The 144,179-nt window shown below is 30.3% G+C and overlaps 6 protein-coding genes, 1 long non-coding RNA gene and 2 pseudogenes across 20 annotated transcripts; 5 read left to right on the top strand and 4 right to left on the bottom strand.

The window, feature by feature from the left end:
• Positions 1–3,767: 3,767 nt before the first annotated feature.
• Positions 3,768–14,971, bottom strand: LOC145190296 (heterochromatin protein 1-like). 2 transcript variants are annotated; one of them, XM_090090751.1, is made up of 5 exons: positions 14,710–14,971; positions 14,049–14,406; positions 10,156–10,275; positions 4,112–4,221; positions 3,768–4,026 (listed from the first exon to the last, which is right to left on the bottom strand). In XM_090090751.1, exons 2-5 carry the CDS (start codon positions 14,390–14,392, stop codon positions 3,959–3,961), a joined length of 642 nt encoding a protein of 213 aa, XP_089946877.1. In that variant the 5' UTR covers positions 14,393–14,406; positions 14,710–14,971; the 3' UTR covers positions 3,768–3,958. The 2 variants fall into 2 exon arrangements, with proteins under 2 accessions (XP_089946877.1, XP_089946878.1); XM_090090752.1 differs by having other exon boundaries at positions 14,706–14,954.
• A 12,889-nt stretch (positions 14,972–27,860) lies between these two features.
• On the top strand, positions 27,861–32,368 carry LOC149887263 (uncharacterized). The gene is made up of 5 exons (XM_090091760.1): positions 27,861–28,005; positions 28,078–28,144; positions 28,291–28,613; positions 28,739–28,899; positions 29,185–32,368. Exons 3-5 carry the CDS (start codon positions 28,311–28,313, stop codon positions 29,321–29,323), a joined length of 603 nt encoding a protein of 200 aa, XP_089947886.1. The 5' UTR covers positions 27,861–28,005; positions 28,078–28,144; positions 28,291–28,310; the 3' UTR covers positions 29,324–32,368.
• A 28,512-nt stretch (positions 32,369–60,880) lies between these two features.
• LOC149887262 (uncharacterized) lies at positions 60,881–65,274 on the bottom strand. 2 transcript variants are annotated; one of them, XM_090091344.1, is made up of 5 exons: positions 64,250–65,274; positions 64,120–64,173; positions 63,723–63,988; positions 63,517–63,636; positions 60,881–61,111 (listed from the first exon to the last, which is right to left on the bottom strand). In XM_090091344.1, the coding sequence occupies exons 1-5, from the start codon at positions 64,263–64,265 to the stop codon at positions 60,971–60,973; spliced, it is 597 nt and encodes a 198-aa protein (XP_089947470.1). In that variant the 5' UTR covers positions 64,266–65,274; the 3' UTR covers positions 60,881–60,970. The 2 variants fall into 2 exon arrangements, with proteins under 2 accessions (XP_089947470.1, XP_089947471.1); XM_090091345.1 differs by lacking the exon at positions 64,120–64,173 and having other exon boundaries at positions 64,250–64,345.
• Positions 65,275–71,273: 5,999 nt separating this feature from the next.
• LOC145191588 (uncharacterized) lies at positions 71,274–74,619 on the bottom strand (annotated as a pseudogene). The gene is made up of 9 exons (XR_016453772.1): positions 74,112–74,619; positions 73,843–74,002; positions 73,683–73,750; positions 73,506–73,580; positions 73,298–73,388; positions 73,011–73,043; positions 72,684–72,936; positions 72,366–72,587; positions 71,274–72,292 (listed from the first exon to the last, which is right to left on the bottom strand). The product of XR_016453772.1 is annotated as an uncharacterized LOC145191588 (transcript).
• Positions 74,620–82,496: 7,877 nt separating this feature from the next.
• On the bottom strand, positions 82,497–83,679 carry LOC149887261 (uncharacterized; annotated as a pseudogene).
• A 13,750-nt stretch (positions 83,680–97,429) lies between these two features.
• LOC145190000 (elongator complex protein 2-like) lies at positions 97,430–118,626 on the top strand. 9 transcript variants are annotated; one of them, XR_016453092.1, is made up of 22 exons: positions 97,430–97,616; positions 97,708–97,783; positions 99,255–99,316; positions 99,570–99,711; positions 100,081–100,161; positions 102,772–102,842; positions 103,197–103,263; positions 103,483–103,617; positions 103,719–103,802; positions 103,956–104,038; positions 106,252–106,380; positions 108,937–108,990; positions 109,254–109,349; positions 109,486–109,584; positions 112,458–112,535; positions 114,176–114,248; positions 114,479–114,586; positions 117,302–117,359; positions 117,435–117,511; positions 117,586–118,007; positions 118,219–118,314; positions 118,492–118,626. XR_016453092.1 is itself a non-coding variant. In XM_090089543.1 (22 exons), the coding sequence occupies exons 1-22, from the start codon at positions 97,482–97,484 to the stop codon at positions 118,619–118,621; spliced, it is 2,346 nt and encodes a 781-aa protein (XP_089945669.1). In that variant the 5' UTR covers positions 97,430–97,481; the 3' UTR covers positions 118,622–118,626. The 9 variants fall into 9 exon arrangements, 6 of the variants coding, with proteins under 6 accessions (XP_089945669.1, XP_089945668.1, XP_089945671.1 ...); XM_090089543.1 differs by having other exon boundaries at positions 99,576–99,711; positions 117,435–117,507; XM_090089542.1 differs by having other exon boundaries at positions 117,435–117,507.
• Positions 118,627–120,344: 1,718 nt separating this feature from the next.
• On the top strand, positions 120,345–121,427 carry LOC149887260 (uncharacterized). Its single transcript, XM_090089548.1, has 3 exons — positions 120,345–120,493; positions 120,598–120,708; positions 120,931–121,427. The coding sequence occupies exons 1-3, from the start codon at positions 120,407–120,409 to the stop codon at positions 121,114–121,116; spliced, it is 384 nt and encodes a 127-aa protein (XP_089945674.1). The 5' UTR covers positions 120,345–120,406; the 3' UTR covers positions 121,117–121,427.
• Positions 121,428–125,703: 4,276 nt separating this feature from the next.
• Positions 125,704–127,042, top strand: LOC149887259 (uncharacterized). The gene is made up of 3 exons (XR_016453629.1): positions 125,704–125,769; positions 125,934–125,983; positions 126,809–127,042. It is a non-coding gene; the product is annotated as an uncharacterized LOC149887259 (long non-coding RNA).
• Positions 127,043–128,916: 1,874 nt separating this feature from the next.
• LOC145190081 (solute carrier family 12 member 2-like) lies at positions 128,917–142,396 on the top strand. 3 transcript variants are annotated; one of them, XM_090090807.1, is made up of 10 exons: positions 128,917–129,056; positions 135,520–135,633; positions 137,064–137,476; positions 137,601–137,847; positions 138,153–138,832; positions 139,610–139,914; positions 140,194–140,380; positions 140,505–140,799; positions 141,306–141,581; positions 141,698–142,396. In XM_090090807.1, the coding sequence occupies exons 3-10, from the start codon at positions 137,090–137,092 to the stop codon at positions 142,291–142,293; spliced, it is 2,973 nt and encodes a 990-aa protein (XP_089946933.1). In that variant the 5' UTR covers positions 128,917–129,056; positions 135,520–135,633; positions 137,064–137,089; the 3' UTR covers positions 142,294–142,396. The 3 variants fall into 3 exon arrangements, with proteins under 3 accessions (XP_089946933.1, XP_089946935.1, XP_089946934.1); XM_090090809.1 differs by lacking the exons at positions 141,306–141,581; positions 141,698–142,396 and adding an exon at positions 141,114–141,193; XM_090090808.1 differs by lacking the exon at positions 135,520–135,633 and having other exon boundaries at positions 128,928–129,056.
• The last annotated feature ends 1,783 nt before the right edge of the window (positions 142,397–144,179 follow it).

Below are 144,179 nucleotides of genomic sequence, written 5' to 3'. Positions count from 1 at the left end.
TGATCTTCCTTCACATGTTTTTGCAACACTTCATTTTTTAAAGGGGAACGTCGAAACATTCGAACAATTACTCGAACTTTCATGATTACATTTCGCAATGTAAACTTTTCAGTAATTTCTACATCACATTCATTTCTCGTCCCCACTTGCATTCCTTCATCATCACTTAAATCTTCTTCATCAGAGTCCAGATCTAGGACACTCTCATAATCATCTTCATCTACCTCTTTCTCTGTTTGTTTGTAGATCACATTTACAATTGCAATCTGAATTGCATGAGCAAAACACAAAATTTGTTCACATGGTAATAATCTACCCACTTTTTGCATCATAGAAGCACCATCAGTTACAATACACGAAATATCGTTCCTTATATTTAACTGAAATGATTCTAACTTGTCCTCTAACAATTTTACACAATTTTCAGCCGCAAATCGACCATTAATTCGAGAAAGACCCAAATTCCAGATATTTTTCGACCCATGAACGTTAACATTCATATAACGTCTATTTCGAGAGGACGTCCACTCGTCCAATGTTAGACTAAAGCATAAATTCTTTTTTAATTGATTAATTTCAGCAATTTGCAATTGTTTAATTTTTTTAGTATAATCCATCACGACTTTCTGTATGCTGGTGGGTGATTTTGGAATATCACCGAATCCACGCATTGTTAAACATTTTCTTAAATCGTTTGACGTACAAAAAACACGAAACGGTAAACCATCAGAAGCAATCATTCTAGCTACTACGGCAGGAAAAGTTTCATCTTTTTTTGACTTGAAAAAATCAATGATCGTGTTCGTTTTTCTGGTTGTGCTCACAACACTATCGTTACTGTCAGATGTAGAAGCTGTTGTATTTTCATCAAACTTTCGCTTGTTCAAAACTGTGTTGTGTTTAGAACGAAGATGTGTGTGCATGGGAGTTGTACATCCACCCAATATCTTTAAAACTTGCTTGCATTGCATGCATTTCGCCACCTGATTTGTTTTCCCTCGTAGAAAATATTTCCACACAGAATTTGATAAGCTTTCTTTTGAAATGTCCATAAAAGTTTCTTCAGATTTATCTACCATACTTGGGTTGGGATTTAAAACAATAACAATGTAAGTCTACAAAATTTTTCAAACATAAAATTAATATAATGACTTACTTTGTCTGCTCTGCATACAATTTAATTTCTTAATGTTATTATTTCATTAAAAAAAAAATTTTAACCATTTGCAGTAGCCTAAGCCTAATAAAATTTAAATTTTTTGAATTTATAACAATGAAAGTACACAATGCTGCCATATATAGTAAAAGTTCTTCTAAATTCGAAATTCTAAAAACATCAAAAAAAAACTTTTGTTTTGTTTTTATATCATGTATTTATTCCGTTTTAAAAATTTTAATTTTTATTACTAAAAACTGTTGTATTATACTACTGAGGATGACAACTTTGTTCTTGAAAAACGTTTTTAGTAATAAAAATTAAAATTTTTAGAACGGAAGAAATACATAATATAAAAACAAAACAAAAGTTTTTTTTGAAATTTTTATAAAAACAGTTTAAATAACTTCAAAAATAAAATAAGAATTAAATAATCGAACTTTTAAATTCGAAAAATCCGGAATTTGCGTTTTTGAATTCCGGATTTTTAAAAATTCAAAATATGACGGAATTTCGGAATTCCGAAATTCCGAAATCCGGATTTGGATTCACTAATTCCAAGTTCTTTTTCAAGAAGGTCTGGCGCTTTTAGTGCTGATCAAAACTGTTTTTCCTGCATTTTTTTTTACAAATTGTTAATCAGTTTTGGGTGTCGTTTGACTACTCTAGAATGATTTTTTCTATTTCAAGTGTTTAAATAATATTTAATAAAATTGCTGATGGTTCCTAATGTCATATTAGTCGCTTTTTGTGTTAATCTGAATACTTTACCTTGCTTAAACAAGTTATTCACTAAGTTGGGCAGAGCTTGCGACCATTCATTTGTTTTAAAACTCCCGTTCTTAATGTTATTAATGACAAATCAAATATTAGTTTTGAAAGAATGTTCTTTCATGAAATAGTTTAGTTCATTAAAATTTTTTGAATAAACACAATTAAGCTACAATGTAATCGCAACTATTATCAAAAACAATTCTCCATTTACTAGCTAAATAATTAAATTTACAAATTTCGGCTTCGAGCTGGAAAACATAATCAAAACACTTTTCTGACATGTGAAATTGCAGGACACGAAAAAAGGTGATAGTCACTTAGAGGGTTTATTAACACTGTGGGGGGTGAGTCAGGATCTCCCACCTCATCTGTATTAGCTTAAGCCATGCCGAGTTTGCCGCGTGCGACCGCTCGTTGTTAAGCAGAAAATAAATCTTTTGGTGCTGTGGTCGCATTTGAGTGACTTTCTGCATAGCCGTTATAGTAGATTGAGAAGAAGAAGCTTGAAATGCACAATGCCATGTACATCCCACCACATTGATAACATGAACTTCTTTTGATGAAGACCAATATTGTGCTCTGGTTCTGCCCGTTCTTCAAACTTTAGAAAGTTTCCAAATAATTGAAGACAGTGCAACACTGATGTGTGAGAATAATAGCGTGTAGAGGCTATACAGCGGTTACTGAGTCTTGGATTCTCCTCCTCCATTAGTCTGCGCACCGCTTCATAATCAACTTCAGTTGGATAACCAGACAAAGCTCGAGTTGGAAGTCATTGAAATGAAAACGTTAAAAGCAATTTAAACTAGTGCGTTTGATAATGCTGTCTAGATCAATGACTTAGCCTATGTTATATACGATCTCACCGGCGGAATGACCGAGCTGGAATTCATTTAAGATACAGTGTCGATAATGGAGTTTTTAATCTGACATTTTATGACAGGTGTACCCGCTTATAAAGTTGCGTGGAGACTTATAGAAAATAATGTACCTTTGATGCATTAAAAAAAAAGTATTACATTCTAGAAAATAATAGAACTTCCCATATTTTAATGAGATCCATTTGTAATGATGAAAGTGCAAAAGAACTTTAAAAATTAGCTTTAAAAAAAAAATTGTTGGTTATTAGCGGTTATAACACCCCTTAATGAATTGTTAAATTTTGAAAATTAACTTTTTTTTTTGAACTAGTTTGCTAAAGTTTATTTTTCACAATAAAATATTTTGTTCGGACCTCTGGCTGTAGGTTAAACACTGCAATTCGAGGTCATTTTAACTGCAAAAAAACAATTAGCTGCACCATTTATCAGAACTACCAACCAACAATACGATTTTACTACCAACCTCAGGTTTGTTGAACGATTAAGAATTTTTAAACTAGTTTGAATATTTTTGGCATAAAAATTTAAGTTGCTGGGTAATACGACTTTATTACTATCTTCCGAATCAGCAACACAGGAATTAGGTAAAATTGAAAAGCTTTTTCATCGTTAGCGTGTGTAATCAAAAAGATTTACATTGAACTAAATTTTAGGAAAAAATGGTCTAGTTGAAAAAAGAAAACTTTGAAAAAAAAAAAAAAAAAAAAAAAAAAAAAAAAAAAAAAAAAAAAAAAAAAAAGAACTACAAAAACTATCGCAGTCCAGTTTTTAAAATGATTTCGAAACCACTAAACGGTGACGTTTTACCCTCCAGATAATCAATTGTTGAAAATTACATATTGGGCAAGAACAGCTAAGCAATGATGGAAAATAAGTTGATTTGATTCACGTGTAGTTTATCCCTTTTTGATGAAGTTTATCAACAATTTAAGAAAAATTAGAAATACAAGAGCGAGTATCCAGAAAAGCTAATTTATCAATGATAAAAACATCGTAACAACCATATTTTTTAACTGTTCACTTGTATTTCGAATATTCAAGATGTATTTTTAAGTAGATCTGATTCACGTAGCGAATCTCTCGACCATAAAATCGTTAAAACTAAAATAGCTGCGACTCTTCTGCACAAAAATGATTAGCTACGTCATTATTTTACAACTTCAGCTTCTTTCTTCGGGCTTCCTTTTGATTCTTCATTGTCATCTGCATTGCGATCTTTAATAAAATCGAACAAGGTGTTAAGTATAACGCAGAAATGGTTTTACATAAAAAACTCACGCAATTAAGATAACGAACTTACTGCTAGTTGAAGACCAAGTCAAACGTGCTTCATAGAAAGCTATTACCATCTGCGGTATCTTTAAGTTAGCAATTTTTGAGGAGACTAACTCTGCATCATTTACACCTTTCCTACAAAATTTAAGTTTAGAAATACTTACTTTGAAAAGCATTTTACTGAGAAAAAAAAAAGAAGACTTGTTAGGTAGAAAAGTACTTAAATTCTCAACTCAAATATTAAGTTCTAAAAATAATAATAAAAAAAAGGATCAAATTCTGACTGTTTTAGGTCATATCTCACTGTCATGTGTAAAATATTAAGATTGCGTATAGACGTATTAGAAACAAGCAGAATTCCACAAAGTCAGCAAGACCTAATTTAATTGAATCAGTGTTTTTTAAAAGGGCTGATTTGCTCAAAACCCGTTTTTAAGAAAACTAAAAAAAACTCTTTATATCTTTTAATATTAAATATACAAAATTTGTGTAATATATTTTTAAAAAATATATGCAAGAGTAACATCTTAGTGCACTTTGATAATTGTTATAACATTTCGTTTGTTAGTAATTAACGTATGAAATTTCGAAAAATTGGCCCTTTTAAAAAATATTCGAATATTTCGAAATCGAAACTGTTTCCATTCTCCGCGTTTTGCGGCAAAAAATACGAATCAGCTGGAGAGTGATTTTTTTAAAAAGGGCGTATTTGAAGCCAACTTGCCTTTTTTAAAAAAATCAAAAACTTTCAGGTGGCTTTATTTGTGCAAGAAGATAAAATTTAAACACACTTTTAACATAAACTGATGAAGCTATCATAGAACGACACGAAACACAGAAAAAGTGAATTTCATAAAAAATGTCAAACCAGCCCTTTTAAAAAACACTTATTCAATTAAGGTCAACATTTTATTTGATTATTATTATATTGATACTTGAGGGGCATGGCCACGACGGCTAGAACAGTCTAGATATGTAACTAAGTTTTGTCAGCACCACATGTGTAATCAAGTAGATACAGTGTATTAATAGATTGCATTTAATTGTTTTTTAATTGTTTGTAAATTATTTTAAAAATGAAATTAAGAGATAGAAGAACAATTAAATTTCGACACACACACACACACAAAATAAATAAAAAAATACCACACTGATGTTTTGAACATTTTTTGTCACTTGAAAAAAAGTTGACAGGTAGCATTGCAAGTAAAACACCTCTCCTAAACCGGTGTAGGAGGCGCGGAATACTTAACCAGTAAGGATCACTGCACAGTAACTCCTACCGGACAGCGCAGATCACTTGCCAAGTGATTTGTACTCAGCTATTAGATATTGTACTTAGGTACCCAACACTCAACTGTTTTCTGCATTATAATCACAAGTAAACAAAGGAATATATATTCGATATAGCTCATGTTAAAACTTTAGATTTGAATTGAAGTCATGTAATAAAGCTTTTTAAAATTTAAAGACTTTAACCTTCTTTCCTTTTTATTTCGATCCTATTAAGATTGTTTTCGATGCGTTTTACTATCTATAATAAGCTTAAAAACTGTTGCGTTAACTTGTTTGACACGATTTTAATACTTTTATGTAACTTTTCCCCTAAATATTTTTAAGAAATTTTTTTTTTTTTTATTATAACACTGAATAACAACCCAAAAATATCTTGTTTGATGATTACATTTTCTAAAGCAGTTTTTCATGCTGATTACAAATCTGAAAACCGTTTTTCTCTATCACGTCAGGTTTTTAAGATATTAACATAAACATACATTTTTAAATCCTTTATTGTTACGAATGAATAAGAAAATAGAGTTTAGTTTACTAAGTTAATAACAGATGGCAACACTAAACATATTCTTTTGATATTTTAAAATGATATATTCTGTTCTGAAAATAGGTCCGGTAAAAGATGTGCAGGGCAGTCGTTGTTTGTTGTGATCAAGTGAAGTTATGTTTGAATATTGTGCTTCTTAAAAAAGATCCCGTGTGTGCTATTTTAGTTTATAGATAAGGAGTAATGAATAAAGTATTTGATTTAAACATAGTAATTTAAAGTGAAAACCCCTGAGTGGTTTAATCGAGACTGAAATTAGTTATTTCGAGTTTGCTTTGTTTTCTACTGAGTAAGGTAATGTTTCACCTGTCTTTTAAGAAGACTAATATCATTTTACAGAAATGAACCCTGTTGAGTTCATTTATTTTTTATCGAATGCTAATTTAGTGATTTTTGATATTTTCCTTTTTATGTGAATTGAATTCTCCCTTGTGAGGAAATGTAATAAGTATATGAATGACAAGTGTCTAGTGAAAGTGACTGATTTACTGTGTATTGGATGTTTATAAACTGATGTAAATGAACGAATTGCTGGTTTAATTTAGTGTACTTAATTTGTAACTGTATGTTTATTAATGAGTTGTGTGTTTATTATGAGTTATACCGTTCCTATATGTTTGCTATTTTTTTTCAGTGAAAACAATGGCGTCTAGAGGCTGCATCAATTCACCAGACTTGTTTTGTTATGTGTGCGGCTATCTCACAGACAAAAGCCACCGAAAGACATTTACACCATTTCTGAGAAAAGCTTATGAACTATACTTTGATTCAAAGGTTGACAGCGGCAAGTCATGGGCACCACAGTTCATTTGTTTGACATGTGCATGAAACTTACGGGGTTGGATAAGGAAGGCTAAAAATAACAACCATCTGGCATTTGGAGTTCCTATGATATGGCGTGAGTCAAGCAACCACATCACTGACTGTTATTTCTGTTTGACAAATGTCACAGGTTTCTCATACAAGACTCGTTCATCTGTGAAGTATTCAGATATTCCCTTGGTTTCAAAACCAATTCCACATGATCCAGTCAGTTGTCCAATACCAACATCACCTACAGAATACAGAGTCGATGATGCAACACAAGAAGAAAGTTCGTCTTCCAGCAACATGGCAGACTCTGACTACAATCCTGATGATGATGAAATTCATTTGATTAATAATGATGATCTTTGCGACCTTGTACGGGACCTGGCACTAACAAAAGGTGTAGAACATAAGACTGAAGCATGGCGTCTATTTATTGATTCCTCCAAGGCAAGTTTGAAGGCTGTATTATTACACAATGGAAACATGTATGCATCAGTACCGGTTGGTTATTCTACTCATCTAAAAGAGATGTACGAAACCATGTCTTGAAAAAATTTGCTATCACGATTACATTTGAAATATGTGTGGTGATTTAAAAGTGATCACTATTCTCATGGGAATGCAGACAGGGTATACCAAGTACTGCTGCTTTATCTGCGAGTGGGACAGCAGAGATAGGAAGCACCACTATATAAATAAGAATTGGCCCATTAGAGATAAAATGGAGCCAGGTAGTAAAAACGTCCTGCGTGTGCCATTGGTTGAGCGTGAAAAAGTTCTTATGCCTCCACTTCATATAAAGCTAGGGCTCATGCAAAACTTTGTGAAGGCACTAGACAAAAACTCAGATGCTTTTCCGTACCTATGCAACAAGTTTCCAGAGTTGAGTTATGCGAAGTGAAAGAATGTGTTTTCATAGGTCCACAAATAGGAAGATCATAGCAGACAGTCACTTCGAAGATTTACTCAGCAGAATTGAAAAAAAAGTATGGTTGGCATTTAAGTCTGTTGTAGCCAATTTCCTTGGAAATAATAAATCTCCTGAATATGTAAATATTGTGCAGAAGTGCATTAGTGCGTACAAGTTAATGGGTTGTAACATGTCCCTCAAGATTCATTTCCTCGACTCACATCTCGACTTCTTTCCAGAAAACCTAGGTTCTGTTAGTGATGAACATGGTGAACGTTTCCATCAGGACATCTCGGTGATGGAGTCACGCTATCAAGGCTGATGGAGTGCAGCAATGTTAGCCGACTATTGTTGGATGCTTCAGCGCAACATGCCAAATTGTCAGCACAAACGCAAGTCTACAGCCAAGAAATACAAACCAAACTAACTTTTAATTTAAGTAACTTTACGTTATACCTATGTATTTTACAAGTGTATTATATCTTAAACTATGTGTATTTATGTTAAGTAGTACTCTATTCAGCGATATATGCTCTACTGTAACTTGCCTGCGAGTTGTTTGCTTTGATACAATATTAAACATATATAAATGGTCAATGCCAAATATCTCAACAACGGTGGGTGATAGAGACAAATGGTTTCTATATTTGTAATCAGCATGTCTTACTTGTCTTAAAACAAGTGTTGGTTTCCAAGATATTTTCCGAAAGTTTTTTTTTGTTGATCAGTGTAATCAGAAAATATTTCCTCATTCAAAAAATGTAAAAGACAATTTTTTTTTAGTGGGGTGCATGGGGAGAAATCTCATATTTTAGGGGAGTGCCCAGGAAATTTGTTGTTCAAGATATGTAACAAAGAGGCATGGGGCATACTCAAATTTCTAGTATGTTGATACTGGTGTCGAATGAGGATGACTAGCAAAAAAAAAAAAAGGTAATTGGAGCTAAACCAACCCCACCCCAACCCCTAACTGTCCCATTCCTAGAACTATATCTCCTTTAATCATAAAATTATTTTTTTTGTTTTATTATAAACTAGATCAAAATTCATTGATAGATTTCAAATTTCATCAAAAAATCTCTTTTTGTTTAAGATTTATAACCATGCATAGCTTAAAACTTTCTCCAAATACCCGCTGAAATAACTTTAAATGGTTTTAGTTTTTAAATGAAAAATTTTTTTTTGATGTAATTTGAAATCTGTTGATGAATTTTGATCTAATTTAATATAAAACAAACAAAAAATAGGAAAGAGATTTTAGGAACCATACCCTAGTAAGTATTAGGGTTAAAAAGTTTTTATAACCCTGCATTCTTGTCATAAATCAATCAGCTTTAAGTTAATTGTAATGTAAAAAATATAAATTTAAGTTTTTGAAAAAATCACCCCCGAAGAACTTTATTAAATAGGGAGAACAGGGTAATAATATACTGGTAAACTATATTTTATGAGATAAAATTAGTAATATTTTCACCTAATAACAGCACATAGTAGGTATAATAAAAAAACTATAGAAATATCACTAGCCAATCACTATGGCCCCTAAACTTGTTTATTTAAAAATTAAGAATGAAAAAAAATTTTCTTGCATTTAGGAGAACAGTGGTCATCCTATTTGCCAAGTATCTACATTATCTTTAGTTGATATTAAATAGAAAACAACTCTATATGAGAAGCAAAATTAGATCTGTTGATATATACTATAAATAAATACAAGAGAATGTCTAACGTTTAGTATTTTTACACAGTTTGCAAATTTGTAACCCTAATTTCATAAAACAAGCTAAAAGAAAAAAGTCTTTTTAAGGGATTACATACCAATAGGTGTTCATACCAAAAGGCAAAATATACCAATAGGTGTTCATACCAAAAGGCAAAATAAACCAATAGGTGCTCATACCAAAAGGCAAAATATACCAATAGGTGTTCATACCAAAAGGCAAAATATACCAATAGGTGTTCATACCAAAAGGCAAAATATACCAATAGGTGTTCATACCAAAAGGCAAAATATACCAATAGGTGTTCATACCAAAAGGCAAAATATACCAATAGGTGTTCATACCAAAAGGCAAAATATACCAATAGGTGTTCATACCAAAAGGCAAAATATACCAATAGGTGTTCATTATAAGTAATTTGAAATATTGAATTAACAGCTGTGAAATTCTTTAAGATTTAAATTTTTCACTATCATAACCATTTACAGTTTTAGTTATTTTGCTTTTTGATACAAATTGAAAACAAAGATAAATGTTGTTTATATTGTCTAGTTAGTAGGGTTCAAAAACTACAAGCAACATATTATTTTATGGATTTCAATCTTGAAGGTAATTGATAAATAAAAATTGATTAATTTATGAAAAATGATAACATGAATAATGATAACAAAAAAGTTACGAGTCTTAAATACATATATACAGAGAGGTATCATTTATCTTTTTCTCATTACATTAGTGCTAATAAGAAATATCTACTTCTTAAAGTATTTTTAGTAGAAGTAACTTACCATTTAATTAAAAAATGAACTTCACCAGAGGTCTCTGTAGCACCAAGTATTTCTTCGGCTTCCATACCTTTTTCAAAACCATTCATATTTTTCTCTGATTTCTTTTTCTTCTTTGATGAACTTATCATAAAAAAAAAACAAAAAAATAACACTAATTTTTGTGTGTATATTTTGCAGCCAATTGTTTTCAATTGTTTAACTGGTATTAAAAAGGTGATAAAAATCATATATAAAATTAAAATAAAATTTAAGAATAATAAGCATGAAAATATTAAACATTAATAAACAAACTCTTTTATTATTCAATAAACTTACGTAAAGAAAAAGCAAAACAATAAAAATAATTACACCTTTTAAGAATTGAAGCAATTTATTTTTAAAATTATATTCATTTGATACAGTTCCTATCTTTTTTTATTTGCATTATAAGAAACCTTAATAGAACTTTGAAATAAAACTTAATGAATCAATGTTTTTTAGGGTGCAAAGTATGAACACATAAGTTAAACATACGTGCTACATAACTATTTTAATATAAATGAAACTGTCTTTGTGTTACAATGTCATTTAACAAAGAATTCTTAAAAATTCCTAAAATAAAATTTTTCAGTTTAAATTTTACTTGAACTTGTTGGTGACATACCTTTCAACTGATTGAAAATATTATTGGCTTGTCATTTGTTAAAGAGTCCTTTTTGCAATAGGTTTATTTGTCTTCCATTATGCACAAGTTTTCTTGACATAAAAATTCATGTAGCTTTTTGAATGATGAATTGCATTAATTTATCCATCAGCTTCTTTTTATGATATGCTTTATATTCTATATATAGATTTAAGAAGTTTTCTTATCAAAGTTTGGCTGTTTTTAAATTTTTTTTACAAAATCTCTCTGCAACTGACATGGATTTACCTTTATGGAGCAAATAATTGATTTTGGTTCAAATATATTTATAAATCCTTTCTTTTTTCCACTTCCTGCATTTCTTCTAATAAATTGAGTCTCTTCATATTAAATCCACAGAATAAATCCAACTGAAAATTGAGTAACACTGGTTAGTTTTAAAATATCAACTTGTGACAACAAAGGATTTTAAAGAAAAACTTCCAAACCTCTCAATTTAATACTTATTTACTCATTTAAACCCAATAACAATGATAACCAATACTTAACGTCAACACAGTCAAACAACAGGATTAGCTTCCGTAAAAAAAAAAAGAGAATATTCTTTTAAGTAGTTTTTGAGTATATAGTGATTAAAGGGTGCTGAACTTCATTGTGTTCAGCCAATATTTAACATGACTGGTTCATTACTCTTACTTGATAAAAGTTCCTAAAACTTTTAAAGAATTTTCTTGAACTTTTAGCAGCTGTTTACAACTTTGTATAAAATTCTAATACTTTCTAAAAGATTAGAGAACTGTTTTGAACTTTCCAGAAATCTAAATCTATGGAATTCAATAAAGATGACTATTGGTGATATAACCAGTGATAACACTGGGAAAAAGAATGAAATAGTTGCCCAACTGCTCAGACTTCTTGAAGATGGCTATCAACAAATCACAATTTATAATTTGTCTAAATCTATGGAATTCAATAAAGATGACTATTGGTGATATAACCAGTGATAACACTGGGAAAAAGAATGAAATAGTTGCCCAACTGCTCAGAATTCTTGAAGATGGCTATCAACAAATCACAATTTATAATTTGTCTAAATCTATGGAATTCAATAAAGATGACTGTTGGTGATATAACCAGTGATAACACTGGGAAAAAGAATGAAATAGTTGCCCAACTGCTCAGAATTCTTGGAGATGGCTATCAACAAATCATAATATATAATTTTTCAGTACCACATTCTGGACAGACTTCTCCATTTAGTGGTGGATATAAGACTTGCTGAGAGCATCAAGTTATTGAACATTGAGTATCCATTTATGCTTGATCTTTTAAAGAAGTATGAGGAATTTAAAGCAGAATTTATGAATGGAGCAGAGAAAATTCTCAATAAATCAAGCTGAAAAGATGATATAAACTTTTTGAATCATCTAAAACAAGCATTCAGGTTCTTTGAGGAAAATGTTTCATTTACTTTCAAAAAATTCCTAACATCAGTAAAGCAAGGTGGAACTCAAGAGCCATTCTAGCATTCATTCCTACAACAAGGACAAATTTGGAGAAGGTATGCAGATTCATACTGTATGATTGGGCAGACTATTAGTTTACCAATCAGATGTACAATTAAAATGACTTAAAGAACATGTCATAAGTATTGCATCCTTACAAAAGAGCATTGCAGTCATTGAAAAATCACTGGAGTAGAAGCCATCTGTAGTCAAGATACCAAGAAACAATCAGTGTCAAATATGCAATCAAAGTGATGCAGGAACTTTACACTGTCTGCAAAAAAAAAGGAACTTAGACCTATTCTAAGCAATAAACAGTGATAAAGATTTTGCAGTGATAAAGTGTTGATATTGTTTGATATATGCATGCTAATTAAAATTATATAAAAATCTCAAAAAATAGAAAAAAAGTGTTATTGTTTAAAATAGAACTGTTTTTATTTATTTTAGTTTATAATAATGTTTATATAACTCTTTTTATTGATAATTACTAGATGATCTCAAGTGATCTAAACTCATATCATTTTTCGCATATTCTTATATTTGTTGTTTATTTGTTAGGAACATGTACCAACTCTCAAAAATGAATATATTAGCAACTGTATCATTTATCTAATTTCTTTAAAATCATTATTGTTGAATATCTTTTGATAAATAATAGTTTGAGGAAGATTTTTTAGCTACTATTAAATTCTTTGTGACTTAAGCATTTTTTTGTCAAAAAATTTCTTTTTAAGTTCAAAATTATTCTATTTTGATAAGAATACTTTTAAATACTGATAAAATGCCAAAAATATCAATTTGTAAAAGAAATTGCGTGATTGTGTCTCATGAAGATTATAACCAAATGCAAATAGCAGAACATTTGAATTGTTCCTCATAATTAAATTTATTGAAACTAGTAATATAGTGGATAAAAAGTCTGTTTGTCTCAAGAAGTTAACCCTATAAGATGAAGAGTTTTTAAAAGTAAAACATGGAGGAAATGATTTTGATGATGCATTTCAAATAAAGAAATGAGGGATATTGTGAGAATACAGGAAAAGCTTACAGGGGAAAAATCCCAAAATTTTTTACAAAATTATCCTGTAACTTTGTGACAACAACCGATTGGGGATAATTTTATCATACAAGTTAAAAATCTAAAACACATTTGTAAATAAGTGAAAACTTTTTTTTCCAAATCTGGATGCAAAAAGAGTGCTTCAAACCATGCTTTGGTCCCATCTGAGACCAGATTTGAACATAATCAAACTTGTTTGGGACTAGTTAGACATAAGATGGAAAGGTTGCCAAGGAACTTAAATAAGATTTGGAACATTCTATAGGCAAAATGGTACAATAATCCTAACACATTTGTTAAAATTTTTTATCATTTTATAGGTAAAAGGTGTTGTTAATAACCGAGGTGTTCATACTAAATATTAGTAAAATGACTATCTGTGGTTAGAAAATTGAATACCTTTAATCAGATTTATATTTTTTCTGATACAATGTAATAAATATATATATATTTTTACCATCTTTCTTAAATTTATTAGAAATCTCCTAGATGCTACTTTCTTTCACAATGGTACTGTATATAAAAAGGAAAAAATACATGTGAAAATAAAAAAATATATTTGATTATAGGCCAGTGTGAAAAAAGTTTTTATTCAGGACACCATTTAACATTAGTAACTCATTAAATCATGTTTTACATGATTTATTTTCCTGATTAAAATATATTCTCTTTAATTTTACGTTTACACTTAACAGTTACTTACCCTTCATCAGACTGCTTCCTTTTAGCTTGCTTCTTTTTTTCATCTGGCACTGGCTTTTCTGTTAATTTAGGTTCTTTTTGCTCATTATCATTTGCCTTACTATTAGATTTTCTCTTCTTTTCTTTACATTCTTTTTCATATTGTTCTATAAGTTCTGGACAATTAAGGTTAGATGCAGGTTCCCAAGTATTATCTTCAAGAGGATAACCTTTCCATTTTAAAAAGTATAGTATTTCATTATTTTTATTTAATTTGTGTTTTAAGATTTTTTCAACAACATACTCTTCTTCTTCCTCTTCATCATCACTATTAACTTGTTCATTGTCATTTTTTTCTCCTCCCATTTTTAAATTCGAGCCTGCAACAATAGAAGAACTAAATCTCAATTTAATTCTACAATTTTTAAGAGAAAAGTTGCAACATACCAATGACAAAAAAATAAAATGTAAACTATTGTAACAAAATTTCATTATATTCACATACTACACTGATTTTACATAATAGTAAATGGCATAATATGCAGTATACATTATGTATGGGTATATCGTATATTATTAATATTTTATATTCGTTTTAGTAACTTTCTTTCAACGTCATTTCTTAAATACATATTTAAATATGATGGTATTATGACATAAAATAGAACAAATTTTACACCTACTATTTTACGTAATTGGTCGCAGTATCTGTTGTTGTCGAAATATTATGATACAATCACAACACTTAATACAATAAATTTAATTACAAAGCTAGCACCAAAAACTAACTACAATTATTTTATAGAAAAATATTCTCTCCTTCTGATGTATATTTTTGTGTAAGTGGAGCCAAAGGCAAGATAGGTTTCCAGATGCCAGGCACCTTCCAAAATAAGTAGACAATTTCCGCGCTTCTTAAATTGCGCATGCGTGCAAATAGCGAATGAAAAGCTTTTTTTTTATGTTAACATATTATCAGGAGGTTTAAAAAAAAGGGTAAAAACTAAATCAAATTCTATTGTGGACAAATTTAAAACTTCAATTACCATTCCATGTAAACATTTTCTAATGGAAAACGACCTTTTATTTTCAAATCAATATCCTTATATCAGAAAAAGTAGCTAAAAACGAAATATATTCTGCGGCGTTAATTTTATTTTAATAAGTCATATCAATTTGTACCGTGTCCGATACCTTCTGATATAATTACTTGAAAACCCGGAATCTTTAAAATCCAGCTTAAAGATCGATAGTTTACAGCTGGGAGACTAATTTCAGTCGGGTGTTAACTTTATCTAGTCTAGAAACAAATGCTTCTGCCCCAAACTTGAAAAGACTTTATTCTTAAAAAAAAACGTTTTTTATATTGATATGACGTAACTTAAGCCAACGTTTTCTCTGTGACATATTGAAGTCGTGGAGGAAATGGGGTTTAGGGATGAGAGTAGCCTAAGCACTATAGCTTTTTGAATACAAATTCAACTGCTTTTTTAAATCTTTACACTTAATGCTCAAGTTAAGTTCTTTAATAAAATAAATAATTTTGTAAGATAACGTGAAAAACATTTAATTTTGTTAGATACATATGGAATAGGGCTGTTATCAATTAATCGATTAATCGTTTATTTTTTGATTTGATTAATTAATCGATTGTTCGAAAAATTAGAACGATTAATCGACGTTTTATATCAGGATTAGGTTTTATACAAATATAAGCACTTTAGAGTTTTTGAGTTGAAAGAAATAATAAAATCAGTACTAATAAATTTGTCAGTTATTCATTTACATCCAACAAATTGTGAAATTAAGCAGGTTGAGGAAATTGTACAATCATTAGAGATCATTGAGGTAAGTTCAATAACATTGGGAAGGCGAGATTGCAATATAGTTGATGCTAAGTATTTGAATTTTTACTTTCCAAATTGAAAACTCAATCAAGTGAAACGGGTATGAAATTCTATGAAGCAGTAAGTAAAAGAATATTTGAACATAGAATTATTAATGTAGAAGGCTTGTTAGAATATTTAGATGGTCCCAACACTTTCCTAAAAGCACTTACACAAAAAAATGCAATATTAAAACGATCAACAAGAAACGAAATTAATCTAACAATTAAAGAAATTGTTCATCGTTTATTTCTCATTGATGAGAATTTTAATGAAAATAATTTAAATTGAGAAGATGAGGCTACATATAAATGAACTGAAAACGTAACAAAAAAAGAAGAATTGAATCGCATTTTATCAAAGAAAAACACCAATGTTTCAACTGTAGTAAATTTTCAAAATAATGTTTCATATATTAAAAAAGAAATGAGCATTTTGGACAAAATTAACAAAAGAAGTGGAAGTCATTTCTTTGAACAAATGTACAATGCTTTGTTAACTATTCCACCATCGTCGGTCGAAGCTGAAAGATGTTTTAGTGTGGCAGGGCTTTTGTAATAAAGTGAGAATATCCTTAAATGACGAAACTATTGATTCGTTATGCTTTCTTCGCTCATATCTTTTACAGAAACAAAATGGACATGAAATGAACGTTATTTAAATTTACTTACATTAAAAATTTCTTATAAAACTTATATTTGAACTTCTGAAACGTTTTTCACTAACGTATTACGAATTAGTTATAAAACTTATTATGTTTTCAATAACTATATCAATTAAAATTCTTTGCCTCTTTTAACCATTATAATATTATAAATATTCTTATTACAGTGGAATGTTTTATTACTTTGAAAACAAAATTAATTTATATTAAAAAAAAACTCAATAATACTATTTATTGTGTAATTAAAGAGAAACTTTATTTTTATTTTTCATAAATTAATCGATTAATAATCGATTAATCGTTTTTTTTTTTAAAACAAATTAATTGTTAATTAAAAAATTTCTCTAATTGATTAATCACAACACCCTTAGTAGCTCAAGTTTTTAACTGTAGTCAAACTCGAATTTCCTAAGTATTAAAAATAACGACTAACATTCGAAATTTAAAAAAAAACAAATCGTCCAGATCGTAGCCATCAGCAGAAGAAAGCCCCCGTGGAATAAGCCCTCTTTATATTCATCACAGTAAGCAGGCAATCAACCAGTACACTTATAAAGTGATACTAGAAAAAACTTTACTTCCTCTAGTATCAGAATATTATAAAAAAGACGATAAGTTTATCTTCTGGCCTGATTTAGCTCGATCGCATTACGCAAAGTTGGTCATCGACTTTTTAAAATTGAAAAAAATTAAAGTTGTACCCAAAGATATAAACCCAGCGAACGTTCCAGAAGAAAGACCAATTGAAAACCTTAAGGGTGATTTAAAACGGCTAGTATGCGAGAATAATTGGAGAGCTGAGAATTTGGAAGAGCTTGAAGCAAGAATTAGATATTGTTATTCAAAGATGAATAAAGAAATTTTCCTTACTCAAATAAAACATCTTATTTTCGAATCAATAAAAAGTTATTTTGTATATTAATGTAACGCGTAATATAACAGACATTTTATTAACTGTAATGCTTTCTATGCTAATAAATCTAAGAATCTATTCAAATTTAATACAAGATAATAATAAAATTATTGATTATAATATTTTATAAGAATTGATAATAAGGTTTAACACAAAAATTAACATTTTATGTTCAGTTTTCTATCTTAAAAACTTAGTTACTTTTGTGCCGATTTTCTTTTTTTTTTGCCTAAACGTAACTTTAAGATGTTGGCTTTAACAAACGCGCTAAAAGATGTTGGCTTCAAATAAGTTAACGTATGGCGTGTCTATCAGTTTATATGTTTTAAGGGAGAGGCCGTTGAAATTTTGATACTCTCTAAAATTACCACCCTTTTTTCCCGTGTTTACATTAGTTCCATCACAGCCAAGCACTTACAAATCATCCGAAATCATTTTGTGTTCTTTAGAATACTAAAGTAACGCAGATTTTATTGCTTTAGTTTTGCCACTAAGAGGAGTTTAGTGTCTCAAGTAAACTCCTCCATGTTCCTGAATGAAGGATATGTGCTCCTCCATCACAATGGTTCTCTTATTATTGCCAAATGATGATGATGATGATGATGATGATGATGATGATGATGATGATGATGATGATGATGATGATGATGATGATGTGATGATGATGATAATGATGATGATGATGATGATGATGATGATAATGATGATGATGATGATGATAATGATGATGATGATGATGATGATGATGATGATGATGATGATGATGATGATGATGATGATGATGATGATGATGATGATGATGATGATGATGATGATGATGATGATGATGATGATGATGATGATGATGATGATGATGATGATGATGGCAGAAATAACAAAATCTAGTGGCACTGCATCAATAACTTTTAAGCTCTGTTTGCTTTGTTTGATACTCAGCAGTTTTGTTCTCACTTATTTCTCTATTGATCCAATAGCCATTCAACGTTCCCTCTTTGATGTTCCATGAAAGTGTGCTCCATAGCTGTTGCAATATTGACTTTGGCAAAGTAGTATTTAGATCTATGCCTCGGCAACAGATATATCAAACAGCTTGGCCAGTTTGTCCTAATAGAGCTAAAAGTTGTTTTTTTTTTCCGTGTTAATAAATGGAGTCTTTTGCAGCTTTTTGTTTCGTTCAAAATGGTTAAAAACTTTATTTGTTTAAATATAATTAGCAATTAAAAATTTTTTTGAAATTTTTAAGACTAGCATTGCTGTTAAAGCTGTTTAATTATAGTTGTTGATTTTTCCAGGAAGTTTCTGTAAAATTGTACTATATTTTTATAAGTGCTGTTATTGAGAAATGTAATCTAACTTGCTTATATTTTCTTGCAAATACAGCATATGCCGCATGAGATCTAATGATGTTGGGATTTCCACCTTAGAGAGTGGCTTTAAATACCTAAAGAATTGATGATCTGTTTTAGAACTCAATATTCTATTTGTTTAAATATAATTAGCATAGTTAGGAAATTATTAAGGTGTACACAGTTCTAACAATTTCATTTTATAGAAAACATCATATATGTAGTGATATGATGTTATACTTGTGATATCTAAAAAATGTTTTTTTTAGATAATGTTGTATTACAGGCTTAATTCAAACAAAATCAATCTAACAATAGAAAATACCGTAGTGTTATGTAGGTGACTGTGATTATTATGGTCTTTATACTTAAGGATTTTTTAAAAATACGTAACATGTGGTCGATTTGAAGCTTCTTCCAAAAAAATATTTAAAAAGATGTAAAATTTGCGATTTCAATAATATTTAATATTAGGTAAATCTTGTACAAGTTTTATACTGGTCTCATTTTTTAAGTTTTCCTAAAACTGATATAGAAATCAGAGAGAATAAATGAATTTCTGAAAAATGTTGTTTTCACTCAACCATATTGAACATCCCCAAAAAAGGAATAGTTACTAAATTAACAAAGCCATAACATTTCAAGCAAATCTTTTCATTTTTTTCTTTATTTATTCAGAAGCATTAATATCAATATTTTTGAAAATTTCTAAAATATCTTATGATCAATTGATTGTTTGTCTAAACAAAAAAATATTTCAATGTAGAAAAATTAACTTTTTGTATACAGTGGCAGAACTGAATTTCAATGATCCGATAAATAAAGTTGATAATTACGGCCAAACAAATCCATCAGTCTAAATTAGTGACTCGCATAGTCCGCTATATTGGATCCTGAAGTACCGTCGACATCTGCGTCCATTTTCTGTTCCGTTTTTACAAAATGCTTTTTTGGCACGTCAGTGCTTCAAGCATTGTTTGATAAATCAGCCACTTTCAGTCACATTGTTTATTTCATTTTACCAACAAGAAGGATCTCTAAGCATCAATAAATTTTTATTTTTGTGTATCCGTAGCCATTTTGGTGATTTTTCCCTTTGAAATAAGGTAAGTTTTGTTTTTTTAAATAATATTTATCTATTGACCGTACATATCAAATTTTTAACCATACACCTAGCAAATTCGTTTTTCTATGTTAGTTTAAAATTGTATTACAATCAGTTTAGTCAACAATATAAAATTTTTAAGCACAAATCTACGTTGCCATTGTCGGACGACTACCAATTATCGACAATGAGATCGAAGAAAAAAAAATCATCCAACGTTTTTTTGTAATTTGCATAATTTATGTATAATAATTTCTTTATTTCATTTCATTTTTCATTGCAACTAGTACAAATAAACTCCTCTTTTGTAACTGCTCATTTTGGTATATACTTTTGTTAATGTATTTATAATACTTTCTGAAATATTTACATTTGAAAGAAAATTGCTTCACTTTTTTTTTTATTTCTCTATATAAAGTCCATAGGATATCAAGGCACTTCGGACAAACTAAAAATCTCAATAACTTTTGAACCAATAATGCCAGCATCATAAATTTGGTGTTGTTGGAAAGCATTTTTCATCCTCTTTCATTTTATTACACATTTATTGGTATTGGATTAAATTAATGTGCAACTACCTGGTCTAAATGTGTAAAAATGTGTATAAACAAGTAGTATACGAAACATATTTGATGGTTTTAGAAGAAAAACATACTAAGATCTTAAAATACACTGTTAAAAAGATTTTGATTTCAAGTTTATGAAGGTTCATTGAGATACAAGTTTTTTCCTTTTTTTAAATTAAAAAAATGAGTTCTTGACTTATATAAGATTGATATTAAAAAACAAATAAAGGTAATCAAAACAGTTTATTAGTCATGAACGGAACTAAAATTCGTTTTAAAAAGTAACTTGGGAAATTTATATAAGTAATTTATTAAGGTACTTTGTATCATTCTTTTCCAAACAGTGGTTATCCCAGAATAGCGTTTTTAATTTTTCTTTAGTGCTTCTAGTTATTTAATGAAGCTTCGTAGACTTTTTTACTAAAAGTTTAAAGCAAAAAATAGCATGTATAGTAACGACATCCATTTTAAATGAGTTTTAATTTTCAAAGAAAGAACAAAATTTTCTTTTCAGAGTGTTTCTTTTATTGAAGATAATAAATAAAAATATAATCAGAGCTTCCTATTTAACGAACATAAATTGTTTAGCTTGTGTTCAACTTTACTATTTACGTTTAAATTGCTCGCCCTCTTTCGAGAAGACCATGATTATATTGACTGTGAACCGGAGAGACCGCCAGATTTTATGTCGTGTCACTCAATAAAAACCTTTATTATTAGTTTAGAAATAATGTAAATGGTTAGTTAAAAGAATTTATATGATTTGGTTTGCGTGCTAAGGTTTGAAAAATCAGTTTTTTAGTTTTTACATAACCAAATTTAACACTTCTTCTGTAAATATCGTTTTTTGTTTTCTAAATTATTTTAAGATTCTACTTTTTAAGATTCTATTCTAGGTACTACTACTAGCAACCTTTCAGTTGGATTTAAATAGCTTTTCAAATATGTAATAGAAGCAAATTGATTTTATTTTCCCGCTCCCTTTACTTTTTGCATAATCTTGTGGCAGACTCTAAAAACATACATACCTAAAATGAAAGTTGTTCTTGTGACTTAGAGCTCTTGAGATATTATAAAACAAGCCAATGTTTGTAAACAAGTAACGTTTTTAAAAAAGTTTGTGACTATGAAAATAGCCGTTTTGACAGGATTACAGTCACTGTCCTGGACTCGTTGGCATCTTTTTGCTTCTAGGGCTCCATATCAAAGTTATTTTTAAATTCTTCTTCTACTAAAAGATGCATTTCAGGACGTTGGTACTAAATTCTGTATTAGAGTATCTGGACTCTCCTCTAGAAAGAGAATCCTAGGATATATCATATTCATATTGTGTTACATGTTAGAATTTTTATTTTGCATAGCATATTTTTCATGGCAATAATCTAGACTCCCAAGAGTTCTTAGTTTTCCACATTCTTCATTTCTCAACCTTCACACCGCAGGCAAGCTCTTTTTCCTGCATGGCTCGACAGACCAAACACAGCATTGCCACACTTTAAATCAAATGCTGTAAATAAACTTGACATCTTGCAAATTGAGTTTTTCTAATATTATTCTTAAGTTATGGTTTGTATCAGGAATATCTTTAACAATTGCAAAAGTTTGACAACGCTGAACACCACTATTCAAGTAAATTGCAGATTTTGTACTTTCATTTGCATCAAAGACATTGATTGTATTTCAAAAAAGAAACCATCCTCCACCATCCCAAGAAATTTGTACAAATACTGAATAGGTCTAGAGCACGTTGTATTATCAAATCCAGTATGAAAGATGATGTCTCTTGAACATTCACAAGATCTTTTGAAACCTTTTCATCTTCACTTTCTAGGAAATCTATCTCTAAAAATATTTAATTAATGCCGCAATTAGTTTAAGCACCAAAAAAACATTCTTTACATTCAACAACTTGTTGAAGAATTGAACGATTGGGAAAACTTAAGTGGTAAAGCATTAACACAAAAAAATTTAAATATCCATTATACAAAAAAGATAAAAATATTTTCTAATTTATATATTAGTTAATTTAATTTTAGCTGCACTTTATTTAACAAAAAATATTACATAACTTACAATGGTTACACAAATATGTACAATATGTAATGCATATAATATTTGTATGTGCAGCTATCAAAAAGTTTTCCAGTACACTTTAATCATCGTAGAGGATCTCCTTCACTTAACATATATATCTATAGCATATAGATATAATATAGCATTCTAAACATAATATATCTATAGCATATAAATATAATATAGCATTCTAAAAGTTCAATTTTGCAATTAATATTTACAAACTACCTTTTCTACTTTATAAAAATGTGATATGGATTCCTCAAGATCATTTAATTTCTCAAAAATATTAGGTTCTATAGCAGTCTTATTTTCTAATTCTTTCCGAAGAGAAGATATTAACTGATTGGTTTCATTAACAAAAAGTCCCAATATTACTTGAAGTTCTTTTATAACCTGCAAGGATAACTGTTTTAATAATCTTGGATTTACCTTATCAGCAGGACATCCAACAGATACAACCGATGGGTTTCCACCGGTTGATAAAGAAAAAGTTGCTGCTTTTGAAATGCAGTAAACTTTCATCTTATTTTTTAACAAACTTAAAGCAACTTGTTCAGCTTGAATGCTTTCCCAAACTTATGGAAACTGAAGAAGAACAGTTGTGGGTGTGTCCAGGTGCTTACATTTAGAAAAATTTTATGATTGGTATTGTTTCACTACTTTAGAGCATTGAAGTTGAATTCCTAGACAGCATTTTCCACTCAACCTTCAAAAGTGATTTTTAAATACGTAATTATATAAATATAAATGCTTCATTACAATGAACGATTTAAAACAAATAGTGGTATAGTTTTTTAAATAAAAAGGTAAAAAAGAAAACATCAAAATCTGGATATTAATTGGCTTACTTTATAATAACACTTTAAAAAAAATAAATGAATGTAAAAAATAATCTTAATCTAAAATATGAAAATTACCTTTGATATTTTCTCTCCCCAAGAGCCTCTGGGTGTATTACCCGATTTCATCAAGTAAAGGTTTCTTCTACAACCAGAGCAAACTACAGTTGCGTAATTATAAATTTCAAGGGAATGCCCATGATATATTTACAGCTTCATCAGATCTTCTATTGTTGAATTAACAGGGTATAAAGACTTGGACCTCGCTATAAAAAATTCCCGGCAGCAGCAGCTGCAAAAAGCATTTCGTTCAAAGACAGTAATCGATGGGCAAGCAGCAGCCATTTTCATTGAATTAAATCCGAAAAATAACACGGGGAGCTTGCTTCAAATGACATGAATTTATAAAAAATATATAATTTTGAAGAAAATGTAACATGAAATGCAATCTTTAGAAAAAACTACTTTAAATTTTTTTTTTAGCTTTTTTTGAAAATTGATTTTACAATATCTGATTCTTAAATAAGTATTTGTAAATGTTATTTGTATCACTTGATTGAAGACATCCGTTTTTTTTTTGATTCTAGCATAAGACTGACGCTTTTCATTAACGACAATTGGTAAGTCATCTTTAAGAAGACTTTTTTTACTGATTTTTTCGTAACTTTTTTAAGCGTTTAATCATAGCCATAAGAAATAGATTTCCATTTTTATATAGAAATAGAAGTAGAAATCTATTTTTTAAAAATATGGTTTATTTTTACTGAATGATCAATATAAACTAATACTAAACGAATAATAAAGGTTTTAATTGAGTGACATGGCTTAAAACTTGGCGGTCTCTAAGGTTCACAGTGTATTTAAACTATTTTCTCAACGTTTTAAAAAGAATATTGATGCTTGTAGAAACCATGTAGCAAAATATAAATTTACAATTTCCTAGAAATATTTTTCCTAGAAAGCTATTCATTTCCATAATGTATTTTTGTAGAAAGCAAATTGTTTAAAAACAAATATATTTTGAAAGGTTAATAATGAAGGTATGTTAAAAAAAAAATCAGTTAGCTTTAGAAATTGCCTTATAATTCCCTTTAAAGTCTTTCATTAAATTTTCAATTTTTTTGAAACTGAATATAAATTTTATATAAAACTTTAAAATGTTAGATGGATTGTATTTTTGCGTGTTATGTACACGCAAAAATACAATCCATCTCTACATACTCATTTATCTATAAACTTCTGCATGGTTAGCGTATAATTTAACGCACGCATTAAGAAAAGGATGAATTCTGCAGATCTCAACGAATTAAACGAATAGCATAAACCCACAAAAAACTGTTTTAAACGACAACCATAACTTCTATAGGTTCATTTATACAACCATGGGCGCCGGCAGGCAGGGGCAAGTGGGGGCTTTTGCCCCCTCTTGGAAAAGCAAAATAACAAATTTTAATATTCACAAAATTTCTTTTAACTGTTAAAAGATTTTATTTCGATATCTCATCAATTTAACTCAGTTATAGTTTACTCACCGTAATGTAAATGACTACAGTTTAAATGAAATATTACTATCAAATGCAATAACTTCCACGATGGCGGAAGCTTTTTTATGAAGGCATATTTTATATTTAAAAAAAAAGATGTTAGAATGAAAGTTTAAAAAAATTTATGAAAGAAAAATAAAAAAGGAATAAATAGAAAAAAACAATAGATAAAGGAGAAGTATAGAAAACAAAAAGAAGAGAGGAAGAAAAAAAAGGAAAATAAAGGAAATAATAATAATAATAATAATAATAATAATAATAATAATAATAATAATAATAATAATAATAATAATAATAATAATAATAATAATAATAATAATAATAATAATAAAAAAGAAATCGAATTACAATAACAAAGTTCTTACGCAAACAAATTAACTTCGAACTAACGAAGAAAGAATTGGATACAGTGATCAAATTTTTTAAATTATTTTTTAATGTGTCAGTTTCATTTACTTTTTATGCTGTTGTTTTTTTGTTTGCAAAATGTTTTTTGCTTGTATTGTATTTCTATTTATTTTTTTTCCAATTTATTGTGTTATATTTATTTTAATAATACTATTACGTTGTGTTTTTTGCTAGCTAAATGTTGATTATTATAATTATATACATGGCCGTTGAGAGGGGGTGGGGGTGGGGGGTGGACGGGGAAGATTCCCGGGGCCCCGTGTGTGAACAAATTATTTTTTAAAGTAATTTTTAAAAAATTTAAATAGTTTTGACTTTTAAAAGATTAAATTAACTTTTATTTTTAATTTTCAATGACCAGAGCACGCTTCTTTTGGTCCTGGGTATATAATTGATCATAATGAGGGCCCCTTAAGAAAAATTCCCCGGGGCCCAAAATTTCTCTCGGCTGCTATGATTATATATATTTAATTTGATTAACTTGCATTAACCTGCTATTTTAATTTTTGTTTTGTTTTTTGGAATATGTCTAACTTGTATTTAATAAATCATTTAATGTTTTTTAACTAATCATTATATTATTATATAATTTAGCATTATTAAGTATAACTTAGCATTAGCATTATGAGCGTTTGTCTGGGCTTTGCATGCTGAGCGTGCATTGTGAAAAAATACGCTCCAGAAAATCTGAATTTATGGAACAAATTGTAAATAAGTTTGGTAGTGAAGGCAGACGACTACAATTTACTGAATAACAATGATTTAATTCTTGTTTTTTTATTTTTACATTTTCTTTAATTTTCTGTTGTCACTGGTCTAATAAAATGACTTGATTAATTGATGCATTTATGTAGTTTTTGAAATATCACTGTTGAATTTTATTTTGCCCCCCCCCCCCCCCCCTTGTAAAAAATCCTGCCGGCGCCCATGTATACAACCCTTGTCAGCAATACCTCTAGCCCTCTAGCTGTTACATATCACAAAGAAATCATGCTGAATAATTTATTTGAGTGATGGTTTAGGCTATTTCTTGAACACAAGAATACAAAACAATTAGACTACCTGCTAATCTGCGTAACTCTTAAAACTAGTTTAGATTTATAAATATTAGAATTATCACCAGCAGTAAAATGCATGTGTAATGATAACATACATCAGACATATCATGATAAAGTTTTACTAAAATTTATATAACACAATCTTTCTTTGATATTAACAAATATTTTTTTATTGCTCGTTAGCTTGGTTGTTTTGGAGTTTTAAAAAACTTAGTTAAACAGAAAAAAAGGGAGCCCCTTGCTCTTTCCATTTTGAAGGGGGCTGAGAGCATTTTGACGGTGTTTGTAAAATCAATTTTTGTTAGAAAATCAAATTTAATTGTGTTGAAGGGTCTAGTGGTCTGCTATTACTTATGTTTGAATGTTTCATATACAAGCTTAATAAAAGCCTTTTTCCCAGGACACTTCATGCATAGCCTTCTCTTTTTTCAACTGAGTTAATCTTTTCCGAAAAAATATTTACATCCTCCTATACCATTTAACGCATTATAAAAAATGAATAACTAAATGAAAGATCTAAATAATCAAAAAATATATAAAAAATGTCCTTCACTTGCACATCATTATAGCACACAATAAAAATAAGAAAATAATTATAATAAAAAGAAAATAATTATAATAACAAGAAAATAATAATGATAAGAAGAAAATAATTATAATAACAAGAAAATATTAATGATAAGAAGAAAATAATTATAATAACAAGAAAATAATAATGATAAGAAGAAAATAATAAAAATAATAAGAAAATAACAAAACAAGAAGAAAATAATAGTAATAAGAAAAAAAAAAATAATAATAACAAGAAAATAATAATGATAAGAAGAAAATAATAAAAATAATAAGAAAATAACAATAACAAGAAGAAAATAATAGTAATAAGAAAAAAAAGTGATTTGAAAACATTAAAATCTATCCATATCTAAAGAAACAAATAAATCGATGCATGAGATTTTGTTTACTTACATTTGAGTCAACGTTAAACTACATTTAATTGAAACCAGGTAATTTCAAATAAAAAATAAGCTTTGAACATTCCTAGCATCTCATTTGGTGTTAATCTCTCGAGTAGCAGCAATTTCTGGATAAGGCGCTTGTCAGAGTTTTTTTTAAAGATCTACTGAAAATTTAAACGCTAAACTTTTTTTACGGTTTCTAAAAAGAAATAAAGAACAGTAGTTGCTGGATTTATATTTCTATAACTAATCTATAATCATGTTAATAACAGAAAGAAGTCTTCTCACCTTCATAATACTAAATTTTCTCTCCATGATAGTTCAATCATTTAAAGTTGCTGTAATCTTTTTCTTTTTCAATGAAAGATGAAAATACTTTTCGTAAATACAATATTTTTTTTATTTTTCTGTTTTTGTTTTTCTATTTGATATAGGTTTGGATTTTATTTCCTATAAATCATTAATCTCATTTGCTCAAATGAAGTAATCACGTTTGTTGAACTGTTAAACTTTTTTTAATAATATTTTTTTTGATTTTTCTTTAGTTGCTAAAACATAGCTTCACATTTTTGCAAGAAGTTTCCATTTAAAAGCTCACAAAAATGCTAAATCCAAATGGTAATTTCTAAACAGTCATGCGTGGTTTTTTATGTTACATTTTCTAGATTATTATTGTATATTAATATTTAGACCCAGCGTTCCCTGAATGCGACAAACCTCCAATAAAATTCAAATGAAGTAAAAGTAGGTTTTAATGGTAAGTGTAGCTGTAATAATTAAACTACAAAAATGAGTTTTGACAATGAATTTTGAATGATTTTTAAAATAGGAATAATATCATTTCTTAAAATTGTCAATAAAACTTTATTACATAAAGAAAATTTTGTATTAATTTTTTTTAAGACTCTGCTCCTCCTGATTTCATGCAGTCTCAATTAAATCAATCTCAGCCAGGTCAGTATCCACCGGTATACAACAATCCCCAATTTAATCAACCTCCAGGTCAGTATCCGACAGGAACCATCAATCCTCAGTTTAGTCAACCTCAGGCCCAATATCCTATGGGAAACTACAATGCTCAAACTATCCTACCGCCAGGTCAATATCCAATGGGAATTAACAACCCTATGTTTAACCAACTTCATCCTCAACATCCGATGGGAGTATACTCTCCGATAAACCCACAGATGACGATGGGCGGCAATGCGTTGGTCAACCAGTCTCAGGTAATGTCTTTCGTTATACACATGCACGTTTGTTCTTGGAAAGAATACACTATTTTGTATTTACTTCAAAACATTTTGTAACTATATTAAAATCAAACCAAGTAAATACTTTGCATTTATTTTAGTCGAACCAAGCAATTACTATTAATTTGAATCAACCTACAGTTACTAAAGAAGAAGTTGTTATTGTTACGCAACCACCAAATCACAGAATACTTGCTTTTTTTTCCTGCTTATGTTGCATTTGGCCGATTGGTGCATTGGTTCTCTACAAATCTTTTGAAGTAAGAAAAATAGTACAATATTTTTTGCTTTGGATATATTACAAAAATAAAAAAATCAATTAGGATGGCTGGGGAGGTTGGTAGTTATAGAATTAATTGGCTTTTTAACAAAAATATGTTTGTTAATAACATAAACTTAACTTAAGAATGTGTGGCGTAATATAGCGAAATATATGTGGTGGGTATAAGGAACACCTGTTCGAAATTTAGAAAATTGAGTTTCCTCAACAAATGTTTATTTAATATCAATAAGGAGAATGATCAATAGTATGATGTGTTTTTTAAGTTGATTCTGCATTTACTGATGGAAAATATATCAAAGCACAAAACGCATCCTTTGCCGCCAGGAGATATGCACGCCTTTCAATGGAACTCGGAGTTCTTATAATAATTCTTGTTATTGTACTCAACGTTACTCGCAGATAATCGGCTCACAAATTTGTAGATTTTCAATCAGCTGATCTTTAAATATTTTATCTCAAGCAAAATACGGAACGATTGAAAATAACAATAACTGATTTCTTACATTATAATAAAACAAACCTAACTAAACAAATTGCATGTGATTTTGAAACTTATGATAAAAATAAAAAATTTATCTTCTTAATGAAAATGAATGTGATTTGAAAGTTTATAGTAAAAGTAAAAGATTTATCTTCTTAGTAAAATTGTATGTCATTTGAAAGTTTATAATAAAAATAAAAGATTTATTTTCTTAATGAAATCTACTTGGGGTAAAAAAGCGTAGGGTTCACCAGATTAAGAAGCAAAATTAACTTTATTTTCCCACTTGTGGGTTGTGAGGAGGGAAGATGATAAAGTTGTAAACATTATCATTAATTTTTAACTGACTCAAACATACAACATTAGAACGAAGAAAAGAGCGAGTCAACCAAAACACCAATTGTGTTATTTGAACCGGCTGAAATGATATACTTCTTATTAAAGCATATTTTGGTCATAAGGAAATACCGAAATTGAAACTGCTATGAGATAATGACGTAGCAATGAAATATATTTATGCAAGATGGTTTCTCAGAGCCCACGCAAAACTTTTTGAAGTTTAGGGACACGTTTCAGTAATGCTCCTTGATAAAGTAAAGAAAATTATGTAAATGGTTAAGTTGTGAATTATGCAAATATCGTTTCCCTAGCAATTAGAAAAGCAGTAATGGTTTAAAATTTTGAAAGAAAGATAGAAAGTTAATATCTTGAGTAACAATTACCCAATATAAAATTTATGAGATGATGATTTACAAATCATTTTCTAAAAACATTTAAAAAATGTTTTCTGCAGTTTGGTTTGAGCCAACGAATTAATTAGCAAAAAAAAATATTGATACTTTTTTTGTCATCTACTTGATAGAAGATAGATTTGCCAATTCCACATAGAAGATTTGCAAAATAGTAGATTTTTCATATCCAAGATTTCGTTATTCTTTGTGCGTAAACACAGAGTTGGTAGCAGTTAAAGCAAATGTTTTTCAAAATAAGCAGGTTAGATAAGGATTTAGTATTACAACAAAAAATTATTTATAAATAATTTCTTTTTGGTTAATTGTAGAACAGTTTATAAACTATGATATTTTTTAGTTTTTTTATAAAAACAGATTTTGTTTATTCAAATTTTACAAATTTTTATAATTGACTTGAGAATCACTTTTATTAACGAAGGATGTTGATGACTATTCATTTGCTTTATTCAGAAAAAATGTTTTTTATGCAGTTAATTATCTTTTGGTTCACTCTTTACTATATTTACTGATACAAGTTGATTGGATTATGTAAATACCGTTATACGAAACTTTATATGCTGCAAAACTAACACCAGTAACAATACAAATACCCTTAGCTGTTACGGACCTGCAATGACTTCGGGTAAAATGCCCGTTTTATCAAATATTGATAAAGTGGTCGAATGCCGTTTTTGCTGTTGTCCAACTGCTCTGAAATTTTGTTTTTGAGTTTATGCACCGCATTATCCATAAAGTCAATTATTAAAAAAGCATTTTTACACCGCAATGTGGTGCTCTCAGTGCGCTTGCGTCCAGGATTCTTTAGTTTATCAAAAATTCAACCTTAAAATAGCGCTAACATAAACCTGGACTGAACACTAGAGTCACTTGACTCCAACAACATGCATCGCGAAGACATATTGTCGGACATAAAGAGCAAACAATTTTAAAACCTACATTTGAAACCTAAACTGCCGTTGATGAAAGTACATCACATTCTTTACTAAAAAATACAGCGGCAGAACGAACGTAAAGACCTTTATAAATAAACTGCTTCTATGCTATAATCGAATGGCCCACTGCCTGTGGAATGCCAAGTTGACAATATGTTTAAGAAGTAAGAAAAGACGGCATCAGGCTTATCCCATTTTTTGCTAATATACGAAGCATAAATAACTATAAATAGCGCTAACGAAAACCTGGACTGAACACTAGAGTCACTCAACTCGACATCCCTAGAAATATTGTTATCGATCGTTGACTTTTCGAACATCAAAAGTAGAAAAATGAGGAAATAATCGACCATATAAGCAATCATAAACGCTTGGATACAGGTTAACCATTTATTGTATTTTCTAAAAGCACTATTAAAACTTTCTATTTTAACTGTGTAGCCAACCATAAACACATGGATACAATTTAAGCATTTGTTAAAGTTGCAACAGAACAGCCTATTTTTTACAAGTGGTAAACTTTTAAGCATTGTATTTAAAAACTGAGATTTCAAAGAAACATTGCTATAATTTTTATTGTGACAGAGAAATGGAAATAAAATGTTCAAGATTAAAAATGAGTAAACAAATAGATCAGTTCATTTTAGATGAGAAAGAAATGAGGACTTGTTCTCCTTGTAGAAGTTTTTCAGGATCAACAAAACACTGGTATAAAAATGAGCATAGATAAACAGCACAGTGTAAACTATGTATGATTTCTGGTTAACCTACAAAAGGACTTTGCATTCACCATAGCACTAAAATTCATTACAAAGAACTTAAAGGTGCAGGTGTAAGTGAACACAACAAATAAAGATGGACATGTTGAGAATATGGTGGAACTATTATGTGTAAACACGATAAAGTAAGATGGACTTGTTTTAAGTTAGTTCCGAACTATGATGTTAGAAGTATTAAATCTGAACTGTAATTGTGATATATTATTTGTATTGAATAGTATATAATTACTTTAGACACTAAATGTCTTTACATATTCTGAAAATCCGTTAGATAAATTCATAATAGAATCACTACAATACAAAAATGCAGCAGTTGCACAGTCTTTTAAAGATTTTTTAAATGAATTATTTAAAATTTATTTAAGATACCAAAACTTTTACAACTGAAAAAGGTTCTTTTGACATTCTTCAAATACATCTAAAACATAGTCATTAAATTTGTTTACCACCTTTTCATTTTATTGATCTGATATTTATGTATCAACAGTGTTTCCAAAAAATAAATAGAGAAGAAATACAATCATTTAAGTATGATAAAGTTTCGTTTTCGAATAAATTTACTATTTTTATTATGATAACTATTTTTTATTTTATATAATACAATAAACCAAATATCTAGAACAAAACGCTCTATGATTGGCTTTTATTGTGTCTGTCGGAACATTGAATCCTTTACAAAATACAAATAGTTGTACATCTCCATCTATTCGGCATTCCACTCACTTCTAACACTTGTTCAAATACATCTTAAGTAATCATCCCGTGCTTCAGCTGGCTTCAGCCGCATATTTTCGCCAACCCGAGAGTTTTCTGGTACGTTCTTTAACAAATCAATCTTTCCGTCCAATCCTTTGAGCCTTTTGGTATAGTATGCAATTAACACATCAGACTCGCTCCGTCTTTATGAAATCTATATTTCTTTGCATTTTTATGTAAATGTCTTTTTTTTAATTGCGCTTTCCAATCAAGTTAATGCATTTTTTCCCTGGAATCTAGCAGGTTTGTAACAAATTTTTTGACGATTTTCGAATCCATATCTATTTTCTGATCTTTTTGTCACTATTCCAACAATTCTTTACATGTTCTGACCACGACAAGGATTATTTGGGATACTAAATGGACTATCATTGGCTTTCAAAATATCTTTATTTGAATAATCGTTCATTAAAGGTGGTGATTTAACTTCCTCAATGTCCCAATTTACCAATTCACAGTAATCTTTGGATCCAAAAATTAATTTTGTAGGAAGTTTAAAATGTCTATTGCATTCGTTACTTTTTCTGGGTTTAAGTAACCTTTGAATGGCTGTAGTTCTAACTTGTTTTCTTTCATTGTTTATCATAGCCAATAAAATATTTCATGGTTTAGCAAAATATGAACTCCGCTTCAAAACTTGCTCCATTACCTCGTTGTATTTTGCATCAATAACTATTTTTAATTAATTGAGCAAGATACCAAAAATTTTGAGCGCTATTGATTGCAAAATAATTTGATTTGATTTGGAACCATCCTGGTGCATACAATTATATGATTATTGTACAAACTCAGAAAGTTCTTTTGTTGGCTTTTCTGTTGAAATATATAAGCGTAAAATACGATTTGCACTTGTGAGCCACCGAGCATGATGAATGTTTCTTGGAAAACTTTTAGAGATTTCATTTGAAACATCTTCTGATTGAATAGATAAACAGATGCTGTAAAGATATTTTTTATCTGAGCTTAATTCACTAAAGATATTATCAGGAATTAAATGGAATGATTTTTTTGAAAAGAATTACTGCTAAATTAGTCCTATGTTGTTTTTTTTTTACCAATATCTCCTTTCAATAATTCAGGGCCAGATGTTTTTCCATTAATCAACTAAAATACATGTTTAATGAGAAGCTCATTCAAATGCTGTTGACAAACGAGCCATGTAATTGATCTATCAAGATTTGTTTCTATTAATTTTATTACTCCTCTAAATTTTCCAGCGTTTACTACAGTTGCATTACATAAGAGAACATTTAAAAAATCACTTCTGCCAGTTTCAAAATTTTTTTGTTTCCTAAATTATTATGCTTAAAAAAAATGAGGGTTAAAGAAAATTAGTAAACATATGAAGGCAAAAAAAATATGTTCGAATAAAAAGATCTTCATAAGAATCTTTTTATTCGAATATATTTTGTTTGTAAATGCAGCCGCCACAGCATTTAATGAAATTCTCTTCAAAATTCGAACTATCTAACTAGAAGGGGCAATTTTTAATTTTCAGAGGCAACGGACGGGAAGTAAAAAAAAATTCATTAATGCAAAAAATTAATGTTAAATTTAATCATAAAGATTTTATTAAAATTGTTTCATAGTTCTGCAATATTTAATTCGCAATTGTTTAATTGAATACTCAACAGAAAATTGTTACTGAATTTGTATTTGAATTGCACCTCGGCAAAAAAATTTTTGGAGAATTTACAAAATGTTATTTTGTTTTGCATTTAATCCAAGCCAGTACAGTAGGAGCAACAAAGATTGAATTTTATATAAAAGATTGAGTTTTAAGTAAAAGCGTTTTTCACTAAGTTTTATAAAAGTCAGCAAAAAGTCCATGCTGTTGTTTATACCAAGTTATGGACTTTTTTAACGAGTAGTTCAAACAATGCAGTAAAATATAGAAAATTTGAATTTAGAAAATTATTCAAATTGGATAGCATTTCAGTTTTTCGGAAATTATAGATATTTTAACTGTATAACAAAAAATGTTTTTGTTTGAAAATTGTCGTGTTTAGATTTTGCTTCATTAAAGATTTTTTTTTTCTTGGAATCTAAAAACAATTTCTGCGCATGTTCATGCAATTTTAAATTAAGTAATGTTTGCAAGCGGGTTTATGAAAAACAGATGCCATTTTTAACTTGACAGATTCTTCTGATAGTTCCTCGAAATCATACGTTTATTTATAAACGAAATTGTTTTTTCTTTACTTAGATTACAATTTCTCCAATAAAGTCAGCTAAGAAACGGGTGATTTGAAATATCCCTGTAATATATTAAAAACTAATTTTGCGATGCCCTTAACTTGAATCATTCAAAACTGTTTATGCTGCTTAGTTTTATTCATGCTGTAATCCGTAATCTCCATTTTTAAATACTTAAAAGTATATATACAGTTTTATACGACACGGTGCACCGTGTGCACCGTGTCGTAAAACTGTATATGCTTTAACATTGGAGATTATATACTGTGCCTCAAACAACAACTTCCAAACTAAAATTAATTAATGCTTCGAACCAAATATATGTATAAAAGGTATGAATATCTTCAACCTACTCTTAAATCCGTTGAGAATAATAAAATCATATTGTTAATTTTGAACCTATTGAACCCCAAAAACTACCGTGAGTTACGCTTTTAAGCAACATTTACGGAACACCTCTTAATAAAGTACTAGAAGAAAGACCGGGTCTATCAAACTCTAATGCCTAAATAAACATTAATGATCAACACAACACTCCATCGTAAGAACTGAGACGACGAAAGAGTTCGAGTCACTTTTACGGTGCCTTAAGCTAACAGAAAAATAAATTGCTGACATTGCTAAATTATTGTTAAAACAACAAGGTATTTTTGTTAAATCTCCGGACCAGTTAGGGCGAATACACCTCGTAAGACACGTTATCGAAACAGGAGATAGTACAGCGATTAGGAAAAGACCCTACCAAGTGGCTCCAATGCAACGAAAACAAATTGATGAAAAGATGGTAATGGTGTTGAGAATAAATCTTATATGGATATCAGTGAGTCCATGGGCAGCACCAGTTATTTTATTTCCAAAACCAAACCGAGAAGTTAGACTTTGCATTGATTTCAGAGAAATTAATGGAGAAACCAAAAAAGATTCACATTATCTTGCAGAACTAATGACGTACTGGACAGTCTCAACGGTGCACGATATTTTACAACCCTAGATTTAATGAATAAAAAATGAAATGAAAGAAACTTTTTAAGAGAGAACAGCTTTTATAACACATCGAGGATTATTCGAATGCAACGTAATGCCATTCAGACTTTGTAACGCACCTAGCATCTTTCAGCGACGATGGTACTAGTTTTAAAATAAGAGTTATAGAAATTTTGTTTAATATATATTAGTGACAGCCATATTTTCCTCTGGATTTGAACAAAATCTTCAGCATATTGACAAAGTATTTCAGAGACTTGCAGAAGCAAATTTAAAACTGAAGGCTTGGAAATTTTGCGTAACAATCAGCCACCTTCTTTTGGGATATAGTAACTAGGGATGGAATAAAACCAAACCTAGAAAATATATCTGCTGTACGAAGTTATCCGATACCGAAACATGTAAAACGTAAAAGATCGTTCTTAGGTTTAGTATGCTATTACCGCAGATTCATTAAAAATTTTAGTAAAATTGCTACACCTCTTTACAACCTTACCAAGTTAAGAGTCAAATTACAAAGGAATAACATCTTTCAAGAAGCTTAATACTGTAATTAAATTTTTGTTAAACTGACTATGGCAGATTGGCTCCAACACCTTTTTTTATATACTAAATCTTGCATAATTTTGCAAATACCAGATACTAAAAACACAATACTAATTACCTACTGTTGTAATTAGTGCGTCAAAAATTCATTGAGAAAAATGTCTAAGAAAATATATATGGAATCATTGTGCACAAATGTCTAAGAAAAAGAAATATGGTTCATTGTGCACAATTCATAGTGCACAATGAATCCAGAAACAATATATAAATTGTAAAGCTTATGAAGAAAAGTAGAAATAAAAATCGTCAATAAGCAACATAGTCGTAGTGATACTACAAGCTATTTTGGCAGTATAACACCAATGGCAAAAATGATTAAAAAATTTGATGTGTCTGGCGATGTGGCAGTATGGCTGAAGAAAGTTAAACTGGTCGGTGAACTACAAAAGATGGGCAATCTGTCTTTGATAATTCCGTTATTTCTCGAAGGAAGTGCATTCGCCTTATATGAACAACTTAGCGATAACAACAAAACCTCAGCTGCGGATATTGAAAATACTTTATTGGATGCGTTTGCAGTTGATAGCTTTTAAGCCTACGAGCTGTTAGAGATTGGAGATGGAACGAAGGCGAATCCGTCGATGTTTACATGGCCAGTTTGCGTCAACCAATGAGAATGGCAAAAGTTGAAAATTAAGAGTTGCTGCAGCGAGCGTTTATAACTGAATTGCCAGGTGAAACTTCAAAGCAGTTACGAGCACAAGTAGAAATATTTGGGATCAACTTGCAGGACGTGTTAAACCATGCAAGAGCGCTTTTATCGGAACCAACAAAAGAGGAATGTGTTTCAACGACAATCTCTGGAATCCACAAAAATGCTAATAGATCATCTTCATCCTCTAATGGTTTTAATTGTTATAACTGCGGTAAACCGAGACACGTTGCTCGAAACTGTCTTTTAAAGCAACGGAATACTAATGGTGTAATAACATGTTTTCGATGCAAAAAAACTGGCCATATTGCAAGATTTTGCTCATCGCAACAGGGTAACTCAAGTGGGGAGTTGCCAGTGCCAGCTGTTCCCTTAAGCAACTAATGGCGCTCCCAATATGCATGGTACACGTGAACAACTTTGCAGCAAAAGCACTGGTCGATAGTGAATGTACCCGAACCATTATTTCAAGGAAATGGCTTGGAAAGCAAATGTTCACATCAGAAGAAACGAACTCAAGGTATTGGCTGTAAACGGAGAACTTGTAGAAACAGTGGGAGAAGAATGATAACACTGGTAATAGCTGGGAAACAGCTAGAGGCGTCAGTAAAGATTTTAAGAAGCTTTCTCGACTGTATTGACGCTGTTATTGGTATGGATATTATTAATCGTTGTGGAGGAGTGCACCTATACGATAGGAAGATCGAGTTTGGTTTTGTTTCAATTTGTAAGGAGAAAAAATCTGTTGGCAACAATGTTACTATGATGGACAAGGATTTTGATGCTTACTTTGGTGGCACAAAGTGGACTGCTAAATACAAATGGAAACACCATGAACCCCAACTGAAGAACTCTGTTGCACAGTATAAGATAAAATCCCAGATAATACATCAATTTAATGAAGATATGGACTTATGGGTGGAAAACGGTTGGTTAAAACTATGCAAAAAGAATGAACAAGGGATTATCCCGGTAATGGCAGTTGAACAGGAAAATAAAGGGAAAATACGACCGGTTTTGGACTTTCATGAGTTGAATCAGTATGTTAATTCGCATAATGCCTCAAGCGATGCATGTGACGAAACAGTGAGGAGATGGAGTAAAATAGGTAACAAACTTTCAATACTTGATCTCAGATGCGCCTTCATGCAAATTCACATTGATCCGGTTTTATGGAAGCATCAGGTAATAGTCTACAAAGAGATGCAATACCATCTTACACGTATTGGCTTTGGTTTAAATTCTGCACCAAAAATCATGTCTTCAATCCTAGGCAAAGTGCTGAGTCTCGATGCAGGTATTAATGAAGCAACTGACCTCTACATTGACTATATAATTTGTTAATTGGAAAAAGACATCAGTTGAAAACGTTGTAAACCATTTGGCGCGGTATGGATTGATAATAAAAGAAGCGGAGGAATGTAGTGCTGCACGAGTGTCGGGTTTGCAACTGTTTAGAAACGAAAAGAAAGAGCTTTGTTAGAAGCGTGGCAATGATATTCGAAGTCAGAAGTCATCAAATAACATGACGAAGACTTTTTTCAATATGTGGGCACTTATTATTATCCCGTTGGAAATTGGCTTAAAATGGCATGCAGCTTTATAAAACGTCATGGCTATGGAGAAGTTTGGGATGATTTAATTGGGGATCAACCACAGTCATGGTTGGTCGAAATACTGCATCGGTTGGGGTTAAACAATCCTGTAAAAGGGATATGGGATGCTGAAGGGATTCACAATGGAGCAATATTGTGGTGTGATGCAAGTACCATGGCAATGGGAGTTGTTCTGGAATATGATGGTGCAATAATTGAGGATGCAGCCTGGCTACGAAGCATCAATAATGTCATGTATATTAATATTCCTGAATTAGAAGCTGTGGTACGTGGGATAAATCTAGCCGTCAAGTGGGATATACGCAACCTAACAGTGATCACTGACTCAGTAACCGTACATGAATGGCTAAAAAGTGTGCTGACCGAAAGTCACAGAGTTCGATCAAATGGGTTATCGGAAATGCTTATTAAACGAAGACTCTTACTATTACGAGATTTAACAAAGGAATATAAAATGAACATCGTGTTACAATGGGTTCCGTCCGCTAAAAACAAAGCCGATGCACTGACAAGAGTTTCTAAGACCTGGCTAAATGAACATTCTCGTAAAGATGTCAAAGAACTATTTAGGTGGAATATTGCAGAAGAAATTCGTAAATGTCACTCAAAGCATCATTTTTGCGTCAATCAGAAGATGTTCACAGTTCAAAGAATAATTCCGTAAGTGATGAGGATAGACGTCGAAGAATGTGTGCGCTCTTGTCGTCAGTGCAACTCAATCGATCCAGCACCATTAAAATGGGAACACGGAGTACTAGATGTTCCCGATACATGGTATTGTATTGCCTGTGATGTGACTCACCATAAAGGGTCACTGTTCCTTACAATGATTGACTGTGGTCCGAGTCAATTTGCAGTGTGGAGAAAAATGTCTCGCGAAGATATCAAGAGTGTACTAACTCAATTGGATTCGGTATTTAGGGAGCATAGTCCACCACGAGAACTATTGATGGACAATGGAGCGGTGTTCAGATCGAATGAGCTCTTCATATTTTGTGAGAACTGGTGTGTACTAAAGATGTATAGATGTGCATATAGACCAGCAGGAAATGGGATTGTGGAGCGTGTTAACCGTACAGTAACACGTACCGCTGCGAGGGCACAGATATGTCCGTTGTAAGCAGTATATTGGTATATTCAACACCAACGATTGGAACGCAAGAAGACTCAACACCTGCTTCTCTAAAGTATAAGTACGAATGGCGTCTACCACTTCAAGGGGAGAAGAACACTGAAACTCAGGAAATATCAACACAGGTTACAAATAACTACAGGATTGGAGAACAAGTTTACGTTCGTCCCAGCTACGCAAAGTGCACCTCGGTTTGGAATATTGGCATTGCAACCAACGTAATCACAAAAACAGATATCGAAATAGACGGTGTACCAAGACATGTGCGAGACGTAAGGAAAGTTCCTGCATCAGATAAGAATAAAAAGAAGAAAGTTTCAAAAATTATTGACACTGAAGATAGTGAAAGAGATGATATAGGTACTTTTACTGTCAGGGACGAGGAGGCAGATGCTACCGATGATGAAGAAGATAACAGTATAGAAATCATAGATAATGAGGAGCTGCCAGTGATTAGACGGTCTACCAGAGAAAGAAGAATGCCATTATATTTAACTGACTATGTGACTTAAGAACTTTTTTTTAGGGGGGATGTTGTAATTAGTGCGTTAAAAATTCATTGAGAAAAATGTCTATATATGGTTCATTGTGCACAATTTATTGTGCATAATGAATCTAGAAACAATATGTAAATAGTAAAGCTTATGAAGAAAAGTAGAAATAAAAATCGTCAATAAGCAACATAGTCGTCGTGATATTACACCTACTTGATTCCATATACTAACTACCATAATATAAAAAGGACGTCATCGAGTGGTTTAATAAATGTTTATGACACACTCCCCTATTGTAGAGAGAATATCTACAAATCTTCATCAAAATGTTCATCAATGGTTTTTATTTTTATAAGTTCTTCAGCCTTTCGTGAAAGTCTTTACCTCAGGGTTTTTGTTTGCTCTTAAGGTGTGTTTTTGATAATTTTAGAATCCTTTAGGATTTCTTCGATCTCGGTAGGACCTTGGCAACAAATTTCCAACGGATAAAGCATCTGAATTGGTCTTTTCACTATTTGATTATTTCCTGTTCTTAATTTAGCGCTGAGGATTATACTTTCTGCTCCGCGTAAAAGTTTGGTTACCATATCAACTTTCCACTCGTTTCTATTCTTTTCTTCTCCTTTAAGCAAGAAAATCTTTTCTACTGTTATGTCCTTTTGATTACTGTTTTTGTACTGGTAGTTTTTCTCGTAATGATCTTAAGTACTCGCTAATCCACCTTTTTCACGCTAAATTCTTGCATTTTGTTATATACCTCATTGCTCGTGTCGTCGTTTTGTTATTGAATTTTTCATCATCACCATCTTCCGCATTTTCGAAACGGATAATAATACTTTTCGCATGTGAAATAATGTTTGGTGTCAATACCGGAAGTTGATTATCGTTTTCTATATTTACGAATGGTCGGTTATTCAATGAAATTTCAATATTAATAAAAACGTTTTTAAGTCTTTCGAAATTCAGACGAATCCTTCCAGTTGCTTTGTGTCTTGATCTTTTTACTAAACCCACTATTCTTTTAAAGAAACCCTTCCATCATGGGTTTCTTGTTAAATTGAGCTTCCATTTTATTTTCATTTCAATTATGTATTCGTTTATCAGAGAGTCTTTGTGCAATCGTCGGATCTACCTTGCAGTAATTACAAATGTTTTAGCATTGCCGCTTGTTATGAGTGTAGATGTGCCTCTTCTTGCCATCGTTTCTTTTATACTTGGTCGAAAATTTTCATTTTTGATTGTTTTTAGTAGATTCAAATTGATTGCTCTTGAAGTTGCACAAGTATAAAGTACTTTTTACAATTTTTTTGTAACATTATTTGCTTACTTTATATTTGATTGGACCAGCGAAACCTAACCACTAGTTTCAAAAGGGTATTTATCATCAGTTTGATCATTGCCAAATAAGTCGTATATGGAACTAGTAGTGGTTTGCACCTAAATCTTTTCCACCAATTACAAACGTATGTTATTGATTTGACTTGGGTACTTAAGTTATCTGTCCAAAAATGATCACAAAACTTGGACATTGTTAGGCCAACCATCCCATGATGTCTTTGTGCATGTACTCTTTGAATAATAAGTTTGTAAAGGGATGCTTGCGAGGTAAAAATATTGCATGCTCACTTTGTATACGACCCATACAAACTAAGTCAGTAGAGGTGTGCGAAACTCGAAGTTTCGAGTTCTAGTTTGAGTTTACTCAATAATCGAACTCGAATCGAATGTGTTTAGTTAATCGAATATAAATCGAATTTTGAACCAAAAGTTTGATATTTAAAAAGTTGCTGTAAAATAGTATTAAAACTCCTCAAAAAGTCGTTGTAAAATGATATTAAAACGTTTTAATATGGAGGACGAGAGAGTAAGGAGCGTTATTTGGAATTATTTTGATAGGCGTAAATTTGACGATACTATTTTTGTTTTTGGAAAATTGGAAAATGCAGTCAAAAAATATCTTGTCCTACTTCATCTACGACTGGCTTATTTACTCACCTGAAAAGTTATCATAAGAAGGAATCAGGAGAGTGTGATAAAAAGGCACAAGAAGCAAAAAAAAAAAGAAAAAGGAAGAAAATAAAGCTGGAACACAACTTTCAGTTAGTGTCACAGACCTGTGGGCTAAGAAAACAGCATGGACGTTTGACGCTAAATAAATAACACGAGCTTTTGGACGCATGTTGGCTTCTGATTACCTGCCGTACGATTTTGTAGAGGGTTTTCAGGCACTTATGAAGTTGGTTGTTCCTCAGTATCATATTCCAAGCAGGACCACTTTTTCTTGCATTATTGTGCCAACTATGTATAAAAATCTGAAACGAGAAATGATTGATCGCATTACTACTGAGCTTGTTGGCATGCCATTTTATTGCTTTTCCACAGACATATGGTCTTCTCGTGCACTGCATTCCTATATATCATTTTGTTTGATTTATTTAACTGCTGATTTTCAAATGCGATTGTATACACTGGAGAATAAACCATTTTTGGCTGTGTCACATACGGGCAAAGCAATATATTGAACGTATATTGATACTACCAAGAGCAGTATCAATATACGTTTTTCGAGACAATGGTAGTAATATGAGAGCAGCCATGAACATGTGCCAAAATTTTATGGAGTTACCTTGGTTTGCTCATACGCTTCAATTATCAATTAATGATGCAGTATCCGAAATTTAATGCATGATTAGTATGATAGCGAAATGTAAAAAAATTGTCTCGCACTGCCATCATTGTGTTCAATTACCTCAATTGCTGTATGCACAACAAAAACAATTAAAAAGAGATGAACGTGGGAACAATTATTTATATACTGAGGCTCAGTATATATGTTTATGTCAGTGTTTTATCAACCTTTTTTCAACATTCACTGTCATTATTAATCACGCACTAATTTTTAATTACCTATTATCACATAAAGATTTTTTTAACTTCAATTGCATTACGGACCATGGTCATACTCATCTAATATATCAATATCTAACTATCTATATTCCTAGAACTATTTGACAGCTTTTGTAATAATTTATTAGGTTCAGCCAAATGCAGTTTGCACACTGGGAGATCCCAGGTACAAGTCACTTTACTGCAAACAACCTGAGAAGCCGGTGGCCAACTTATCAAAGCTTCGTGAATTACTCAAAGAACTTCGAACAGTACCAGGTTCAAGACCAAAACCAGTCTAGTCTCAGCACTCAGTGCCGGAGTCTACACTAGAAACACAATCAACAGGTTTGTGAAAATCCCTCGATTACATGATGACAGCAACTGCAATCAACGACAATGTTGCTGATGCTGATGTGTCAAGTACAAGTGCGCTTGATAATGATGTGAAGACATTTTTGAAAGATATGGCAATTGGGCGCAATGGTTGTCCACTGACATGGTGGAGGCAAAATAAAAGTCGATATTCTTGTCTTGCTAAGCTTGTTCAATCACTTCTGGCAATTCCAACGGTCAGTGTCAATTCAAAGCGTCTGAACTCAACACATCGGAACATCGTTTCCATTAAACGCTGCAGTCTTCTATCAGAGCATGTAGAAGAACTTACCTTTTTTCATAAAAATTTGTAGACTTTTCGCATTAGGATAAGCATGGTTTGTTGATAATGAGATTTTTTATTGAATTGAATGAACACTTTCACTTGTTTGTTTAATAATCTCGAACTCGAATTTGAACTCGATCGAATTTTTTGTAATCTCGATCGAACTCGATTGAAGATAAAAAACCTCATCTCGCACAGCTCTATTAGTCAGTTGTAATTTTTATGCAATCATAGTCTTTCTCAGTTTCTTTATATTGTTTGGATTTATCGAATTCGTATTTTGATCAGCTTCTGCATAGCGTTGTTTCTTTCAGTAGCCTACAGCCCACCTCGTTATTTTTCTTTTTTACTTTTAAGATTGGTAATAGTACTTATGATCCATACCATTATTCTTATAACTTTAGGAAATTGATACTTGTTCATAAGTTCATCGAAATATTTAAACCTGGCGCCCGATTATCCAACTTCTTTATTGATTTCTTTGACACGATTTGATACAAGCTGCTTCCTTATGCAATTGTCATTAAGGATCCAGTGCAAAATTTACCTATCACCCCAACCGTACATTTCCATAACTGGGTGTCTTTCATGTGCCAATCAAAGGTTTGTAAGAGCATTAGCTACCGTGTGTCCAGAAATCAATTCAAGTCTCGGAATCGAACAAACACTTTTTAAAATGCCTGATTTGGCTGTAAAAAAATCTCGAGTTACTTCGTTACCCTGATGTACTATTATGTATATTGCACTGCAGCAGCAATCTTTTCTTGCATCACCAAATCCATGGATTTCAATCTTTTTTATTATCTGATTCAAAACAGTTATACTTCTTGATATTGTTCTTAGATCTGGTAAAGTAATTTTCCGAAGCATTTAGCTCTTTGTTAATTCAAGAGAACTCTTTTTGTCCCATGGAAACTTAAAATCACAGATTTGTCGATATAAAGGTTTTTCTGTTAGTGTCATTTTCTTTTAGGGTAATTATACCAAGTGGATCAAAAACTTTCTGAAATTCCTCTTTTGGTTGTAAAATTTATTTGTCGGTCAGCTTACAATCCACTATTAATGTGCATCATTTTTGTCCCACAACAAACCTAGAATTTTTGAATAACGTTGGTTTTGTTGATTGTTTGTAACTTCATGATATGAAGTTAAAAACAATGAACATTGACTTATTGGTTTCCAATACAGAAAACTTTGAATGCCATTTCTGAATTGGAATCCTCCCTTTTTGAACAAATGAATAGCTGTTTGTTTCAGTTTTTAGACCTATTCCAGGTTGGCTCCCCCAGTGATTATATTATCAACATATACGCTTTTGTTGATTATCTGAACTTTATTCTTTTAATGCGGATTTAGTTTTTCATGTCAATATATTTTGCTTGATTACTACTCCAAGAATAAAGGGATTAGATGCACAGCCAAACGGGATTCGAGTTAACCTTCGAGTTATTACTTCTTTACTTTTCAAGTCGAATATGAAATAGAAACGGAAAACATCACGATCTTTTGTATCAACTCTTATTTGTAGAAAGGCTTGTTTAATTACTACTGTTAGGAAAGCAGATTGCAACCTATTTTTTAAAATAAAATTGAGTAGTAAGGTTTGTAACGGAAGACAAATATTTAAACAGTCGTTAAGCGAGGGTAAACCGTATTCTTTAGCTGACGCATCAAAAACAATCCTTAGTTCGGTTGTTTTGAAATACTCCTTTATCACTTCTCGATGAGATATCTAGTATATTCTCTTGCCAGTTGGGTTGTTTGGGGCATGCTCAATAATACAATCTTTGAGTTGTTCTTTAGTAATAGCGTTATACTTTATTAGATCATTTGGTTTCTTTTCCAGTTTTCTTACTACGCTATGCAAGCTTGAGACCCATATGAGTAAGATACTAGTTTTGAATGTTCTTCTTTCTATGTTAATACAGTATAATAAAAACCATTCGAGTCTTGTTGTAGCTGTTCTTTAAATTTTTAACACACATCACTTTGATTTCCTTCGCTTTGATCTTCTAGACCAAGAATATCAAAGCTGTATAGGCCTTTGTAGCAGTCATTAGTTGACTAGTAAAATATAAGCAGTCTGAGGTGCTTTGTCCTGGTCCCATTATCGTCCACCCAAGTATGTTTTCTTCTGCAATAGCTTCTTTATCATATCCAATCCTGAAGCCTTTCAAATTTATTGTTGCAATATTGCCACCTCGAATTGTAAGATGGATTTTATGATCATTAAAGTCATCTTCATTGTGAAAATGCAATTCGTTTAAGTGTTTGTATTCCTTTTTTAGGATATCCAAGGATTTTGTTGCACTGCTAACACTTTCCGTTTTAACTTGTAAAGTTTTATATCAAGACTATTGCGTCTGTTTATTGAATGTAGAGTTGCCTAGAACACCGGATGATTTTAATGTACTGATCCAGTCATTGTCTCAACATTTTTTAACTCCTAGTTATTTGGCTCTAACTTTAGGCACTTGATTAGCCTAAAGTGTAAGAACTAGCAGCTCGCGTATCCAAGAGTGCTCTCACTTTACATTTGCCAACATTCACAAGAACGGTTGGATGAATAGTTTTTCCTTTGTACCCAACCAAAAGGATGCCCTTTTTTGATTCATCTCTATTAAGCCAATACAGGGTTCATCAGCTATTTGAGAACATCGCTTAATGTCATCATTTCTTTATGTTCAATTAATTTTTTTTTCATTTTTTGCAGATAATATGACAGATAATAAACTAACACAAGAAATGAAAAGACATGCTGTAATTGTAGCATTAAAGGCAGAGCATAGCGATTTACAAATCGCACAATTTCTTAAAGTTGTCCGATCTTTTGTTTTTAAAGTTCGCAAGGAGTAAGAAGAAAATGATGGTGATTGTAATCAAGCTGCTAAGGGTAAAAAGCACGAGCAACTGTCAGACACGACTAGAGAACACCTGAATTTATTCATCAAGTTCAGAATATCGTTGACGAGAGTCCCCAAAATTCAATGAGGTCCATCGCAAAAGACCTGGGTCTTTCAGAAGCCACAATTCGAAAGACTGTTAATGAAAGTCTTCGCCAAAAGTCTTATGTGATGAGGAGAGGCCATTTTTTGTCCGAGAACACCCAAGCGAATTGTTTGATAAAGTCCAAGAGGCTGTTAAACAAACTAAAACATCGTGTTGATCAAGGCATGATTTGGTTTTTTTCAGATGAGAAAAACTTTGATTAAGATCAAAAAGTAAATAGAAGAAATGACAGATGGCTGTGTGATGACCCTTGCAAAGTTCCAACAGTCATTCACACATAGTTTCCTGCAACTGTTATGGTTTTGGAAGTTGTTAGCAACGAAGTATATGTGATGCCAGCACAGTTCTTTCCGCAAGGACTAAGAGTCACTTCTGCTGCTTACATTGAAGTCTTGGGTACTCTTGTTAAGCCTTAGATCGATAGAGTAAGAAATGGATGGCCCTACATTTTTCAATAAGACTCTGCACCTCCTAAAGCTCAAAACAATCAGGAATGGTTGGCGAACCATTTTTATGATCACATCATTCCGAACTTGTAGCCTCCAAACTCTCCAGACCTGAATCCGTTGGATTGTTTTGTGTGGGGCGACGTTGTGAGAAATGTTAATAAACATCCTCACAGCGCCAAAGATTCTCTGAAAGAATCCATTGTCTGAGTAATGGACAACATGAATGAGGGCCATCTCAAGCGAGCTTGCAGTCGGTTTAGGGTAGAGCATTCCGCCATGCTGAATTCTCGTAAACCAAAAGCAGATAAACCAACACATTCTGCTTTAACTCTAAATATTAAGTTTATTCAGCAGCTCGAAGACTTGAGAGTTTGGATGAAGAGGAGGCATTTTTGTGGTGCTCACAGTAAAAAAGGTATATCCAGCCATTGGGGTTTAGTTGAATCTATTTCTAATATTATTTGTCTCACAAACGAATTGCTTAAATAGGACTTCTTTAATGTTTGCACAGCTCAGTTTAATCAGGACTGTGAATATAACTTTTTTGCATTAATACGAAGTTAAGAATGTTTGAACTGCGATGCAATTAGAATCAGCTTATCAAAATGTGTTAGCACTCCTTTTAACAGAACAAGTCAGTTGTAATTGCAAAAGAGAAATTTGTCTCCTAAAGTCAGAGCCAAAACTCTTCAAATGAACATGCGATCCTTAAACAGCCATCTGCATTATTAAAAAAAAACTATAACCTTGTATATTACCAAATGATTTAAGTGATTTAGTTTTCACACTCAGTTAAAGAGGTTTTGAAATCAATTGCTGATTATTTGAAAAAAGATGTTCAATATCTTAAAAATAAATTCAAGTTTGACACCAAGTGAAAGTGATTTATTTAATACTAATTTTTTTTTTTTACAAAACTTGATTCACGAAATGGAAACTGTTTTTCTAACGCAAATGAAAGTTTTGTTAACTAAAAGAATTATTATACAACAAGTTATTGAAATAATATTAAGTAATTGTACTTTTACATATCTTTAAAGAAAGTCTAATTAGAAGCTCTGTTTATATGAGAAAATATCTTAAAATGTGTTTTTTTATAAGGTTTTATAATCGAGATTAGGCACCACGAAACAAGACGTAAAAAAAAATTGATTCTCTTATCCATGCTTAATTTGATTTTTAAGTTATTTTTCAAAAAACATATTTCTTAAAAAACGTTTGCTTTTTTTCTTTTTCAGTATCATCAGCTAACAATTTAGCATCTAAATAGAGAATATATATTTAATCTAATAAGAATGGAATAAAGTGATTTTAAAAGCGATTAAATTAAAAGCGATTTTTATTAGATTAAAAGCGATTTTTTCAAAAGCGATTAATTAAAAGATACTAATAAAATAATAAAAAGTTACTAATAAAACAACTTAATATTTAAAACTATGATTTAGGATTACCTGGATTTTATCACACTACATTCACTGTGTCCTCTAAAAATGTCTAATCTATATTTTTCAATAGAAATGTCTTGGCAGCTTTTACAAACTCTTGATACCAATGCATCATTTTTTAAAGTAAAAAAAATCTATTTTGTTTGATTTTGCATTTCAAGTTATTTGATTAAAGAGATTTATGCAAAAGCAGTGTTACAAACTGAAGTGGGTAACCGCTATTTTTTTTTTTTTGAGTCCGATATCCGATAGTTCGATAAATTGAGTTCCTAATCCGATATCGATATCCAATAGCTTTCCTAATTTGCCGGTCTGATTATAGATATTCCGATAGTCCGATAGCTAAAAAAAAAATTTTTTTATGCTTTTTTTGATTCTTTTACTCGTTTTGAAAAAAATTCTCTTGTTCCAAAGTTTTTCAAAATTAAAAGAATGGCTATAGGCTTACGAGTGACTACCTTACATACAATATTTAATAAATGCAGTGCAAGAAAAACTAGGCATAAGTTGAATAAATTATTTCACATAAAAAATACAAAAGCTATGATATCAATTTTGAACTTATTGTATTATATCAAAGACTTTGAGGCCAAAAAGATTTAATATTATTGAATTGTATTGATTTTTTTTTGGCCATAAAAAGTTTGATCCCCTAGCTAAAGCGCATCTCCACGGCCGCAGATGAGGGCAAAGGGGTATTATATTTTTAAAAAAATGTCCAATCAGACACTTCTGCGGAGCTGGGAGAACTAGTCAAATAAGGCGTGGATCCTGCTGTTGCCCCTGACCCTGTTCCACTCATCAAAGGTTTTCTCCATGTCCTCTTCTAGGCGGCCCTGACTGGCCACCATATCTTCATTCCTCATATTCTTGAAGGGGTCATCTTTAGCACCTGCCATTACTTCAATCCCGCAAATCTCTTCAACAGGGTTGCCTTCATCACTGCCTCAATGATGATATTTCTCTTCATGTCGGCCTTTATGAGTATGTTTATCTTCCTAACAACCCCGAGCTGAAAGTGAGGATGGAGAGCTGTGGCTATGAGGAGGTTCTTATCACTGAACATATACTCAAACCTTCCCTTAAAGACCACCCTAGGGTTGTTAGGGTTCTCCAGCAGGAAGTTGATAAGATGCTGCCCCTCTACGGTGCTTTTGTTGTTCTTCATAACTACCACCTTATCCTTCATAAGCTTGACGGTGGGTAGGAAAATTTCCATGTAGGCCTTTTCCTCAGACTGCAGACTGTGTTGGCATTCGGCAATAGGCTTTATAAGCTTGCAATATTTACCCAGCAGAGCTCTCTCAGTCTTATAAAAGGGCGGCAGGCTTTGCTTGCGCATGAAGATGTTAAGCTCATCCTTCTGATATGGATTCTCAAGCACCTGATGGAGCAAAGCACAGGACTCATTATGTGAGTTCCAGCAAGTCACACCTAGGTCGTAGTTTCCTGCCAATGACCTCCTTGATCTTGTTTGCCACTACTTTCATTCTATTTTGACAATTCTATAACCGCTGTACCTTTCCAGCAATCTTTGTGAAAGGAGCCTTGGCACCAAAGTTCCAACCTGTTACCTTAAAATATTTAATCATTTTTAGTAATTTCTTCATAAAAAGTTCAAACTATAAACCATTATTAGCTATAACTAATTTAAAAGTAAGAACTTGTATACTGAATACTGGAATGCTGTTAAAAGTTAAGTAGGCTTGCTGGCACATACACAGTATAGTTACCAGGGGTGTAACTAGGTTTTTTCTACAGGGCGGGGAGTAACTTTTTTTTCCTAACCTACATTAGTCTAGCCTTCCCTAACATTTCCTAAATATGATTCGCTTTGCCTAATCTATCTTACCTTAGCTTAGCCAAACCTAATTTCGTTCGGAAAAACATTTGTTCAGTTTGCAAACACTGATAAAACTTATGAGTAGAAAGTCACTTTGCTAACATCTACTGTCGCCATTAAGTTGACTGTATAGGCACCACAGCAGCGGTGAGTGGGCAGGTCAAGGCAGGTCACCTCATCCACCATATGCTCCAAGACATATGGTGGATGAGGTGACCTGCTCCTCCACCTCGATGGGCTTGACAACTGTCTCGTCTTCCTCATTATCAGTCTCAGGATCAGGATCTCAGAAATATTATGATATAAAAAATGAATTTAGTACAGATTAGGTACCTTGGCAATAAAAAGTATATTTTGCTATTTAAAATTTAACAAAATAAAAAGAAATATAAAAATCATGTTCAGATAAATTTATTATCTAATAATGGAAAACAATGTTTTTCATATAACTTTAAACATATTCTCTAACTTTAAGTAAAATAGTTTAACTACTTATCTTTTTCTTACTGAACTATCATTTTAAACTAAACAAGAAGACAAATACAACTATTAGGATTAACCTACCATCCTCCTCCTCATCCTCCAAAGCACCAGAAAACTTGATCTTGAAGACAGCATTGTACGTTGTTTTGCTTATGGTCTTGCTGAAGAGGGTAATCTCGATGAGCAGATCCACAATGGGCTAGGCTAAATAATCGCCTGTCAGCTGGACAAGAATCTCCTTTATGCCCAGAACAGCTTCTTCTCTATTGAGAGTTTTGCAATCACACATCAGTGGACAATCATGCCAAAAAAATTTCTCTAAACTGCTGGTGAGAGCAGCTTTGGCTTAGCCTCCCAGCTGGGCAATATCCAATATCCAAAAGGAAAAAATGTACAATAAAGGTCAAGTTCAGTTATTCTTTAAAGAAACTTACTTACGTTTTACTATTTTGACATATAAAAAGGAAGGACAAAGAATTCAAAAGCTTATTGATCTGGATTCAAAATACTGCAGGAGACAAAATTTAATGGGATCCATGTAGATTCAGAAACGAAACACTGATTGACTGAATAATAAAATTATAATTACTTGGTTCCAGATGCATGTCTGCCAAGCTTAGAGCCAGCACTTAGGGTAGCTATGAAGTCAGTAGCCCCCAGATGGTGCTGGGCTTTGTTTTGGATCTTGAGGTTGCTGAATGAGGTCGCAAGTTACTTGATCTCCTTGCCTTAAACCTTGCTGCCCAACTTTCCTAAACACCTTAGAGCCGTTGTTTTTTGGGTTCGGGCGAAGTAAGATCAAATTTACTCACATACTTGGGGTGGTGGCGCATAGCACTAGGTAGCCGACTTGAATCAAATGTCAAACATTTGTCCATTTCAACTTAGTATGATATCTAACTGTAACTATTTACAGAAAGTTAAATTTAATAAAATAATAACATTAATTAATTAATTGACATATTACAGTGGTTCATAGCACTGGGTAGCTGGCTCGATACCTATGTCAAATACTTGTCAATATCATCTTGCAATGGTATCTAACTGTAACTACTTACAGAAATTAAAATCTAATGAAACGATAACATCGAACACTGGTATACATCTGCAGCATTCTCACATCGAGCACAACGTTGCAATTCTACACCTTCTCTTCTCTCCCCTACCTAAATTTTTACTTCTCAAAATCCATAAAAAAACCCTTAAATAACCGTCATAAAAAAATCTCCTACTATTATATGTAGAAGTTAATTGTTTTTTCAATGATTATTTTTCAAGTAATTAATGATTTATTAATACTTATATATATCGTAAGTCACTCTAATTCAAATTTTATGGGGAAAAATAAAAGTTCAAATCAGAGAAATTTTCGAATTATTGAAAGTCGACTTTTCGTATTTTAACAGTGCGTACCGTAAAAGTGCCTAACTTTGCACAACCGTTGGTAACTTTGCACAACAGTATGTCAAAGATGTTTTACTCTCTAGCAACTAAAAAGTTGAACTACAAATGCAAATCACTTTAGAATCCGACGGTTTATTTTAGTGTCAATACGAAACTCATGTAAAAAAGTTTTATTAACCCAATTTCTCTTAACATGAGTCGTTTTGTGTAAACATAGAAGTAGAATACAAAAATTATGTCTTTCAACTTTTATCTGTACAGCAGATCAGATTTAAACTCAAAAGTGAAAAAACTGCTTAAAGTGTTTATTATGGTATTGATTTGAAGTATACTAAGTGTTTAAACTAATATCGATAAAAAAAAATTAAAATTTAACAGTCTTGTAAATAAAGTACTTTTTTGGCAGAACTTGGGATAACTTTGCACAATGTACAAAGTTCACCTTAAATGTCATTGGTCATCCAAAAGTAATACTTTCTAAAACTTCATGCAAATATTTTATATAATAGAGTCATTTCATACTTTTTTATAGCTTTAAATAATTTCTTGGGTAACTCAAGGTCAAATCAAGTTATTAGTAATGTTTTTTCCAGATGTCAAGTCATTACAAAAAGAAGCTTAAAACCAGAAAATACAAAAACTATAAAGAGGACGATCTAGCTAAATGTCTTGAAGATGTAAAATCTAAAAAGCTGACACAAGAGCAAGCTGCTACAAAATATGGTGTTAGTCGAAGTACGATTTGTTACAAATTGAAAGGAGAGCATAACTTAAAACCTGGTAAACCGTATTATTTTTCCAAATTAGAGGAAACTCAACCCCTAGATGTAGCTTTCTTTAAACCTTTGAAAACAGCTTGGCGTAAAATTATCACAGAGTATAAAGATTCACCTGTTGGCTGCACAAAGACATCTCTTGACAAACAACATTTCCCAGAACTTTTGAACAAGTCAATGTCTGCTGTAGAGCCAAATCAGGCTCGTTATTTACAATCAGGTTTTAGAAAGTGCGGTGTCTATCCGGTGAATGTCAATGAACTTCTTACAAAATTTAGAGAAAGAGAATCTTATGATAAAGAATTTCAAGAAGACAGCTTTAAGGTTTTCTTACAAGACAAATTTAAATCTTTGGAATCTGAAGGAACTAATAAACGAAAAAAGAAACTTTCTGTTCCTGCAGGCAAAAGTGTTAGCATTGAAGATCTAGAAAAATTTAACGAGGGTTGTGATTTTGCCTCAGAGAAAATTGCAAAGAGGAAAAAATAAGCAAAACTAGGAAACTTTTCAAAGTACCAGATTTAGGCTTTCAATAGGGCTTTTGAAGTGTGTTTTGTCAATTTTGATTTTTTATTCAAAAAAAGAAAATCTTCAAAGTTACCCAGACCCCTGGTTAACTTTGCATATTTTTTAAACAAACTTGAAAAACTACTTCTTAATTTGTAAAAATAAATTTAACAATGAAAATAGAATTAAGATATCCTAAATAAATGATTTGCTAGTTTACATCAATATAATAAGAAGTTTAAAGCAGATTTTTATAGATGAAAATTGCAAATAAGTCAAATTTTTATGCAAAGTTAGACACTTAACGGTATTTTAACAGTGCGTATTTTAACAGTAATATCGAATATATATGTGTGTGTATATATATATATATATATATATATATATATATATATATATATATATATATATATATATATATATATATATATACATATTTATGTATGTATGTGTATTGAATCTTCTTAATTAAAAAACCTAAATAATTCGATTGTTGCAAAGTAAAAACTGAAAAAGGGGCAAAGAGAATATCGTAAAGTTGCGGAACAAATACATACACCCTAATGTTGTCGTCACAATGTTTGAATTTGATCTTTTTGAAAAAAAAAAATTTATTTCATGTATAAATATTAGGAAGACGGAAATACGAAATTTGGACCGTCCAATAGAAGTCAGAGTTATTTTTTTAGTCCTATTATCCGAAACTTTTTCCTTAGTCCGATAGTTATCAGAGTAGCGGATATTTTTTATAATCATTCCGATAGTCCGATGTCTTATATATATATATATTAGCCCGATAGTCCAATATTTTTTTCTTAATCCGATACTAGCGGAATATCGGAATATCGGAATTTTTATCGGAAGTGCCCACTTCTGGTTACAAATATACCTATTTATAAAATTACAAAAGTGTATTAAAGTATGGTTAATGCAAATGTTGATATATTTTACTGATTTGCATTTTATTAACATTATTTTAGCTCCACAAGACATCCCATAATGCTTTGAAATTTTTTAAAAACAGAATTCTTCCGGTACCAAAACAAACATGGACAGTTTTTGATCATTGACTCAGATATCAGGATATTATTTCTTTATGCTACTAGTTCTGTTTTTAAAGTAAAATCATTATAAAAAGGAGGTAGTACTTTTAAGAAATAATTTATTTCTGAACTTTGAAATTTAAAAATTAAAAAGTGTAAACTACTTCATAAATACCTTTCAAAGAATATGACCTTTTTGTGCCTTTGTATCATTTGATGCTTGTAAGTCAAAGTTCGAGACTAATTTTCAATACTAGAAATGAAGTTTGAGGCATTAATATAGTCATAAAATTGTAAATGTTTTTTATACTATGTAAACTATATTAATTTGCGAGCAGCAAGAATTTTCTTTAAGAAGAGTTAGAGACTCAGGAGCTCATTAACTCTTTATTTAAAGATGAACGTAGAGTTTATAGCTGATTTCAGAGAGGCAAGTTATTGTATAGAAATTCTGGTAATGATCCCCTTCAAAATTGTTTAGAAACGTCTCATAAAACTGTCAGCTTCACTCTATAATTCAAATTATAATTAAATTAATCTAAAACACATTAGTTTTGATGTAATAGGTGAATAACGTTAATAACTCAAGAGTTTTATATTTATACCGACAGACAACCAATGTTGTTAAGTATCTGTTAAAATCATGAAAAATGAATTTAAGAAAACTTATTCTAGAATTAGTCTAATTTCTCAACTTGTCTGGAAAAGTGTTAACTGATTTTAATACCAAGTTAAATTAGGGCTGGGAATCCCGGGATCCCGTAATCCCGGGATTCCGCGGTTTTTAACAATCCCAAAATCCCTGGATTAACCATTTAATCCCGGGATTTTTTTTCAAAATCTTTTTCCGTTGAACAATTTAAAAATGAAAATTTTTTCGGTCAAGATTTGACTGTTTTCATATTGAATATTCCTGGATTATTTTTTTTCGTTCGATTGCAGTCGAATTCAAACTTTACAAATTCGAAATTCTTTCAGTTATGTTTTTGAATAATTGGATTAAGTTTATTAATAATAATTGAAATTGGATTGTAATTACATTCTTAAAATTTGTTGGTGCTTAGTCGCATTTATTGAAGTTTCTTATAATTTTTATCTCGATTACTTATCTATCTATGACTATTTTATAGTACTAGTTTTAATTAAATTAAAATTTCAGGCTATTTGAACAGTAAGTTTTCTTAAATTGTAATGGCTTCTTACATGGAATATGACAAAAAAAGTAATTTTACTGTTAGGAAACATTTCTTAAGAGAAGAAAAAGGGCAAAAAGCAATGTGTAAGTATTCTGACTGCAAAAACATTTTAAAAATCAGAGGTGGCTCAACGAAAGGCCTCCATACGCACTTTCTTTCTGTCCATAAAATTAACCTCACACCAGAAACGTTAATCAAATATTTTTCGATATTGGAGCGAGAAGAAAAATCACTTCCTGTTACACTTACACGATTAACAGCCCTTGATGGGATTTCGTTCAACTTTATATGTCGTTCTAGTGATATACATGTAGGTCTTATTGCTGCAGGATTCGAAAGTTTACCCACAACAGTCAACACTGTGCGTAAAATGGTTGCAGATTACAGCAAAATAATAAGGAGTTCTTTAATTCAGTAATTAAAGAACTCCTTATTTTTTTAGCTGATAAAAAAAAACCTGAATTTGGTGTAGAAGAAAGATTTTATTTATCTTTTGATGAATGGACAGCACTGCGTAGCCGTTGCTACATGAATATTAGTTTTCATGCAAGAAATCGTCAGTTCTTGAGCTTAGGCTTAATTCTTATGACAGGATCAATGTCTGCAGATAAGTCTATTGAGCTATTAGCACAAAAGCTTGCACAACGTGGACTTGATTTGCGAAAAGATATCGTTAGGATTATGACTGACGGAGCAAGTGTGATGAAAAATGTTGGGAGAATATTAACTGTAAATTAACAGTTATCTTTTGCTCATGGTTTTCAACCGGCCATTGTTGAAGCACTATATTAAAAGCAGGATATAGAAAGAGAAATAGATCAGCAATTCGACGAAGACAAACAATCAGATTTTGAAGACGTTTTTTTAGAGAATAACAATTGCAAGGATGATAATTTTTCTGACAACGATGAATTGGTTCATCTCGATGCTAGTCATAATTGGCATCGAGGAAACAATGTGATGCTACTGAGGTAAGTTGTGGTCCAGTGATCAAAAATGTACGAAAATTAATCGGAATGTTCAGACGATTACCAAAAAAAAACGTCATCTTAAGTATGTATAATATTAAAAAAACAATTGAGATAAATTTGTCTGTTACAACCCGGTGTAAATCCACAACCATCTTGTGACCTGAAGCAGGCATGGGATATCATTCATAATGCATTACATATGTTTTCTAGATTTACTAGGTACATACAAGGTGAAACACAAAGAATAATGTAGAATTGTTTAACAAAATTATCTGAAACGCAAAGTATTTTAGCAAATCTTTCATAATTATTAAAGCTCTTATTCTAGTATATCCATCATTTAATGTGCATCTTTGATTTTATCATAATTTTTCTTTTTTCAATCTGAAAGAAATTCTTTCCTATTATTTGTGTTTTTAGGAAAAATTCTAGGATCTTTAAATCCTGGTTTTCTTCTCTATTATATAAGTAACAGACATTTCAGACTACGAATTCAGAGATGGTTTAAATGGGAGACTGTTGCAGCATGCTGCGTGCATCGTAATCGATATTAACAGAAAAGAAGTATACAACATGAAATAACACATGCACACAAAAATAACTTAAGCTTTTTTTGAAATTTTGAATTTATCTCGTTTATCTATATTAATCCTTTATATTTCATTAGCATATCTTGAATAAGAGGACATCAAATTAGTTAAAGATTATATCGAGCAGAAAACCTTTAAGTAGTATTGCCAAGATGATTGCAGAATGCTAATTTGTTCGACATGCAAATGCATCATTTTATAGTATTAAGCATTATCTTTTTTTAAAGAATATTTTTACTAGTCAATCCAAGTTTTATTAAAAGAGAATTATTTGAACGTTTTTAAAATCTCCTAAAAAAACTTGTGTTTTTTATTGCTTGGCTGATAATCTTAATGTAAACAAAGTTTACAGAAATAAAGTTTGTTTTATTTGTGCTGCAGTTACCAGAATATTCAGGAAAAAACTTTTCTTTGTAATGAAAATTGAAGATAATAAATACTGTTCATTATGATGAATATGGAAAAAACAACAGTTTATTTAGTTGATTATATGTAATTTGTTTCATATATTTATTATTTAACAGTTTCAGACACTATTAGTTGAAGCGCTGTTAGAACTCCTTAACCCTTTCATGCGCTGGGTTGTTTTATAACAACAAATTAAACTAAGCTTCCCCAATTCAAATGGTGCACTCTAACCGATTGAAAACAATATTATTTTAAAAATGAGACTTGTTTACGATGATCTGATGAGCTACATTTATGTAAAAATAAAAAAGATATCTAATTGAGATGATGCATTTTGTTTTCTAAAGGAATAGGAAAAATTTTCATATTGGAGTTTAAAAACTGCAATCTTTTTGAAAAACTGCAATCTTTATGAGACATCCAATGCAGCTTTTGCATTATAATTACTTCTTGGCACCTTAACTATAGAATGCTTCCGCTTCCTGTGATTCCTTTATTGCTGCAGTGCATTTTGTATGGCTGCTGTAATTCTAACAAGTTTTTGAAATCAATTTGGCTAAATATCTAATTGGAAAATCAAAAGGCTGTCCAGCCATTTGAAAAGAATCTGTATATCTTCTCAAATTACAACCTTGTTGAAGGTATGAACATAAAAGTAAGAATGGCTAGAATGGCTAGAATGGCTAGAATGGCTAGAATGGCTAGAATGGCTAGAATGGCTAGAATGGCTAGAATGGCTAGAATGGATAGAATGGATAGAATGGATAGAATGGATAGAATGGATAGAATGGCTGGAATGGCTGGAATGGCTGGAATGGCTCCTTAATTATTATTGGATTCAGGAAGGTAGGTGCGTAGTAAAACGCTTCAGTGAATGCTACCATTGAGATAATATTTTCCTTTTCAAGGTCATATGTTCAATGAATTTGAAAGTCATATTTAGCGACATAAAGTATATAGCATAGACTATAAATCTTGCATTGTAACAAGCGTCAGGCTGATAAACTCATTGCGCAAAATATTCTACAAAATGTATAAAATCGCTCCTAAATTTTTTTTAATTTAACCTTCTTTAAAAAAAAATGTGTACTTAAAAGAAAATGTTTTATAAAAGAATATATTTCATTATAACTTTTCTGCAACTGTTTCTCAAGGGGTAAAGACATTTCTCTCAAAGTTGTATTAATTTCCAAATAATGTTTTATTTGGCAATATGGTACAATACAAAAACTAAATAAGTAGACTACCAAGAGCTCTTGCCAGAAAAGTCATCGCACCAGATTTCCATCTAATATTACATATATTTGTGTCAGAAAAGAGTAATACAACTCAGTAGGCAACTTCAAAATGTTCAAAGATGTTGTTATATTAAAAACTAGATCTTGTTCCAGACCACTCTCAGTTGGTATAAAATGCGATATAGCTATTTGTATATAAAACCAGAAGACTTTCTCTGTTCTTAAGCTCTGGGCATGTTACATATAATGATTGTCTGCCTGCAGCGATTATTTTTCTAGTGTTTTCTTCAATATACTTTATGATTTTATCAATCAACTTCTCTCTGAACCTTTGCTTTAAGCTCTTGTGTTAATCTCAGCAGGTATAATTCAATTTCTGTCAGTTCTTGATCAAATTAAATAAAATTTGTGAAGAAGATGAATGCAAATGTAGAGGGAAAAATTACAAGTATATATGCTTTCAAATGATGTTAAGTTCTCAAAAAAGACATTAAGCAACTGTTTTTAATGATTGTCAAAGAAGGCCTAATTACCTTGTTCAGAAGAACTATTAGAAACTCAAGTTTTTACAAAAACTTTTCTGTTTGTAGTTCAAATTCACTTTTGAAATACGATTTTTTTCAGAAAACAAATGTTTATTGACACCATTCGACTTGCAAATAGTTACAAATTATTGGAGTAAGCAGTATTTAAACGACGAACCTCCTCCTTTCCTTTGTAGATGAAATCCTTTCGTCCTTAAGAATATGAAAAGTTTAATTTAATATATTTTGATTTTCTCCACATGACTATTTCCAGATTAAGGAAAGGTAAAAGTTATACTGTAGAACACTAAAACTGGATGGTATATAGCTCATTGATAAAGCGTTTAAAGGTGAGTTAGGCAGGTATTCAGACCTATGAGCATTATAGTATTCTTTTCGGTGCTTTTATTCTTAAGTTTGAATACTTTGTACGGAATATTTTTCTATATTGCACATTTTGAACATTTGGTAACAAAAATCGTTTGCTTATTTAAACGAAAATTGTAAAGGAATGAAACATTACTTTGCGATAAAAATGCATACCATATGTATATATGTATGCATGTATGAATGTATCCATGTATGCATGTATGCAAGGATGCATGTATGCAAGGATACATGTATGCAAGGATGCATGTATGCATTTATTCATCTATGCATCTCTGCATCTATGCATCTATGCATCAATGCATCTCTGCATCTCTGCATCTATGCATCTATGCATCTATGCATCTATGCATCTATGCATTTATGCATTTATGCATCTATGCATCTATGCATCAAAGCATCTATGCATCTATGCATCTATGCATCTATGCATCTATGCATCTATGCATCTATGCATCTATGCATCTATGCATCTATGCATCTATGCATCTATGCATCTATGCATCTATGCATCTATGCATCTATGCATCTATGCATCTATGCATCTATGCATTTATGAATCTATGCATCTATGCATCAAAGCATCTATGCATGTATACATCTATGCATCTATGCATCTATGCATCAATTCTTCTATGCAGTTTTCATTTTGCAATATAGGGATAATCTAATTTGCATTTTTCTCGTGCTCATCTAGTACTCATCTTGTCTCGATGTTTTATAAACACACAAGCTATTATAAATTAAGAATTTTACTAACTTTTTATTGACATGTCATGTATTTTTTTAACAGTCGTTTATGTTTTATTTCGAATATGGTACTTTTTTTTGTGTTTGTCTTTGGTAAATTTCAAATATTAAACATAAACAAAACAATGGAGAGAACAGTTGAAACAAAACCTATTCCAATTGCAATTAACGAATATTTCTTGGCGTCAACGGATGCGAGTTGTGATTGAACATATTTTCCTTCTTCAAAAGCGATATCTACCTAAAATATCAACAATAAAGTACTTATTAACATCAAAAGTCTCATTTAAATTATTTTTCTTCTTCTTTCATCTACAAGTAGATTAAACATTCGTAAAATCTTTAAACTTCAACTTCTAAATTTTCAAGGTTCCAAAGTTAAAGCTAATTAAAGAAAATCCACATTTCCAAAAATTAGCCGTTATATATTTTGAAATTATAAGTTAATCAGTTTTAAATTAAACCGTTGAAGTTAAGCATTTTTTCTCAAAATCTTCAAATAATTTTTCTCAAAATTTTCTAATAATGTTAAAAGTTTTGTTATTATCCAATTTTAACTTTAAGGAAATTAAAAATCAATCTTTGAAACCTCATACTGTGTAGGAATAAAAGTAAAAGTTAAATTTAAGCTTTGTATAGAATCAAGAAATAAAATTGAATATTCAGGTTTTTATTTGGGGGCGCTAGAAGAAATTAGGCATAGATAATTAGAAAAGCAAATAAAATTCCTCTTTTATTAAGGAACTTATATTTTGGAAAATGCTACAATATTTAATGGTGAAATTGAAAATGAGGAACTAAAAACGATGCATAGACAAGTATTTCCTTAATTCTTCACTTCTTCTGATGAAATTGTTTTATTCAAACCAGAAAGTATTCTTTGATTTTTCTGCTTTACATCTATCACACCTGATGAGCCTAACACAATAGTAACTTTACCAATGCTGTTGTCTTTATCATAAAAATAGTATTTGTACTCTGTAGTATTTGATTCTTTTCATTTCAAGCATGAGAAAAGTTAACCTTAATATTTCAATAATAAATTTTCATTTGTAAAAAGATTCAAATCTTCGAGAATCAGAAAAAAACCTTCCATACTTATTTTCAAAGTAGACATAGAAAGCCTTTTTTATTTATTCCTGTTGATTCTGTAATTATTGAAAGTGAAGAGAATATAGATTCACAGATATTTATTTGCTAAGTCTACTTTGTGTTTGTTTACTGAGAAATATTCTCCAAAAGTCACTTTTGGCAAGCCGTAAAGATCAATTACGAACTCTCGCATTTCAAATGTGGCTATGCGCTAATTTGAAAAATGGCAATGCCACTTTCCTGAATTCTAGACTATTTCATTTTATTTATCCGTCGCTGTAAAACAGAAGTGATCAGAGTTTCAAAAATTGGGAACTAAACAAAGAGAACCGCGTTTATGTGTATAAATTAGTGTAAAATTTTATATAACATGAGTAGAACTTTTTCAGTTGAACATAACAAGAGTTTAGTGGATTAAGAGATACGAGTCTTTTTTTTTTTTTTTTTTTTTTTTTCGTAGCTTTTTGTCTTTTTTGTAAGTTGTTGTAAACTTTACATCTTCTCAATTATTGGTTAGAGCTTACAGCTTGACGTCGTAAATTACGAAAGAAAATAAATTAAACTACAATTGTTGTTTAAAGAGTTTTAAGTATTAACTTTGTAATCTTTTAAGTCAATAAAGTAAATAAGTATTTATAAAAAAAGATTTTTAAGATTTGATTTTCAGAGAAGAAGCAGATCAGATTTCACAAGATAAAATGGTTGTTTTGCAATAAAATTAAGCCCCTCCTGTTTATAGTCATACGGAAAAGTAGTTTCTGCAAATAAAAATTAATATTATTACCACGATAGGGTTAGGGTTAAGGTTTTTTAATGTTGTTTTAACTACCTTTTTTCAACGAGACTATTTTCTTTCTCATGGCTAACTTCTCTTGAGGGCCGGAATCAGAAAAGTAAAAGTCATGAAAAAATTTATGGTGAGCGTAAATTTTAACCTCAAGTGGACCATGCAAAAAATATAAATGAGCGTATAGTTATTTTTAACGCTCTGGATACATTATGAAAATCCAATATACCATTTAAACTTTTAAAAAGGTTCTGGATCAAAACTCAAGATTTTTCACATAAATGAAATTTGGTCTGACAAATGGAATATTCAGTAAGTACAAACAAGTATAAATAATAATATCTTTTGATTAATTAATCTTTTGATTACCATTCTTAAAACGAATAAAATGAATAAAGAGAATGTAAGAGATTGAGTTTTGAGGATCACAGAAACAACTTTATGTTAACTTGGATGTTTGAAGTAGGAGAGTAATAGAACTTGCGTTATGTTATACAAAATCTGACTTTTAACTTTGATTTACAGCACTTGTTACATTTTATTATAGCTAGCAATTCATTCACTGCAGTGATGTTTTATGCAAAGTTTAAATATAGTTGAGTTGATAACATTAGAGTTCATCGTGCAACGAATTATGTACAGAAAAGAAAGATAATTTTAAATTGGTTTAAACAAAAAAAATGGTGTTGCAGGTTTATTATAATGAATAAACAACTCGTACTTAGCTCTAACCACTTAAAAACTAACGAGCTACTCATTTGACTTACTTCATAAGCTCTGTGAAGGGCATATATACCAACTGGACAAAAGCAGCATAAGCACGAAAATAGAGCAAGAAACTTGTAACTTGGTGGATGAGGAAAAAAGCAACTTGTTACTTGGTTTGTCTAAAATAATTGCGGAATATTTCATTAACATTCTACATTTTATTATGTTAGTTCCAATAAAGTCCATGTGTAATGAAAGTTGTTACCTGACACTCGTTATAAAGGTTAAGGCCCTCCTGTGTCGGGTTTATCTGAGGAATAAGGCTGATTGAATTTTGACCAGGAAGTTGGTTAACTCGAGGAATGAAATACGCATTTGGATATTGAGATTGAGGTTGATGGAACTGACTGTTGATACCAATTGGATATTGGCTTTGAGGTTGGTTAAACTGAAGAGTGTTATATTCTGGTGGATACTGACCTGTTTGAGAATGAGTTAATTGAGACAGCATATAATCAGGAGGAGCCAGCTCTAAAAGAACAATGTAATAAGATTTCCTTAAGAAGTAAAAAACAGTTGTATGCTGAAAAAAGTTGTGTAAGAAAATAAACATGTTATGTTTTTAAAACAAAAAGTTTTATAATTATCAAGCTTCAAAATACCGTTCGGATTTTTTGCTTCATTTGCTTCTTTATTTAATTCGGAGAAAGCAGGGTCTATACATTGATAAATAACTTATAAATAGCAGAACAAAAAACGACGACGGTAAAAAAAAAAAAAATTAGAAATTACCGTTTGTATTTTGCATTTTGAACGGAAATAGCTCTTGAACAAAAACTAGTAATCGATTTTAACTTTTTAGTTGCTAAAACAAGTCAAGTAAACAGCTTAATTCAAAAATCTATAAGAAATACAACTTGCATTTGCAAGAAACAAATCTGAATCATGGCGGTCCAAAGAGATAGGGAAAATTATCATAAATGTCGGAAATACTTATTTTACTTTAAAGCAAATTTGATTTTCTTTGCTAATTACGGATTGCGGTTTATTAGTTTTTTTAAAACTGATTTTCAAACTACGTTCTGATAATTCTTTCAAAATCTTTAGAGAAAAGTCAATTGACTGATGGCAGTATTTGTGGTCAGTAATAAAATTGGTACCTAATTTACTTCCTGTTTTTGACCAGTTTTATAAAAATGAAACTGATATTTCACTTTTTTTATTTAAATTAATTTGTTCCTAAAAAGTGTTTTCAAATTACTTCAGTTCGTTCTATTACATCAGATGGATCAACTTCAGATGGATCAACTTCAGGCTTTTGGAGAAATGAGTTTTTGTAACTTTATCTATGAACCACGGATGGAAGGAAATGACATTTTCCAAAAACTTTTTAGTATTAAACAAAAAACAAAAAAAACAAAAGCCAAGCAACTTTAAATTTCCGAACTTTAGTAAAATATATGAAGCAGACAGAAAGAAAAATATATATGAAGCAGAGAGAAAGAAAAAATATATGAAGCAGACTAGGAAGAAAGCAGAATAAGTTTATGAAAACCCCTACAAACAGACCTTGTCCTATATGACAAAGACCAAAAGACAGAAAGCGATCCTCAGCATAAAAAATGTTGCAGTGCTCCATATTGAAAATATCTTACCTGTGCTGGCGAACTTCACAGATGTTTCAAAGCAAATAAATGAAAAAAGCATATATACTTTTGTTTATTAAAAACATAAAAATAACAAAAACATAAACTCCGTTACTGCTTTTAAAGCGTATTCTTTATTTATATTCGTAGCAGTTCGTTGAGAAGGTGAGCGTTTAATTTGATGAGAACTGTTACTTTCACGAAAACTTAAAAAAAAAATGTCACGTGATCTTGAGAGTTGTTATTATTGAGAAATATCAAAATTCATTTTTGTTTCGAAGTATCCAATTTCAAGTAAGAGAAACTTCTCGACAGTTTCATGTCTTAAAAATGTCAGTAACAAAACACCATTAATCGACTTTTTTTGTTAAATTGTGTGGAAACGTTTTTCGTTTATTAAAATCTTATTTATAAAAGTAAGCCGAAAAAATGTTTGCTTTTTATTTTTGTAAGTCTCACAGAGTCCATTTGGTTGAGGTGTTTTTTTTTTGTTTTTTTTTCAGTATGCTGTTACATTTACGCTTTCAGTAGACAAAACCAGTTTACCTAAATAAAATCTTCTGTCAATGTTTATGTCCTCTACTGATCACATATTTGGAAATATTCTGTGAAAAGAATCTTTTAGTGCTGATGTTATAAATCTTTATAATTGAAGAAAAAAAATTGTTTTCATATAAAAGCACTATTTTTCATATCTGAGTTAGAAAGTAAAGGTTTTTTTGAAACTAAACTATAAAATGTTTGATAAGTAAGGCTGAGAACTTGTTTATTCTGTTCAAAAACATCTGACGTAAAGCTCATGGAGTCTTCCAACAACTGATCTGTCTTAAAAGTTGCATGCATACATTTCGGTCCACCACCTTACGGAGGTTTTGATTTGCTTTTTAATCGTCAGTTTTAAAAATGATTCAAAAAAGAACTTTTTTTGGAGTTTTTTTTTCTTTTTTAATTCATTTTTTTACATTTAAGCTGCTACATTAAATATGCAGTATTCTTACAGTCATTACAACGTATTTGAAGTTTCAGTTCTTCTCAACTTGTACCTTTCTTCCTCTACATTTTAAAGATTTTTCTGCACATAATTTCTTCTATTTCTTTAGTTTCTACTTACTTCATTTGGTTATTATTATTTTAATAAAAGTAACAAAAACATTAATACTAATAGGTGTGAGGTCTAAATGACAACTTATTTAAAAGCCCTTAAAAATTGGGAAGTTCCAGAAGTCAGTTTTTTTATTGAATAAATAACAAACCTCCATGACTCTAAGAAAATTGGGTTACTTTGAGAGTTTTACTATTATTCTTTTTTTTTTTTTTTTGCATTTATTAACCGAGATATCTAAATAAAGATGAAAGATTAATTACGTGCAGCCACAAAAAAGTTACATCATATAGGTCATGTTTGATTCATAGTTAGTGAAAGTGAGCACGCCTCACTCCATAATAAACATGAAATTTTAGTGTCTTTTATTTTACAGTTGTTGTTTGTGAGCACGCTTCACTGATAGAAGCGTTAAACTTTAAGGAATTTTATTGCGCTTTTTGAGGTTTTAACTTTTTTTCATGTTTCCATTTACATTTACTTAATAACCTTTTTCTTTTTTTTTTTTTTTTTTTTTTTTTTTTTTTTTTTTTTTGTCATCAAAAAAGTAATTTTTTGATGACAAAAAATTGTCATCAAAAAATTAGATAAACATCAAAAAAAGATAAAGTTTTCAGTTTGAAGTTTCAAGGATTTAGACATAATTTAATACTGAGTCACAAATATTAGAAAGATAACTTGAAACCCTCTAAAAAAAATGCAATTAGCAAACAATATAAGCTACCCACCCAACATGAGACAACTTTAAGACGTATGTAACTTATCTTTAACTCGTCCAGATGTCTGGAACTAGTTAAAGACGTGTTTATGACGACTTTTCCACACCTCATTAAGACGTCTTCTGACAACTAGTTTAAGACGTCCGAAAGACATCTGAACAAAACGTCTATTGGAACAACCAGTTTAAGACATAAATTATCTTAACAAGACGTCAGTCGGAACAACATGTTTAAAACGTCTTTCGGAATAACCAGTTTAAGATGTCTTTAATCATGGACGTTTCCCACCCTACAAGTCGTCTTAAAGACAGTTTGAAGACGACTTGAAATCGGTATTGAAGATGTCTTAAACTGGTGAAAAACTGTAAGTCGTCTTATTTAAAACATCCTAAAGTTGTCTTATTTAACACCTATTAATGACGGCTTAAAAAGACGTGTGTATATATATATATATATATATATATATATATTTATATATGTTCAACAACAGAAATATATTCAGTTAAGAATAAATAACTTATACTAGAGCATCCCGCCATCGGAAATTGCGTAAATGAGTAAATCCCGATGTGAGAAATAGTTTACAAAGGTGACTCCGATGTGATACGATGTTGAGGAACGGTATCACATCGGAGGTGCGATGAAGTCCAAGGCCGATGCGGAGAATTTCACGCACTCTCCGATATATTTCGAGATTTACGCATCATCGTACGATATTTTCGCGTAATTTCTCAATAAATCGTATTTACAGTGTAAACTTGCAATATTGTTATATTTCCGATGTATTTATTTATAATTACGAGGTTTTCGCAAAATTGCAGCGAAATTTTACAAGCCACCACAATCCATCATAAAATATCGGAAAATAAGAAAATTAAATCTTTTTTTTTTACATTTTATTTACATTTTATTTATATTTCGCAAACCATCTAAATCTAAATACTTTTTAAATTAAATTACTTTCGCATGACTTACTTTCTAATTGATTTACATAGACAAAGAAAAAGTAAATAACAGTAATAATAAATTAGTAATAATAAATTACTTTAACAAGTAAAAGTTACGCATTTTTAAAATTAACTTTATGTAAGTAATTTTTACATGCAATATATTATTTTACAATGCTACTTTTTAAAAAATGAATTACTTTTAAATGTATTTGATATTTAAATATATTTGATAATTTAATCTAATTAATGTAAAGTAATATTTGTTTAAAAGTAACTTTTTTACATCAAAGTAAGTAAAATGGCTATCCCTAATGGGTTTGTAGCAACTAAATTTAAAAACTTTAATCAATTTACAGCTTTTATAGCTTTACTAGTTTTCTCTCCATAGGAAATTGGTTTCCAATCAATTTTTGATGGATTGTTTAATTGCGGTGGGAATTTGCGAAAATCTAAATCGGTTTTTACAGTTAATTCACTCTTTTTACAGATTACAATCGCAATTTAATCAATTACCTCGCATTATTAGAAATACTTCGTATTATTAGAAATACTTCGTATTTACAGTGAAATCTCGTGATAAATCATCGAATTATATCGTACCTCGAGAAATCTGGTAAGAATTTCGATGTTTTTATTTTTCCAAAATTTCTATAAAGGTTTTTCCGATTACTTACCATACTTTATCCAAATACGCACTTTTGCGTATAAAACGATGCATCGCCATCGTAAATCTCGTAAATCTCGTACAAGATTCCCGCCGAGTACGATGGCAGGATGCTCTAACTTATACATAAAATGAATATTAATACAAGAAAGTAAAAATAATTTGTTGCAGTTTTAAAGAATTTAGCAAAGCCAATTTATGGCAAACCGCAAGAATAACTAAGAATTTTATATTAACATAATATGATTTACCAGCTGTATATAAACTTAATTTTATTTGACAAAAACTAATGGGTTATTATGTGCTTTTTATGATAAATGAAATAATATACAATATATTAAAAACGAAAACATGAAATATCTACCGCATTTTGTATGATAATTATAAATTTGAATCATTTTTGAAAAGGTTTTGAATTATCAAATGAGTTATAAAATAGCCTAGTAAATGAAGGACTAAGATGGCGAATGAAGGACCAAGGAATTGAATCAAATCAGATCTTGATAAAAAAGTATAAACAAGCTTTTTTATATTTAGCTATACTTTTTTTGTAGTAATTTTAAACTTATCCTTACAGGTCTATTTTATCATTCACAGACTTTGTTTACACGAAAAAAGTTCCCAAATTTACGAATGTTCATCTTAAAAAAATGCTAAAATCTATTCGTGCCGACAACTAATTTCCTTTACCTTGGTGTAATTTGCTTAGTAATTTGTCAACACGTGAAGTAGTTACTTTACTATGAACAGTCTTATTGAACAAATGCTAAAAAACTTTAAACTAATATTTAAAGATTAAACTGTGATAAATTGCACGTCCATTCTTATACGTCCATGTTTTAATTCCTTCCTTAACTGTATTTTTAATTATGTCTTTATATCCATTTACGGAAGAATGACAAGAAATGCGTGGTTTAAAGATATTTGGTCAGACAAGAAAATCAGTTGTGAACACTTTTAAAGTTAAAACTTTTCTCTGTGATGTTCCAGCAAGATCATTTTTAAAATGGACTGTCACTCATACTGGATATTATTCTTGTGAAAGGTGCATTATCAAAGGTTCTTGGGAAGGAAGAGAAATGAAGTTTAAAATAGTTTAATGAAGAACAAGAACTTTGCAAGCGAACAGATTACGATTTTAGTTGCCAGTCGTATAAGTAACATCAGAAATATAAAGTCTTCTCTCATAGCTACTGGTATTAAATATGTTTCCGGATTTCTGCGTTGGCTATATGCAAAAGAACAATTAATAATTCAAAAGAATTTTGAATTATTTCCGTAAAGGCCCTATGGCTAGGTTATTACAAGCACATATTTTACAGATTTCTGAGAAACTAATCGAATTTAGAAATTACATTTTTCGCTGATGATAAATTTCAACATGGATAGACAGAGAGGCGGATAGAGAAGTTTTAAAGAAACCCACCTTTATAAATGTATAATTGGTAAGTGTCTTCTAACGCTGCTTTCCAAAAAAACAATGACTTTCTTGACCTATTATTGCTTCATTGATTTTCTCTTTTAAGCGGCTGTCCGAAAGACATATCCAAAGGAATCGGAGAAGACAGTCCATAAGTTTATTCAGAATGTGTTAAAAAACGCACCAACATCACGAAAATATTAATAAAGTTTTATAATCATGTAATCTTTTTTTGTGGATGCTGTGAAGTATTTTTCAATAGTAAATCATGTCGCTTTTTTCAGTTATTGCATTTGGATAGTTTATATATTCACACCTTTCTATTTTCTGTCACCACCTTCCAGTCTCCTTCTAACACAATATAAGTATATATATTTATGTTGTATTGGCAGTAGACTGAAAGGTAATTTATATATATATATATATATATACATATATATATATATATATATATATATATATATATATATATATATATATATATATATATATATATATATATATACACATTTCTTTTTAAGCCGTCATTAATACGTGTTAAATAAGATAATTTTAAGACGCGTTAGTAAAGATGACTTACTGTGTTTCATCTGAGACAAGTTTAAGACAACTTTAAGATGACTTAAGGCAACTTTAAGACGTTTTATTTAAGACGACTTACTGTGTTTTATCTGAGGCTAGTTTAAGACTTCTTTAAGACCAATTTCAAGACGTCTTCAACTTGTCTTTAAGACGACTTGTTGTTGGGTGGGTATGCCGTTAAGTTAGGCGAAGTTTTTTTTAATTTCATATCAAACTCAATTCAAATGAGAATTGATATTTTGTAAATCCGATAAGTTAATTAGAAAATAGAAGAGATATAATTTTAAAAGATATTTATTTTGTTTAGAAATTATTTTAATAACCATAAAAAAATAAATTGAAAACAAAAGTATTGACAAATGGTAAAAAACATAAAGAAAGCAAAAGTTAAGCATTAAAGTTTCAAAATTAAGCTTTAACTTCAAAATTATATGCACTATTTATAGCTATGTATATATATATATATATATATATATATATATATACAATATATATATATATATACTATATATATATATACTATATAATATATATATATATATATATATATATATATACTATATATATATATACTATATAATATATATATATATATATATATAAAACTATATATATATATATATATATGTATATAATATATATATATATATATATATATATAATGTATATATATATATATATATATATATATATTGGGTTGGCAAACCCTAAACAATAAATACTAGATATTTTTTTATGTCTATTAAAACTCATCTACATTACCTTACAATATAAGATTTTAAAAGAGATTACTAAAAAAATCTTGAAACTTTAAAAAAAGAAAGTTACTCTGACTAAATAGCTCTTTGAAAAAAAAATTCAATACAAGCAACCCAGGACGAAAAGTTCTATAGAACTTCTATAAACTTTTGAAACATATGGTCTATAGAAATTCTATAGAAATTCTGTAGAACTTCTATAGAATGTCTATTAACTTCTGTAGAACTTGCTATAAAACTTTTTTTTTTATTAATATATGTAAAAAAAAAAAGTTCTATAGGAATTTCTATAAAAATTAGCAGAGATTTTATAGAAATTCTATAGAATCCTATAGAATTTCTATAAGCCATGTGTTTCAAAAGTTCCAAGGACAAAATATGTATAGATTTTCTATACAAAAAATCAATCCTTTTTTCTATAGGCTTTTGGAACATTATTTATAGAAACTCAACAACTAAAAGTCTATAGAATATGCAATTGAAAGTCTATAGTAGTTTGGTCTATAGAAATTTAACTACAGAAAGTCTATAGAAGTTTCCATAGATCGTATTTTTCGAGAGTGAATATAAAATATTTTTTATTATCATTTAGATGGTCTATAGAATCAATAGAATATATTCCATCGATTATAGTCTATATTATATATGACATCCATTATATATTGCATATATAATATACCACATATATTATAGACAATATAATTGCTAGCTATAGCAATTTCATAGACTATTTATGATATTCTATAAACCATCTGTATATTACATATAAGGAATATTTGCTATTGGGAGAAAAAATAAGAAAGAGAGCATTTATAAACTTTTAAAACAAATGACTATATATTAAATAATCAAAAAAGACAGAAATACACTATGTGTATTCTTGTAACATCTTTCATATTTTAACTCTTCTTAACTTTTGACGCAATATTTAATTTTATTTTGATTGCTGTTTGCACATCCTTTGACGACACTCCCAGTATCTGACAGGCACAAGCTAAAAATACAAAAGAGTTCAATTAATTACTTCTTTCGTTTAATAAAGAAATTCAAATGCTATAACTATTTACCAACAACACCATCAACGAGGTCTTGACTATTTTGGGTTTTGCTTCTTTGTCAGAGTGAGCATTACTTTGCTTGCCAGAAAAACTGACACTTCTCAGATAGTCTGTGTTTCCCACCAATGACACCAAAAGATCATTTACAAATCTATTTGTACCATACAATTTGTTACATTTGCTGAATTTTACATGGTCAATGTATATTTTGTGACCTGGTACTAAATGTTTCTAAATTACAAAGTAGAAGTTTTATGAATATAATTCATATAATTAAATATGTAAATAAAAAAAAATAGATAAATTTTGCAACATGAAAATTTTTACTCTACTAGATTCGTCTGGGTAGTAAGGTTCTTTCCAGATTGGAATGGATATACAAACAGGAGTTTCAGTAAGATTTGATTTAGAAACAAGACTGTCATTAAACGTTAAGTTAAAATAATAAAATTAATATTATTAAATGTAATGCATTTCAGAAACAATAAAGCCAAATAGAAAACAAAATAATATTCACTTTTTTCATGTTCAGAATGCTTTCTCATTGATGTCTCCATCTTAGTGAGAAGTTGAGCAAATCCTAATTAAATAATCATTTAAAATTTTTTAACGATGCATAAGTTATTTTTAAATGCATTTCAAAGCTTTACTTACTATTTTCATTGCATTCCTTTCCTTTAAGATCCCCTTAAATACAATACAGCTATACTAACTTCATTAAATTTAAAATGACATTATGGAGACCCCTCCAAACCACAAAAGTGTGGAACCCTGTGCGTACATACATACATACATACATACATACATACATACATACATACATTCATTCATTCATTCATTCATTCATACATACATACATACATACATACATACATACATACATACATACATACATGCATGCATACATACAAAAATGTAGATATGTATAAATTTAAAGACACCTGCCGCTCTTTCTTGCAGCTGTTCTCTTAAAACTTTATTCTCTTCTTTCAGTTCATCAAGTTTAATTTCTAAAGCAACTTTATCTGCATTCTAAAACAGGAACATAAAGGAATACTGAATTTAACAAAGTTTACTATAAAATTAAAAAGAATTTTCCGCAAACCCATAGTTAAAATTAGAAGTATTTATAATATAAAATAAATGTACAATATTTTTGATATCTTTTATGTTTTTTTCAACACAAAATCGTTTAGCTTTTGCACAACTTTTACCATCATATTTCTAAAATAAGCTGATAAACAAGAATCAAATATTTTAAAATAGCATTTAACATTCATAACCAGTTTTTTAAAATGTTCATCATAACTACACACTTAAAGTTACCTGATTTGGTAACGGTGGAACAACTCTTACAAGGCCATTTGCTTGATTGTTTAACTCCTCCAAATCATCTTAATTATTTAAAATATAAAATATTATAATACTTGTTTCATTAAAAAAATGGAACTTTTACACATAAATGTATATTCTTAATTCTGCTTACCCCCCGATTTCAAGACCTTTGCCTCATAACTTTTCCAAGTAGGAGAACCAGACTTTAAGGCCTAGTTCTGCAACAGTGCATTGAAATGACTTGATGGCCACTGTACAACAACATTTTCTCCATATACAATAGGACCTTTAATCCAATCAGTTCAACCAACCTAAATGAAATCAGTTAACTAATAATAAGTATTTATTTTTAAAGAGATTTTATACCTTAACTCTATTAAACTTCTCCATTTTATCAAAAAAGAAAAATTAAAATAATACCTCAATATAATTATCAGCAACAAAATTGTAAATAGAATATTCAAAATTCATTTTAATTTAAGTCTTTTCTTTGCTATTTCAAAAAATAAAAAAAAAACTAAAAAACAATAAATGATAGTAACAAATTTATAAAAGAAAATAATCTTCATTTTATAATAATTATTATTGTCCTCTGTAGTTCTTCTTTTTTAAATTTCTTACATTGAATTTATACAAGTCAAAAATAAGGAAGTCATTTAATTTACACCAGTCAAAAATAAGGAAGTCAGACACTGACTTTTTGTTGAAATAACAAAAATATTAAAATACTGATAATATAAAGTTTGCCACAGACAAATGGGAAAATTATGAATTTTCTGTTTATACCAGCCAAAAAATTTAAAAAAATAGAAATAAAGTGCTGCAACAAAACAAATGATTAGTAATAAGAAATATTTTTACTATTACTAATTAATACTATTTGAATTTTATTATTATTAATTTTGAAAATAAAAGTTTCTTTATTTAAAAGATTATTTAAAAAAATTTTAAATCTTTAGTTCACCCTCAACAAATTTATGGCGCTACTCCACTTTCTCCCCCCCCCCCCCCCTAATTTTATGATTGATTCTGATAGAGAATTTTATGCTGATTAAGAATCGTATAAAAACATGGGTCTCAAAATCAACGGAAAGTGCTCTAATCTGAAGTTGAAAGTACAAAAATATACCACAAACAATGATATATTAAAAATAACTTGATGTCTAACTTCCACGTATTTTTTGAAGCAAAAATCGGCCATTATGGGGGGCAAATTTAACAAATCAAAAGCTTCGTATTTGTTTTGTTTTGATAAATAGCGTAAAGATTTTGCCCCCCATAATGGCCGATTTTTGCTTCACTTTTTCTTATACCGATTTACGGCAGTTAGACATCTAGTTTTTCTTAATATATCATTGACCACAAATCGCTAATATTCGCCATCTTGAAAAGTGATTTTTTTTGTTTAAAAGTTATCCTTTCAAAGTATCAACAGCCTGGTTTTTATTTTTTATATTAAAGATTTCGAATAATAGAACAAAGAACCGGTGCGTTAAGTTCATAATCAGGTGTATTGACCGCATTTTTTTTCTCTTAGCAGGTAATGAAATTCAATGGCATTTACTCTTATCGCGTCAATTTGCTTCAACTGGATTCTTAGTTTGTTAGCTTGAGTGTCTTTTAAAACTTTTGTCAAATAAGTTGAAAAATTCTTTCATTGATTATATTCTACAATTCACTTTAAAACAAGATAAAAATTTTTTAATTATAAAAATAATTCTTTAAAACTATTGACTTTCTTTTAAAACTTCAAGTTAACCCCCCGTGAATTCATTTTCATTATGTTTGTCATATAAAAAGGAGTGCTTCAGAATAGTTTTTCTGCTTCTTCATTTATCTACATATCATGGCTCTTCGAAGACCAACAATAGACGCTTTTGACTCACTTTCTTTGACAGAAATAGGAGCAAAATTCAAATACGATATCGAAGCTACAATTCACTGGTGCAGAACTTATGGTTTACTCGCTGAAAGCATGAATTGTAGTGTATGTAACGTGCCCTGCACACAGCAAACAAAGAATGGGTCAGTTGATCAAGTTATTTGGAGATGTCCAGTCCAGAGTTGTTAGTGGGTTGGGTTAACCCATGGGTTGGGTTGGGTTGGGTTGGGTTGGGTTGAGGAAGTATAACCCACTGATAACCCACGCCTTAGCTGCATTTTCATTGTATTTTCGCCGTTTCACCGTTATGTTTATTTCATTATTTGCGCTTAAGATTTAACGGATTTGCTATCAAATGACGCAGTTTTATTAAAGCCAACCGTCGAAATTCGTGATGTGACTGACGGCATAAGAAGAACGGACCCGTTTGATGAGCTGCGAACAATGCAGTCAACGCGAGATCGGCCACAGATGCAAGACGCGCAATTACATAATGAAGCAACAGTGCTACAGGAGACTTGCCAACATGAACTGTCCAGCTACAAGAGTCTTCGTGTTACTGCTGCGTGCAAGAATCCCGTAACCTTCTGGAAGGACAACGCAGCCGATTATCCCATTCTAGCAGCAACATCTCGCAGACTATACTGCATATCAGCAAGCTCTGCGCAGTCAGAAAGAGACTTTTCTTCTGTTGGGCACTCCATTACAGAGACAAGGTCACAACTATCACCGGCTAACGTAGAAGCTATCGAATTAGTACGCTGGGGAATGCGAAATGACATGTTTCACTAATATAGTGCTCATTTATGTTAAAGCTGTTCTTTGTTAGTTTGCTTACTAACACATACAGTGACAGTAACTGAGTAACAACATATTATTTGTATCTAATATGGTTGTATAGGCTAGAATGTATTAAAATGTCGCCAATTTAACGGTATAATTATACATGTTTGCATGCACTCCGTGGGTCAACCCATGGGTTGGGTTGGGTTCATGTGGCAGTGGGTTGGGTTGGGTTGGGTTCAATTTTCTTAACCCACTAACAACTCTAGTCCAGTCAAGCGCTGCAAAAGAACCTTCAACATTAGAAAAGGCAGCTTCTTTGAGAAATCTCACCTACAATTGTGGCAAATATTGGGCTTAACTTACGCTTGGAGTAGAAGTGCAGGTAAGAGCCGGGGATTATCAATAAGTGATTTAAGGCAAGAGTTAAATATCGGAAACGACAGCACCATTGTTGATTGGAATTAATTTTGCAGAGACATTTGCGTCTCATATTTCCTCAATAACCCTGATCCAATAGGCGTTCCAGGGTGCATTGTTGAAATAGATGAATCTGTTTTTTGTCGAAGAAAATATCAAGTTGGTAGAATAATCCCGCAGCAGTGGATATTTGGTGGGTATGAACCTGCAACGAAGAAAGGCTTTTTGATTCCTGTCCAGAACCGCGATGCTGCAACATTAATTCCTATCATACATCAATGGATACTTCCTGGCTCTATTGTCTGGAGTGACATGTGGAGAGCATATAATGATTTGCAAGCTCCAGCATATTTACATGGTACCGTTAACCACACCCTCAACTTTGTAGATCCACAGACAGGTGTAACAACAAATCACGTGGAAGCTATGTGGTGTCGAGCAAAAGCAAAATTCAAATCAATGATGGGGCCAACTAATCGCGAAATGGTAGCTGATTATTTATCCGAGTTTATGTGGATGCAGAGATTTTCCGAACATCGGTTTTTTCACTTTTGGGATCAAGTTTTAACAGCATATCCTGTTTGACATCCTGTGTGCATCAAACGTAACATACATTATAATTCATGCCTAAGGTTGTGTAAATCAAAAAACGGCTATTTTCATAGCCACACAAAATTATTAAGAACATTTTTTGCAAAGAACATTAAGAAAGCCCTTTTTTATTACTCTATGAAAGTTTGTCTTTCCAATTAATTTTTTTCTTTAACCCTATATTGCATGATTTATCCGAGATATGATTTAAAAAATTAAAAAACCTATAAAAACGTTTAGGTCCAAGAAAACTAAGAGTTATCAAAAAAAAGTTTGTACCTCATGAATTAGGTTTTTTGGGCTTTGTTGCTTTAAAGCAACAATATGCAGTAATGATAATAATTTAAAACAATTACACTGTCAAAGAATAATGTATCAAAAGAAGTTATTATCATAAACTAGCCACAAACTTATTCAAGAATTCAAAAATACAATAAATTACATAATAATTGTGTTTAAAAATTTAACTTTCTCAACCTGGATCGAATCTGGTATAACTCTAGTATGGCAAATAAAAGTTAAAATAACAAAAACTCTTTTTTTTTGCTTCTTTATTATATTCAACAATCAAGTTTAATCAAAAACAATTTAAACTGAAGTTAGTTTTCACAGATTACTCGTGAAACTTTCGAAAACAATTGGAATTAGATGTAAAGCATAAATGAACTTTACACTTCTTACAAAAAACCTTTGTTATTCCAGTGCAGCCTGGGTATTTACAACGACCCTTTTTATCTATGAAAGAAGGAAAATGACCAATATTATCTTTTCTAGTGGATGGCTCAGGTATGTTTGCAGCAGGACCTCTTCTCTTTTTTGCTCTATGAAGATGGTCAACAGAAATGGATGGTCGTCCTCGCCTATTTAAAACCTTATTAGACTGGACTAAGCAATTTGCAATTTTTAGTTTAAATATGCGTAGTTGAAGAATATTTTTCTTTAAAGCTTGTACCCTTTTCATGTCTCTACAATAGAGTATCCATGCTTGCACTACAATCAAGTCAAGAAAATGCCAAATGAGTTTGTGATACCACTTTTTGGATCGAATATGGATTTTGTAAAGACTCAGCATGCCATCAAGGAGATCTACTCCACCCATATATTTGTTGTACGTAGTAACAATAGATGGTTGTTTGACTTGAACAAATCTCTTGGATTTTCTATCCCAGCGATTAACAATGGTTATTGGATTCAACCTCTCACAGGTTGTTAGCAATGCAACACCCCTGTTATCGAACCATCTGATAACACGAAGTTCAACATTATCAACTGTAGTAACCCTGATGGCAGTTGAACCTCTGCCTTCTTTTTTTAATTCACCATCATTGGGCAGGTTGACATTTGGGAGTCTGTTTGTACGCACTGTTCCTGTGCATGCTATGCCTTGATTGTAAAGTGTTTTCACCAGTTCCAATTCAGTGTACCAATTGTCAAAGAATAGCTTGTGCCATTTATGCCTTTGTACATTTACTAACAAGTGCATCACAATATTTCCAGATGCTTTCAAATCAGGCTGTCCTTTACAAACATCAATTGAACCTGAATGTATCTCAAAATTGTGAACAAGTCCATCAACACCAGCCAAGATGTAAAACTTAAAGCCCCACTTTTTAGGTTTTTGAGGATTGTATTGTTTCAAAGAAGATCTTCCTTTGAAAGGAACAATTTGTTCATCAATACACATAATTTCATCGTGTTTCAGGCTAATAAAAGATTCCTTCAGCATGTTGATGATCGGACGTACCTTGTAAAGCTTGTCAGTACAATTTTCTGGACGCTGAATGTCGTCATTGCAATGAAGAAACGACTTTATTTTTTCAAATCGGTTTAAAGTCATCACTGAGGCAACTTTTTCAAAATACAACTCATTGCTCCAGTACATACGTGTTGATGGGAGCTTTGCAATACACATTAAATACAAAATGCCAATAAATTGCTCTAGTTCATTTTTGTCCAAATGTAAATTCTTCTCTATATTTTTTTGTAAGGCATATTTATTAGACTCATCAACAATATTTTGAAGAAGTTCATCAGTTAGAAATCTTCTTACATATGACATCGGATCATCTGAGATTATATTACCATCATCTTCTTCATTGTTACTGTTTTGAAATGGAAGATTTATTTGCTCAGCATCATCAGCTTTTTTTATCTTCCAAATAAGATTTCGTTTTTTTTTCTGCTGTTGGCGTACTGGTGGTGGTGGTTGCAGTAGCGGATGTGTTTTATCTAATGGTAACTGTGGTGCTTGTTGTTGTTCATTACAATCAGAAACATCACTATCTGATTCTGAATTAGCATATTCTGATTCTGACTCTGATATAATGAAGTCTTCATCAGATTCACACGATAGATCACTGACATCAGACAACTGAGGTTGGTCTACAGGGAAAACAGTTTCTCTAAATGGAATTTTTAACTTCTTTGAAGATCCATAGAAATTTTTAGGATTCATCTGCAACAATAAATAAGCAATCTAAAAATATTCTTATCTTTCCATAAAGGAGATTGCATTGAATAATAAATTTATTTTAACAGTGCTTCAAAGGTTAAGTAGCAAAACAAATAATCTTAAAACGTATATTTATATACATATATATATATATATATAGGTGACTAATGCTTTTAATTGTCGTTTTTATGTTTTAGTATCATTTGGGTACATTGTTTTATAAATTGTTTTATAAATTCTTGTTTTATAAATTCTACGAATCAATTACACGCACGTTATATATATATATATATATATATATATATATATATATATATATATATATATATATATATATATATATATATATATATATATATATATATATAACGTGCGTGTAATTGATTCGTAGAATTTATAAAACAATTTATAAAACAATTTATAAAACAATGTACCCAAATGATACTAAAACATAAAAACGACAATTAAAAGCATTAGTCACCTGTATATCATATAACACAGCTTCTATTTTTAGAAATGATTTATTCTAAACATATTTGCATGTTAACATTATTCTACGCATCAATTACACGCACGTTATATTCAATTCATATTGTTGCTTTAAAGACACAAACACAACAGTAATTATTTCTGACTTATAATTCAACCAATTATTTCAAAACAACTTAATGTAATGATGTAGATATCAAACCATACGATTCAGAATTTTTAACTTGAGCTTATATTCTTTTTTGGTTGTAAAAATTCAAATTTTAAAAGGGAAATAAAAAATTCGCAACTTCTTCCTTTACCACAATCAAAACACTGGCATACTTGATGAAAACATTAAAAATAGCTGACTTATCACTTTACAAAACCCTAAAAAACATCTTTTGAAATAACTATAGCAAATCAACAATTGTTGCTCTCGATTTACAGTATGCAATAGATATATATATATATGGTTTGTTAACTTAAAGACACAATATGCAATATAGGGTTAATAACAAAAAAAAAAAAAATAACCGAAAAAATAACCGTAAATTCTGTTATAAAACTAAATTTCATAAGAAGGAATCGCAATTTCGCAAGAGCGACACGTTTTATAACTTTATAACTCGATCGTCTGCCTGATAGCTCTGGAAAGAACTTACGCGTCTATATTAGCCATTCCAGACGATTTTTTTATAATTCAAATAAACATATACAATGATTCTTACGTCGCGAAAATAAAAATAAAAAACGTCATAAAATATGCGAAGGAATATAGATATATATATACATAATTTCTGTATACAAATCCTTAGAATCTATTCTTCAAGAAAATATAAATAAATACTTGTTATAAAAAGAGGAAAGACTAAACTTGCAATTTCCACCTGGACACTTTTAAAAAAAACTTTTTTTAAAAAAAAAATTAACCTTGAAGTTTTGAAACGCTAAGAACTAAAAATTTATGTATAAAAGTTAAAAAGTGTCCACATTCCATTAGATTCCTCATCTCTTTTTTAACATATACGGAAAATTTTATAAAAATTGGATGTGTTTTAGTATTAAGGAATCCTAACCTCCAAAAGCTTCGTTTTAAAAAAACGTTCCCGCTTCAAGCTTTTTTCTTAAAAGTGGTCTTAAGATATGGATAAAATTTAAATGAAGCCATATAATCCATAGTACTTTCTATATTTAGCTGGAAAGAGGTTGAGTAACACTAATTGATTCAAAAAACCTCAAGGTGTTTGCTTAAGCATACAAAATGATATGAGAGTAAAGTTCATGAAAATTTCGTGTTTTTTGTTAAACGTCATATGTTTTTCGTTGAGCCGTGGAATCGCTATCTATATTAAACCAGAAAAAATTCCTTATAGTAAAAACCAGGCTGGCAATGTTTTGCGGTTAAAAACAATATCAACCGTAAAGTTAGTAAATTCAAGATGGCGAATATTAGCGATTTGTGGTATATTTTTGTACTTTCAACTTCAGATTAGAGCACTTTCCGTTGATTTTGAGACCCATGTTTTTATACCATTCTTAATCAGCATAAAATTCTCTATCAGAATCAATCATAAAATTAGGGGGGGGGGGGGAGAAAGTGGAGTAGCGCCCAAATTTATCATGTTTATTAATATTTACATGAATTTAGTTTTGACATTTTTGAATTATTGCTTGCACTTAACAATTTAGATGCTCAACCATTCATTATTTAAATTAAAGAAATAAAAAAACAAATAAAACGTAATTGCAAATTATAGTATACATACATATATATATATATATATATATATATATATATATATATATATATATATATATATATATATATATATATATATATATATATATATATATATATATATATATATATATACTAGGGTGGTCCTTATTTATAACGAAAAAATTTTTTTTCGAATTGTTTTGAAATTATTTGCCAGAATGTACCTTTATATAAGACATGAAAATATACCACATTTCAGCTCAATCGGTTAATATTAACACGTGCCGCATCGACGCTGAAGTTGTGAGATTCAATGTAAGGCAGTTACCTATAAGAACGACAATGTACGCTCGACTGTAAACAAAAAATTACGCTTTTTTTTTTAAATTTTAGTATAAAAACATACTAATTAAAATGAAAACGTAAAATAAAGATATAGTTTATCCTAATACTATATTTTTTATTTATTGAAATAATACATCTACTTCAGATACATATTTTGGATTAAAGTAAGCCTCCTTTTGTGGCGACTGGGAACTCTCTCCGGTACTCCTGAACAACCTGAATAAAATAAAAATAATATTGAATGTGTTTTCTAAATATAGCCTATAGAATGTGTTCAAGAAAAAAGTAACAAAAAATTAAATTTGTTTATACATACCTGTATCAAAAATTGTTTTTGATGCTCATTTTTTGTCATTTTTTCATTGTAATCCTCAACAACTTCACTCCTCTTTCTGCAATATCATTTGTAGATTTTAAGGTTGAAATGATTTTTTTTCCTGTGAGATAATCCTCTCTGTTTTCCTAATTCAGCGGATCGTCCTGAAGAAATTCAACACAAATACCGAATCGTTTAAATAACTAAAGTGAATTGGCGGACAATAATTCAGTTGGTAGATCTTTTTGAACAAAATTTTTGACATCTCGGATTTGCAACGATAGTTTTTTCTCAATGACTTCTGTCTCTTCATTTTCTTCTTCTTTTACATTCACAGTATGTTTTTACTTGCACATTCCATAACTTTTTGAGCCATTCTAATTTCTTCTCAATTCTATCGTCAAATATTGCCATGGCAGCACACTCTTCACTTAGATACCATAAATGGTTTAAAAATTTTGTTATTGCAATGGTTGCAATGTTTTCATTAATATTTTTAAACTTAACCAATTTTCTCAAAAAATATATATCATTTAGGGGAGCTCCTGTAGTATTCGTTGTTGAAAACCAGGGCTCTACATAACAGTATACAACGAAAACGCAAATTTCTGCATTCAGTTTTGAATTATCCTTTCTCATTTTCATTTGATCGCGAAATAAAAAAAGTTTTAAACAATAAATCGCTTTAGACATCCATCTCGCTAAATGATATGCACCGGGGGCCCTAAAACTCACATTTGTTTTATCTCCAAAAAAAATGAGCGTCAGTTGCAAAAACTCTTTGTAGTCATCACACGGTTGCTCTTCTGCAAGTTTCTGTTTCAAAAAATAAATAATTTCGGGCGCTACGTCTTTCAGTGCATTATAAACGGCTTCATCGCTGGTATAATCTAAAAATTTCATTTTATCAATATTCTTCCAGTTTTCTTTAAGTGCTTTGAATTGAGCAATTTCAGGGCCGGATGCTACAATTGCTTTTGTCCTCGTGAATACACCAGCCAAAACGACCTCAAATATATGGTGTCGGCATGGAAGTCACAAAATATCTCGCCCTGACCTTTGTTGAAGGAGAACCGCAGCTCCTTTTATACGTCCAGTGTTTGATGCTGTAGTATCAAAACAAAAGGCTTGAATTTTTTCGGTTAAATTCCATTCATCAGTGATATGGAACACAGCCGAGCAAACTTCCGATCCTCCTGATGATGCAATTCCAGGTACTCCTAATAATTGTTCAAAATCTAAACCAACCGCAATCACAGGAAGCCGATCAATTTTCTCTTTTTTTGTGATATCAGGCAATAATTTGGAATCCCAATTCACTTCAATAAAATTTCCATCATTTACTACCGATTTTATTGATGAATATTTAATTTTCCGCAAAATCTCTCTATTTCTTTTGATAGACGATCTATTGAGAACAAACTCGGTGATATCTATATTAAGAGCTTCTAGGACGGCAGAAATAATATGCATTGCACCCCTGTCACTCACTTTACATTTGTCCAAGGCAGCGGCCAGGCGAGGTGTCATTAACGTCTTTCGTCCTCTCTTGTTTGAAGATGGACCCTGTTCAGATTCCGATATTAAATATGTGTCATCTTCACTGTTGTCTTGATTTATCACTTTTTTCTGTGAATCTTCGTTTTCTTTATCTTCCATTTCAAAATATGCAATCGAACAACTAGAATTTTCCAACAAATCTTCTTTTCTTTTCAACTCTGCAGCCGTGCTTTCTTCTTTCCGCTTTTCCTTACGTAATAATTTGATATCTACTCCCAACATACAACCTGCTATACCTTACTCCCTTTGCTTAATTAAAAATTCTCTATCTTCGGCGATTTTAATCTCATTTAACGCATTTAAGGTGGCAATATCGAAAAGGTTGTCTAAATCTTCTTTAAAATCATTTTCTTTTTCTCTCTGCCGTTCAGTATCTCTATTTTTAAATTTTTCTAAATTTCTGACATTATCGGACAAAGATTTTAATTTCGAAATACAGTTTGAACGGTTTTGAACTGGGATTCTTGCTTTTTTCCAAAAAACGACCACTTCATCAATAACTAAAGCACTGCTGTCATTAAGATTTAAATTTACCACTCTCATGTTATAAAAAAGTACACTCAAAACATCTCGTTTGGTAATTTACTACCGCAGATTTGATTTTTCATCACTCCAACCAGATAAATATTTTTCCGAAAAGTGGACATTTTAGCACTTTTATCAATTACTTATATAGCACGTCTTTTCTTATGCACTTCATGTACGAAACTAAAACGAATGTTGCATTGAACAAATAATATGTAAAAACAAAATTGGCTTGTAGAGACTTGTAGTTGCGCTTGTAGCGAGTTCAGAATGCACTTGGTGGTTAGTTGCGCCGACTCGTCATAGCATGTTAGACAGTCAGATGCATGAAACTTTAAGGCCAATGCGGCACGTGTTAATATTATCGGATTGAGCTGAAATTTTGTGTTTTTAATGTTTTGGTGTAACTGAACAAAATTACAAATAATTTTGAAAAAATATGAACTTTTGAAAATAAGGACCACCCTAATATAGGTGTATACTATAATTTTGTATATGTGTATACTATAATTTTCAATTACATTTATAAAATAAAAGACGTTATGTCAAAGATGGTTTTGACTTAGATTTAACTTATGTAACTGGTAGGTTGTATAATAATAAATATAATATAGGTGGTCTGACTTGCGGACACACACATTATTTATAAGTAGTGGCCTTGGGGAACGTTTCCCTCAAGTTTAAGTAAAGAAATGAACTACTTAAAGTCAACAGCAAAAGCTCCTAAATTTTGGGTTAATACAGCTTCACAATTATTTATTTAAAAAGATATTATTATAAAACATTGTAACATTATATTACAACAATTTTTTATATAAAAATCCACAATATAAAATTCAATAGACGTTATTTTCTCAAGACACATGTTCTTTTGTAGAATATCTCTATGATCTAATATTAGATCAATTCAAAAGACAAAGTTTCTAGAACCCCCCAGGACAAAAAGTTCTATAAATTTTCTATAAAAACCATTTCATTTCTATAGGAGTTCTACAAAAATAATTCAGTTCTATAAAACTTCTATAGACAATTTCTTGAAGTCTATAGAAATTCAAAATATATTTTGAAGTCTATAGAAATTTCTATAGACTTCAAGAAATTGTCTATAGGAATTTTATAGAACTCAATTATTTTTATAGAACTTCTATAGAAATTAAAAAATTTTATAGAAATTCTATAGAACTTTTTGTCCTGGGTTTATAGAAGTTCTATAGAACTTTTTTTCCTGGGAACATGTTAGTATGTTGACAATTAGACTTAAAGACGTTTAAAGATAATTTGGTTACAAAATAAACACATTGCAACTAAGCTTCAACATTTACAAGTCTCTTGTAAAACGGCGCTTGAAAGTTATATTGATTAAGTTTTTGATATCAAAAGTTACAAAATATTTTGACTAATTTTTTTTTATCTATTTTCTTTTATAGTAAAACTAGTATATTAACAAATTTCAGAGGCGGCACTTCCGATAAAAATTCCGATATTCCGCTAGTAATGGACTAAGGAAAAAATATCGGACTATCGGACTAATACATATATAAAACATCGAACAATTGGGCCGAAAATATAAAATATCCGATGTACCGATAACTATTGAACTAAGCGTAATGTATCGGACTAATGTAAGGGATCTTACTTCTTCTATCGAACCGTCCGAATTCCGTATTTCCGTCTTCCTAATATTTACACATGAAATAAATTATTTTTTTTTAAAAAGTTCCAACTCAAACATTGTGACGACGACATTTGGGTGTATGCACTTGTTCCGCAGTGTTATGCCACATTCTCTCTGCGCCTTTTTCAGTTTTTACTTTGCAACAGAATTATTGAGGTTTTCGAATTAAGAAGATTCGCTATATATATATATATATACATATATATATATATATATATATATATATATATATATATATATATATATATATATATATATATATATATATCGATATATCGAGATATATATATATACATATATATGTATATATTAGGCTGCAGTGAAGAGATTTTTTTCATAGATTTGGTTAGCCTGGGTGTGCAAAAGTTGTGTACTGATACTAAAACCACTGTATTAAAATGTTAGTTCTTTAGGGTATCATCTTGAGGTGCCCCAAAAATTTTTAAAATTAATATTGTTTTGTAAAATATGATATTTAAAAGAAATATATATTTTTAATTTTTGTTATGCTATTGCCTGTGTCTAAAACAGGTTATCAAATCATACAAGATATGATATGCACATATATTGTTAGTAAAGTATGAATTTGAGTTGCCCCCAAGTACTTTAAATACACCAAATATTGGCATTTTTCTAATTTTTCTATTTTTTTCTTTAACTAAGTTTAACAAATTTTGGTACAAACAAATCATAAATTATATTAGGTGACGCTATACGTATACAATGTATGACATTGTATGCATTGTATGCAATATATTCAATCTGCATGCAACAAGTAGTTCTTCACACCATTTTCTATAATAGCATTATGTAATTAAGTTATCATTACATAATTAAGTTTAAAAATAAAATCAGTCTTAAAGCCTGAATACTTTTAAAATCAACATTTTCATAGTAGTTTAAAACTTCACAACTTTAAAAGTTAAAAAAATGCAGTGGTAGAACTATAACAGTTTTGTCCTTTTGTTTAGTTACAGCCATAACTCTTGAATTCTTTATTTTTAAAATGTTACCAACGTCAAACAGTCATAAACAAGTATTTGATTAAACTAAGATCTGACTTTGTATTGAACACTTTCATGGCTGAACGTAATTCTATTCGTGCACGAATGAAACAGTAACGCTGGGGTTCACACACGGCAGTACACGCTTCTGTCACAAGCTTAATCCCCCCGTTCAACGGCCTGTGTGTGGCATGGAAATGATTGAAATTGTAACATTTCTGAAGATCGAATGTTTTCTTCAAGTTGAATGGATGGAAAGGATCGAAACATTGGCGGTTCTGTGCTTTTGTTTGATGACCAACTGATTATTTCTGTGTATTCTTGTGCTTCGAAGTTTAGCAACAGCACCTTAAACGCTCTAGGTTCAGTATCTGTTTCATCGTTGCTGGATCTTGCCGCAAGCTCACGTCTTAGAGCTAGTTGACGAATTTGTGGTCTTTCGTCTGTTGCCATTGCTATCAGCAAGTTTTCAGGATGACCAAAATAAGAATTTCTTTGTATTACTGGATCAACAATTCTCTTCAGTTTTTGGTATAATGAATCATCTGAAAAAGATGACGACTCCCATCTGTACATGACGGTTATGACTTTATTTCAAACCATATTGGTGCATACACTTTTACTATGTATGTTACAAGTGTTATCAAGTGTTTGTCTGGACATTCTTTTGAAATATACAATTGAAGAATCCGATTGTCCGTTGTTAACCAGAGAGAATAGCACATTGGTCCTGGTTTACGGTTGTCCAAATGGTTGGATCAATGTTTGGCAAAACATTACCTTCAATGGGTTGAAAGGTTACTTCTGGCATGTCGCATTCTTTTAACTGTTTTCCGATTGGGGCAGAAAATGAATTTGGTCCATGTGTAACGCCATCTAGATGTATCATGAGATGCCTGAGCGGTAATTCATTTATGTGTAGTAAACATACAAACCAGTGCATCGACTTCTTAAAATGTACTTCAATCAGTCTAATAATGCCACCACAACATCCAGTATTAACATTGGTACCATCACAACCTATTGCTACCAATGTGCTTGTATCAATCTCATTTTTATCTAAAAATTCCACAATCTTATTTGTTAAATTTAATGATGTTCCTTCTGATGTTTTAATATGTCTTAGGTATTGCGAATCAGCTTCTTTTATTATCAAAATGTGCTCTTCTGTTTCTGTTACTGGATGAAATTTATCACCTTTCATAATTTGGTTTCTGGTTTTGTCTTTTCGGCCATCGAAATACAACCCTTCAACTTTTTTAACTGCATCAGTTTGTAAACTTTTCCTATTTTTCTGTCTTTCTCGACGAATTTTGCTTAGATCAATTACCACAGACGAATCTTGTTCATTAATAATACCAAAATCAACCAGAACAGTTGACGCTATGGCTGCAGCTGAACGATCCGATACTCCCCATCTATCACATTCACAAGCTAACACTGGCAGCAGGTGTCGTATTTAAGAGTTTGTTTTTGGCGAACATGTATCAGCTTGTAGTGGCATTGTTAAAGGCTCAGTTTCTTCTTCATCTGAATGTTCTAACATCACTAAATCAGAAGCATCATCACATTCATCAGAACTGTAATATTGTTGCAAAGCACAACTTCCAGCACTCGGGCTGGTTGCACACTTAAAATTTAACATTTTTGATGCATCTGATGGTTTTCTCTTTAGTTTCCGTTCTTGTTGTTTTGTTGTTTTAATGTCAACATTGCCTATCATCATTTTTCTTTCATTTCGTGGATCGACAAAGAATACTCTTTGATTGATTGGAACTTTACGAATCTTTTCACAGGTGCACGTTGACAGATCTTTACACTTACACGCTGCAATATCAAACATACGATCCGAGTCTTTCTTGAATAATTCGATTTTATGCAGATAATTTGAATCTTTGGATCTTTGTTTATAAGGTTTCATTAGTGTCCTGAATTTGTCATGATAATCTTTTATTTTCGCCACAATTTGCTGAGGTGATATAACTGGTATTAATTCTCTGTGCCAAATTTGCACAAGATCTTCACATACTTTGTTGGAAGTTACATTAACTGTTGCTTCTTTCGCTTGTCCATCAGTCAGTTCTTGTTGCACTAACATAAAGTGTTTAACAATATTCCCATATGTTAGTAAAAGATTTTTACTCATCCGTTTAGTTTTGCCAAATACAGGACAAATATTCTGATTTCGAGTCTGAGTCGGCATTTTCTTATTTTGTTGAATATCGATCCTTGATATTCCAAAAATGCATTATATTTATAATAATTGATAGAATATATAATATTTATTCAATGTTGTTGTCAGCCATTTGCAATACTTCAAATTCATTCATCAGATGGAGGCACAAACACAAATGCTGAGAAAATATTTATATTATAGAGCGCTACATTTTTTAAATAAAAAAAAAGAGCAAAAAAGCTAGATTTTCACAATTTTTAAACTTTTGCGTGCATCTCAAGATAACAATGTAGACAAATATTAATTTAACATTTACGATATTAATTCAAAACTTATCAACATTCAACAATCAACAGTATCAACACCTAGGCCAGTTATAAAATTCTAAAAAAAAAAAGTTATAACAATTTCAAAAATTAATATACTAAAATAAAAAACTGAATATTCGTAATTTTAAAAAGGCTTGGGGCACCTCAAGACGAAACAATAAACAACTAATATTTTTACCCAACATTTATGATAACCATTCACAACTTTCCAACACCCAGGCTAACTAAAACAGTCAAAAAAATTTTTTTGTTAAGATCTTCACTGCAGCCTAACTTACAGACTTAGAAAGTGTATGTATAACTCCCAAAGTTCATGTTGTGTTCTTTCACATTGCACAATTCCTTGAAAAACGAAAAGACCTTCTTGGTAAGTCCAGTGAACAAGCAACCGAATCTCTGCATCACAGCTTTCATTCTCACTGGGAGCGATAAAAAGAGCAAACAGCCATCCTGAATACGGAAAATGGCTACAGCTCTGTGTTGTGGACTATAACAGTAAAGATTTTTAAGTTGCAATGATATTAGCAGAAATATGCAATATAAATTTTATGTTCATTTGTGTTTGTCATTGATCTTTATTAGAAAGATGCATTTTCAAACTAGTGAGTTTTGCTGTCACTTGATGTGAAAACTCAATGAGCAAGAGAGGATTCCCAGAAATTCGATAAACACACAATTTTGAAAATTCTACTAACCACCAGCACAACAAAAATACTTATGGTTGATATAAATTAAAGTTCTATCTGAAAGATTTGATGGAAATTACTTAATGCCATAAAAATGCGAAATTGAGAAGTTAATCAATTTGTGCAATTGAATGTGAATTTAAAAAAATCAAATTTTTTGCAGAAAAAAAACTTCATGAGTCATATTTTTATTATCTTATTAAAAGTAAAGTTTCATAACTCAATAGAAAGAATTACTTATACTGTAATAAATGCAAAGTATATAAAGCTATGATTCAAACAATGTGTTAAAATCTGAAATTTTTAAAAATGATTTTTTTTTTCTCTGACAAAATAGTTTCATTTTGATTTTTGCATTTTTGATACCAAGGTTGTATATATAATAATCCCTTCAGAGGGTTTCTCCGGAACATCAAGTTGGGGTTACAGCCGTATCGGGCTATATGTAGTCACTTAGTATCTGTGCTTATATGTAGCGAGGTAGTAATTGAATTGCTGTAATTGAATTGCGCTCAAATATCATATAAAGTATCATATAAAGCAATCATATAAAGTGGTTAAAAGAATTGACGTTGCATTGTTTTCTTGCGAAAAAGGCTTTTAACAAGGAACTTTTCTATATATAATTTGAGTGGTTTTTTTTATGACGGTTATTTAAGAGTTTTATTATGGAGAAATATAAATTCTTCTAAAAAATTATGTTGGGGAGAGAAGAGATGTAGAATCGCAACGCTATGTTTGATGCGAGAAAGCTACAGATGTATACCAGCATTTTGTAAATCAGCAAATGTAATTGAAAGAACTGTTGTTTGTTCCTGAAATGGTTATTTTTTAAAATAATCTTTTTAATATTCTAATTATTCAAAGAGAAAAAAGTTGATGTTGAAATATTTTATTCATTAATTGATACTATCATTTTATTAAATTTAAGTTTCTGTTAATAGTTATAGATAGATATCATATTAAGTTAAAATGGACAAATATTTGACATTTAAGTCAAGTCGGCTACCTAGTACAATGCGCCACAGTGATATGTCTAGCCGGTCTGATAGTAAATTGAGCCAGAGGAGTGATGAAGAATAGATGATAATGCTAGATACCTCCAGCCAGAAAGATGGCCAGTTTTCCAACGATAGCACTGTAAAGCCACAAACTTCCAGCCAGAGAGACAGCCAGCTTACCACAGGCAACATAGTCAGAATGTCACCATCGCGAATCTGTAGGTATATCAGATCTTACATCGTCCCAACCAAGAAAAAGATGGCTCTGAGGTGCTTAGGAAAGTTAGTTTAAAAACCAAGGTTTTTGGCAAAGAGATCAAGTACTCTGCGACCTCATTCAGCAATCTCAAGACCCACCACAAAAACCAGTACCATCTGGGGCCTCCTGACATCATAGTTACCCTAATTGCTGGCTTTAAGCTTTGCTGAAAATCATCTGGACCCAGGTAATTGTAATTTAATTATTTAATCAATCAGCGTTTCGTTTCTGAATCTGCATGGATTCCGATAAAGTTTTTCTCCTACAGTATTTTGTATCCAGATCATTAAGCTTTTGAATTCCTTATCCTTCCTTTTTTATGTCAAAATAGTAAAATGTAAGCAAGTTTTTTTAAAAAAAAAATTTGACTTTTATTGTACATTTTTTCCTTTTTTTGCAGTGACACATTAAATATTGGGCCCCTCAAGAGACAGAGCAGCATTGAGTCTGTCTCAGGAGAAAAATTCGACTATAAGAAGTCCTGTAGGCTAAAAAATATCTTCATCATCAAAGGCATTGTGCATTGTGCAGAGGGAAGCTGTCCATGGACATTACCTTGCTGGGAGACGAGGCCAAAGCTGCCCTCACCAGTGGGTTAGAGAAAGTGAACTATGTGGCCAACACTACAGACAGCTGGTCTGCACCCAACAGAAGTTTTTTTGGCATGACTGTCCACTTGTGTGATTACAAAACCCTCAAGAGAGAAAAAAGTTTCCAGGGCATAAAGGAGATTCTTGTACAGCAGACAGGCGATTATCTAGCCAAGGCCATGGTGGATCTGCTCAATTAGTTTAACCTCTCCAGAAAGACCGTTAGCATAACAACGGACAATGGTGCGAACTATGTTGCTGTTTTCAAGATCAAGCTTTCTGGTGCTTTGGAGGATAAGCAGGTAGGTTGGTAGATTAATCCTAACAGTTCGTCAGGTTAGAACTATTTTGTTCTATCTCCCATTTTAAACGTTGAAAGAAAGTTTTAGATTTTTTTTTATAAGTAAAGATTACTTAAAATTTTACAATTACTTTTTTAAAAAGTAACTTATTTTTAAAATAATTCATGTTTAAAGAAACTATTTAGCAAAAAAAAATTTAAAAATAAAATGTATTTTAAAAGTGATCATTACTTAGTAAAATTAAAAATTCATTTTCTCCCAGCGTTTAAAATGGGAGATAGAACAGAATAATTCTAACCTGACGAGTTGTATTTGTCTTTTTGTTTCGTTTAAAATGATAGTTCAGTAAGAAAAAGATAAGTAGTTAAACTATTTTTTTTTAAGTTAGGGAATATGTTTAAAATTACATGAAGGGGTTGTTTTCTATTATTAGATAAAAAATTTATCTGAACACGATTTTTATATTTCTTTTTATTTTGTCAATTTTTATTGCCTAGGTACCTAAACTGTACTAAATTCATTTTTTGATCGTGAGACTGACAATCAGAAAGACGAGACAGTTGTCAAGACCATCAAGGTGGAGGATCTCTTGGAGCACATGGTGGGTGAGGAGACCTGCCTTGAGCTGCCCACCCTCTGCCGCTGTGGTGCCCACACAGTCAACTTAATGGCGACAGTATATGTTAGCAAGGTGACTTTCTACTCATTAGTTTTATCAGTGTTTCCGAACTGAACAAATATTTTTCCGAACGAAATTAAGTTTGGTTAAGCTAAGGTATGATAGATTAGGCGAAACGAACCATATTTAGGATAGGTTAGGCAAGGCTAGATTAATGTAGGTTAGGAAAATAAAGTTACTCCCCACTCTATAAAAATAAAGCTTAGTTGCACCCCTGGTAACTATGCTGTCTATGTACCTACATACTGACCTAACAATTAAAAGGTCCCTGTATTTAGCATTTAAATCCTTATATTTTAACTAGTTGTAGCTAGTAATGCTTCATAGTTTAAACTTATTATAAAGAAATTACTAAATATGTTTAAATATTTTAAGGTGCCAGGTTAAAACTTTGGTGCGAAGGCTCCGTTCACAAAGACTGCTGACAAAGTACAAGGATTATGGGTTTGTCAGAATAGGAGTACAGTAGTGGCAAACCTGATCAAGGAGGTTAATGGCAGGAAACTAACAACTCCGAGTGTGACCCGCTGGAACTTTTATAATGACTCCTGTGCTTTGCTCCTTCCGGTGCTTGAGAAACCAAATCAGAAGGAGGAGCTGAACATCATCATACAAAAGCAAAACCTATTGCCCTTCTATGAGGTTGACAAGGCTCTGCTGGCTTAGTACAGCATAATTATGAACCCAGTTGCCGAAGGCCTAAACAGTCTACAGTCTGAGTAAAAGGCCTACATGGGAGTTTTCCTGCCCACCGTCAAGCTTATGAAGGACAAGGTGGTAGTCTTGAAGAATGACAACAGCACAGTAGAGGGGCAGAATTTTATTAACTACCTGCTGGAGAACCCTAACAACCCTAGAGTGGCCTTCAAGGGAAGGTTTGAGTAAATGTTCAGTGATAAGAACCTTCTCATTGCCACAGCTCTCTATCTCCACTTCCAACTTGTAGTTGGTATGTACATAAACATACTCATAAAGGCCGACATCAAGAAAAGTGTGATCACTGAGGCAGTGATGAGGTAACCCTGTTAAGGAGATCGGCGGATTGAAGTGATTACAGGTTCTGAAGGGCCGCCTGGAAGAGGACATGGAGAAAACCTTTGATAGATGGAACAGGCTCAAGGGCAACAGAAGAATCCAAGTTTCATTTGACCAGTTTCCGTAGCCCCACACAAGTTTCTGATTTGACATGCTTATAAAATATAATACCCCTTTGCCCTCATCTGAAAAAACGCTGGAAAATAGACACGATTGACAAAACTCTAAAATTGTCATGAAGTTATTTTCAGAAATTTGTAGAAAATTTCTTCTTAAAAAAGAGCTAATTAAAAGTCATTTGAAATGTCAACGTCATGATATCCATGGAACTTAGAAATCTTAACTGGGAAACAAACATTATTTTGTTATATCCAAAGGGAAATCAGTACTATAGGATGGAAAATTGTACTGCACAACATTATCAAGTGTTATGAGTAACAATTATAAAATAGATATATTTGACAACTTTGTGAAATAATAATTCAAAATTAGTATTTCGAAATTTGAGATTTAAAGCTTGAAGCGTTAAAAAAAGTTTTTTTTAAAAAAAAAGATGCCTCGATTAAAGTGGACTATTTTAATTAGCGGGTAGTGAGGTATCATTGTAAGGGGATATAGAGATGAGCGTAGTGCTTCATAGCAAAGATAATTTCAGAGAACTAACTTTTGTGATGATGTTGATCAAAATGTCACTTACCTTTGTTAAATAATTCAAAATGAAATTGCATTAGCTTAAAATAAACTAACTCTAAAGTAATTGATGGATAACGAAAATAATACTTAAGGAGTAATTATTTTTGCGAAATTGGACAGTCTCATAAACTTTGACAAATAATGTTAACTGTGATTTTGTGTTTCAGCCAAGTGAGTTTGTAATCTGACATTTTTCAGAACGCAATGTGATAAAGCCCGAAAATAAAATACATAGTAAAATAACAAAGCACTTTACACTCAAATACTCTTCGGAAATATCCTTAAGTATTTAACAAAGAAAAATGAAATGGCATAAAAAAGTTTCAAAGAAATATTTAAAATAATCAAAAGACTTTCATTATGCAAAGTTACAAAACAAACAAAACTTTAAGAAAAGAAGAGCTGTCAAAAAAATAAAAAAACCTTAAAGGAATTTCATTTAAAAAAATCTTTGATGATGAGCGAATTTATCTACTCAAATATCGTTCCGAGCTTCATTGTTATCAATATAAATTTCACAAGCGCAAGCAATATTTTTTAGCATTGTTTATATTTTTTAATATTTTTTAGCATTTTTAAAATTTATTTGGAAAAGAGAAATTCCTCAGAGGTAGAGAGGTTCCAAGTGAGTGACTTGCTAACTATTCGCAACAAAAGTTATGTTTCATTAAAACAATATATTTTCCGAGCTACGTCATATAAATTAGAGATTGTATGAGGAAAACAGCATCGGGTACAATTTTATCAATAAATCTCACATGTAAAACTATAGTTTCTTTGTCGGAAGAATTATATTCAGTATATATGTACTGGTTTCTACTATTTAGAGTCGTTATTCTTATATAAGATTTCATTCTTTACCTCGAATAATTTCTACTATATTGTTTTCACCTGAAAAAAAAAAAGTTATTTGTCGCTACCATGACTTTTAGCAATCAACAAGATGCCACCGTAGCAGTACAAGTATTAGTGGTAATTGTAGAAGCAACAACACCTGCAGAATTGACACTTGTCTTTTAAATACTCTATTTAGTAAACAGAATTTATTTTCCATAGACATTCAGAACTTTGATAAACTATTTTAAAGAAAATAAAGAATTTTTTTTTTCTTTTTATTTATACTGCGACATTTTTTTTTTACTTTTAATTTCATACTAATTTTCCACAGTACATTTGTTTATTGAAAAGATAGAGATTCGCTGCCTTTAAGATATATTTTTGCACTAACATATTTTGAAAAACTTGCAGAAACATGCAGTTGTTTTGTATACATGTAGTTTCCTGGTTGTTGGAATCTATGATTATTAACTTGCACCAAAAAATTTTTGATTGAACGTATAACGATCGAGAAAATTATTTCTTATGAATACAATCCTACAAAATTTTTAAGGTGCATATTTTTTCCTAACTGAAAATGTTGTTCTATGCATTTAAGAGCCATTTTATTTCGTTTCTAGTATCTTTATTATTTGTAAACAACCTCGATGCTTTACAAAAAACTTGTTCGGTATATATAGCATTTAAACATACAACTTGTGACTCTTGTCAACAATTAATAATCGTTATAAAAACCGTTATAATAATAAAATTATGCAGCGTGTAAATCTTGTCAATAATTAGCAAAGCTAATTATTGGCACATTATTGACGCATATTAAAATCACAACAGAAAAGAAAAAGAGCTAAAAAAATTGATTTCGGAGAAAAAATGGAAATATTATTTTATATGAAAAACCAAAAAATATTCTTTTTATCGATGATTTCAGTGAACCATTGCTTTGAAAAGCCTATTATCACCAATCAAGAAGCATGAAGGCTTCAGCAGCTCAACTCAGCGTTACTTTAGGTTTTCGGCTAACGTAAAAAAATCTATAAAAAAAAGGTAGCACGTGGTTGTGTTTTCATTTGAGAAGTTTATCTATGACTCAAAAACTCCATTTGCTTCGGGAATTTAATTCCTCGTTAAAGCCCTTAGGTTGTGTCTACCTGCTATGCATGGGATACTTGTGTTCTAAGTAATTGATTAGGCAATATTTGTTAAATGGTTAAATTTAGAAAACATTTTATCCCAAAAAATCCGTATCTGGTGCAAGGAGACAGTGCAAACTAATAACTGCTTACGTAAAATCGATATAGTTTTCATTAATCATTAAGTCTTTATTTCTCATTTTGTGATTGAGAAGCAATCATTAAAATATTTTCAAAAATTATTGCGTAGAAGTTATTAAATTTAAACAATTTTGTTGCAATTCTTTTGTACTAAACGAATAGTTTAGTTAAGAATATAACAATATATTATGATGGAGGATGGCTCTTGTAAAACTGTCTTCCTTGCAACAGGGTGCAATCGTACGTTAAATGCTTTATCGTGGGGGAAAAATGGTTTTATTGCCTTTGGAGGATGCAATTCTGTGTACATTTACAACCCAGAGGTTACCCATACTATGATAATGAATAATTGATTGCTCTATAATTTAAATCTAATCATTACAGCTCTAGTTATTGAGATCTTTCTATTTTTAGAGTACTGAAGATATTATTGAAATATTAAATGGGCATACATCCAGAGTAAATTGCACATGCTGGCTCAATTTAGATGGTTAGAATAATTTTTGTATGTATTCTTCTGCCCATATTTATCAGTTACATAATTTAAAATTTTTACTTGCAAATAAGGGAAGAGAAAGGTGTAGGAATACTTGAAATTTAAAAAAAAGGATTTTAGAAAAAAATTTTTCTTAAGATTGGGAATTAGGAATATTTTTTGAAATTTTCTATTCACTTACAAAGTTCCTATTTTACTGTTAATCAGTATTCATGTCTTAATAAATAAGTTGCATATTTTTTTAACAGGCAGTTTTTTTAATTTAAACTATAAATCTAGTTTATGTTTCAGACTTGTTATGATTGCATTGTTTTTGATGAATAGAATGAACAGAGAATAAATTCTATTTATAGAATGCCTAACCTGTTTATTGAATTATTGAGTTATATCTGCATGCCCTTGTTTGTTAAATTTTCTTATAAGAAAATTACTTTTAAAAAAAAAAAGAAATCAAAGAGTGAATTTCATGTGTGCATAGTTGAAGTCATTACTTGTTGAGGCTGTTGCAGAAGATTCTACTTGACTTGCGTGTTTGCTTGCAAATTGTAAACTGATTTTGCTTTTGCTTTTCTATGATTCTCTGCACTGTGTGAAGAGATAATTTTCCTTTTTTGCCTAACTACTGCACTGAAAATTCTTTTTTTTGTCAAAATACTAAAATCAAATGTTGCAACAATTTTTTTAACTGTTATTAAAACAAATTCTGCACTCCTCTTAAAGCTCAATTAAATTACAATTAAATTACAATTATCAGTTAAATTACAAGTATCAGTCAATTTCTTGCAAAGTCATTGAGTTTCAAGCCTGGATCCTCAAAAATACAATAAAACAACCTTGGTTTAAAGACATTTTCTTTATGAAATTCTGATCATGACTGGTGCAAGAGGAAAGAGAAGAAGAAAAAAATTATCTTGCTATTTTGAGATCAGAGAGAACATTCTAACACAGGATTATTACTGAACTAAAGAGTTCTCTCTGGAATTAAAATTTGAATTTCATGATTAACTATTACAGTATTACAAAAGTATATATAATATTATAATAGCATTGTAAACAAATTTAGCATTAAATAATCTCAAAAATAAAATAATCTCAAGCTTTGTGAACTTTGCTGGTATAAAGAAATCACATTTTCTTTAACTGATTGTATTACAACAAATCTTTGATATTTCAGCTCATAGTTTAAGATGAGTTTATCCAATGGTTTGTAGAAGCTTTTAAACCCTTTCCCAATTTACCAGTTTCCTATTTGCAACTTACCATTTTCAGTTTGAAATTTACCCACTACCTTTCATGCTTTTTTTACAAATGCTTGTTTATGTAAATACTACAGTGACAGTGCATGTGCTCTCAGTGTGCATTTAGTTTGTTAAATTAGCTGAATTTTCTTTCTTTTGATCAGTTATGCAATCTAGAGTTTTGTTAAAGAATCTTTAAAAATCACCGGAATACTTTTATTTTTTAGAAATTGTTTCTGGATCTTCTGATAAATCATTGATTGTTTGGAAGAAAAACAAAACTGAACAGGTATAGCCAGGTTTAGAATGCAACTGGAATCCATGAATTTTTTAAACTAGAAAGCATTACAACCTTTCCCATATAGATTTTTAAACTTTCTAATGTTTACTGAACAATTTATGCTTTTAAATAGGACTTTTTAAAAAAGAAGGATTTTTTTTTTCCTGATGTGTTTTGATGAGTTAAAGAGGTTTTTTATACCTTACAAATTAAGTGCTAAATTATTTCTTTAAGTTTTTTTTTAAATTTGTTTAAATTTAAGTTTCAGATTGCTCAGACTTTAGTTGGTCATACTGATGCAGTTTGTGCTGTAGCTTCATGTTGCTTGGATAATGGTCTGCATATTTTAGCTAGCAGCTCGTCAGATTCATTAGTGAAGATTTGGAAACGAGAAAAAGATAAAGGTGAAGGATTTTTGCAATTAAAAATTATTTTGAAACTCTTATGTAAATGCTAAAGCATGGATTATAAATCTTGACTTCCTTATCCAGTTCTTCACAAGTTTAATACAGTATCCACCTTTTATATTTGTCATTTTTAGCAAAATTAACAAGTTGAGAAATTTTCCTACACTTATGAATGTTAAGGACTATAACACATTTTTTATGTTTTAAGATAAAAGTTTAGCATAAAAGTGGAATGTGAAAGTAAAATGAAATGATTGAAAACCAATGTTACATTTGCACAGTTTTGAATAAAACCTTTTCATTGTTAATTTTGAATCTTTTAATAAATTTTTTTAATGATAGTGTTTTTTTAATAATTTCTTTTAGAATTTGTGCTTTTACAAAGTTTAATGTTTGGAAATGGTTTTGCATTGGCAATAACTTTAACCACACTTCCTGAGACCAATGGTATAAATTTTATTTCTTTGTAATAATTTTTTTTTTTTTTTTTTTTTTTTTTTTTTTTTTTTGCATTTCTGCATATAGATTCTAAATAAAATGATTATTTAGTATAGCTGTTAACAAAAGATATTTTTATCAAAAGGTTGGATGAGCAATTTATTTGCACCTAAAAAGTACTGCTTTTAAATTTGTATGATCCCAGATAAAAGTTTGAAAGACATCCTTTAGAAATTTTTTAGTTCATAATTACTAAACAGCCACTGTTAAATAAGTTTTATATCATTACTGAAAACTAGAAAAAAGGCCTAAAGCTGTGTTTTTTAAATTCATGCTGATACTGGACTGGTGTGATAATATTTTCTCAACCCTTCTAGTCTGTGTCCAATTAATCTATTACTAAATGCAATTGATATTATGAAACTTGTAGTTTTATTTTTATGTCACTTGCAAGATAGCTAAAGTTTAGTTACAGAGTTTCTTGGATTTTTTATATTTGAAATGTGATGATAAAGTAAAGGAGTTGGACTGGAACTGATCTCTACATTAGAACAAGAAGCCTAAAAAAATTGTTTTAAGTTGTGCTCTCTGATGGTAAGAGAGACGAAATAATCATTTGTATGCATTGATAATGTTGTTTATTTTTGGATAGTGTTTTTGCAACAACAAATGTATTATATGTTATATTGTAGATATGTTATATATTATGTATTTTGTATATATCCTGTATAGTTGATGCCAATCAGTTTAAGTTGTGCTCACTTTGATGGCAAGAGAGTTGAAACAATTAGAATGTTGTGTATTTCTTAATGGTGTTTTTTGCAATAATCAGATGTTTTGTCTACAATCATGTATTTTATATATCATATTATACATATGTTAAATATTTTACGTTACATATATCAGATGTTTTATTAAAAATAAAAAAAGATGAATCTATTACAAACTATTTTTTTTAGTTTATTTTTGCATCTGTCTCTTCTTCTGGTCATTCATCATTCATTGAAGTTCTTGATATTACTTTCAAAATCTTCTAAATGTATTAATTTCATCATAAATATGAGTTAGATTGTTTTTTCCAATTGTATTTTTTTTTTTTAGCATGATCATTGTCATGAAATATCTTTGATTATTGGGGTTTGAATGTCTGTTAATATCTATAATGAACATTCAACAAAATGTGTTACCATTTTTCCTATTTTTCACAGACTATCAAGCTTGATTGGATGGAAACTATTTCTCTTACTTAAAATAATCTCACCTTGCAAGTTTCTTTTTAACAACTCATGCAAAGTGGCCATTTAACTGAAAATCTGGGTAGTATTTTTTGGTCAAGAAAAAGTCAGGAAACTTCACATTTTTGCCCAACAGTTTAGAAATTTAAGTTTTTAGCAAGAGAAAGGTAAAGAAAAAGGAATTTTAATTTTTGCATTTTTTGATTTAAAGACTGAGATACTTAAAAAAGAAAGAGGACATTTCTAAAGAAGTTTTCTGGAACTCTGTTTACTTGTTGTTTTCCTATGACAAAAAAAGTTATAGAAAGAAAAAATTCAAATCCAAAACTAAAGGAATTTTGAAGAGAATAATATCAAAAGCATGTCAAATTAGTAATCGATGACATATCGATTATTCTTTTACAAATGCTTACTCAGTATGCTATATACTCTCAAAAAAACATTACTTCAAGCTTACTTCAAGAACCTGACTTAAGCAAGTGTTAGTTTTTGATAAGGTTGCCAATTACCTGATTAAATTTTACCAAATAGCATCAATTTCAATAGGCAATTGATACTTTTATTTTCCAACTTAATTTAATGCCTCACGTAGTATAATTTTTAATAACTGATATCTCTCAGTTCTATCTAATCTCAGTCAAATTACTGAGTCACTTATTGTAGTTATAAGCTTTAACTTTAGATTCAAAACTGTAAAGATGCCATGTTTTAAGGTTTAAAAAAAAATGAAAACAGTGTTTAAACTTATTGGCTCTTCTTAAATTAATCAACATGCTATGGACTAGAGCTGCATTACACCTCATAAAACAATCATTTGGACATATACACTTTTGAAAAAGACAAGGATTCAGAATTTGTCAAATCGATTTTCATATCAATTGTTTTTTGTTTGAAGTTCCTGATACAATTTTTCAGCATTTCTAAACCTATCATGCAAGCATAATTTATCACCAAGTTGTCTTCATGAATTCTCTTTTTATTCTTAATAAATTTGACTGCCAAGTCTATATTGCTTCTCCATGATAGTTACCTGAGATATTTTTCAATTGCAAGTAGATAAGGATTGAATTCAGCATATAATCAATGAATCCTCAAAAACATTGTATAGATTTTATATCATTTAGTGTTGTTGCTATTTCAAGGGCTTCTACTTTCACTCCTTATCTGCTACAAATTAGTTGTGCATGATACAGGCCTTCTCAGATCCAGATTAATTGCCTTTTTTAGGCAAGTTATTTGTATTACTTGTTATATATAACACACCCAAATGTGCAGTAATAGTTTAAAATTCAACCAAGAGCTGTGGATTTTAGGGATTCTTGATTATATTCTCTATTCTTTTTTTTTTTTTTTTGTTTTCTTTACTTGATTTTGTTTTTATTAGGCATTCTTCTAGCATGTGGTTGTGATGATACTACTATTTGTGGTTTTTCAAATGTTAACTCTGGTGATGAGGTTTTTTTACAAATATACTTTTTAAAATTAAATAAAAAATCTTTAAAATTTCCATGAATATTTTAAGATGGTGCAAACACAGAAAATAAATCGAGCTCACTGCTTCTGTTCTTATACTGTTCATATGTCAAATGTTATATGGCATGCTATGCTTTTATTGTTTGGATGATCTGGTTTAAGTGTGTTAGGAATGTAAAAAAACCTGTATTTGCATCTAATAATGGTAGTAGCAATTGTAATTGAAGATTAGTTATGAATGTAATGATTACATATATACTATTATTTGATGATAATGGCATACAGGTTATTATTATGAAACACTATTATCTAACTTTTTTAATGTTTTAACTAAAGTTATCAAAAGTTTTCAACCTGAAAGGGCATGAGGATTGGATACGCTGTTTGGCATTTGTACAAAAAGGTAACTTGACATTTATCAATTTTTTTATCAATTTAAATATTTTGAAATAAGACAAAATAAACTTTTTTTTTTTTTTTTTTAAATAATGTAAAATAAATGCAGATATTTGTTGGATAATTGATTCTCTTTAATTTTCCATCAAAGTTTTCATCCTTGTTTTATACTTGTTATTTATGTAGAATTCTTTAGATTTGACTATTTTTTTTTTTTACTTTTTAGATAATAGCCTTCTTCTTGCAAGTGGATCACAAGATAGTTATATAAGATTATGGAAAGTATGTCCTTCAATCGAAAACACTGATGATACATTGTCTCTTACTGTCACCAAGCAAGTGTTTATTAGTTGCCAAAAGGGTAAAATTAGTTTAAAAAAAAAATCTTTTATTTTTTAGGATCACAATCCTCTAAATTCATTTACGTTAATTTTATTTTTGAGTTTTTAAAATTTATTTCAGTTTACTCAGTCACCCTTGAATCTGTATTAGTTGGGCATGAAAACTGGGTATATGGTGTTTCATGGTATGCAAAACCAGAATCAAGTAATAGCATTATTTTACTTGCTTGATATTTAATCTTATATCTTTCTTTTCCTTACTTTTTGACCACAAACTGAATCTATTATTACATTCATATTTTTAATTTTTTCTATTTGAAGATCAATGATGAGGCTTTAATTTGAGTTGTGTTTTTAGATCCAGTTTTGTTATCAGCAAGTATGGATAAAAGTTTAATTGTTTGGGAGTTTGATCAAACTAACCAAGTTTGGTTAGATGAGGTAATATTATTCTTTCCATTTTAAAGTTTGTAAGAAAGCTAACTTATTAGTTTAGTTAAAAAACTTTAGTTTAAGTAGAATGGATTGTTGTTTTATATCTGCTAAAGGGTAATTCCAAATAAAAGCATCTGGTGCTACACCCATAGCCTCAAAGCTAGCTGATTTTAAAATTGCTCATTAAAATATTATGTACCCCTAAACCTCAGTACCAATCAGAATGTGGTTCCAGCAAAATGGTGGCTTTTTTAATTTCCACTGCAACATTACTTTAAGGACAAGTGTGTAATAATAATAGTTGAACAGCAAAAAAATAGTTTTAACACTGTAGCTTCATTAAAAAAAAAAATTAACTTTCAAGCCAAGTATCATTTAAAAAATATTTTTTAACCTATTGGTCATTTGTTGTTCTTTTTTTCTTGTTTTTCTTTTGTGTTGAATTTTGTAAACAATTTGCTTTAAATGATGTATTCACAAATAATTTTTCTTTATCAACTAAATATTTTATCTACGATAAAATCTTTTATCCATGATAAACATCTATGATAAATAGTTCTATTATTACAAAGTTCACAAATAATTTTTCTTTATCAACTAAATATTTTATCTACGATAAAATCTTTTATCCATGATAAACATCTATGATAAATAGTTCTATTATTACAAAGTTCACAAATAATTTTTCTTTATCAACTAAATATTTTATCTACGATAAAATCTTTTATCCATGATAAACATCTATGATAAATAGTTCTATTATTACAAAGTTCACAAATAATTTTTCTTTATCAACTAAATATTTTATCTACGATAAAATCTTTTATCCATGATAAACATCTATGATAAATAGTTCTATTATTACAAAGTTCACAAATAATTTTTCTTTATCAACTAAATATTTTATCTACGATAAAATCTTTTATCCATGATAAACATCTATGATAAATAGTTCTATTATTACAAAGTTCACAAATAATTTTTCTTTATCAACTAAATATTTTATCTACGATAAAATCTTTTATCCATGATAAACATCTATGATAAATAGTTCTATTATTACAAAGTTCACAAATAATTTTTCTTTATCAACTAAATATTTTATCTACGATAAAATCTTTTATCCATGATAAACATCTATGATAAATAGTTCTATTATTACAAAGTTCACAAATAATTTTTCTTTATCAACTAAATATTTTATCTACGATAAAATCTTTTATCCATGATAAACATCTATGATAAATAGTTCTATTATTACAAAGTTCACAAATAATTTTTCTTTATCAACTAAATATTTTATCTACGATAAAATCTTTTATCCATGATAAACATCTATGATAAATAGTTCTATTATTACAAAGTTCACAAATAATTTTTCTTTATCAACTAAATATTTTATCTACGATAAAATCTTTTATCCATGATAAACATCTATGATAAATAGTTCTATTATTACAAAGTTCACAAATAATTTTTCTTTATCAACTAAATATTTTATCTACGATAAAATCTTTTATCCATGATAAACATCTATGATAAATAGTTCTATTATTACAAAGTTCACAAATAATTTTTCTTTATCAACTAAATATTTTATCTACGATAAAATCTTTTATCCATGATAAACATCTATGATAAATAGTTCTATTATTACAAAGTTCACAAATAATTTTTCTTTATCAACTAAATATTTTATCTACGATAAAATCTTTTATCCATGATAAACATCTATGATAAATAGTTCTATTATTACAAAGTTCACAAATAATTTTTCTTTATCAACTAAATATTTTATCTACGATAAAATCTTTTATCCATGATAAACATCTATGATAAATAGTTCTATTATTACAAAGTTCACAAATAATTTTTCTTTATCAACTAAATATTTTATCTACGATAAAATCTTTTATCCATGATAAACATCTATGATAAATAGTTCTATTATTACAAAGTTCACAAATAATTTTTCTTTATCAACTAAATATTTTATCTACGATAAAATCTTTTATCCATGATAAACATCTATGATAAATAGTTCTATTATTACAAAGTTCACAAATAATTTTTCTTTATCAACTAAATATTTTATCTACGATAAAATCTTTTATCCATGATAAACATCTATGATAAATAGTTCTATTATTACAAAGTTCATTAAATATTGTGGTAAAAAAAATCTTCATTAAAAAGGAAAAAAAATTGATTTCTTAAAGGCACGAATGGGAGATGTTGGAGGCAACAGCCTTGGCTTTTATGGTTGTGCTTTTTCACCTTGTGGTAATAAAGTTATTGCCCATAATTATCAAGGTGCATTCCAAATGTGGAAAAAAGACTCTGAAGATGTAAGTGTATTAGTATTGCATTTATAAATTATTCTATTACTCAGTTGTTCCTTTGTATAAAACCATCTGTTGCTTTGTTTTATCTTTTGCTTTCTGCAACTTCAACCTTCATACCAACAAGTATATTTTTATAGTTCAAAAAAAATTAGGTGCTTAATTTCTATCGGACTAAAAAAAGTTAGAGCAAATGAAGTTTTTAATCAAAGATTCCTTCTAAAAATTGCTTTTATTTTCAAAAAATAATAACACCAAATATTTTAAATTTTTAAAAAGAACTTCAAAAATACAAAAAGAGGTTAAAGCAGTTTTATTAAAAATGCTGTAGAGAGTTTAATAAGATTAAGGTTTAACACCTTTTTGGTGAGTGCTGCTTTATGACCATATAAAATAATGATGATAGCTAGTAAATATGTAATAGGATTCAGTTGTTAAACATTCAAAAATAATTTTATGCACTAATTAACTAATTTGTAATAACAACATTTCTGTTCAATATGACTTTGAAATCTTTTAAAGTTTTTTGAAAGATTTTATAAGACACAATATATAAGAAAAAAAGTCACTTTTTTTTTCTTTTTTATGATGGTTTATTATGTATGGTTATATCTTTCTTTTCACTTATTTTGTATCTTATTTACACATTACCAGTGGGTACAGTGATCACTGCATTATAGGCATCCAGTGGGCAATAATTGGCATATCTTTGTAATATGTTCACATTTACAAAACTAGTCATAACTTTTCAAGTAAAAAATTTTTTTATTTCTTATAGTGTAATATACTACCAAAAATTGTCCAAAAGAAAATAGAAAAAACAAAATGCCGAAATGTTTTTAAAACCTTTCATTTCGAATTATTTATGCATCACAAAGAATGTGTAAAACATAACATCAATAAGAAAATATATATATATATATATATATATATATATATATATATATATATATATATATATATATATATATATATATATATATATATATATATATATATATATATATATATATATATATATATATATATATATATATATATATATATTGAAATATAAAAATGTTTATAAAAAAGAGTAAACAAGCAATACTTATTCCTTATTATATTTCTTTCCACACTGATAGTTTTTTAAAGTGTGATATTTTGAAAACACTATTCTCTATGAAGCAGTATTTCACAAAAAACACATTCATAAGTTGTTAAACATTTCTTCTTGTTGACTGCACAAACACTGCATTGTCTTTGTCTATTTAGTTTCTACCTTATACTTATTATTTTTATTACTTATGGTTTTTTAAATTCATTGATAAATACCCTGGGAGATCTGAATTGAAGTAGAAATATTAGGTTGTTCATCAGTATCCATTGACTTTCTGTTGGTTTGTTATCAAGTTTTTTGCTACTAAATCCTTGTCATTCTCTCCAATGAGTAATGCCTTCATCCAGTGATAGTTCTCGATCGAGAGTGTAGGCAAATCTTGAAAGTATTTTATTAAAGATTCCACTTTGAAGAGTTTGCCACTGGATTCAATTAGTTTTTTGTAATTTGCAAAATGTCAAGATTGCCAAATTTATCAAAATCTGTCACAATTTTTTCATCTCATTCTTTGTAACATTTTTGCATTTACAAAATTTCTTTGCATTCTTAAATTTTACCAAATTTTGGTCATGATACCAATTGGTTTCTTCTACCATAAGTTCAAATAAATCTTTGCTAATAAACAAATTTACAGAATCAATTGGATTATTGAAATTAGATTGAAAAATATATTATACCTGAACAGTTTTAAAATGGTTCAACAGTAGGTAATTTGTTGAACAATGAACAGTTTCTTTTTCATTATTCTTGGCATTTGAAGTGCTTTTCCCATCACTTTCACTGTCACTATAGACTAAAGGATAAGTTCTTCTACATTGTTTTGGTAGAAAAATGTCACATGAATTGTCATTGTCATTATCTGAGAGATTCCTATTATTTTCCAACTAATAATCTGAAAGAGTATCAGCAAATGTATCATCATAGATATTTTCACTCAGCCTTGCCATTTGTAGGGTTACTTTAAATAATGTAGAAGTAATAAAAAATATTCACATTATTCTACAAGTGATTAAAAAACTGAAAATAAATCAACCTCCATTTGTCGAGCCACCTGCACTAACATTAAATTTACTACTCTTCTTAAGACAAAATTTTACAAATAAAGATAACAATTATAAAATGAATTAGCACACGTATGTACAAAACTGAACATTAAACAATGTTATTGTTTTTAAAAGCTGTTAAATATTATAAATTATAAATATTTTAAAATATCTTAAATATTAGGGATATGTTTTTATTAAAAACTGTTTGGATCAGGAGCATGAGCATTTTTATTATTTTCTGATATTTTTTGTCCCACAACAACAGCCAGAATTTATGAACAGTAGAAATACCTCTCTCACAGTTTACCAGTACCTTTTGTGAGGTACTAGTGCCTATCCCACTGGTAATGTGTTAAATTGCAAAAACAAATTGGTTGCTTGCAATAAAGTTTTTTGAAGTTAAATTTTTATTATTAGCCAAAAAAGTGGAAATCAGAATTAGCAATGAGTGGACATTTTGATTGTGTAGAGGTATTTTTTTTTTTATTTATAGTAGATATAAAAAAAGTAGAATACAATATGAGACACACATATGAGATATTAACATTTTTTCTTTTATATCATATTGATAAAAGTTAATATATTGAGTTTGATACTTTTGTTAACATTTCTGTATTTTTGAATTAATATTTATACGCTAATAAGTGTAATTGTAGCTTAATTTTAAAAATGTCTTGTTTGAAAAAATGAAAAATAAACAAAATGGAAGGAATTAATTTTTTTATTTTTTGCAGGATTTTGACTGGGATCCAATGGGAGAGTTTGCTGTCACTACGAGTGCAGATCAAACAACAAGAGTTTTTGCACCTTGGAGAAGATTAAACTCTGCAGTATTTTTTCACCTCTCCTATTAATTTCAAACATTTATAATTTCTTTGACCACTTTGACTTTTTCAAGACCTTTGATTTTGTATGGAATTTTCTTATACTTTATTTTTTTAGCCATCGTTTTGTTATATTTCTTAGTCCTGGCATGAAATAGCTCGAGCACAGATTCATGGTTATGACTTGAAGTGCTTAAAAATGATTTCCAGATACAGATTTGCTTCTGGAGCTCAAGAAAAGGTTTACATTCTTACTTAGTATGTTCAAATCCCTAAGACCAGAGTTTCATAAAATTATTGCACTGGCCAATATTTTTACGAAAGCAAATATTTTTGCAACTTCTATTATAGACAGTAAATCAAAAAAGATTTTTTCAATGTGTATAGTTGTTCATACAAATGTGTTGATTTGGCTTTTTTTCTTCTACTCAGAGAATTTAGTAGTTGAATGCTTATTAAAGCAGAAAATTGTTCATCTTCAATGTTTTGAGTGATTCTAAATGCTTATTTATAATAAATGCATTTGCTAAAAATGAAAATTTGCCTAAATATGCAGTACAAAAAAGTAGAAGTATTTTTACAGTCATTACAGAAAATTCAAAAATTTCTTGTTAACTGATATCCAAGACTCATTGAACCAGTTTTTTGGAAAATTCAGGTTTCAAACTTTCAGTCAATAACCTGGAAAATTAAAGTTTGCAATTCATTTTAAGTATTATTTTTATTTAAAGTTGCAAAGTGTGGAGGAAATTATTTTTCAAACTGCAATACCATGCAGTTTAAATGATCAGCAAAAAATTCATTTCTCTTCTATCAGGCAACCAAAAAAGTTCATGCGGTTTATCCTAATTGCCTATTTCTAAGAAATGTATTAAGAAAACTGGTTGTGGTGGGGGGGATGATTTTGCATATAAATTAAAGCTTGTTTTAAGGAGAATCAATCAGTGTGTTTCATAAGTTTTATTAGTGCGTTTTAAATTTAAAAGTCTTAAGTGGAGTATGGCTGTGTCAGATGTGACAATTCGTGCCTGTTTACTTTATGAGTTCAAACTTGGAACCAAAGCTGCAGAAGCTTGTTGTAAGATATGCGCTGCTTTTGGGGAAGGTACCATAGCAGAATGGACAGGTCAAAAGTGGTTTAAAAAATTTTCTTCTGGAAATGAAAACCTTGAAGATGAACCAAGATCTGGAAGACCATCCATTGTAAACAACGAGGATATCAAGCTGGCAATCGAGCAGGACTCCAGTCAAACATGTCAGGACTTTGCCTTAAGATTTAATGTGAGTGATGAAACTATTCATTTACGTTTGCACCAACTTGGAAAACATTGGAAGTTGAGCAAATGGGTACCTTATAAGTTAAGTGAAACAAACAAACTACAGCGCTTAACCATTTGTTCTTCATTGCCTTCCCGTCACAATTTAGTGCCATTTTTTGACCGGATGTTGACGTGCGACGAAAAATGGATTATGTACTGCAACAAAAAATGAACATATCATTGGCTAGCCAGTAAAGATCCAGTACCGATGACTCCTAAACCAAGCATTCACCAACAAAAGGTTTTACTGTGTGTATGGTGGACTACACCAGGTATTGTTCACTATGAGTTGCTACCAAGTGGACAAACCAATACTGCTGAGATATACTCAGCCTAATTGGACAGAGTTTCGGTTGCTCTTCACCAAAAACAAGCAGCTTAGGCAAACAGAAAAGGTGGTGTATTCCACCAGGCCAATGCCAGACTGCACACCGCAAAAATCATGCTGAAAACTCTAGCACGTTTACAATGGGAGATTCTACCTCACCCTCCGTATTCACCAGGCCTTGCGCCAAGCGACTATTATCTGTTTTTGGCGCTGGATAATCTTATGAGGAATCGACAGTTTCAAAATAGAGAAGATCTTGAAAATGAGTTAATTCAATTTTTTAGCTACCAAATTCAAGACTTTAATAAAAATGGAATATACCAGCTTGTTTCACAATGGGAGAAAGTAATTCTTGCTAAAGGAGACTATTTTTCAGAATAAACTTTATTAAAACTGTTTTTATGTGTATTTATTTATGGATCTGCAAAACCGCACAAACTTTTTTGGTTGCCTGATAATTTCAACTATTTTACCTTTTTATTAATTATTTTAACAAAATTCTCAAATATGGTTTCATAATTTAAGGTAATTATACTGTAATCTTTTCCTTATTATAAGGCTTTCAACTTTGGACAGATAATGCAGTTATTTAGTGCTTAGTTTTTTATGAAATTAGTTTTTCGATAGTGTTGTAATTTACAACATTTAAATTTTTTTAGCTACAAGTGATGTTCATTTTTTCATCAACTTTGAATAAAACTCCAATATTCTACATCATTTCACCAGCATTGTCTGTATAGACACCAATGCATATTAACTCTTTTGTGATAAATTCATCAACTTAAAAAATTAACCTCCCTTTTTTTCTAAGTTTCTCAAAACAATAATTGTGTCTTATCTTACATAAAGTTTTTAAGCTGCTGTGATTGGTTATGAGTAGTTTTAAAAAAGTTCCATAAACATACCTTGATTTTTTTGGCATGAACTATATCCCGCATTTTTTTGCAGCTAGCAACATTCTTCAATTGTGCTTTTTCGTTTGTTTTTTTTTTGTTGTTTTATTTTGTTTTTTTTTTTTTGTATTTAACTTAAATAAGAATTCCTTTAGTTAATTGCAGTAGGTTTTTTGGTTGATATTAAGATCTTGTTTTCTTGTTTTTGTTTCACATTTTCTGCTGCAATAAAATGCAAATCTTTTTTTTAGATTTTTCTAAAATTTAATACTGTGAATTGCGGTCTTGGCTTCCACTTTGAGAAGCCCTGTATTTGACACACAGCATTTATTTGTTTGATAATCTGTATAACTGAAGAAAAACTCTTACACACAAAGCTAAATATTTTTTTTATTTAAATCAATTTAAATTAAACTCCTTACCATTAATTTGCTCTTAGAATATTTACTTTCTCAGAAGTTTAATAAAAATAACAACAAGTGTTTTGTATATTTATAGGATTATTACTACTTAAGTGGATTTTTAAGTATATCCATTTGCTGGTGAACTTGACTGGCTTTTTTTCATATTTTAGGTGGTCCGTATTTTTTCTGCACCAAAATCTTTTTATGAAAGTCTCACCAACATCACAGGCGTTTCTGACAATGCTGAGGTTTAATTTTAATTATATAAAATTATTTTCATGAAGAACTTTTAATTAATTTTTTTTTTTTTTATAATACACTCCTTTTTAAAAATGTTTATACAAAATTGAAAGCATAAATTTAGTTAAAAAGAACTGAAAATCTAAGATAAGTAAAGTAAACTGATAGTAGAAAATGAAATTTTAAAAAGTGTTTATTTAAAAAAGTTAGAAGCGGTTAACCAAAAATTTGTAATAAAAGATTTGTTCATTAAAGGTGAGTTCCAATCATCAGCTAACCTTTGTATTAAATAATCTAATGGAGAAATTCCTCAGATTTGTTGAACCTTTTAACAAGACCACAAAAGTAAGGAATTAAAGTTCTAGACCTGGTGTTCATCAGTTTTCACAAAAAAAGCAACTCAAATGTTACAACCAATGAAAACTGAGGTCCGATAATTGGATTTGTAGTGATGAAGGTTGCTTTTAACTGCACAAGAACAAAATAAAAAGACAATATGATGAAAAGAGGCTAATTATCAGTAAACCAAGATTTAGATCAGCAATAAAGGAATATGATTAACAAATAGCTTGCGAAAATATTAACAGTGAAACTGCAGAAAACTTAACAGAAAGAGTTTTATGTTGAAGATTGAGCAACCTGTTGAATATCAAGAAGAACAAATCGGCCAAAGGATTCAAAATGAGAAGTTTGATTGTGACTCGCAAACAAACCCTGACCTTAATCCCAACACAAATGTATGATGGGTAATGAAAAAAGCTGTGTGGAGAGGTGACTGCAGGCTGTAAAGTATACTTAGTTTAGGAACTATTTTTTAAAGATATCTGGGAAAAGATAATCCTAAGTCATTAGTTTACATGATTAAAAGAATAAGTTAATGTATTGATGTAAATGTCTTATAATAATTTATTTAGCTTTTATAGAAGGCCTTATTTACAGTCATATTACTTCAAATACTCAAATCTTTTCTGCAACAACAGCAGACCACTAGGTTGCTTTTTGAACTTTTTGAACTCAAGCCTCAAAAGTTCAACTTGCAGTTGAACTTTTGAGATTTATAAAAATGATATAAAAGTATATTAAAATGAGATTTTCACTTCAGGAGGGCATGGCAAAAACTCAAACGTTATCTAATTAATAAAAACTTTCTTTCAAATTAAGATACATTTAAAAATTACAGCATCAACTCTAAAAAAATTCCTCTCTGCTGCCTTTTCCCAAAAAACAAGTTGAGCAAGTTTTAAAAAAGATTATGTTTGGTTTTGTTAGCTGAGTGTTGTAAAGGATATCTATAAAAATCAATGAAAGTAATTATATTGCAGCAAATTTTAAATGTTTTTTTTTTTGACAGAAATTTGAAAGTAAAGCTTTATTAAGATTAATTCAGAAAAAGTGATTTTTTTTTATGAAAGTTTAACAATTTTCCTAACTAGAATTATGCTGAGTTCAGGGGAAAATTCAGGGATTGGGCAAAGATGATCTGTGGAATTAAATTACAAAATTAAAAGTTCTTTAGTTCAATTTCATCTACAATATTTTGGTCTAGATTTCATTTCGGATTTGTAAATGTGGGTTTTGCATTTTAACTAAAAGTATCCTTTTTTTTATTATGTTATTCTGCTTCTTTTTTTACTTTTGAATATGTTAGGTGTTTCCAACTAATGCTCCCTTAGGGGCAACAGTTCCTGTGCTGGGTCTTTCAAACAAAGCTGTTTATTCAGGTAAGATATTAGTTTTCTTTGTATTGTAGAATTTTTATGTATTAAATGATTATTCAGTAGATGTGAATAAAAACTCAAAACATTTTAAATCATTTAATCAGTTTAATTAAGTTTTAGGTAAAGTTTTTTTCTGTTAATATAATTTTTGGTGCATATTAATTAAATTGAAAAATGTTGCTTTATTACTTCTGTCATGATATATTTCAATTTTTTTTTTTAAAAATTTTAAGATGATTTGGAAAGCTGGCCAAGTAATGATGAAAAAGCTCAAACCAAAGCTTCAACATTTGCAAATGAAGATCCTGCTCCCTTCAACCCAGATCTTATCAATAATAATGGTAAAAATGTTCTTATTTTATGTTCTTCCTGTTGAAACGCAAGTGTTTTTTGTTCTTCCTGTTGAAACGCAACAGGTTTTGAATTACTTTTCAAAATGTTTGTTGACATAAGAAGTTGTTTAACAAAATGGCCTTTGATACTAATTGATAAAAAAAGTAGATTAGATTTCCAGTGAAATTTTCATAAACTTTTATGGTTTGAGGGAAATGAAGATTGTTTTTTTGTTTTTTTATGTGTATGAAATTTAAAATGTAAGTTCTTTTAAAAAGATAAGCTAACTAAAAATATGTCTAGACATCTTTAGTCAGTTTAAACACAAAATTAGTGAAGTCAGAGTCTTTCAGAGTTTACATTCAATTTTAATTCACTTATCTTATATTAAGAGGTTTTATTGGAAGCAATAAGGGAGTACTTTTAAAAAATACTTCTTATATATTTACTTCATTATTCAAAAAAAAGGAATTGTATTGTAGGTCTTAGATTGGAAATAAGAGATTGAAATTCCTACCTGTAGCAGTAACCTGACCCATAACAAAACTGTTTTGTTTTTCTGACAGAAATTGTGCTAATCTTAAAAATGTACTAAATGGTAATGATAGAACATTAATTTTTCAGGAGGATAAAAATACGAGTGACAAGTAGATTTGAAAGTAATTCATTAGAAAGACACATCATCAAATGATTGGTGGATAATTTTTGGTCCAATTTTTATGTGAATTTCAAATTATAGAAAGATAATATAAATGAAACTTTCAGTTAAAGCTAATATGGACAGTTGGGAAAAAGGTCACAGTTTGAATCCTTGAATGGCCATTGCCAGTGAATATCTTTTAATCTTGGGATCAATATTGTTAGTGAATCTTTTAATGAAATTGGAATTTGTTTGCAGTTATTTTCATGAAAATAAAATGGTATGGTTCTCAAGAGGTTCCCACCAGTGGAGTTGATACTCGTTAAAAAATGTTCTTGATAGAGTCAAATCTCAATATTAAGATGTTTTGAGTTTTATTTTGGTGGTTCGACTAAAATTTTTATTGAAAGCTTTAAGTGGTTTTAAGAAACCACATAAGAGTTTTAGCATTTATTGCACTTTAAAAATATATCAACCATTTTTAAATATATTTACCAACTTTAATTATATAGACGAACTTTAAATATATATACCAACTTTAAATATATCAACCAAATGATAAAATGCTTTCATGTGTTAAAACCATGAGAAGTGTACTTAAGTCTTAACATCAAACAATTTCTCTTTTTGAGAGACAATGTTAGGAAAAACATTTGTTTTGTTTTTTTTATGTAAATTTATTGTTTTCTCTGTTTGTGTTGTGTTTCTCTGTTTGTATTGCGTTTCTCTGCAAGCATCAAAGCTTTCCGTTTTTTTCTTGTCAACCTTTATTTTTGAAATGATTAAACTAATTTGAAAAATCCAAAGTTCTGTGCTTTTAAATATTAACTTTAGTTAAGTGCACAAAATATTGAGTTAAGTGAAGTCCAACTGAAATAAGTTGATTTCCTAACAAATTCATTCTTTTTGTACTTGCTTAGTATATATAACTTCGTTTTCAGCTAGAGAATGTATGACCACGTCTTTTAAAGTTTCATGATACTTCAGGTTCCAGGGGTTGAGGCAAATCTAGAATGCAGTGGTTTGACTCATTTACTTCACTGAACTTTTAGGGGAAAAATTTACAGGAATATATTTAAGAGTGTAGAAGTGCGGTTTTATACAACTTGTAATTAATAAAGTAAATTAAATATTTTAACAAAAAAGAGTAGATAAAGTTAGTGCAGCTTTTTCTTCTGTAAACTGAAATTTTTTAAAAATTGGGTCACTTCTTTTCGGTTTTTCAAGGCCATGATTTAGAATAATTCATATTTAAATTCAAGCAGAACATTTTTTACTTCCATCATTTCACAGAATGTTGCATCGTTTCAATTGTTGTGTTCTTACTCGAAAGAGTAAGAACACAATAATTGAAACGATGCAACATTCTCGAAATGCCGCCTTTTAACACTTCGTGAGGGGGTTTTGTTGATAAAAAAAAAAAAGCCATAAAAAGTCATATTATTGGAAGAATTCGTTAAAAGGAACATCATCAAACTTATTTAAAAAACATTTAAAATACACGTTTAAAATAATTTAAGTTAAGAATAACTGTCAAATTAAGAAATGGTGCTTTACCACAGAAGGCACTAAACTTTATTCTCTACGACGCTCGTTAAGATGATTAATGTAGAACCAATATCATTTTTAAATGCATGCCCAGTGAGAAAAGTAGTAAAGGTCCGTTAGCGGTGCGCCGACGCTGGTTAAATACGGATGGGCCATTAGCGGGCCTTGCACGGCACAGCAACGTCGCCATGCGCAATGCGAGGCCCGCTATTGGCCCACTTATACTTAACCAGCGTCTGCGCGCCGCTAACGGACCTTTACTACCTTTCTCACTGGGTGTATTATCAGAAATGCAAACATTATTTTATAATGGGTAATCAAGTTACTGATGTGTTGCACTTTTATTTTTTTAAACTCCTCATTTATAATGGAAAAGAACTGTCCAGTATTCTTTACATAAAAAAATATAATTAGCTGAGAAAACTTAAACGCATGGTAAAAATATCAATCTGTGGTCATCTCAAATTGAGAAGAAAACTTTTCCTTTTCTTCATTTTTTTTATTGCTGTTGTTAAGATTTTTGTTAAAATTTTAGAACCACCTGTCGAAGACTTGCTTATGCACAACACTCTCTGGCCTGAAACGCAGAAGCTGTAAGATTGATATTCTTTATTATGTCTTTTAATAAGCTTTAACATATCTAGTTATGTAAGTATAGCTTGCTTTAGGTATGGCCATGGGTTTGAACTGTATTGTCTGACATCCACTCCTTCGGGAGATGTCTTAGCGACTGCGTGCAAAGTAGGTTTGTATTTTTCTATTAACATTGAGGTTTTAATTTTCAAAATTTCAAATTCTTCTAATTTTTCTTATTTCAAGGCTTCAAAACTTGAACATGCAAGCATTCTTATATGGGATACATTGACATGGAAGCAGACTGATAGCTTATTGGTGCATACATTAACTGTAACACAGCTGGAATTTTCTGGCAGCGGAAAATATTTACTTTCTGTTTCTAGAGATCGTTTGTGGGCTGTTCATGCTCGCTGTGAGCATGATGCATATAAATTTTCACTTGTTCAATGCACCGATAAAAAGACAAGTATTCACACGCGTATTATTTGGTCATGCTCGTGGTTTGCTGATGAAAACTACTTTGTAACCGCCTCAAGGGATAAAAAGGTGATTGTTTGGAGCCGTAAAAACGAGCGACATAAATGGGATCCAGTTGATACTTCATTGGACGTTGCTGAATCAGCTACATCAGTGTGCGTCGCTACAAAAAAGACATTTTCTGAAAGGTCTAGTGATATTTGCTGTTCAAATATATACTTTCGCTAATGAGAAAAAAGAAACTTTTCCTTCATTGGTTTAACCTCCCTAAGGAAAGTAGCTTTTCAATTAGTGGATTTACTTCCCTAACCACATCTGGGCTTTTTTCTCTCTCTTATTATCTCTTATTATCGCATTTCTAACAATTTTGACAAGCATAAATATTTTAAATAATCTTAGATGCGTGGTAGCTGTTGGTTTAGAAACAGGTGCAATTCAAATTTACTCCTGGATTGATATAGAGAGTTGGAATTTAATTTTGAAGTTAAGTTCTTCGTATCTTTTCATACAAAATTTTAATTACTGGCTATTTTCTGAAAAATTGTCTTTGCATATAATTTTTTTTTTTTTTTTTTTTTTTTTTTTTTTTGTATAAAATTTTCCTTATTTTTTAATCTTTTTATTTTTAAGACTTTAAAATTATTTTATTCGCTTTCTTTAACCTGTTTCTAGTTTAAGTCCAACATTATCAATTAAACGTCTCCGCTGGAGGCCTGGTCACGAAGAATGGCACTTGGGGGTTGCCGCTTCTGATCACACGTTTAGAATTATCAGTTTTCAAAAAGATATTTATTTAAAGTAGAAAAACTTTGTTTTTATTTCCAATTGTTTACAGCAATTTTCTAAATTTTGAACAACTGCCTCGCGACAACTACAATCATCGGTTAAGTAAGACGTCATTCATTTGTGCGTTGTTTGGCTGTTTTATCTTATTTTTGTTGTTATTGTCAATCTAAAGTTTATTTTTACTGTTATAAATTATTACTTTTATGAGTAATTTTTTTTTTTATCTAACGTCAAATATGTAATGTATTTTCGTCGCCGGTTGCAGCGAACTCACCTAGTTTACTTGTAATGACTCGCCTCGTAGTTTTAGTTGCTTTCAATCTGCTATCAGTTATTTAATATAAAACCTAATGTAACAAACTTGTGACTAATGTTTTTGGACTAATTTTTGTAAGGAATCCTCATAGCGTCCATTTGCACTAATGAAATTAATAATGCGTTTAAAGATCTTTTAAACAACGACCAAAGAAACAACTTTTAAATTATCCTCCTGCTTTTAAATCATATATTAAGTTTGTATATTTGTTTTTCATTTTTCTTTAACAGGAATTATGATAAAATGTGTCGCCAGAAACATAATTTTGTTGCAAAATTTGCTTATACAAGCACAAATAATGTTTTTCGTATTAAAAAAGCAAATAAATGAAAAACTATCAAAACATTTTTCAAAAAACTAAACTTATTCTAGCCAGCGCTGTTTTACTTCCATGGCAAACATTTTTGGGCTTAAATGAAATCATAGTGCGCACGCGCTTTTGAGAAGTTCAAACCGAATATTTGTAATAAACAACCGTACATTATTCATACATTTACCTCATGACACGAAGCGAAATAACGCGCGCCTGCAAAACATTTTCAATATCCATGTGTTTCCTTTTTCTATAAAGCTTTGACATTTTAAAATTTGTGTTGTTTTTTATTCGGGATGTTTCCGCCAAACCTGTTTAAAACAAAAGATCCGGAATATATCGTTATTTGTTTCGTTTTGACACAAATTTTTTATATTTAAAACTTTAGCAATCTGAATGTCTCATTGAATTTGAATGTCTTTTGTAATTTATCAAAAAAAACTTTAAGATAACGTCATGAGGTGTGTGTTTTCTGTTTTAGGAGGTTTAACATATGGTCGATTTTATCGCTAGCACATTTTTCGTTTTAAATTTTTGTTTTTAAATAAAATTTTTCGATCTTTTTAAGAGTCTTGCTTATCCAAGGGTCTAACTTGCATGTAAAGACGAACGCAATTATATTTTTAGTCTTTTGTACAGTTTTTATCGCAATAGATCGGTTCGTTTGTTCGAGAGATTTTTCAAATAAACAATATTAGTTATCTTTATCTTTAACAAAGATTTCGGTTTTTAAGAAAGACATATGGTAATGAAGAAAAGTGAAATTCCTAGTTCAATTATTAATTGACATGAAATAAGAGTTCGTTTTTCTTGAAACGCGTTTAGAACACTTAGTTACCAACTCTTTTAATCTTTGACAAGCACTGATAATTACGGAGTAATAGAAACGGATTTTGTATCAATCTACGTAAATTTCATTAATCCGATTTCTTCGTTGTGGAGATTAATTTCGGGTAATTACTCATTTTCTCAAAAATAATGAACAGATTTCTTCTTTCTCTAAATAACTATTATCATAGTAACTTTTTCATTCTTTTTTTGATTGGCTCTCTCGAAAATTCTTTTGTTACCTTATTATAATGAGGCAGATGTTTCGGGGTTCATCTCATCCTTTAGATATCCGCGGAGCTTCGTCAACTTATTCATCAAGGTAATCGATCGGAAAAGAAAAGATGGGGAAAGTTGTGTTTTCCTTCGTACTTTTATGTGTCTTGTCTATTTATAATGTATTTGGCTACCGAGAAATGACGAAACGTTTTGTAAGTTTATAGTTTTGCATACACTGGTATTGCAGCAAAAAAAAAGTTTGTAGGTTTTCTAAAATAGTTGACGAACTTTTAAAAGAAAATTTCTTATTTATTAGTTTTGTAAACCTGGAGAGTGTGGTCCTAATCAATGTTGCAAAAAATATTTTCTGCCTCCAGCTAGTGTTTGCATGAGTTACATTCCTGAAGGAGAAAAATGCATGTTTGGGGTAAGAATTATGGCTTGAAAGAATTAAATATTTAGTTAGTTGGATATTTGTCAGTATGAATACGTTTTTTTTTTAACTTGTCAATTTGTTTTTCTATTTTTATAAGTTTAAAACATTAAAATTGATCATTTTAAATCTATTGGCTTCCATACGCGTGTTTTTGAATATTTGTCTAGGCCCAAAGCAAATAATAATCTGATAAAAAAAATACTTTTAAATTAGGACGCCGTCAACCTTGGTTGCGGGTGTGCTCCTGGTCTTGAATGTTTATGGAAAAAATTCTTTTGGTACTGTGTAAAACCGAATAATGGAATAACACCCGATGGGGAAGAAAAAGAACTTAATGAGCTTGGGAACGAATTTAAAGATGAAGACGGTTTAAATGACGAGCGAAACTACTTTCAATGAGATGAAAGATATCGAATCTTTTATATCTGGTATTATATTTAAACCATCGATTAATTTCTTATAAATTTCGATAATGAAAGTTTAATTGGTTTCTTGTCTTTTTATAAACTCGAACCTAGCTCACTTATTATCCTTTTTTACTAAAAACAAGTTTACCTCGATGTCTGTGCCTTTACCTCGATGACTGTGCTTTATTTTTACTATTTAAACATTTTGCGAGCAAAAAATTGTTTTTGATTTAATTTTGTTTTCAAGTGTAAATGTCGAAGTTTTTAAATCTATTTATTTTGAAACGAATAATATCTCTTCAAGGGGTGATTAGTTAAAGGTTTGCGTCGCTCGATGTAGTATATTATTCTATGACTTTATTAGAAAACGCCGTTATATAAAGATTATTTTAAAAATATTTTTAACTGATTTTTTTTTTTTACCCACTTTTAAACAAATTAAATGAATTCGGCTAATTAACTTTTATAAGTTAATTGTCGCGAAGGTATCGCACTTTACAAACGAAGTTTATCACAACCGTTACACGTAAATTTTGCCATTACATTTTCCGATAGTTAATGACTCATTAAAACAAAAACTAGTTCTTCAATAGAAAAAGATGAATTAATATTTGTCTAGCTTTGTTTCCATTTTTTTGTCTAAGAAAATAAAAACCTATCATTTGAGAAAATTAACACTAAGTGTTCATTTACACAATGTATTAACATTCGGAAAATATTAACTAATTCAATGCAATAATTAATACAAGTTTATAATTAATACCGCGTTATAATCTACGCTTTAATTCCTTAACAGTGTATGGCGGTTATATCGGTCGAAGGTAAAGTGATACTTATATGTGGACGACGGATATAGACGTTGTTGAGTATGCTTTAAGAAATGGTATAAAAAACACTTTATGCATCTAATAAACACATCTGTTCATAATGCTTACTGTATTGGTAAAGAATTTGGATTTACAAAAACATTAACTTCATTTTGCCAAAGTATTATTCATTGTATATTTTCAAATTACGCTGCCAAGAGCACCAATTTAAAATCTGAAGGTTCTATTTATCCTATGAGACTAGTTGAGAAACATTTTCCATCATTAATACCTCCCAATTCTATCAAGACAAACTCATGAAGAAGATGTGCAGTATGTAGTGCTAACAAAATTCGAACTGACTCTAGATACATAAGTGTTGAATGTGATGTTGGTCTGTGTGTTAATTTTTGTTTTATACATTATCATACTTCAAAAGACTTGAAATTAAAAATTTTTTAAATAATAATGTTCAAATATTGTGAAAAAAAAATACTTTTTAATTCTTTTTTACTCAAAGTTAAGAAGTCTCCTCATATAAATAAAAAAATATTAAAAACGGCATTAAAAAAAAATGTGTTCTTAAGGAAAGAGTCGCTGCGAAAAAAGTGTTCCACTGTTAAAGAGTTAAAATAAATGAAGGGTAGACATCAGATTTATAATATATATTTGCATCCAATCGGTTTATAAGAGGTTTTCATGCAGCCTACGAATGTTTAATGTTTAGTAGTGACGTAAACTTTATCGGTTGACGTCACTACTTCTTTGTTTAACTTCTTTCATTTTTGATTTTGAGCAGGAAAAATCTCTAAAAAAAGGTTTATACCAGTTTTCAAAGTCTTCCTCGTCCTTATCCTCATCCTCTCCTCGATAAATTGCTGACGATATGCCTTAATTATTCCCTTTCTAAAATAAATATCGACATCTAAAACCTGAGAGCAAAGCTTGATCCAATCGCAGAAAAAATGTCCGTGTGATAAAGTTGAGTTAGCTTCTATATTTCTCTATGTACGCACTGTGTTCGCTTTTTATAAATGTCCGTGTGATAAAGTTGAGTTAGCTTCTATATTTCGCTATGTACGCACTGTGTTCGCTTTTTAGTCAAAAGCAGATCTTCTTCAAGAGCTTTCAGAGCACTGAGACTTAAACCTGGTTGGTTGTTCAATCAAAAATTAAGATCCTTGAATAAAATGCGTCCAGTTGTTACATACAATAAATAAAGCTATTGAAAACGGTACCGAATTGGTTTATTACGGTTATCTCGTAAACTTTATTGAATATGGTCTATTTTGTCGCGTATCATCCAATAATAAAAATTGAGTTTCAAATTCAAATGTCTCATTCATAGAGCGTTCAATGGTACAGGCTCAAATTTCTTAATGTTGCACGAAACAAATTTTTCGTAAATCGTCGATTTTCGTATTACAGCTGAACAATATTTTGGCGCTGTGCTGGGCTGGGCTGTCTTTCCATGTTAAAATTGTTAAACACATTTTTTGAAATGAAAAGTTGAAGATTTATTTAATTTCTATTTATCATCAATTCCATATATTACATAGAAATGTAATTAGGCCATTTTAACTTTAACATCCTTTTAAAATTTAAATAAAATTTTTTAAGTTTTTTAATATTTCTTTAAAAAAGAAAAAGTTGCTTGAAATTTAGAAACTGTTTTCTTAAGAAAATCTTTTTCTTACCTCGTGTTGTCATTAAAAACTGAAAATTTGGCGTTAAATAAAATTATTTAAACGCAACATCAAATCAAAATTCAACCCAGTTTTCATATTAGTGATTTTAACCTACTAATAAAGGACGAAGTGCATCTGCTAAGCTAGCAGTACTTTTAGGGCTCTTAATGTTAACTTTAGTCATTAAATTACTAAACATTCCGTACAAAAATTAAATACAGTACACATTCAAATCGAGCATGCGCAAAGGTCACAGGCATTTTCAGAGTTTAACATTTTGATTAAGAGTTAAATGAAGTTAAGAAAAAGTAATTTAAAAAAAATAATAAAAATAGATTTTAAAAAATCTCAAAATCCAATAAAATTTTTTTGTAGCTTTACTAAATTAACATTTGATTTTTTATTTGAATTTCTCAAAAAACTAGTTTTTCATAACCGTCTGTATTTGGCTTTTAGCTGTGGCAAACTGAATGACAAATTAATATTATACTGTTTATGACCTTCACGTAAGATTTGTAAACAATAAATATATTTAAGATTGTTATTTTGTTAAAGATTTGAAATTTTGAATTAACTTATTATAGATTAAAGAAAAAATATAGATTGTTAAGAAAAAACGAAAAGTTTTCATTGATCAAAAGTTTATAAGATAAACGTCAGTCGACTATCGTTCAGATCGAGAAAACACATTCCGTGTAATTAAAAGTTGGTTTGATATGTTAAATAGCACTTGCCAATCTTTTTAGGTTCTTTTTTTTCCGTAACTTCTAATCTATATTACCATTAAAGTTATTACAGCCATAGAAATTGCCAGAATCCATCGTTTGTTTTTTAAATTTGACGCTTTCTCGTAGAACGCGTCACAAACACCCAAATGTAAACTGTGACTTCGGCAAGATTGTTTTATAAATAGGAACTAAATGCATAAATTTCTTATTACATTCTAATATCCTTCATTCTATATATACTTATTACTGCTCCATCTTGACTCGATCCAACAATTTCCTTTTCTAAATTAATTCAAATGCTGAGTCACAATTTCAACGATCAATTCTCCACGAGTTGAGCTTAGAATACGTACGAATTCTGTCTTATAAGTTTTTTTACTAACTCAATTTATTCCAAAAAATCATCTTCTTTACATTTAAACTTATATTAATCATATTGTCAGTGAAAACGTCCGCCTTTAGACATAAGAAATTTATTTCCCACAAAAAAAACCGTACTTAATCTTGGCCTCTGTGCATAAAAATTTTGAATCAGGTACCTGAATGATGTACTTTCCATATCAAGACTCACTAAATGCTTAAAAAGATTCAGTTTGAGAAGAATATGAAATTTTGAAAATCTTAGCTTTTAGAAATCAGCTTCTAAACAATGTTGGCTAAAATGTAAACAATTCCATGGAATTATATTTCGGTGTCCGTCTAAAATGTTTATCTTAACCACTTTTTTTTTTTGTATAAATAAAAAAATGCTACTTATTAATATTTATTTTTTTACTTTAAGTATATTTTTAATTATATTTTAATTGTATATTTTTAATTATATTTTAATTTTATTAGTATACAGTTTGTGAAGTAGTACACCTTGATGTTGCTTCAAAAGTTTTTTCTACTTAATGTAGATGTTTCACAGTGGGAGAATTTTTAAAAAACCTGTCCAATAGTCAAAAAATTAAAAATCATTGTTTTGAACTTTTTTTTTGTGTGATAATGTAAACCAAGCCCTGGTTCATTTTGTTCTTTAAGAGAAAAATTCATAAACTTTATAAGTAGCTATACCCACCCAGTTAAACATTTGTTGTTAAAAACGTGTGCTACATGATTTTACAAGCAACGAAATTATGTGCTTTTAAAGGTATTGTTTACAAAAAAAGTTATTTATTAATGAAATAAAAATTATTATTTTTTAACGAAAGAAAAGTTATCAAAGATACTCTTTAAAGTATTTAAATAACATTTTAGTAAAATATTTCATTTCTTTTTAAGCTTTTAGTAAAGTATTTTGTTTCTTTTTAAATTTTTAGTAAAATATTTTGTTTCTTTTTAAATTTCTTGTAAAATATTTTATTCCTTTTAAATTTTTAGAAAACTATTTTGTTTCTCTTTAAATTTAATGTGACAATGTAAAAAATGTACATAACAAGAAGTAAGTTTTTTTCCTTAATTTTCAAGCAACGAGAAAGTTGTGAACCCACAAAATCCAACTGAGTTATTTTCTGGTTGTTTTATTCATAAAAGCGTTTTTCTTTTAATTTTTTTATAATAAGGTACATTTTTTTTTTTTGCCTATTTTGTTGTCTTCTTTTTAAGTACAAGAAATGATTGGTTATGATTGATTATGATTTGTTGGATCAAAATTGGTGAAAAGTTTAACTATTTCAGTTTTTATTGTATATGCTTTTACATTTCTCTTTGGCATTAAAAAAATATAGGGATTACTTTGTGTTTCATTTTAAAAAGTAGTTCTATAAAATTATTTTATTTTTATGGCTTTTTCAATTTAATATCTTCACATTCTAAGGTTCGCAAGTAGATTGTTTGCAAATTAACAGTCAAACAGAATAACGATTGATCTTCAGATTTATACAACCGGCTTGTGGTTTTGCAATCACAGTTGCGTTTAAGAAGACACATTTTTTTCAATTTTTTAAAAGATGCTAAGTAAAAACTAAAGTAAACTTTAGCAAAAAATTAAATTAAAATGGAAAGACAGTAAACGACCAAAATTGAAATTTTTAAAAACATGATCCATGGTTGAAAGCTTTAATAAATCTTGCAGTAAAATATTTTAAGTTCCTCTCTATTAAACTTTTCAAACTTTTTATTTGTGTTAAACAACTCAATTATTTTAGATTGTTCAATAAAAAGAAGAGAAAAAAAAAAGCGTGCGATGGCTTTTATATTTTCATCAAGTAATTGAACGAACAAAATACAGATGGATCTTTGAGCTTCAGGAGCAGAACATGCTGCAAATAAAGCTTTAACTTGCACCTCTCAACACCGTGCCTATTAATAAAATTTCTTGGTCATTAGAGATTTCCCGCATTAACTTTTCTAAATTAAATGTCGCATTGAAACTGAATTCCTAAAAAAATATGTCCAAAAACTTTCGCATTTTTTTATTGTTGTTGTTTACTTACTTTACTAAACATTTTTATGTAGTTTCACTAATTTTTTTAAAATAGGCCTAGGTTTTCAAGATTACTTCCACTGCACGTTTGCAAGCTAGATACTTGTGGTAGAATTATTTTGTAAGTTTTTGACACAGGAAGGACATGAAAATTAATTTCTTGGAAAGATGCAGTACCATCAACCTGTCAGCCAATCAGCTTCAATCTTTTCTTCTGGTCCTTTTTCTGCAGTTCGATCAATATCACTTCAACCTCCTTAAAAGACTAAAGAATGTCAAAGAATGTCAAAGTAACCTCTTCAAAAGACTAAAGAATGTCAAAGATTTTCAAATAAAAATACATAGACATTTTGTAAAATATGCTATGTATTTTTGAATAAATTTTTGGTTTGGTCTTTTTTAATTTTTATGTCATCCTTGCGAGATTTCCCAGAGAGCACGCCACAAAATATAAACATTTTATTCACATATTTTATTCGGAAACACGAACAAAATATGCGAATAAAACGTTTATATTTCGTGGCGTGCTCACTGGGTTAGAACAGCATTAATTATCAGTATTTATTAAGAGTCTGCGTCTCGTTATTTTTAGAGACGAGACGATCTTAAAAGCTATGTCCCGATTAGCGATAAAAATCGAGACAATTTTCAATTTTCACTCGAAATCCGGGACGATACCGAGACGAGACGAGATGTCCCGGACAAAATAGGAGCTTTAAAATTTCCCTGAATTTACATCTTTTTAACGGGACATAACGAAACATAATGAGACATACTAGTTAATCTTTATTGTGAAATTTAAATAATGAATTTCTGACACAATTACAATTATTTATTTCAGCTGCTATTATTGATATTGTTATACCATCTACATAAACACAGCTTTATAAAAGTTAATGGTAGCAACTGAAATCAGGGGGGAAAAAATATTTTTGGGATAGTATTTAAATCTTTCCACTAAAATATATTAGAAGAAGGGGATAAATATGTGTCCAAAGACTAAGTTTCTGATCATTTAATATTGTTTACCGCTGAGGTCAGTATTCACTTCTAATGCAAGAGTTTGCTTTACACTCATATTTAAGGGAAAGGTTATCCAAAGTGTCTTTAACTTTTTTGATTTATAAAACATTTGAATTTTTTTAAAATGTGTAATTCTTGCAGAGACTAACAATAGAGCATGATGTTCAACACCTAGTTCTTTTATTTTTTCTCTTTTCCTTTGCTCTCCAAGGACGTAAACTGCGAGTATACTCGTAGTAAGTTGGCGTCATTTATTTGCCAACTACGAGAATAATCGTAGTGCTTATTTTTTATCAGTTATATTCAGAATAAAAAATACTATAGAATTATTTCAGATTAAAAATATTTTATTTATTGAAATGTTGATATCTAGCCTTGGCAATGAGAATGAAACCACGTAAAACAGCCTCGGCAAAAATTAATCGTTTCAGAAATTGACTCGGCAAAGAAATAACGCATAGTTTAAAATAGCTCGGCAGCGAACGTGTTTATCACCTCAAAGTTTGGTACGCAATCACTGGAGTTGGAATGACCATTAAATTCTAAAACGGTTCAAAACAAAAACGCCACCAGTTCCGTTTCTATCCAGTTACGAAATATAATGGTGTAAGTCAATTAAGTCGTCAAGTCGTCAAGATTAATGAAAGTCAGAATTTGTCTTACTTATTCAAATAGAGTTGTAAAAAAGAAAAAGCAAATTTTTGTTATAGAAATAATATCCTTGGCTTAAAAAAAAAAAAAATGTAAAAGCAAAAGTTTGCAATAAGTTTTTTTGAAGTAAATTTGAATTTGGCATTCATGATTTTAACTTGTAGCGCACTAATATTTGCAAATGTATATTACAATATCTTATAATAAGGTTATATAATTATTAATTACGTGATTGCTTTCAAGCTAAAAATAACTTGAAACTTTTGAGTAAAATTATAAAAATAAGTACAAAATATTTCAAGATTTATATTTTAAAAATCAAAAACATTTTTGTGTAAAATGTTAAATTTATTACCAAAGTTTTAAAAGCGTAGATCTCAACTCAATGGCATTGTAATTACGCCTTGCATTTTCTTAAACTCTTGAATGACTAAACTCTTGAATGACGAAGTCAGTAGCGTCATTAAAATTAACATTCCCAGTGTACGGAAAGATAATGAGATAATCGTACCATACACAAAATCGACGAATAACATGATATACAGATGAGTAAAAGAAATTCGTTAAAAAAGTCGCGTCAATGAAACCCTTCTAAAGTTTTTATATCATTGAATGCCAGAATTTTTTCGGTAAGTTTTCACCTTGTGTTTCAAAATACGTTTCATAATTTAAAACTAAATTTTATGAAAGTTATAACCGTTTGAAAAAAAATTCTTTTTTTAAATCGAACCCGTAATTCAGCAAAATCACGCATATTAAACAGACCCCCTCCACCTTCTCAAAAAAAAACAACAAAAAAAAAAACAATAATAACAACAATCAAATCAATTCGCGAGGTTACAATTTTTTTGTTCCATCTCTCATTTTAAAAGTTGGGAGAAAATGAGCTATTAATTTTAGTAAACAATGATTACTTTTAAAATAAGCTTTATTTTTAATTTTTTTTTTCTAAATAATTTGTTTAAACATAAATTGTTTAAATTCATAAGTTATTATATCTTTATAAATGAAAGCTAAAATTTTAAGTAATTTTTACTTTTAGAAAAAAATCAAAACTTTCCACCATCGTTTAAACTTGGAGATAGAACAAAAAAAATCCAACCTCGCGAATCGCTGAACTAAACAATATTTTAAACCTTTTCATCTTGATTTTATTATAGAACAGTTAAAAGATCACATACAAAAATCTCTAAGCAAATTTTTTTACGAATTCGTTTTTAAGAATTATAAATTTTTTATCACCTGCAACTATTTCTGGATTTACTCTAATTTTTGTGAGTTTAGTTGTTTTACTAATATGCGACTGAATTACTTGTTATATTGATAAAACTGATGCCACTATGATTCCTTAGAAGCCATCAATAATTTTAAAATGAGATAGAAGGTGCTTTAGGCCAAAAGTTTAACCTCTCAATTTTTGTGCATGGTACTTGAATGTAAACTGAGCGTGGAAAAGTAAAAATTAAAATTTGAAGTACTAAGTTTAAAAATAATCCACTAAAAAAATCATAAAATCCAGCTTCTTGCAGATGTAATGCCAATGGTTAAACATGGATATCTCCCACAATGTTAAACTTAAAATACTGTAAAAGTAAGAAGTAGTGATGTGTGAGTGCGTTTGTGTGCGTGCGTGAGTCTTTTTGTAAATAAATGCTTCTTAAGATGCTTATTAAAAATGTGAGGCTTTAAAGAAAAAAATATTTATTGGAAAGACTATTATATGGTATACAGTAAATATTTATTATCAAAGTATTTTATAGTAAGATAAAAAATTATCATAGTAGTCAGTTAGCAAAGTACAATCCTGTTTAACAGGCTAATATAGTAGTGCATTCTCATGTTTAAAGATGCAACATTCCTTTTTAGTTGCTCAGAATGAAATGGGGTTCAATTTAGATGTTTTAAATCTGAATGTTTTTTAAAATTTGCAGTGTTTCATTTGTTGAAAAAAGATCTGCTCCCAACCTTGATGTAGAACAATTTTCAAATAGATTTTAAATGTAGTAATGATAAATTATAGTTAAATATATTTACCCAAAGAAGAGTGAAATTTGTTTATAAATGGCCCCTGAGGTGAGCAGCTATCATGTGCAAGGTATCATGGTAAAATACTCTTCAAAATCATATTTTTGTAAACGTTTATAAGTATTAGTATAAACACGGTAATTAAGGTCAAACTTCATGGCAAATGTACCATCAACAACCCTCTTTAAGCATGTAATACAGAATATAAATGCTTCAAATACTAGGGCAGCAACAGTAGCTGCCAGACTTTAAAAAGCTCAGAATCTTCTTAAAATCGTGTCCATCCCATGTATTTCTACTTCTTTTTCGAATTCTATGTCTTCTGGACCACAAATCAAAGCTTTTTCTCCAAGTTAAACATGGATCAGTTAAAATATTTCCCGTATTAAAAAGTTCAAGCCGGGTTATGAACTTCAAACGTGATATCATTAAAGATATTTTTAAAGATATATTATGTTGGCCATAAATCATGGGGTTTTAGGAGGTACTCAAAAAGTGTCCTCCGCTTTATAAGATAATATTTAAATATCTGGCGTCATTTGTTGTTTAAATATTCATTGGTGGAATCAGAAATCGATAATTTTTCGTCTTTGGCGTTTAATTTATGTTTATTTTTTTTAACAACGTTTAACGATGTTAATTGTTAAGATCATTGAATTAGTAATTATTACCATCGAATCTCTCACATATTTTCTATATAGCTTCATTTGTCATGGAGCTCTGGTCTTGTGGAACAACTCTTGTGTTTTGTGCTGCTGAATTTATTTTCTCACTTTGAATTTGAATATATAGAAATCTTATAAGTTTTTTTATAGAAAATTTGGATTTTTTTAGAGAAGAGCAAGTTATTTTTTGAGTCACACGGGTGTTCTTTGAGGAAAAACAAGCTAAATATTTTATATAAGGTTTTCAATGTAACGTGGTGAACCAAATCCAACGTTGGCCTATGAAACAATGTGACTTCATTCCAATTGAAAGGTGACCATAATCGAAAATTTTACTTGTTCAGTGGTATTGTATCACCAAAGAATCACAAAATCATATCGTATCACGTTAAAAAGAAATTTATCAGACTAACCATTGCAATTCTTTTAACAAATTTTTGGCAACTGAGTAAAAAACAACTCTTGGGGAAAATGATATTTGGTCTAGGAATTAATTCGTGCGGTTTTCAATTGAAAATTGAAGGTTTATTTCAAAAACTAAATGGATGAATACATTAATGAAAATAGTGTCCATCGCTAGTCACTACTTTTGCCCATCTTTCCGGCAATTTACGAATTCCGTGTCGAAAAAATGCTTCATCCTTAGAAGTGATCCAATCAGAGACCCATTTTTCGATATTTTCTAAAGAAGTGAAGCGCTGTCCAATCAAATCGTTATACATGCAATCGAACAAGTGGTAGTCAGAAGGAGCAGTGTCCGGAGAATACGGCGGGTGGGGTAACACTTCCCATCCGACATTTTCCAAATAGTTTTTGACAGGTTTTGCGACATGTGGTCGAGCGTTATCATGCTGAAAAATGAGTTTATCATTTCTGTTACCCCAATCTGGTCGTTTTATGACCAGAGCTTGCTTCAAATCCATTAATTGTTGTTCTCCATTAATAGTTTCACCAGGTGTCAGAAGCTCATGGTACACCACACCTTTCATATCCCACCATATACACAGCATAACCTTTGCACAGTGAATATTCTGTTTGGGTTGTGATGGACCTGGTTCACCTGGCTTTACCCAGGCCTTTTTTCGTTTAGGATTCTCGTAATAAATCCATTTCTCATCACCAGTAACGATTCGATGCAAAAATCCCTTTCTTTTTTGTTTTTCAAGCAGCAATTCACAAACGGTCTTTCTTCTTTCCACGTCTCTGTCTTTCAATTCATGGGGAACCCAATGAGAGATTTTTTGAATCATACCCATGGCTTTGAGGCGTCTGGAAACTGTTGATTGTTCAACTCCTAACGATTTTGCAAGGTCCTCTTGCGTTTGACAAGAATCCTGATTGAGCAATGCTGCCAATTCTGTATCTTCAAATTTTTTCGGCTGTCCTGGTCGCTCTTGGTCTTCCAAACAAAAATCACCACTTTTAAACCGTGCAAACCACTTCTGACACGTTCGCTCAGCTAGAGCATAGTCACCATAAACTTCAACCAAAATACGATGACTTTCGGTAGCACTTTTCTTCATGTTAAAGTAATGAAGAAGAATCCCCAGCAAAAACACTTTATCAGGAACAAAAATCGACATTATCAGTTAAATTAAAAATAGTGTTGTTTACGCTTAAATCAAATGATTTATAATGAAAATGATGCGCAATAACAGTGATCTTCGCACGCATGCGTGGCTAAACAAAACGCTGAGACAATAAGCTAGTTTCGTAATCCCTTGTCAAACCGCACGAATTAATTCCTAGACCAAATACAATGTCATGTTTTAAAAAGAACCTTTTGAAGTTTTATAGCTATGATTACAAGTTCGTCGGTAAGGTCAGTCGTACGATATTACATCATCATCTTTCACGTTTGACCCCCTGTAAATTGCACAATAGGTATAAATAATTTTTCGTAATTAGGGGTTGACAGCTGCCGTTCCAGCTTAGGTTGACATTAAAAACTTTGGTTAAGTTATATAAATGAAATGATTTTTTAGGGCAACTTTAAAATATATTCTCTGTGGTTAATTTGTTGAGCGATTAAAAATGACTATCGTGAATAAATCCTGGGGTCACTACTATAAAACTCATTCCGATCGGAACTTAAAAAATCGTAAACCCGATGAATTTCTTCGGATTCGACAAAATTGGCGTAAACCCGATAATCCCTAATTGCCTCTACTATAAACATTTTTTTTCGTATCGTAAAAACTTTCCGACGAAAATATTAGCGGTTCATGAAAAACAAAAAGATATTATCTAGTTAATCCATTGTTTTTTTACATTTTGTTTTGTTTATATTATGGACAGTTGTGCAAACTTTCAACTAAATGCCACAAGAAAAACAAATTTCAAAAAAGAAATGTAAATAAACCCAATATCCTTATCTTAAATATACATTATGCTTATTTCCAATAATGAATCTTTCTGTGCAACTACCACAGTCCTACGTTCATATGTTTTAGGAGTTTTAAGACGTCCTTTATCAATTTACAAGGCCAGCTAATCAATGTTTTATTAAACGATTAAAACGATTAAATAGTTATAAGAAATTTTTTTCACTGTAATTTTCCTATGTTATAAACATACCACAAGGGCAATAATTATATGTCTTAGAACTTCCAATAAAAATTTTTTTTCCCCTAAGGCATAACAAAGACAGGCCACAATTAAAAAGTAATTTTAAAGTAGTGAAATTATTATCATGTTAAATAATTTTCATCACATTACATCAAAGTTATTCTTTATTGTTATTGCTGCCTGTACTATTCTCACACATAGTTCATTATATTTAATGTGCTTTAATGTTTTTTATCCAAGGAGACAGAAAAAAGACGCTTACATAGCTCGAGTGTCATTTAGTTTGTCACAAAAATTTGGCAGACTGGATTAAACAATTCAAAGATGTTTTAATGAGAAGATTTGGTAAAAAGTCACAGATGGCTTAAAAACACCAAAAGTTACCAATCTTGAAAAAAACCTGAACTTGAAAATGGACTCCCCATTCCAAACATCTACTACCTAAGACATGTAATAATTTCTTACATTTCCAAAAGTATTCTAAACCTAGTTTAAAATTAGATTACCAATTTTTATTCACATTAGATGTTAGTTTGGTTTGTTAGAAGCAGGATCAATTTTGACCAGACAAAATGTATTGGTCCTGAATGCAACTTATTATAAGCCCTTAAAAGGAAGCCTTCGCCACTTCTACTACTCTATAAATAACAATAAATACCTTTAAAAAGCATCAAAAAACATCCTAAAAGTTGTAACAGCAAACTAAAATTGAACAATTCGATTCCATTTATTTAAAATTTTTTTTAGGAGAAATTAAAGTAATAATCAAGCTTGCTCTGGCCAATCGAACAACTTTATTTGTTGTCTCCTGAATAGTTTAATTCTCTTTTTAATCATTTAGTGTAAGTTTGTAGGAGAAAGTCAATGGTTATCATATCCTTGATAATTTTACTTTATAAAAAGTATTGCTTTAGTACCACCTGTCTTAGTTGACCCCTAGATGCCATTTACACATTTTGTAAGTTGTAAAATTTGTGTCATTTTTACTAAAATAAAAATTGCCAGGTATCAGTTTTAGTTACCTGACAATATTTTAATATAGTAAAAGTGACCTATAGCCCAAGTTGTAAATGGTTCTGTAAAAAAGTTGAAAAAAGTAAGAAATTTATTTAAATGTAAAAAAGTTGAAAAAAGTAAGAAATTTATTCATGCCCAAATTCATATTTTAAATTTCTTACCCACTGTTGATTATCTGTTGTCGAGGCTGACAGTGAAAAATGAAATGCCGAACTTTTTATTCTAATTTTGTCAATGAGAAATGTTAGAGATTGAGTTTGATTTCTGTTTTTGTTTTCAAAACAAGAAACTGTTAAAAAAAAAAGCTAGCTCAAATTATCGGATTTACGATTTCCGCTACACAAAGATCGCGTAAACTTTAATTGGGTTTTTACGCTGAAATTAGCGGAAATTACGAAAAAAAATGTTTATAGTAGCAATCCGCTCATTTCAGCGGGTTTCAGATGAAATTGTCGTGAATTCCGATTGGAATGAGTTTTATAGTAGTGACCCCTGATCAATGACTAAAAGGATTTATTGAATCAAGTTTTATGATATAGGAAAAATGGTTTCTCCGATATGTGATATCAGCTTTTTTGAGTTTATTAAAAGATGACATTGATTTTACATAGCTGCCTTATAAAGAATTCAAATATGATTAAATTTTTGATTAGAACTATATTTGTATTGTTAATTATTTTTATTTTTCTTACATTTTTGTTTTGAATACTTTTCAGTTTATTGTTTTATGTTTGTTTTATATGAAGTTTATAAACTTGTTAAAAGCTCATTTAATTTTGTTATGAAGACTCCATCTTAGATGGTTGCTTCCATTTAGATGCGCCACTGATTAAATGGATAATTACATGAATCATAGATGTTAGTCGTATTAAAAGGAGTGATCTTTTATCTTCGTAGGATGAATTAACAAGGAATCATAGCAGACAAACAAGTATAAATGTTTTTATATGATAAAATTGATAAAATGATCAAGTTTGAGAAAAAAACTTTAAAATCTGATTTAACTTTAACTTAAACAAGTTATTTTCACACCACTACCACCACCACCACCACCACCACCACCACTGCCCCACTCCACCAAAAAAAAATGAATGGGTTGCGGGTGTTGAATATTGCTCCGACCGGGTATTTCAAGTCAAGGGTACAAATTACAAGGCCTGAACAAATTAAAAAAGCGTTAAACGATAAAAAAAAAAAAAAAAAAAAAAAGAAAGTACAAAAAAAATCTTCTCGAAAAAAATTCTATAAAAAGAAAGTTTTAAACCCAACTTACGTCACAACTAAACGTCATAACCATCATGTGTATATATATATATATAAGTCATAGTTTCAAATAGTCTGGAAATTGTGGTCGTAAATTACCGATTTTATTCAAAGAGTTGACATTCTGCTGATGTAAAAGCAGAAGGTATTAAACTATACCTAACAGTAATAATGCATATACAATAATTCATTCAGAAAAATATTTTTAAACTTAGCACGTTGCATTAGATATTTTAGTAAACAAAAACTTTTATAAAAATAAAATGTTAATATTGGATACTAGAGAAGTAAATTTGTTATTTCTTTTGTCCCTGCATAGATACCGATAGTTACCGATAGTTATCAATAGAGTTTCCATTACTAATTTAACTGTAAATTTTTTAAAAAACCATTAAAAGTTAAACTTACTTAAGTGCATATTTCTACGTATGACAGTAGGTATGTAACTACACATTAAAGAAGATGCAGTCTTTTCAACATACCTATGAGTACAAAAAGTCATACACAAGATATAAATTATAATACTTGTACAATTAAAAAACTATGATATATTTACTTTCCTTGAATTATTTTCAGTATGATGACGTTTGCAAATATACAAACTCCTGATTTCGTGTTTTTTTAATCCTTCGTCAATCTCTATCACATCAAATAAGAAGTATTTATTTCCGTCTCCAATTAACGCTGCATTTGTCTCATTTTTTGTTGGAATGCGAAGTATAGACAAACCAATAGTATTTCAAGAAACTAGACAACTGAATGCAACATAACCCCCGGCATTTATGTCTTCAAAGAAAAATAAAATTACAATTATCTTCTTGAAATACTTGATTTATTTATATTGGATGAAGTTTAAAGGAGTCATTAGAATAGAGAAGAATATAAATTCATTCATAAAAACAATTCGATTGTTCCTTGTTTCCAGACTATTACAAAAGAAAAGAATGGTTGAAAGTATGCGGTTAATAAATGTTTACAACGCGTTTAACAAAACTGATAGTTCAACTCGCCCACCCACCAGAGATCAAAATTAAAAATTACTTTCAGTGAAAAAATTTAGCACCTAAGTTAAAGTAATTTCCTTGACTTGTTTTTTAGATAACGTGTAACAACTATACATAAATATGTGTGATGACTCTGCTACACCGGCAAATGAAGTGACGCTACAGGCTTTAAAGCGATTTAAAGTGACAAAATATACAAATGAGGAAAAATTATCTCATTTGAACGAAAAAGTTAGCAAGATAAATGAGGTGACCATAATCGAAAATTTCAATAGCGATATATGCGACCAAGATGTCACTATAAAGGAAAAAAATGAGAGAGATAAAGATAATGGGTCGATGGCAAACTTTGATCTTGATGAAATTAATTACTTAACGCACGATGCAATGCCATTATCAATATATTATCGGAATGAAGACTCGAATAACAGAATATGTGATAAAAGACCAACCTTAGAACAGCTACACAACGGTGATTTTCTGAAAAGCGCAAAACTGCAACAATCTGTAAGATTTTTATAAATCCCCCCCCCCCCCCCTTCTCCCCCGTTTTAAGAGCTTGCACTAATCTATTTTATAGCGTTAAATACATTTCTAACTCTCATTAAAGTAAAATGTTTTACACTTGTAGAAGTTATCTGACAAAAAACAATCCGTTGATATTGAAAACCGGTCAGCTAAATTTGGTTGGGTAAAAGGTGTTCTGATCCCAACAATTCTGAATATTTGGGGTGTAATACTCTTTTTGAGATTGCCATGGGTTGTTGGTGAAGCAGGAATTCTAATGGCCTCTGGTATTGTGCTTTTAGCAACTACTGTTACCACGTTAACAACTTTATCAATGTCAGCCATTTGTACCAACGGCGAAGTTAAAGGAGGTGAGTGATTTTTAATTTTCTCTGATTACTTTAAAAATAAAACTCGCCCGTTTAATTTTTAAGATAACATAAAGTGGCCAACATACTGTAATGAACAACCAAACAATTAAGATCATTGTTAAATAAGATAATGCTTTAAGTTTTACCAACAGAATGATTTATATTTCAACTTCAATTTTATAATGATTGTTATGGTTGTGATGTATCTATAAGAAAACTTTCTATTTAAAAGTTATTTCTCAACAATGCTTTTCAAATTACCTTGGGAATATTTTCATTAGCTTTATATAGTTTTCATAATTTAGGGGGAGCTTATTACATGATTTCTCGAAGTCTTGGTCCTGAATTTGGTGGTAGCATTGGAGTAATATTTGCAATAGCCAATGCAGTAGCTGTATCATTATACTTGGTGGGGTTTGGGGAAACTATTCAGTCACTTTTAGAGCGTTACGATTTTATTTTGGTCAGCCGTACTAATGACATAAGAATTATTGGACTAGTTGCTTTAATCTTTATATTTTTTCTTGCAATAATTGGCTTAAACTGCGTTATTCACGTGCAATCCATGTTGTTAGCATTACTTGTAGTAGCTATTTTAAGTGTTTGTATAGGAACTATCCATCCGTCATTGGGACAAAGCAGAGAAGTGCTAAGAGCGATTGGTCTGACCTCTTACAATTATGATACTTTTAAAGAAAATTTAAAACCGCTTTTTCGAGACAGTTCTGGCTTCTTCGGGGTATTTGCAATATTCTTTCCTGCAGTTACAGGAATAATGGCTGGTGCAAATCTTTCTGGAAATCTAAAAGACCCGTCTAAGTCCGTGCCACGAGGTACACTCCTTGCGATTTTAATTACCTCGTCTGTTTATATGGTTTTATGCTGGCTGTTGGGTGCAACTGTGATGCGTGAAGTTACGATTGTTACATTGGCTACGATTCCCCATAAAAATGAAACAGCTTTTGGTTTACTAAATGATCTCCAAGTAAGAATTTAAACGCAAAAAAGTTTTTAGTTTTTCTAATTTTATTACTTGCATTGTATTGAATTAAGAAAAGTACTTAATCGCGATTCGGTGCCATTGAATGAGACGGCAGTATGTCGAACATTTCAAGAAACTTTGGCGCAAAAAAATATTAATGATGATTGAAGGCATAGTTCAATGCTAAAATCATAGTTGGTTTTTTTTTTAAGTATTTAGTTATCAATTTTGTTGCCTACATTCTTTGGCTTTCTACCCCTTCTTTTAGTAATTCGTTCATTCGAGTAAAAGCTGAAAAATTAAAAAAAAAAAGCAGAATTAATGGTTTTCTCATCTGAGGAGAGATTCATTTTCAAATAGAAGTAAACCTTTAAATTTATTTATAGATTTATTTCAAAAAGTTTAAGTAAAATTGCTCGACACTGGAGACCCCCAAATTACTGTTTATCGTATATATCTAAAAATTAAAAAAAAAAAAATTCAGAATCTAACCTATGGTGGTTTATAAGACTTAGGGTATTACTTCAATTGCGAATATGCAAACGCATTTCTAAAACAACTGAGAAGAATTGACAGTTGTGTAGCCGCTGAAGGCTGTGCTCAAACCGTAACGCTGTACGGAAACCAATCTTAATATTCGTTGAGGAATCAAAATAAATTACCAAGATTAAATTTCTACGCAGTTTTTGAACAAATTTGCTAATTAGATTAGGTTACGCTTTTTAACTACGTATATTGTTCTTCCATCATTTGTGTTCAGTTTCCTCTTTTTCAATCTAGATTATGGAGAAAATATCTCTCTGGGGACCACTTGTGCAAGTGGGGATTATTTGCGCTACGCTTTCGTCTGCAATATCTTCACTTGTGAGTGCGCCGAAGGTCTTCCAAGCTGTTTGTAAAGATAAGATTTTTCCGTATATTGAAGTGTTTGGTAAAAGCTATGGAGTGAAGCGAGAGCCCAGAAACGCTTACATAGTAACTTTTGTATTTGCAGCAAGCTTCATTGCAATTGGTGATGTGAATTTAATTGCTCCGATTATCTCTAATTTCTTTTTAATGGGATATGCGTTAGTCAATTACTCAGTGTAAGTGCAATTGTTTTTGATACACGTCATTGATTGGGCGGGGGGGGAGCCACAGTGCAGCTCACGCTAGCATTTGATATTTTATTCAAATTTATAATTTTATGCTTTTAAAACAAAGTTGGATTACTTTACTTATCTAAATTTGTGTTAGGGTTTTCAACTCATTTGACTCGATTTGAAAAAAGTTCCACTATAAATGTTTAAGGTTTTTAATGTCACTTTTTTCTTCGCTAAATATGAAAAGCAAAAAAAAAAGAAAATATCTTTTTATTTTATAAGATTTATCTCTTCACTTTCAAAATCACCCGCATGGAGGCCTTCATTTAAATACTTTAACGAATGGATGTCCCTCTTTGGCTTCTTGCTATGCATAGTTATTATGTTTCTTATCAACTGGTGGGGAGCTTTAATAACTCTTCTCTTTGTAACTATTTTGTACAAGTTCGTTGATATTCGCAAACCGAACGTAAGTGTTTTTGATAAAGAAAAATTTGTTGGAAGCACGTTTTTCTCTTTTTGATTCTTTTTGTTTGTAGCAGTAAATTTGTTTTTTACGGTTGATGACGTGGCTTAGATTTAAATATTTTTAGGTTAATTGGGGTTCATTGAAGGGTGCGCACACTTATCTTCAAGCTCTTAGATTAATGCGACGTCTTGAGGCTATTGAAGAGCATGTCAAAAATTATAGAGTCCAGGTTCTCTGTTTAAGTGGTCAACCATCCTTGCGTCCTAATCTTGTTCACTTCGTTTCGCACCTTACAAATCGGTTTGGCTTATTAGTATGCGGTGAAGTAACAAATGCCTTGCCGTCGGCATTAATCAAGAGTGATGAAGCAATTTGGTTGAAACGCAATAACATTAAAGCGTTTCATCAAATTATACAAAGTAAGTGTGGCTAATCTCTTTTTATGGAACGGAAAAAAAACTTTAAATTAGTTTTCTCTCTCATTTTTAAACGGGGGGTTTATGTGTAAAGTAAAGGAATTTTTATCGGCTGTTGGGAACATAGAGGAGGTTAATTAAGCGAAAAAATCTTTTTTACTGGTTTGGATTTGATAAATTTTTACACCTACTTAGTTACAAAATATATCTTATTAAGTATGCTTATAATAATTATTTTTTAAAGTATAATTATGCAATTAAATTATAACAGTTACAAAAAAAAAAAAAAAATCAACGTAAAATAATTTATGCCACAGAAAAAAATATCGGAAAAGGAGCAAAATATACCGTATTAAGTATGCTTATAATAATTATTTTTTAAAGTATAATTATGCAATTAAATTATAACAGTTACAAAAAAAAAAAAAAAAAACAAATCAACGTAAAATAATTAAATTATGATTAATAATAATTAAAAAATTAAATTAAATTATTCAATTATGCCATAGAAAAAAATATCGGAAAAGGAGCAAAATGCCTCCTTCAGGCAGTTGGTCTTGGAAAACTTAAGCCGAATACGCTAATGATGGGTTTTATGAATCGATGGCAAGATGCTACTGTAGATGAAGTGACTCAATATGTTCAAATAGTCCACGATGCTTTTGATCTGAATTACGGTGTTGGTATATTACGTACTAGAGACGGTTTTGAAACAATGGAAAATGCTGCTGATGTAGTTGTTTATGAGGAAGGCGATGATAATCATGCAGATAATGACACGATGGGTAAGAAGTCTTTTTTGTTGCCCAATACTTGCAAATGTCTTCAAAATTGCCTTTAAGTTTTCAGCTTGTAGAACACTTTTAGAAAACATTTGCATATCTTCACTTTCTTAATACAGGTTTGAATGAAAAACAGATTCAAGATCAAAAAGCTCCCAAAGTAGATTTTCCTAAAGAATCACTCTTTACTTTTGAAAAAATGCATAAAGGTTACATAGACATCTGGTGGCTTTATGATGATGGTGGATTAACTATCTTGGTCTCGTACCTTTTAACTCTCGACAAGCACTGGACGGGCTGTAAACTTCGCATATTTACCCCAGCATCGAAAAATAATGTTCAAGCTAATCAAATTAAGATGACTAGTTTGCTGAACAAGTTTCGAATTAATTTCTCTAGCGTAGTGGAGTTCAGCGGTATTAACACCCTTCCTAGCGACCAGAGTGTGAACAAGTTTAAAAAACTTCACAATGGGAATCATCTACCCATAAACGAACCGTTGGATAAGAAAACTTTACAACAGATTCGACTCGGTGAACTGTTACGTGAGCATTCAAGTAAGGCTGATCTGGTATTAATCTCTTTGCCGATCCCGAAACGATCTTTTGTAACGCCATTAATGTATATGAGTTGGCTCGAAGTATTAACAGCTGACCTTCCTCCGACATTACTTATTCGTGGAAATCATACCAGTGTTTTGACATTTCACTCGTAAAAACGGATGATAGAAATATTAAATATATGTTTTCATGTGTTCCTTTTATTAATACTTTTAACACTCGTTTTTAAACAAAAAATATTTTTTTGCCGTAATTGAATTATTTAGTAATAATTAAGCGGGAAAATTCTGAATTTAGATTTATTAGTTGTTTCTAAGTCGCGCAATGAGAATAAAAAACTCCCGGCCGTATTGTTCCTAATTTTTGATTGCTTTCTTACGTATTTATTTTTTACCCTTCTGACCCCCGTAAGACCTTCTGTAATTATACTTAATCTTATGAAACTTTTGTTTAAACTTACGCAATTTTTTGGAAAATTGGTGAAACCATTCCATAAATCAAAACGGGGATATTTTTTGAAAACATCATGACGGATGAGGCGTGTTTTGTAAGCAAAGGCAGAAAGTTTTTCGTAATGAAAAAAGGTATTATGAGAACACGATAAGCATGATCGAATGGTTTCGACATTTAGTATAAATAAAATTTTTTATGAACAAATCAAATTGTGACACAATCTTATGTTGCGCAAATATGAATAATCTCTTAAAGCTTAACTGGGACCTCTTGGATGTTAACAGTCAACATTGGTTTCTACTTGCGAATATCTTCCGCTTGCGATTTTATTCTGCTTGCGATTATATTCTGCTAATATAAGAACTTGATAAAAGTTCAACAAAAATGAACTGAATACAAGAATCTCACGGTTAGGAACAATTAATAAAAAGAATATTTTCGGAAAAGATTTAACCAAACCAAAACATGTTAGATCGTAGCACATTAGATCAAGAAATTTGAAAAATTTTAAAATGGAACTTTTTGTTGAGTTAGATTTAACCTCCCCGGGCGTACAGCAACTAATTACAGCTTCAAGTCAATTGCTTAGTATCTCGCAAGCTCGTCGCAGCTGGTCTAGATCAGGTTGTGATCAGATCTTCACCAACTTGGATTTCAGGACTCCCTCATTTAGGTAGGTTGATTTCAGAGACCTCTATGACAGAGCAAAGACTGAAGGTCTGACGATGAATGGGGTTTGAATTAAGTAGTCCAAAGGACTTTTTTTTTTTTTTAAGAACCTCAGGTTGTCCCAGATGAATGATGAACCAAAATGGCTTTCCTGCATTTACCAATTGCTCTGTCATTGTGTCTACTAGGTTTTTACTAATTTGTGTACATTTTCTCATCAGAACAGACATAAGGGATGTCATGATCGTTTTGAAGTCTTTAGTCTCTTTATTACTTTGTATTAGACACTGATCGATTGACTTTTTTTTTTCATAAAACGCTTCATTCACAAATTTTTATAAGTAGTCATTATCTTCTTGAGTTAGTCATTTCATGGTCTGTTTGGATACTTTAGCATCTCAATGAAGTTTTTTTCTTTTTCGCATCTCTATTAAAAAATTAAATAGTTGGGTTAGGGTTTTGCTTCAGCTTGCAATCAATGCGGCAAATTTGGTTTTTGCACAGTGTCTTGAACTTATGGGATCTCTGTAAATGCTAGAAATCTTTATTAGGGTAACCTGGGGCAAACGAGACACTTTCAGGGAGAATGTTCATAACTTGAGAAGAATCACGTTTCATAACAAGAAATTTTGCAGGCCACTAGCACATTATGTGTCTAATAATCTCTTAAATATTTGTGATGATAGGTTGTTGCATTGGTACATAATTAAATTAAAATGAAAATAAGTACCCTGTCTCACTTTTCCCAAAACCTGGGGCAAAGTGAGACAGATTTCGTTTGTTATGTGGTAAAAATGGCGGCGTACGTGGATTTTTTCCATATAAGAAAAAAATAATAATTTGATTTTTTAATCAAATTGACGCAACTCGTAAACTTTTCTATGTCATAATATATGAAAAAACTGATGGAAACTACTTT

This window comes from Hydra viridissima, unplaced genomic scaffold (genome assembly GCF_058129835.1).
Source record: "Hydra viridissima isolate aposymbiotic clone 2 unplaced genomic scaffold, HvirCarnegie_v1 scaffold_6, whole genome shotgun sequence".
NCBI lineage: Eukaryota > Metazoa > Cnidaria > Hydrozoa > Anthoathecata > Hydridae > Hydra > Hydra viridissima.
This window is presented reverse-complemented; position numbering and strand designations above follow the sequence as displayed.

Excerpts from the sequence above, each read along its gene's own strand:
- LOC145190296 (XM_090090751.1), bottom strand. The coding sequence starts at position 14,392 with ATGGGAGGAGAAAAAAATGACAATGAACAAGTTAATAGTGATGATGAA. Across the intron at positions 10,276-14,048 it reads AGGAAGCAGTCTGATGAAGG|TTCATCAAAGAAGAAAAAGA; the intron begins GTAAGTAACTGT and ends TTTTATGATAAG. Across the intron at positions 4,222-10,155 it reads GTTCATTTTTTAATTAAATG|GAAAGGTGTAAATGATGCAG; the intron begins GTAAGTTACTTC and ends TAAATTTTGTAG.
- LOC149887263 (XM_090091760.1), top strand. The coding sequence starts at position 28,311 with ATGCAGTCTCAATTAAATCAATCTCAGCCAGGTCAGTATCCACCGGTA. Across the intron at positions 28,614-28,738 it reads CGTTGGTCAACCAGTCTCAG|TCGAACCAAGCAATTACTAT; the intron begins GTAATGTCTTTC and ends CATTTATTTTAG. Across the intron at positions 28,900-29,184 it reads CTCTACAAATCTTTTGAAGT|TGATTCTGCATTTACTGATG; the intron begins AAGAAAAATAGT and ends TGTTTTTTAAGT.
- LOC149887262 (XM_090091344.1), bottom strand. Across the intron at positions 63,989-64,119 it reads TGAAGCAAAAAATCCGAACG|AGCTGGCTCCTCCTGATTAT; the intron begins GTATTTTGAAGC and ends TTGTTCTTTTAG. Across the intron at positions 63,637-63,722 it reads ACCTTTATAACGAGTGTCAG|ACAAACCAAGTAACAAGTTG; the intron begins GTAACAACTTTC and ends CAATTATTTTAG.
- LOC145190000 (XM_090089542.1), top strand. The coding sequence starts at position 97,482 with ATGATGGAGGATGGCTCTTGTAAAACTGTCTTCCTTGCAACAGGGTGC. Across the intron at positions 99,712-100,080 it reads GAAACGAGAAAAAGATAAAG|AATTTGTGCTTTTACAAAGT; the intron begins GTGAAGGATTTT and ends AATTTCTTTTAG. Across the intron at positions 114,587-117,301 it reads AGATCTTATCAATAATAATG|AACCACCTGTCGAAGACTTG; the intron begins GTAAAAATGTTC and ends TTAAAATTTTAG.
- LOC149887260 (XM_090089548.1), top strand. The coding sequence starts at position 120,407 with ATGGGGAAAGTTGTGTTTTCCTTCGTACTTTTATGTGTCTTGTCTATT. Across the intron at positions 120,494-120,597 it reads GAGAAATGACGAAACGTTTT|TTTTGTAAACCTGGAGAGTG; the intron begins GTAAGTTTATAG and ends CTTATTTATTAG. Across the intron at positions 120,709-120,930 it reads GAGAAAAATGCATGTTTGGG|GACGCCGTCAACCTTGGTTG; the intron begins GTAAGAATTATG and ends CTTTTAAATTAG.
- LOC145190081 (XM_090090807.1), top strand. The coding sequence starts at position 137,090 with ATGTGTGATGACTCTGCTACACCGGCAAATGAAGTGACGCTACAGGCT. Across the intron at positions 137,477-137,600 it reads GCGCAAAACTGCAACAATCT|AAGTTATCTGACAAAAAACA; the intron begins GTAAGATTTTTA and ends TTACACTTGTAG. Across the intron at positions 138,833-139,609 it reads GTTTACTAAATGATCTCCAA|ATTATGGAGAAAATATCTCT; the intron begins GTAAGAATTTAA and ends TTTTCAATCTAG.